At 38.9% G+C, this 144,179-nt stretch overlaps 7 protein-coding genes across 12 annotated transcripts; 4 read left to right on the top strand and 3 right to left on the bottom strand.

Moving 5' to 3' along the window:
• Positions 1–41,443: 41,443 nt before the first annotated feature.
• On the top strand, positions 41,444–47,687 carry LOC108879590 (regulator of G-protein signaling 21). Of its 2 annotated transcripts, none has more exons than XM_051077272.1 (5): positions 41,444–41,524; positions 44,217–44,295; positions 44,581–44,642; positions 46,528–46,694; positions 46,974–47,687. In XM_051077272.1, coding segments are annotated over exons 2-5 (408 nt in total). In that variant the 5' UTR covers positions 41,444–41,524; positions 44,217–44,293; the 3' UTR covers positions 47,151–47,687. The 2 variants fall into 2 exon arrangements, with proteins under 2 accessions (XP_050933229.1, XP_018526427.1); XM_018670911.2 differs by lacking the exon at positions 41,444–41,524 and adding an exon at positions 41,619–41,768.
• Positions 47,688–60,489: 12,802 nt separating this feature from the next.
• Positions 60,490–63,276, top strand: si:ch211-117l17.6 (regulator of G-protein signaling 21). The gene is made up of 5 exons (XM_018670910.2): positions 60,490–60,666; positions 60,780–60,875; positions 60,964–61,019; positions 61,193–61,359; positions 62,576–63,276. Exons 1-5 carry the CDS (start codon positions 60,590–60,592, stop codon positions 62,759–62,761), a joined length of 582 nt encoding a protein of 193 aa, XP_018526426.1. The 5' UTR covers positions 60,490–60,589; the 3' UTR covers positions 62,762–63,276.
• Positions 63,277–67,822: 4,546 nt separating this feature from the next.
• Positions 67,823–71,104, top strand: LOC108879595 (regulator of G-protein signaling 21). Of its 2 annotated transcripts, none has more exons than XM_018670920.2 (5): positions 67,823–68,263; positions 68,611–68,670; positions 68,980–69,041; positions 69,149–69,315; positions 69,515–71,104. In XM_018670920.2, exons 1-5 carry the CDS (start codon positions 68,184–68,186, stop codon positions 69,701–69,703), a joined length of 558 nt encoding a protein of 185 aa, XP_018526436.1. In that variant the 5' UTR covers positions 67,823–68,183; the 3' UTR covers positions 69,704–71,104. The 2 variants fall into 2 exon arrangements, with proteins under 2 accessions (XP_018526436.1, XP_018526435.1); XM_018670919.2 differs by having other exon boundaries at positions 67,827–68,263; positions 68,977–69,041.
• Positions 71,105–80,106: 9,002 nt separating this feature from the next.
• Positions 80,107–82,540, top strand: rgs2 (regulator of G protein signaling 2). The gene is made up of 5 exons (XM_018670816.2): positions 80,107–80,268; positions 80,386–80,481; positions 81,013–81,074; positions 81,315–81,481; positions 81,612–82,540. The coding sequence occupies exons 1-5, from the start codon at positions 80,174–80,176 to the stop codon at positions 81,804–81,806; spliced, it is 615 nt and encodes a 204-aa protein (XP_018526332.1). The 5' UTR covers positions 80,107–80,173; the 3' UTR covers positions 81,807–82,540.
• A 2,661-nt stretch (positions 82,541–85,201) lies between these two features.
• Positions 85,202–91,165, bottom strand: uchl5 (ubiquitin carboxyl-terminal hydrolase L5). The gene is made up of 11 exons (XM_018670932.2): positions 90,968–91,165; positions 90,437–90,500; positions 90,252–90,357; positions 89,389–89,514; positions 88,652–88,713; positions 88,141–88,271; positions 87,829–87,892; positions 87,450–87,552; positions 86,434–86,547; positions 86,060–86,158; positions 85,202–85,576 (listed from the first exon to the last, which is right to left on the bottom strand). The coding sequence occupies exons 1-11, from the start codon at positions 91,041–91,043 to the stop codon at positions 85,532–85,534; spliced, it is 990 nt and encodes a 329-aa protein (XP_018526448.1). The 5' UTR covers positions 91,044–91,165; the 3' UTR covers positions 85,202–85,531.
• Positions 91,166–91,444: 279 nt separating this feature from the next.
• On the bottom strand, positions 91,445–94,644 carry glrx2 (glutaredoxin 2). Of its 3 annotated transcripts, none has more exons than XM_018670821.2 (4): positions 94,595–94,644; positions 93,278–93,344; positions 92,865–93,041; positions 91,445–92,305 (listed from the first exon to the last, which is right to left on the bottom strand). In XM_018670821.2, exons 2-4 carry the CDS (start codon positions 93,341–93,343, stop codon positions 92,141–92,143), a joined length of 408 nt encoding a protein of 135 aa, XP_018526337.1. In that variant the 5' UTR covers position 93,344; positions 94,595–94,644; the 3' UTR covers positions 91,445–92,140. The 3 variants fall into 3 exon arrangements, with proteins under 3 accessions (XP_018526337.1, XP_018526335.1, XP_018526333.1); XM_018670819.2 differs by having other exon boundaries at positions 94,529–94,600; XM_018670817.2 differs by lacking the exon at positions 94,595–94,644 and adding an exon at positions 94,384–94,588.
• Positions 94,645–124,834: 30,190 nt separating this feature from the next.
• b3galt2 (UDP-Gal:betaGlcNAc beta 1,3-galactosyltransferase, polypeptide 2) lies at positions 124,835–134,960 on the bottom strand. Of its 2 annotated transcripts, none has more exons than XM_018670921.2 (2): positions 134,037–134,960; positions 124,835–127,199 (listed from the first exon to the last, which is right to left on the bottom strand). In XM_018670921.2, exon 2 carries the CDS (start codon positions 126,847–126,849, stop codon positions 125,524–125,526), a length of 1,326 nt encoding a protein of 441 aa, XP_018526437.1. In that variant the 5' UTR covers positions 126,850–127,199; positions 134,037–134,960; the 3' UTR covers positions 124,835–125,523. The 2 variants fall into 2 exon arrangements, with proteins under 2 accessions (XP_018526437.1, XP_018526438.1); XM_018670922.2 differs by having other exon boundaries at positions 134,736–134,960.
• Between the last annotated feature and the right edge of the window lie 9,219 nt (positions 134,961–144,179).

Below are 144,179 nucleotides of genomic sequence, written 5' to 3'. Positions count from 1 at the left end.
ACTTCTCATCTACATTCATTCTGACATCCAGAAACTAACAGCTGAAGAATGATTTACTCTGGGTTAAAAGTAAGCCAGAATCGACAGACCAACAGGCTATAGTTAAAACGTGGAGTTCAGGCAGTTTTAACCCAGGGCCAAGGTTAAATCTGAGGTTTAACCCTGAGTTTCACAATAGACAGGTGCCAAAGCCACTGCAGAGGGAGTGCAAATGTGTGGGAGAAAGACTTCTTAGAATGTTATTTAAAGATAAATGAAAAATACAATACTAAAGCAGATATATTACCTAGCCTGGCCATTTGGAGCAGTTCTGCATTCACTTAACACTGAAAACAATCTTTGTGCACACTGATCTGTAAAAATGATTGAAAATGCAGTGTGGGTGAGTGGCAGAATAGTATTGAATAGTACCTACGTATTGCCAGTTTACATGGTGACGGTAACTGTGGTATTTTTCAAAAGATTGCACTCTGGAACCGGGTTTCAAAAGTTTGTTTTTTCAGTCCCCCAAAAAGCTGTTCATGTAAGAGAAAAGCCAAACCACAACAAAGGTTTACCGTTTTTTGCAAAAATCACTGCTGTGTAAACAGGGCCCAAAGGTCAGTAGGAAGACAGAAAATGTGTAATTTTGTATCTTCAGTGCACTGATCTTCAATTAATGGAGGCAGGAAAACAGTTGTGTGTTATTGGCTGACAGGTCCATATAATGAGTAGAACATAGGTTCTATGCAGCTAACGTGCTTTGTACTAGCATTGTACTGTAGCCAGCCAAGCCATCATTGCTGATTGGCTTGAGACACCAAACTAGCTGTTTTGTGTTACATGGCCAAAAAGTGTTAAGACTGTAGCTTTGGAGTCAAAAAGGCAGAACACAGGAGCAAACTGAGTGAAACTAGAAACCTAGTTGAGGTGTTGATTAGGTGATGAGAGGCAGGTGCTCAAGTGAGTTGACAGGAACAGGAGCAAGGAAACCACACCCACCCAGGAAGGAAAAACACACACACACAGACAGGGGGAAAGACAGAACAGTAATGTCAAAGTTTTACATTGTACCAGTATGGTAGTTTCACTTTTTTTTTTTTGGCTGGCCATTTTCAACTCATTTGTCAAGTTGCCATTGTATTATGGGATGTTAAGAGCCCCTAAGAGTGAACAGTTCAGTGCATTACGGTTGCTGTAGTTACAATGGCTGAAAGTGGCTATCATACCTCCTACAGGTAGCTACTAAACATAACTGACATGGAAACACAACCTTCGTGAGTAATCACTCAGACTTAGAAAATTATTATTTTCTCACTTGTGAGATAATTATCACCAATTTAACATTTTAGTCTTTTAGATATTTTGCTGCAGTTCCCAGGCATTTCAGTGACGAAGTCACTTGGATGAGTGCTGAAATATCTTCAGTACTAAAACACAGAATCCAGTTACCTCTCATATAGTATTCTATCAGAGTTGATACTTTGTGTCACAGATACATATATTAATTTTTTACAATGATTTATGAAGTATGTATAAAAATAATTATTAGTTAAAATGTTTCTTATTCACTTCACATTTCCAGTTCTGGTAATGTAAGGTGTCAACAAATAAAAAGCATGGCACCATAAATAATGAAATGCAGCATTTTGTCAATGACATTTTCTTCTTATAGACTAGAATCTAGATCACATGCTTTATCGTATTGAGAAAGTAGTGATGTATAAAACAAAACCCTCTTAAAAAGGAGGCTTTTTCTTCATCAGTGAGTACCGCTGCACATTGAACAGAAGAGGAAGAAGAGGTTGATTGATTATTTCATTTAATCTGGCCACCACACCTCCACTCTATACCAATTCTTCTCCCTTCTCCTCCAGCCCGCAGTCTTTTACACTTTAGCATGGCTTTCATCATTACTGTAAAACACACTGACACCTTCCAATCCCTCTTCATATCTGTGGCAAACAATTTCCATCTCCACAGCTTTGTTCTCCCTAATAGGCAATAGAATCACACTAAACTCCTCAAGCTTCTCCATCTCCATTCTGCTGTGAAGAGTCCATCCATTAGCCTTGCACCTCATTGCTCCCAGCACCTGACCCAGAAACCAGGGGAAACTCAGTGAGGGGTTCACAGCATCCACTGCCATTCATTCATTCGATGCACAAGGCTGTGGTGTGCTGGCACCAGTTATTGGCTTTTAGGCAATGTGCCTGCATTGCTTTGTGTTATTGATGAGATTTAAATTATACCCGGGGACAGTGTTTTATGCTTTGGTGCGTCAGAAGTCAGTTGGCTGTGAGTGATACTCAACCACTTTACAGAGACCACACAACACATTATTCAACAAAAGTTTGAGTATTGAGCTAGTCTAACCAAGTTTTGATTTCCCATCTATTTTTTAAACCAGTGGGTCAGGTAGCAGGACTGCAATAATAAATACTCAACGAATACTCTCACTCAGAGTTCAGAAGATTTAAGAAGCTTATATTAGCCAGACTATGAAGAGGATAGAGGTTACACTATTCTGATGAGAGCACAGCTCGGGTTTCTTTCTAAGTGTGTCAGGTGATTAGCAGTCAGGACAATGTTTGTGCAATGTGGATGCTGATACAGAAAACTCATACAGAGCATTGAAACAATGACAACACAAGAATTGACAAAACCAAATAGAAGCCAAATGTTAGCAGTGATGAATAGTTTACTCTGTGGAAGATGTTTTTAATATTGTCTAAGAATAAATAGCAGCAAATGGCACCTAAAAAAAAAAAAAAAAAAACACTTGTGTCACATATTTTTGAAAGACTGGATTGACAGTACTCATGTTATATCCCAGCAGCAGCTGAGAGGTTGCAGACTCGGTACACAGTGGGAAAGAGGAAAACAGAAATCCACTTTGACTTATCATTAAAAAGGCAAAGAAAAAGATCACAAAAAGCACTCATTATTTTGTGTATTGGCAAAATCTATTTCGTTCCTGCACATTTTTTTTCATTTAAAGTGTGGTTTTGAGATTGGCCTAACCATGCAGTGATAGTGGAGTGTGACCATTGGATGTCTGTGTACTTTATCTTTTAGGTTTTGGGAAGGTCAGTCACAGTTTCTTGGAGGCTAACCCTTATTTGGACAGCAGACTGAAGGAAGCTTCTGTCCAAGGGTGTTCTTAAGGGTGGAAGAAAGAGAGTACCTTACATATGAGAAAGCAGCAACCTGAAGTGAGTGGGTAAAGCTGAGGATGGCTCTTTATGGGCTGAAGCACTCATTTGCTCAGTGAGGCCTACTCCATGATACTGCAGATCGATAGTGGCTCAGGTCTTTGCCAGTTCAATTCAGTGGGTACTATCCTCAAAGTGGAGTGTTTTACCTTTCTGGATGAAAATGTGGGCTCAGTACTGAGTCCATGGCAGTTTTCTATCTATTTTTTTATGACCTGCAAGTTGGGCTCTTCTGTGGACAGGTGCAGATCCAGCTTTGAAAGGAATAGCATGTACATTTTGACAAGACATTTTACTTGGTGGAGATTCCTATTCAGACTAACTTCCACCTCTATGTATGCACAGAGTCACATCATCAGCAGATGAGTTCAGTACTATCCCATAAACATGGTCACCAGTGTGACACAAAACAGCAGTTGACTGGCTACAACACGGTTTGAGGCTACAAAGATTAACCAATTTAGAAAATGTTAGAGACCCCACACACACACCAACAAATACTGACAGATTTCACAGTTTTGTTCTTGTAGGATGATGTGCAATGAGAAGACTTGCACAGTAAACCACACACTAACAAATTCCATCCACCAACAACCAGTGTCTTGACTCAAAAAAAAAAATCTCAAAATCTCGCACAGGTCAAATGTGACTTCAGAATAAACAAACAAGATTGCCACGTGGAACTGAACGATAGCCAGAGTGCGTGCTCAGATTTTCCTCAGTGTACCCCCCTAAACAAAAGGATTTTTGATTGTAAATACTGAACATGTTTAATATTTATCAGGGTGGCCTGATCATCTTCCAAGGCAGATCAGGGATGGCAAAACTCACTCTTAACACACCCCCTGGATATACAAGGGGTTTAGATCTCTACCAGATATCATTATTGTTTAGGATGTTTCTGTAATAGGTTTTAGGTTTTTAGCTGGCACCTAAACTCAGACAAGGAGTGGGAAGGTTTAAGATTTATTTATTGTAATGGGAGAAGATGAGGGAGTGGGAAGATTGCCAGAGATGGCAGGGGACAGGCAGGCAAGAATGAGAGGGAATGGTGGACTCTGGCTGGTTAAGGCAGCTGGAGGCAGAATGATAGCAGGAAGGTGAAGAGTGAGAGTGGCAAAAGTAAAGCAGCAAAGCTGGCCCTAGAATCCCAAGCACAGGAGACAAGCTATTAGCAAAAGCACCTTGAAAAGGCACAAGAGAATAATTGTATGGACACGAGAACTAAGTGGCCAAAAGCCTAGCTACCACAGGGTGAGTTGTAGCAATCTGGCAATGAGTGGAGGAAGAGCTGGGGTACTTAAACTGGAGTAGATGAGTAAGATTGAGAGCAGGTGTGGACAAGAGCCAGGTGCTGGGTAATGAAGTCCCGCCCACAACACATACACACACATACACAGACAGACACAGGGGGAGGAGACACAGAGGAACACAGAGAAAACAGAGAAACAACGAAAAACACCGGAGGTGTGGCTGAGCCATGACAGTTCCCCTGGAAACATCGGTTTACTCTGCCTTCGATTATGTTTGTGATTTCGTAGTCAGTGACCTTTTGAGTCTGATTCTGAGCAAATTAATTTAGAGTAGCTGACAGTTATATTCCTAAAACACACTTAAACAGCGAGGTGAATATGTATACAATGCATCCATTGGATGTGTCACACTCAAAGCAGCAGCTGATGAAGATGATGAACAAAATACAGATGCTAAGGAAGAAAGTCCTCTACCAAAGTGTTACCAACAGTGCTTTTTGGCTGCCTATATTCAAATCTACTCTTCATTTATGAAACCATCAAGTGCATGCTTGTTATATCACCAAAATACATCAAAGTGGCAAACTCAAGAATAAGTTAGGGGATGCAAAAAAATTAAGAGAACTCCAGAAATATGTTGTGATTGCTGTGTTATATCATCAAAACTAACCGAGCAGCCATCAATGAATCCTATGCCTTTTGACACCAATTATTGATGGTGACAAAAGATGTAGATCAATATGCAGATTTTCTTGGTGTTCATGCCTCAGGCATGTAATCACACACAAGGTTTCTGCAGGGGTGAATTGACTTGTTTGCGAAACTCAATACAGTGAGGTATTTTAGTTCTGTGCTCAAGATGCAGACTTCACATTGTCCAGTGCCTGGTGGGTTTGACACTTTATTCTCTAGAGGTTAACAACACCGAAGGAGAGCTGTATTGGACGCCAGCTTAACAGGAGTGCAATCTGGATTGGTATTTAAAAGATAATGGTGAGGCGAAAACCAATTAGCTTTGTGCTCTGTGGCTGTCCAACGCTCACAGCTGTCATCAGTGCAATTACAGGGTCACTGCTGCTGCCAGGTATAAGCTTATATTTTGACATCAGTCAGGCTAATTTTACTGCAAAGCTAATTACAAAGCTGATTATTGCTGAGGAGAGGATGGCATTGTACAGTCTGCGATTTGATTGCTTCATTTTTTTTCTTGTATCTTTCATACCTGGGTAAAAAACACTGTTTTAGCCATGTTCATCCCCCTATCCATTCGCTGAGCAGAGCAGAACCTCAATTAAAGATGAATTTAACGCTGTATATGAAACCAGATAAGACTTTTTTGATTAAGATGTTTCTTAAACAAAATATATATTTAACCAAATTTACACTGATCAGATTTTGGTTAGAGTTAGTTAAAACCCCACCACCACCCCAACCATAAACAGGTCGTTATGCTTCACAGTGCTCATCAGAATGTCTAACAGCATCTAAAACCAAACTTTTACAATCCTGCCACTGAGGAGGCTGTGTTGGACAATCTTGTAACTTCACCTCTTAAAAGTGATCTTTAGAGCTCTGTTTTTTTAAATTATTCTTTAACAAAAACTTCCCTTAATTTTCATGTGTAGGCCTATTAATCTTAATCTAAGAAAATCAAGAGCTGATTTAAGGGGCTGAAATGAGAAATAAAAATGTCCATTCCAAAAACCAGAATATAATTTTGGCTAAAACACAGAACACAGTTCTTTACTGGAGCACCTTTAGAATTTCGAATAATTGACTGAAATAAAAATAGTTGACGGACTTTTTTCATTAAAAATCTTGCCTAAAGTACTTCTAAGGAAAGATAGAATAAAAGACCCCATTTAAGGAACACCTAATGCATCCGTTCAGCTGGATTTGTTTCCATGACCACCCAGTGGTGTGTTAAGACTGACAGGCACTAAGATAGAAATAAGGCCTTCAACCAGAAGCCTGTGAAACCAACTTCCAAACCTGACAGACAGAGTACAAAGTGAACTTCCTACAGTACGACAGTCTGCTGGACAGTCCATCACTAACCACTAGACAGCTTAATTAAAGGAATCAGAATAAGATCTGTGGAATGCAGCTTGACATTTTAACGGCTGTTAAAAGTGATTTCTTTATCGGCATGATTATAAGAGGAACTAAGGTTATTATCAGGTCATTATAAAAGATAAAATGGTAGCAGAGTGATTTCTCAGCTCACATATCTTACCATAGCTTTCATATTATTCTGTCTTGTGCATGAACTAAAAAGTATTCACACATATAAAGATTTTTTTTTAAATAATACTTGCAATCAGTTTGATGATAAGACTCAGAGCTTTCTTAAGGTATGTTGTCTTGAAGTGTCTATTTTCTTTGACATATTTGCAGGTGGTTCCATCTCCACACAAATGCACATAAATACATTCATAGACAGTTATGCATACATGGAGAAGAAGAGAAAAAGAAAATTAGATATTCCAGATTGCTAATTACTACCGTAATTTTTATCTTTTTAAATAGATACTGAAACCTGTGATGGATAATGTAATTATATATACCCTCACACCTGTCTGTTGAATGCTTTCATCCTCTTTCACTTTTTACTTTTCATTTGCCTTTTTTATGATGTTTAACAAGTCAAACTTAAAAAACTGTGAGGTATGATCGGCGTATTTTGTGCATATCTTTCCACATTTTTACATGTATTTCACATCTTCCCTTGCAGATGTACACACACCCACACGCGCCAGAACCAGCTGGCTATTAACAGTAGCAGGACTGTCCATAATGATTTCACCTGTCAAGTGTGATCCTGCTGCGTGGAGCTGCATACAGCAGAGTGCAATGGCCACCGGGAGTTTCAAGTCAGCTCTGACAAATGGCCAAGGCTGGCAGTGGATCAGCAGACTTGAGGGCTGTCTGAGTTATCACTCCACCAGCAGACACTATTACAGCCACTGGGTTTGTCTGCAGGCTGCTATACCCGCTCAGTCATCTTCTCACTTGCTCATACTGTATTCCTCCTCTGTCAGCCTGTTTCTCCTTTTCCTTATCACTTGTAATTCTAAACCCGAGTCAAAGATGTTTTAGTGGCATTGCTCTTCAAAAATTAACAATACTGCCAAAAGATGGAAACTTAAAAAATATATATACCCAGGGGAGGACGACTGAACATTCTCGCCTCTTTTTTTCCCTGTGACACCCTGCTTCAAATTCAAGCAGTTACACACATTTACATTTGGAGTTGCTCAAGTGTAGCCAGTAAGTTGTAGTGTAGTTTTTCTGCGACCCGAACTGATCCTGTCAAGTCCCAATCCTGTCAGAAAATTCAATTTGATCCTGTTGCATTTTTTAATAAAGACTTCAGGCTTGGGTCAAACTCAGCACTTTTTTTGACTGAGTTTACACTAAGTCATTATATTTAAACTGTATTCTTTATGACAAAATGTCAAAGCCGGGAATATTGTGCCTCACTGTTGTGCCTCAATGTAAGGAGGTGGAATGGGAGGTTCACATCGCCCCACCTTTAAGCCTGAATGGAAGGTAGTCACACAGGTGGAACAGTGGCGGAGCCAGAAGAGACAGTGACCAACAACGAGGCTGTGTTATATGTCACGGCTCTGATTCCACAATGCCAATATGCTGTATAAAAGCACATACAAGGGTGATATTAAGCCACTTTTGTTTGGCAACCAAGAGCGGCATATTCAAGGGAATTTTTAACGCCAATCTCTGTGTAAAAGGGGCTTTATTATTTAAGGTTGTGCTGTTCTGAGTGTCAGCAGCTGGTTAATTTAGCTTAGCATAAAGACTACAAACAGAGGGACAGAGCAAGAAGAAGAAGAAACAATCTGGTACATAGGCCCATGGTGTAATTTGTTTAAAATTGTGGGTAGGTTTATAGTATAGTTTTATATATATTTTTGTTAAGCTTAAGTTCCCTGAAACTCCCTATCCATATTTTCTCACAAGCCTAGTAATGATCATCACTGGATAATGATTTAGTTGTTTCTTTAGGCAGACAAGAGTTAATTGGTTGAGTGTAGAACTAATTAGTGTTGGAGAAAATAGATACTGTATTGTAGGTCAGAATACAGCAGTCCCTTAACTCACTGTGCTTCAGGTTATCCCAGGTTATGCTTCAGGTAGTGTCACATACTGAAAGGCTAGGCTGGCAGTGCTTTCTTCCCCTGCTGTCTCAAATGATGAATATCATTGGGAAGCTTCTCTCCAACAGTTGAACTCAGATGGTCTGTGTGTGAGTATATTTCTAACTTTTCAAAACTCAGAATGTGAAACTGTGGAGACACTCTGCACTTATTAACAATCTGTGTTTAGATTTATTCTCTACAAATCAATGTGTTTTTCTGTGTGCATTTATGTATCCATCAATCACAGTAACAAAGACACCCTAAAGTAATTTGAGTTTCTGGTTATGGAGTCATCTCTAACAATTAACTTTAACTTTTTTTGGGGAAAAAAAGAAAACAAACAAATAAAAAAAGAAAACACGTCACACAAGTTCATTTGGTGCAAGAGCCAGCTTAGAGAAAATGCAACAAAGTCGCAGCCTCACCTGTTGTACAAAAAGCACATTGTTTTCTGCTCTGTAAAAGATGTCTCTACATTCTGTCTATTCACAGGCTGTTTTTTTTTTGTCCTTCTCTTGCCTCCCCCACCCCCTTCCCCCCTCAGTCTCCCTCTTTGTCATTCTCAGTCTGTTGCTGACTTGAATTTTTCATCACAATACTTGTCTGGCTTTTCTTATGTACACACAGCAAAAAGATTTCAGGCCTCTTTGCATGATGGATATTCAGGGAATGCCAGATACCTCTTCATTGTTGTTGTTGTAAAAAAAGCATATCAGGTTGTGTAAAGCATGTTGTTGGTGAGAGAATGACACAAATCCTTCAGTGGGTGAAAGGGACTGAAAAACTTCTTGTACTCTGTAGGAAATATTACATTGGCAAAATAATACTGTATGTTCTATAATCCAAACTTCACTCTAATAAAATGACTTGAAAAACAAAACTTAAAAAGCACTTCTAGCAAGAATCTTGTACTGTATATTAACAAACTCTGAATAGATCAGATATTAATATTTTGATGTAAACCTCAGATGTCTCAAAGCAAGTTTGTTCAAACTGAAAAAAAATATAAATGTCTTGATTTATCAACCATTTCTCCTAAAAATGACAAAAACAGTTCCCCTAAATAGGCTTTGAAGAAAACATAGCTGCTGCACAGATTATGTTCAATGGCAATGTTCTTTTGTTTTTTTGTTTTTTTTTTCAGGCCAGGAGGTGCTTCATTCTTACACAAAAAACAAAAGACTTAGACCTGCATCCTACATCCAACACTTTTGTTATGGCTGGGAAAATAATGTGGTTTAGGTTTATTCTTTTAAAAATGCCCTTTCTTATAATTTAACTGTATATTCTCATACATAAATGACAAATTTGAAAAACTTTCAATTCTGCGTTTCCAAACTGTAAAATCAGGGCTTGACTATTATAAACATTTATATATATCAGTGAATATATATACATCATAAAGCTAGTCTCCAAACATTACAGACTTACTGAAAATGTAGCATCCTGTGTTTTGTTTCTTCCGTTTTTGAGAAGTTACTCTGTAGTTTCATCCACTCATCCATTCTCTATGCTTGGTTATTCCTTTTCAGGGTCATGTGGAGGAGGGCTGCTCGGGCCTATCCCAGCATGCTCTGGGCAAATAACAGTAAAAACACCTGCACTACATTGACTATGTGGCTTAATATATTCATAACATTCATCCCTTTGGGCTATTTTGGGTTCCAACCCACCTGACCTGTATGTGTGAACACAGGAAGAACATAAACTCCACACACAAAGGCTACAGTCAGGTTAGAAACCTACGACCCGCTTAATGTGAGGCAACTAACCACTGAGCCACCATGCAGCCCATCAATAAGTCATTACCTCATTAATTTTGAGACATTCTAATCATTACCATAAACAAATGAGTTCATTGCCAAGAGGATTAGCAACCTCTCCCGGCTTCTACGCTTTTCTTTGTGTGCTACCAGGTCAGAACTGGCAGGAAATCTTCTGGCTTGTCTAATACTTACTGATTGCTTTAGGATAGAAAAAACAGGGAACACTATTCATGCAGTACAAATACAGCTAAAGCATTCAGTTTCTGGCAAGAGCAGCTAGAGAAAAGTCGTCATCACTATGTTTATTCCTTTCAGCTAAACCAAAGAAAAACACAAAAGTATGTTGAGCGATAGGCTGGGGAAATGGAAGTGTGAACTAAGTGTAGTTGTAATATTAAGGACAAACAGAGCCACTGGAATTTAAATCAGTTATTTCACTCGGTCACATTTCTGACAACAAATGATTCATTTTGTCAGTGATACATTGATGTGTAAAGAATGCAACACAAGCTGCCTTAATGAGTCTGTTGGACAGAGATGAGTGAACTCCTCCACTCCGCTCCACTCCTCCACTTTTTAATAGTTTGTCGTTAGATAATGTTCAATTACTGGGGGTTAATTAAATAGAGCCAATATTGGTGAGGAAATATGAACTCTAATGAAACTGTCACGGTTATTGTCACAGTTTAATATGATCTCATGGGATTGTGTACACAACTCTCAGGATATTTCGAGTGTCACGTCTATACATTTTAGGTTTTTTGCTTGTCATCAGACGCCCTTTTGTGCTGTGTGTCATGTGGCTATGTTTTGTTAAAATTCACAGCCCCTGGAGAACAAAAATATGGAGAGTGCTGTTGCTGTGGAAGAACAAGTAGCCAAAAATGTGAATTTATTTGTTTTGTCTGATTAAATATGCAAGACAAAACAAATTGCAAAAATGTATATTCTATAATTCAGTATCACTTTAACTTCAAACTTTTTCTTGACACAGATCAACAAATGAAGTTGACATCAAAATGAGATAGTTCCCAACAAATCAATTGACACTAAATGAAAATATAATTTCTACAGTAAGTAATACATTAAGTATTCACCCTTTCAAGTCAATATGTAGCAGAGTAAACTCTGACAGTAATTACAGCCACAAGTCTGTGTGAATTGGTTTGAATCAGCTTTGCACATCTGGACACTGCAATTTTTCTCTCATTCTTCTCTTGTGCTCTGTGAAAACAAATTCACTGACAGAAAGTCTGAAGCTGTCTGCTGCCGATAGCGAATCTAAAAGCCTTTCTAAGGACATGGAAAGATTAAAACCAAAGCACTGTGACCATTGTGGTCTCCGTGAGTGAGTCCAAGGTCAAATAAGATCAGATGAGAAAACCAGTCAGGGCCGTATCAGCTCTGATACAACCTGTAGAGCTGAAGGCTGTCAGGATCAAAGCGGCAAAGAGAAGCAGGAGAACGGAGCATTGTCAGGTCAAGGTACAAGAGAGTGACGACAGAGAAATTGAGGTTTAGATAAATAATTGTAGAAACAAAAAGGACCTGCATGAGTCAGTGAGTTTATTGTCATGTGTGTTAACGTAATGTAATTTCCACAGTTTCCCTCAATGTTCTTTAAGAAAAAAGTAAAAGAAAACCTGTTATTTGTTTCAACATTTATTTAGTCATAAAATTATGAAGGGCTGCAACCTGTGACTGTCTAGTGCCTCTAGACTGTGGTTGGGAAACAGCAGGGAGACATTTGTGTTCTGCTCCAAGTCCTAAGTTGTCGCTAACTTCACAGTTAAACCCCTTCACTTTAATCAGCAGGTGGAAAGCAAGACACGGGAACTTGGTTTGTTACTGAGGGGAGCTGGAGCATTTATTCACGGCCAAATACCCTAACTGTGCATACACTGCACTGCTACTTTCACAGCTTTACTGATAGCGTCTCATTTTCTTGTACAGTTGCCAACTCTCCAACACACCAAAGATGCTCTGGTTACTGTCTCTGATCACAATCACACTCTCTCGCTTGCCTCCTCACCCACACATACACACACAGCTATCCATTAAAGGAGCTACGCTACTTGTGTAATACTCGTATTCACGGCAAAATCCGTGGATACTTTGTCCTTTTGCCCTTCTTTTCTCTACAGAGAAAAGCAGGCAGGCGAGAACTGGAACACGTGCTTGTCACATTGTTCCCCCTGGGTAATTCAGTTTATTTAAGGCCATTATATGAATCTCCCAGAGAACCTCGTATTGGAGAGCACGGAAACATTTAGTGGCAGCTTTAGAGAAGGGCCGGTCTGCAAGAAAAAATTACAGCACGCCAAAGAGTAAGATATATGTGTACTAAAAAATATCAAAATAAGTGCATATTAACTTCCATCAGTGGATAAATAGACTAAAAAGCAAAAGATAACTTGAATAATGGTGGAGACAAAACAATTACAATATATGTTGGAAAAATGGGGACACATTTAGAGACTATTATAAGCCTGCTGATCTACAGCTAAACCGGTTGTTGTGTGAAGGATTTAGAAGATGGTGTTAAGTGCTTAAATGCTAAAACGAATGACCCAATCTCCTCATAGAACCTTGAATGCCTTAGATTAGGACCCTGTTCATCTGCCTGCAGGATGGTGTGGGCGACAGGGGGCGAACATCAAGCACCAAACATCGCAACAAACATAACCAAGCTCTTAGATTCTTGTTTTAGGCAACTGCTTTTGTCAACAGCAATCTCAACAGATGGTTTCTTTATGTACACACTTCACTAAGGCACAAAACAGCAGCACTCCATATGGTAACCATGATGTGCAAACCTCTTAAATTTAAGCAGATTCTAGAACAGTAGCAGTGTGTTCGTGTCCGACCAAGCAATCTGATTGGTCAACAAGACATTTAGAATGTGCTCAAATCAGCATGACAGCATGCCCTACTAAAAATATTACTTCACCATATACATTTTACTTTGTTGGTAATAGTTGTATAATCGCAATATTACAGTCAAGGATGTGCTTTAACATCATTTGAGCACTTCAGTGATGCTTGCGGACCTGTAAAAGTTTGCGGTTGCAGAAGCTACATCGGTGTGAGTAAAAAATGCAGCATCTTTGTTATAAAGTGGTTGATAAAGGTAAGCATTTATTTGTGCAGTAGGCTATTGATTTAGTTCGGTAAATTGCAAGACCTCAATAAAGCATTAACGTCAGCTCAGAGTCATCTGGGACTAGAAAATCATTTCTGTTGCTAGGTCGTTACTGAGGGTCTGATTATTTGCTGTAGTTGTAAACTCGATTCCATTACACATAAGAGTCCACTGACGTGACTGATTGTGTTCTAGTTATTAGTCAGACCCCATGTATTTCCATGGAAACAAAACACTCATCAAAACCTTTTAATTTTGAGAGCAAATTGCTCCTCAACATGAACAGATTTTGACTATACATTTTATTTATAATAGTTGTATAATCGCAATGTTACACTCAAGGGTGAGCTTTAACGTTATTGAGCACTTCAGTGATGCTTGCAGACCGCATCACTGTCGTACTCCAATGACGTTAAAGCTCACCCTCTCGGTTAATATTGCTTAATTTTCTTTCTGTCACCTTTGTCTGAATCTTTTCCTTCCTTTTTTGTATTGAGACTTTTGCAGACGAAAAACAGAAAACTCAATGTTTGCTGTTTGCTATGCTACCTATTCAAATACAGGAGCGGCAACAACTGTGCATCACATTTAGATTGACACCTGTCAGAAGTAGTTACTGTATGTCATTCTTTGCTCAGGCTGATGACATATGCATCTGAGTTGAAATAACCCAACCGAACAACTCCTACTGTTTACGTAACGACAAACAAGTTTTTCAGAGTAATGATTTCTGACAAAAAATGTTGTTCTTTTGTTCCAAAAGCTATTAAACGATTGTTAGTCTATGTTTAAAAGAAAATGGATTGTAATTTCACTGCTGTAACTGATCTTCTGTATCAAGTCATCAGAATCTCTGGATCATAACAAATAAATAAATATTATTACTCCTGTTTCTAATCTATTTTTATCTATTTTTAATTGTTTAGCGCTTCTTAGATGTTTAATCACGTTTTGCTATTTTTTAAAATCATTTTGAATTTTCCATCAACTGTAGTTTGTAAAAAATAAATGTCAGTGAACTATCTGTAACACCATGCAATATTTTTTCTGTAACACCACTGTAACACTGTGAACAAATCTGATTTTGTTTACTTTTCTCACAAAATTCTTGTATCCCAGTATATGTACATGTTTCCTATCTAATGAAACATTTGCCTAGTGTGTGTTTTGGTTTTGTATTCTGCATTGTTTGTCCCTCCCTCTTCTAGTGGTGAACATCACAACACATTGTGTCCACCAACTGTTTCTGTTGGCAGTAATGTGCACCATATTACCCCCTATGCTTTGGCATGGTGGAAATAGTATGGCACTACAATGCACTTGTGGTAAAGAAGAAAAAGGCAGATGATATCAATCACTGACTGAATCACTGATTCTTCATTTCTTGTATGACCGCAATGGAAGACGAGTTTGCGTGTGCAACCTGTGGTTCATACTGCTGCACACTGAGTGTAAAGGAAAGATCATCAGATTAGTCATCATTGACACTGGCTCGTAATGTTTTTCCTTCAGGGTCAATCCTACATTAGTTTCACATTTTGGAGCTGAACATTTTAGTATCACTTTTCTTGTATTTGTAGATAATTAAAGCCTAATCTATCTTGCTGAGTGAAGCTGTGCAGCTTGGATGGTAGACTACATCTGCAGTCATTTTTAATGGATAGTGTATCTGTTTGATAGAAGCTGTGATCACTGGCAGCTGGTGATCACTGGCGTCTTTGCTCATCCTCCCTGGAGTAGAACATCCTGTGAGAATTTGCAGACTTCTTTAACTTAATTCTCTGCATTAACTTAAAAAATACAGTTAAGATGTCCAATTTTCTTGGCAATGATCAGATTATTAACTGCATATCTCCTCCACTGCTAACCTTATATTCTAATGTTTTATTCTGACTCCAGGGAATGATGCAGATCATTTGCTCCTGTAACCTCAGACTGCACAAGCCCTCTGTCAGTCAGCTGGAAGGGTGAAGGCAGGATGTGTTCCTGCATGCAGGTGTCACTTAAACTGGTTTGTCTTTCTGTGCAAGTGTATCCGCTTTTGTCGCTGTATTTATCTCATGTTTACAAATGTGCACTTACCTATTTTATGTACTTTACCTATTGCTCTTTTTCCACATGCTATTTACAGACTACTTAGCTCTTTAAAGAGATGTAGTTACAGGTATAAAATCAATTACTGCATTTACTTGCCTCACTTAGTTGACTTAGCCATAGGTTCAGATCTAATTCCTAGTTAAATTCCTCTCTTTCATCTCAAAACCTAGAGGAGTCGTCTCTGGGGACCAGCTTCCTCCAGTTATAATGCAATGAGTTGTACAGTTTCTGCTTTTTGGATCTCATAAATGATTTAAGGGGAAACATAAATTTAGAAATGCTTTGGAAATACTCTTAATATCTACAGCATATGATCAAAATAATTTGCTTGTGATAAACTTCCATCTGCAAACACGAGCCAAACTGATGTGTGTGCTGAGGTACAGACTAGTGCATCAAAGTCAGATAATTAATCATCTGGAACATGTTTGAGCTACTATGACAATATGAAGAATATTTAACACTCAGGAAAAGTCTTGAAGAATTCTTATTTTGAAGATAGTTACTTGGAAGCTGTTTTTTTTTCTTTAGATGTAGAATTCACTTTTACCGTAGGATGCCTTTTGTGTCCACTCTGTGAATCATTCATGTTAAGTTTGCATTAGTGTGAAAATGTGCTGAATTGTCTGAATAAGTTTTGTATTCATGAAAAAATATATTCTTTTGGCCTCAAGGTAAATATTCTCCATTTCCACAGTTTGATATAAGAGGAAATGTCATGTTCTGTACAATGCTCATCAAATTTCACTGTGGGGTAAAAGGAAATTACATCATCTTCAAAATGTTTTCTGATATAACTATTTTCTTAAATTGAACAGTTTGTGTGTGTCCCTTACTGTCACCCACTGTGATATATCAGGGTATTGTCACAGCGGTATGTGTAGAGTATGTCTGTATGTCTGGTGTATTTTTAAAAAGCAATTCAGTTATACTGCCAGATATCCATTAATGTAAAGTATATCTTGGGGGATAAAATGCAAACAAAAACTGTAATAATGTATGTAAAGTTAGTAAAAGACTGTGTGTTTATTTTTTTTTAAAATGTTTCATTTTCTCTAATGAGATGTATTTTGCCTTTTGAGATGAAAACTGCTGTACTACTTTGTCAGCACAAAAATGCACATTGTTGAGACTAAGCGTCATTGAGCATGCTCCTCTGGGGCTTCTATGTTCAGCATCAGCATAAGTGATTTATTCTCATATCGAGGGTCAGTCCAGTTTTTCAACCTGCATCAGGAGTTTACAGTTTTTAAAACTTTTAACAAATGCAGGTGGTCACGAGTCCAGCATCTGCCTCACTAAATATGTTTGTGCTGAACACAGAGGCCCAGATTCACAGGAGGTGTTCAAAGAGAAGAATGCACACTGAAATAACCAAATCACCATGCCATATTCAGTCATTATTATTCACAACAGTCATTATATGTATTGAGCAACAAGTATAAAGAAAGTCTGGTCACATGTGCACAAGTGCAAAAGATATGTTATTTGTTTGAAAGGACACATAAATCATGAATGACAAGTCCCAGTAACAACTCTGGCAAGTGACTTTTTGAGATTCTGGTGGTGCTGAAAGGCTGCTGTCAGTGATGCAACAGCCATCATCATCAGTGAGTCAGGCAGGCAAGAGAGAAAGTGTCCAGCCCAGAAACTCAGATCAGAGGACATAGGGTTTTTGGTGTCCCACTTTATTGTGCAAAGAAATGTTTTTTTTTAATCATTTTCTAAATTGAAATGACCAAAAACTCAGGTGCATCAGGCAATGACAATGCAAAAAAGTACAATATAAAAATGAGGAAAAAACGTGTTATCTGTCCTAACTACACACAGTTTTACATTTCCATTCAGTAAGGTAATTTGTAATGAAAAATGTAATGAAATTTTTAGGAGAATTTCTCTTTAATTCCTTTTACTTTGTTCGCTTAAATGTCAAAGTACTTGTTGAAGCATTTGTCAAACAGCAATCACATTTTCGTGGCTAATAGGTTAAAAAAAAAAGAGAGAGAAACTAAATGGATTTATTCACAAAAGAGAGCTTTTTGAGAAGTTTTGATTTAGTTTTTGAATCCAAAATTCCATCCTCAGTGCCACTGCCTGTCCAAACACTGGTCCAAACTGTCTGAATACCCCACACTTTTAGTTTAATGGCTGAGACACAAAATTGTGCCTGCAATTATATTTTATTTCACATCAGGAAACCTCTGTACTCTCTGTTCAAACAGCCAATGTGCTAGTAAGCACTGTGTTGCAACTGGTGTGTTTCCATAAGTGTTACTGTACGATTACAAGCAATATCTGAATTTGATCACAGTTTTGTTCTCAAATTGTTCTTATCTGGCTCATGAATTCTTCATCTGACTGCTTCTGAATACAGGATGGTCGCATTAATATCAGATGATTAGGTTTTATTTTTTAACTGATCGATGATGCACCTGTATGTATGAAGCGTGAAGGTCACACTTCCAGGAATATAACAAATTATCACAGTTTGTAGAAAGCATAAATGGCTGTCCTCTACATTCACAGTGTGTCCTCTGCAGTGTCTTTGCGTGCCTCTCAGCCCAGTGAATTTCCAATTCACTCTCCCTGCCCAGGTCTATTTTTTATCTTCATTTCACAGCCGTAGCATCAAAGGTAGTTTTTCTGTGTCCATTAAGCTTTTAATGCTGAGGAAACAATCCATTCTCTCACAGCAATGTCCCCCTTCGCTCTGCATTACCTCTGACCCCTCTCTGCTGGACAGCTCTCCCACTGTGATTTTCGGAGTTGAAAGGTGCAGACTTAACTGGCTTTTGGTTAGAGCCAAAAAAGAGGTTGTTAGATTTGACATCTTGGTCATGATAAAAGAGAACTACTTCCCTAGCAGTGGGCAGGATTTGATTTTACAAAAAAGTGCAGCTCTGAGGTGGATTTTGTTGCCTTTAAGAGCAACCGCCAGACAGATCTGGTTGTAAAGAAAAGAAACAAGAAAGAAAGAACCACTATCTTTAACCTAGGGAATTGTTGAATTATAATGACCTTCCCAACATGACAATAATTCCATGCGTGCTGTAAAAAGCTCAGCAACCTAATCAGTAATCAGCAAATATTGTTGTTGACATTAAAAATAAAACATATTCTATCAGCCTTGTTAGCAGCCAGCAAAATATTGAAAGGGTACCATTTTTTTTCAAGAGTTTAATGTGTAGTAATGTGAGGTTGTCATTGAAGAATACATGTGTGTTTTTTTATTCACAAAGGGGTGAAAAATCCATTTTTCTAAATTCAACCAAAAACACAGTGTTGCAGTGGGGTGAACGCACAGATCCTCAAGTGAGAGCATAATTACGCCAAATAATGTGCAATCATGCCAAGCTCTTCTCTCCCTCTCCCGCTATCTCTCCCCCCGTTAAAACCATCCCAAATCAGTTTTGTATGAATGTGTAATTATTTCTGCTGCACAGAAAAAAACAACAAAAAAAAAACAAAAAAAAAAAAAAAACAATTGGAATCCAGCAATTTGCTTCCTCGTTGGAGGCAGTGTACATCTGAAAGAGGGGTTTGTTTCAGCAGCCAGCATTGTCACCGAACACAGAAAATACATTGGCACTTTGTTGTGTTTCTTTTCCCCGAGCTGACAACTGTGGGTCTCCATTGCTTCAGTTAACAAAAGACAATTTGGGGAAAATGTGAGTGAAAGACAACAAAATTTTGTTTTGGCTTTTTGTATGTCATAAGGTGACTGTGTGTTCTGCTATGCAACAGTATGCAATCGATTTGGAGGAAATACAGTCTTTCTTGAGTTGGTTGTTGTGGGTATTTAATATTGTAGTTCTTGCATAGAATGGCTCTCGAACCTTAGGGGTATGAGTGTGCATCGTTGTGTGAGAGAGTAAATGTGCATTTCACCTGAGGAATGTGTCAGGTCTGTATTTCACCTTTATGTAGCTTTAAGGACTTCAACATGCATCATCAAACAAACATCAGTTCATGGCAATTTTCGATAAAAAGCACATCAAAGGCTTGCTGATGAGATATGGGCACATGTCAGAGGAAAATCTCTAACAGCAGTGGCTTATCGAGACAGGATCTGTCAGGGCCTCCTGAAACGATGTGACAAGGGAAAAAGGAGCGCAGAGCCGGTATGAATCAAATATAATCAAATGAAATCCTGTCACCAAAAGCGCATATTCTCATCAATCTCATAATGTAGACAATATAATAAAGCCAGCGATAACAAAACACCCCTGTGGGATCCGCTATGCCCTGTATGGAGAATACAAAAGACATGCTCAAATGTGACACTGCTTTTTATTTTATCTCCTTCGTTGATTTTTAAGCTACATTCTAACTTTATTATTTAATTCTATATTGTATTTCTATGAAGAGACCTTGTTGTGTAATCTATTCATTAGTTTATTACAGGACAACAAGTATCTTCTTGGTCCAGACATTGACAACATTCTCACATGGTGTGATACTCAATGTGGTTATTGATCTTAGAAAAGGTATTATATAAATAAACGTGCCTTGACTTGCCGCAGACGTCATCCTCAAATTTTTCAAACACAGGTCTGGACCGTGTAGCTATAATATTGTGCTTTGTAACAATACAGGGTTTAGTTTGAAGTCATGTTCAGACAAAAAATATTGTATTTGTATTTACTTTGTTTTTGTTGGTAGATCTGACTCTACATTATGTAATGTTGTATTTGTTACTAACATGAGTAGACTGCTGTCTTATCACTTGTATTGCCTTATCTTTGATTGATGCTCAAATTCAGCAATTTTAAGGAGAATGTTGAAATTACACCCTGTCACCTGTTAATCAACATACAGAAATGTAGATGGTTTTGGTGGTTTTCAGCCCTGTTGACCGGTCACCCACAAGCTCCAACAATCAGGTGCTATATCTCAGTTCCATACTATATAACTGTATGTAGTACTATATATTAATATGTATAACATATGTTTTTTGTAGTTAGTTACTATTTATACAGTAATAATATCCATATAATAATGAGCATAATTGACCATTTTATACAACAGAAAACTATGAAAAATGTAACTGCCACTTTAGAAAGTTACTGTTGTTGTTTTTTTCATTTTATTTTAAAAGGCATTCCAGTAAATGTTTCAGCAACATCCACAATTAGTTTTATTGTTTTTTTCCAGCTGTGAGCATCTTGTCTATTCCTATTGTGCACTGAATTATTGAACAGTAATATTCATCAACAGTACACTCAGAAATCAAGGCTTTAAAGTATGCAAACAGTCATTTTTCTAGTATGAAGACTCTGCTTACGAAAACTGCTTAGAATTACTGTGTAGTATGTAGTATGTGGGACACAGACAAAGCAGTATGGCATCCTGCTATAGCCAGTGGGGCAAAGGCCAGGGGAAAAAAAGAAGTCTTCACACGACTCGCTGATGCCCCAAAAGCTGCTAATTTTTCTTTCACTGCATGGTAATAACCAAATGGGACCTAGGTGAGCACATTATCATTTCTATCAACTCAGAGCTTCTATCATATGATCATGAAAGTAGGACATAAGAGCACAGTGTTTTGAGAGATTTTAGCATCTAAATTGAACAGAAAAGAAAAAAAGTGGGATATAGGTCGTTGAAAATAATCCAGTTCCCCGTCATCACCCTTTAAAAAGAACTGTGAAACGTTGTTTAAAAAAGATAATCCAACCATAGCTACACTGAAGCACCAGTATAGTTCTTCAGGATCAATCCCCTCCCTCCAATAGTGAATTCTACCTTCTTCTCTCTGACTGTAAGCCTCCAAGGTGCAAAACCAAGCAATGCTGGAAAGCTTGTTTGACAGAAACTATTAGACTATTAAACAAGAACAGTCTGAGCAAGTGTCGGTTTTTCACTGCCCTATAACCTCTGACTTTTGACAACACTACAAAATTTTCTCTTCATTTCATTTTTTTATTGTGATGTCTGCTGTGTTTTATTTAAATGCCAAATGGTCTAACCTCCTAGTAGTAAAAAGAAACCTTGATCTTGTGAAGGTGAGTCCAAACCAGAATGATTCTAACAATGGTAATGCCTTTTTTTTTTTTTTAAAACAAACTAAGAAATTTATGATTACATATTAGATGCCTCCTCACCCCACAGACTGACAGTTGTGCATATAAATAAATGTTATACCACAGCAAAAAAACAAGTCCTCCGATGGAATGGATGTTCTCTATAAAAGATGTCATTACATGTTAAATGTCATTTCCACTAATGAGATTCAACATTTTCCTGGTGTTTTTCGATTAATATGTTCCCTAATAATGTATTATTAATGTGTGCATGCATGCAAGGTGGTTTACACACACACACACACACACACACACACAGCCTAATGCCACATGCTCACATACACATGCACGGGCCATCTGGCAAACCTGGCAAATGTCAAAGGGTTTGCTCTGGGCCATGGCTTGCAGAAAATCTCTTGGCAAACTGAAAAATAGGCAAATATTTGAGAGAGAATATGAAAGCTGCAGCAACATTATTAAATGTTCAGTTCAATGAAACCAATTTATAGCAGCCAAGGAGTAATCAATGATTCAGTGATGGCTATTAAATGTGCAAGTAGGAAATGGCTTCAGTGACCCTCATCAAAGTGGAGCACTGTGTAGTGACATCAACAGTTTGGAGCCTGCAGCACTCTGACACACAGAGCATGTGTTTTATTGTCATAGAAGAACATTTCTAATTGTCCTTGATGCACGCACCCTCAAAAGTTCTTCAAAATGGTGGGTTTAAGTACATTAAATTTCTCATCATGTTTTCACTTCATATCCTATTTTCTATTTTCAAATTTCAATTAAAATCTCTTGTTTTTCTGCCTTTGATTGATTATTTTTTTCTACTGCACTTTTTATCTGGTTATTATTACACCAAAATTGTACCAGTTGTTCCTATTATTTGTCTATTTCTCTCTCTCTCTCTCTCTCTCTCTCTCATATATATATATATATATATATATATATATACACACATACATACAACAATATTTTATACAACAATAAAAGGATATATATTCTTTTATTCACAATCACACTTTCCAATTCAATTTGACCCACTTAGAGCTGAAAAACCTTTTGTAGTACCTCTTGTGATATGACTTTATATGTCCTCTAAAAGATAAAAACAGTTTTTATTGTGAGCCCTAGTGGTTCTTCAGCCTGACAATAGTGCAATGACCAGATAACAGTGGACGGCAGGGTTTTAGTTGATGTGCTTAACAAAGATTCTGGCCAGCAAAAACTTGGTTATTTGACAGATGAGTGTCAGAAGTGATGCAACCAAGAATTTCATGTTTTAGGTTTACTCAATGAAAAGCCAGTGACCACACTACATTAGCAATATATATTAAAGATAACTTGCATTGTTGGACATCATGATAGCATATGGCTAAATACAACATATACAGTGGGTGGTGTTTGAACGCTATCTGCCTATAGTGATATTCTATATTTCATTTTCAACAAATCTAATGAAAAGTAAACAATAAATGGATCATAAATGAAATAAATGGAAGTATCGTCTGTGAATCCAAAGCAGATTCCTCTGTCAGTGATTTCCACTAACTGAATAGGCAAAGAAAGACCAGTTTGAACCTGGATCCACAGCAGTTGCTCTAGCCTACAGCAGCTAGCTAACACTGCTAAGACTAACTATTCAGTTTGATTAATTTGTTCACAACCCAACCTAGCTAAGTAGATGGCTACACAGGTAACTTGTGCAGCATTTTTAAATTAAATTGTCTGTAAGCGGCCTTTTACAGCAGCAGCTTCCAAGTTAGCATTGTTGTTGCTCTTGCTAACAGAAGCTAACTGCCTAAATTTGTTAGCAGTTAGTGAGCTTTCTTCCTTGCATTTAAGCTGTGTTAATTGTTCTGCTTGGGTCTCTTATATTACATGCTGAATGTAAATCAAAACTCATTATATAACACTAATTTTATGTAACACTGATTACTCGTCTTGAACTCAGGGGTGTATAAATTGGTCCAGTAAAATATTGTTTTGGGAGTGATGAGCTATGCCAGCTTACCATATAAAACAGCATTTAAACATTAGCCTGTGGGCCATGGTGGCTAGCACAACAATACAAGAAGGTGTGTGTTTGGATATCAGCTGACAAAACATTTCCAAAGAATGTGGTCACAGCCTAATTTATTCATTTCTCCCTCACCCTTGTCTTTTTCAATTAAACTATAAACAATTGAGACTGAAAATGCCAGACTTATTCTTTAATGCATTAAGCAGCTATACTTGTTTCCTGAAGAAAAAAAAAACAATGCCATTGATATGCAAAATAATGCAGCAAAGCACTCAAAAAATTTTAACGTCCCTGTTCTCTATAGGAGGTCTGACTGTCTCAACTGATATTGCTTTGTTTTGTTTACAGGAATACTCACATAGACAAACACATGTTGTGATGACAATGGAATTTCCAGTGGTAAAATAACATCAGCAATGTGGGTATGTTCCCTGCGGCTGATCAATTGTAGCAGAGAAATAAGAGCAATAAATGAACAGCACTGTTCATGCCTTAGTATTTGCACAAGTAATTATTGTAGTTTTTAGCAATTTGCTTTTCATAATACAAACAGGCAGGAAAGCTTCTGTACCTCCTGTAGAGTCAGTTGAAGGCTTACACACTGTAACTTGTCATTCTGATAAAACACATTAAAGAGTTTTCACTGCCGGTTTCCCACCAACAGTGTGAAAATATCAATGGATGTAGAGTAGAGACATGTCTGTTTGATATTGTTAAACAAGCAGAGACAGGAAAGTCCTACATGATGAGGACTTATCAGGGGAAAGTAATTATTCTCTCATTATAGTCAGTTTCTGGATGTGGAAATCGTAGTGATAAGTTGCCAAATGTTCTCTCCTGAAGCTGAAGGATCCTGCTGAGACGTTACAACGATTTGCAGCAGAGGGGTGACATGGCTGGAAATTGATTTGGAATCCATATTTTCATATATTCAGCAACTGTGCAAGTCAAAGCTTGTCTCACTTCAAGTTCGAAGAAGCAGAAAGAGAGAAAAACAGAGAAAGAGAGAGACCAAGGAAGACAGAATATCTCTTCTGCTCTCCCCGGGAGCAAGACCAATTGATTGTCTTATTCCTGGCTGTTGACAGTCACTATAATATAATGCTATAAAACAAAATACAGCCATAGGAGCAGCAGGGAGTTTATGCATCATAGAAAGATAGTTGATGGTTATCATTTTGAGAAGAACATATACAATGAGTTACCGTTCAGACCATGCTAGCCCTCCCACCGCCACAGAAATGACAGCAGAGGGGGCGGGCTTCTTAATAATACTTAATAATACAGGGATGCTTTCTGTACACAACAGCCTAATGGAGACAAAAGACAGCAGCGCTCAGACTATTCCTACAACTGAAAAAAGTGTGCAAAAGGGTTCCTACTGGTAATAACATCCAATCAATGTGATAACAACAAAAAATAATCATTGCTGTCGTCATTGTGGGTTTTTGTCACATTAAGGGCAATGTTGAAATGTTAATTGTCAAGCTGTGTGATAACAGAGATTTAATATTCTGTTGTATTGCTTTTAAAACACCTTATCTGATCTTCAAATCATAGCAAATTGAGAGTTATGTTTATGGGGTCAATAACTCTACCTCTACCCATGGAACAAAACTGTGTGCAATTCTTAATAATAATAATACTATAAAAATGCCAACATTATATTTGGTGCTGTTATTCATTTTTATCTTGCTCAGTGTTATTTAACAATATTATGTATTTGACATGGTTTTGTTATAAAATAATTAAAAAGTAAGATTTTAACTTTTAATTTTATCAAATAAAGCCTGTTAATATAATAATCTTCCTCCCTAACTCATCATGTTCATGTTATCATGTTACAACTACTATTGTTAGTAAATTTGTCATATTAATTGGATCATTACATTATGCTCTGCCTGTTGTCTTAAGGTGAAAACCAGCCACACTTGCCTTGCTACACTATATAAAATAAAATTTAACAGAACAGCTGCAACAGAAATTAGTAACAGTTCATAAAATAATCCCAGTATAGAGAGAAAAAAAATGCACATTTTTGGAAGGATGAACAGGAAATATTACACAAACTGTACAGTAACAGTGGTTAAGTGTGATTATTATGAACAAAATCTATCTAAATACATTTTCAAAATGTCTTTTGTAGGTTCAGGAGATATTTGCACTATATTCCTGAGAGCTTCCAGACTTGAATAATGAAATGTTTGGAAGAGTAATCAGTAACCTGGCTCTCCTCCCACCAGAACCCACTATTGCAGTCATACAGTGACTATATCACACCCTATTAACCAGAATGACCCAGAACCCAGGTGGTGGGGTACTTATTCATTTCGCTGCTTCTTATGCAGCGTGGTGTAAACTCGACAAAAAACTGTTATTAAAACACTTCCTCGGGACATAATTTACCATAGGCCGGTGAGCGTGGAGAAAGGCCAACGCGTTTAGAATCCATTTCACTGCTTGGAAGCCACAGCAAAAAAAAAAAAAAAAAAAAAGCAACTGTAGGTCCTTGGTAATTGCTACAACAACCTACGAACCTCTTTAATTTTCATACATCCTGAAGGGATCAAATGGTTGCCCTAAGTACGGTATGACTGCTGAGGTTTTATGTGTGTGTGTGGGGGTGTGCGTGTCTGTGTTGTCGAACAGGCCAACCTGGTGTTGTCACCAGCTCTTGATGAGGGCTGCTGCTGTGCAAACATCGGCCCCTGGGAGTGGGCCGGACTTAGGCAGAATGCAGGAGGTGTCGTGGATGAAATATGATTTGAATGCTCTCGCTGAAATGGGAAATATCACATTAGAGGCATACAGTATATGTCTCCGTGCCCTAAAGATACAAAGGTTCATTACGCACCAGCTTTGATGTATCTGAAAGAATTTCAATGTTTATCGTTGTGGGCTTTCCCATCGCTGTGATGTGTGCATTAATATCACACAGGCTCACTGCTGTTTTTCCCCCTGAACTCAGCATGCAGAATGGATAACCATGGCCTCATTTGTCTGCCTCGGCTGCTTTCCGGGTCAACAGTGAAACAGCAAGTGAATTGTGTCAGTGTGTTTTGTGGGATTTTGTCCAATTTGAGAAACAGAGGAAATCAATGTTTTTTTCATTTATCAGAGCGGAGACGTACTTTCAACAATAGACCTGTGGCTAAGTGAGAGGTGTCATTAAAGGTGGTGACGAAGATTAGTATTATGGGTACCAGCTCATGTATTTTGCAGAGTGTGATAGACCCAATCACGGCAGCTTAAGGGGGCTTATGCTCTCAACGCATCATCGGTACTCCATCAATGATGAGAAGACGAGCACAGGAGGTGACACAATAGCCTTTTACAATGCTTTAAAAGCAAGTCTCTCTCAGCATACTGAGCAGCTTCAGAACAAAAAGCAGTATTCATCCATTTGGTCACATCCTGAGTCAGGAACTGTGCTGCCATACATCTCTTACATCCAATTAAAAACACATCTGACTTTTAGGCTGTCAAACACCTTGCTCCTTCAAAACATTGTAAGATCTGATTGTAGCACCTTTTGACAGGTGGTTTAAAAAGCAGGTTTCCTCAATGCATTATGATCAGCGGAGGATTTGCCGCGGTCTGAACGTTTTTAGCATCTTAAAAGGTTGTGGAGCTCAAGCCCTGGCTGGCTGCTCTATCACTTTGCATTGGTCAGCATTACTATTACAAATGTGACAATTTGGCTTCTCACAGCTCAGCTTTTTCCCCCCACACCAATCTCACTGCCACTAAGGAGACTATCTTCTATGCTTCACACTACATCACAACTCTGATTTTGATGAATATATCTGTACATATGTATCATCCATGCATGCTGATGGAAACATTTTTTTGAGAACATCATTTTCTGCTGTGCAACATAGAAATGTTGTGTTGGGGTAAACACGTTAGACTGTTAACTAGTTGATATTTGACCATAACTTGTGAAATACAACACCAGCACAAATCCATGACTGTAATGTCATGTATGACAATCAGAGAGAATCCAAACATTTCAGTCACTGAAGCATTAATAAAATCGTTAAGACATGCCCTCCACTTCTGTGAAGGCACGGTGCATTCAGGTTCCATGAGCCTTTCACAGTTCCACTTCTCCAACAACGCTAAGAGGAAACATATCATATCATCATATCACCAAAGCTATTTGTTATCTGTTCCTGTCATTTGCTCACATGAGCGTTTAGGTACAACAAATCCACAGTGTATTCCGCTAGCGCCGGCTGACGGCTGGATGGCCCAACAGGAAAAAATTTTCAGCAGACTACTTTCTTAATATTCCAAGTCACGTTACCGTCACTTTTTATAACATTAGAACTATAATCTTAAATCCAGATGAAGGATTTTTGTCATCAGACGCCTGGATCTTAAGTATACATAGAAACAAGCTGAGCAAACAGCCCCTCTCAGTACTCTGTGTCCGTGTCATGGAGAAACTGCTTTATTTGGTGTTTTAATTACTTGGTCCGTTTGTTTTGAGTTAATGAGACTTCTGTTGATAATTCAGCTACCAGTAAAAACCTCCTGAGCGATGAACCCTGAAGGAATCCTAACCTGAAAACAAGCTAAGCATCTAGCAACAGCCTGAGCTAACGTTAGCGGTATTTCATTAAACAGCCCACTTTGCTGCTTCTTAGTGCCAACGTCTGTTCCAGTGTTTTGCTTGCACCACACAGAGAGAAGATACACACTCAGGCAGGAATAGAACCATAAACATTAGCTCCGCGTCTCTATGAGGTAAAACATAAATCTCCTCAAACCTCCAACCAAATAAACGTTAGTCAAATAAAAATGAGCTGATTCTTAAAATTGAATGATTCTTAAAATTCTTTCAACTAATCGATTATATTATATATATATATATATATATATATATATATATTTTTAACCCAAAATGCTTAGAGCCAGAGTTTATAACTGACAAATACTGCTGCATAATCGGTATTCACCCTAACATGACCTTCCTGTGTAGCACTTTTTATAATTATGATTTTGCTACCTTGGGTTTACTTCACTTCCCAAAAGGTATTTACATAATTTTTTTCTGCATCCTGTAACTTGTTAGGTGATGTGTTACACAGAAAATGAGTGCCGGTGTATATACTGTATAAATGACTGTAAGAACGTGTTTTGGAACATTTGGGATATTTTCATTAATGAAGACAGCAGGGCGAGAGTTAGCAAGCTTATAGGCAACATATCAGAGGGAGTTCAGCAATCATTCTCCTATCAGGGGGTGATCTAGCCACTGTGACCAGATTACAAGGGGGAACCCAAGAGGCTCCCTTTATAATTACTTTGCTGATTGGAGAAATAAGAGCCCTCTAAAAAGCTCTGTCACTCAAGCATGCACTGTTTTCCACAATGATTATGTAGAGGAAAATGTTGAGCCGTTTCCGTGCGATTATACAGCCCACGGATCTTGGTGAATACCTAAAGGTTGGCCAATTTACCAATTTCACAAACAAAACAATGGAGATACATAAATCCTGCACATTCATAAACATGAGGTTCAGCTTCAGTGAGTCCATCAACCAACACACATGTTGAGAAGAGGGCATGTTATTATTTGTCTGCGTGTGTGTATAAAAGTAGTCATGCATGTGCGGGTACAGTATTTGCATGTGTTTTTAGATTGTGTGTCCAACACAGTCTAACCCAAACCCAACAGAAAGAGTTTGTTTATTTGTGTATTCTCCCATCGTGGCTCACTCTCATACTAATCCCTATCTGAGGACTTATTCTGGTCCGTTGTTTGGGGTGAGACTCCAACTTGATAGCAAAGCTTGGCAGGAAGGAAGGAAGCCTCTCGCTCTCCTGCTGGCGTGGCATTGATGCATGCCATTAGGCGCCATGTGTCACATTCTTCAACTAACACATGCAGCTTTTTAGAAAAGGCACCAAACAATACAGTGCAAATAAGGGCCAACCTGCAGGATGGCATTCTGGAAAAGATAATAAGGACAACCAGGCGCTCAACATGCGAGAGACTGAGCTGTATTTGCAATTCACTGAGGGTAAAGTTTGATGGAGAACTTAAACAGGTCCACTGTCAGCAGCAGACAGCTAATTTGTCAAACTAGGAATGATACCAGTGTTTACTATAATGGCAAGGTGAAAGCTGGATGGCTCACTGTATGCTATATTAAACCAGACACAACAGGGTATTATGTGTATTTAGTATAGTAAATTGCTGGCCTCTTTTCATTCAACTTCTCCATTATTTTTTCCTCATTAAATGACCCATCAGTTCAAATATCAAATCAGCCCTCAAAGCACACACTCATAAGTGTGCATGCAAACACACACGCACACACCCAGAAGCACACTTACTTCTCTCTCTGGTGTGCACACTTCAGCTATAAATAGCTGCAGAAGGATGCTATGCACTGGAAGAGAAAAAGAGGGTCTTCAGCAGCAAAAAGAAGAAAGCTGCCATCTTCAAATGTTGTGGTGAAGCATTGGAAGCAATGTGGGCCCTCTACAAAATTCATATTGTTTTGTGTAAGGCTATAACACCCTGGCAAATAAACAAATCAAAAGAAGACAAAACAAGCGGCTGTGATGAAATTGCGCTGCAATGACACATAATTTAGCCCAAGCGGAGCGCCAAGGGACGTGGAAGGGACTGCTCACCCTCACGTTTTCATCCTCTGAGACAGCTGCTTCTGTAGCAGTGCTTACTCTGGGCGGTGCAGGAAAAAAAAAAAAGAAGAAATATATGTAGCTGCACAAGAGAAACAGAGACTTTTGCTCCTGACTTATCCATGGACAGCCCACAATTACTGCATGAATGAGAACCAGAAGAGGCAATTCAGTGTGTGAAACTACAGTTTTCCCTTGCTATGTGCAAGGAAAACTGATCATTATCATTGTAGTTACCTGAGTAGGCAAGTAACAAAAGTCTGTCTGGTTGTTATGTGCGCATAGGGCCAATGCATGGAGCCACTATTAGATTCAAAGACAACTTAGGAAAATTATCTGTCAGGATTTGGGTGCAGGCAGTCATAGAGAGACACAGGTACATGCTGACTGGCTTTCAGTATATATCATAACAAAGTTTCAATCAAGAAACTTTGCAGGTAAAATTACCATGTGACACGCTTGTGGCAAACCTAGTGGATTAAATCCTTGATTAATCAAAGTTCTTCATCACACTGATGCAAATATAATAATTCCAATATACCAATATTGCAACCATAGATATTAAAGGGATTGCGACCTTGGCTGCCTTGCTAACAGTGTGCAATACTAATGCTTTAGCATACATTAATGTATGTTAAGCATAACAAAAACAACAGCATATATATTGGGAAACCGTGTAGCTGATAATCAGATCTTCAGCTTTAGAGGCTTTACATCTGTTGTTCTAATAGCATACAGTTCATTCCTCACTGTTAAATTATTTTTAGTCTCTAGTTTTATAGCTAATTTGTTTCAGAATTAATTTGTCATTTGGGTCATCACAATGGGTGTTTTTGTGGTTGACGTAAAGGAGAAAAAGATTGTGATGGAGACAATCAGTAAAGTCTGTGCTTAAGATAAATACAAAATACCCTGTACATGTTCCAATTAATCATGTCACAGACCTTATTGACAGCAGATAGTCAGGCATACTGACAACGGGAGAGCTGTGCACGTTTAAAATTGCAGATGACAGGGCATGAGATTTTACTTTTGTATTGTATTGTTCATTGTAGCATTAGTAGCAGTAGTAGTTTTTCAAAACCACCTAAATGTTGTGGCTTCTGGAGAACTAAGCCCCATTTAATGCCTTGTAGTTCAAGCACTGTTTTTTGGAGAGAATATTATTTAGTATCTGATATAAGTATCAGATTATTTTAAGTGGCTTTTAAAATAATCTTTCATGTCCCTGCACATGTTGTAGTGTTTCCTGTAGCAGGAGGGCACAGTTAAGGTAATGATAATAGAAAGTAAAAAATAATGGGAAGAATTATTTGTACATGTTGTATATCTGTATATGCACATACGTATAAATACTCTATATGAACAACAACATTAATGCTTACAATCTAACTGGATGGACCCAGCTACTGAATGAACATAATGAGACAACAATTCAAACTAACAATAGACTCAATTTATTGTCAATAATTCTCCTAGTTAATACAAGCAGTTCAAGGAATTAAACTCCAAATTGAACTGTGCAAAACATTTCACAATATGTGGACATACATTTATCTATTTTTTAATGAGCCGGTCTGGAATTTCAATACAGTTAACAGTTCTGAGCTCATCATTCTTCTGCATGACCTCCATTATGAGGACGGACTTTCCTGTATTGTAATGAACACAAATGGAAATTGTACTTTTTCTTTTTTGTAAAAGAATGGCTTTTCACTGTCTGATATAGGCACTAAAAAAAAAAAAAAAAAAAAAAAAAAAAACACTCAGGGAGCCAGGATTTAGAGCGTGATTCCACATGTCTTGTTCAATAATGGGCCATTGGTGAAAACTCAGCACTTCCTTACACCTACTCAGTTATTTTAGGGTAGAGTGTTTGAACAGTGGTGTAAGAAACTCTCTGCACCCAGAGGCAGAATAAATAAATAAAGAGTAAAACTGGCATCAGAAAACAATGATGAATTTATTAATGCCCACGGGTTCTTTAAGCAATAAGTTGGTGATACAGAATGTCCCACTGATGGATGTTAGCTTAAAAAGTGGATGAATTTCTCTTAATTTGATAAAACAAAAAGATGGATAGGGATTTGATTTGGTCTTCTGTCTCATTTTATTTTTGTTTCTCTTATTATGTTACCACAGTCTCACCTTGTGAGTGGCTGAGTTTGACTTTGAACTCATTATGAAATAAAACAGGAAATTAGGCACTACTTTAAATCATCTTGTATCACAAAGAAATTTACGCTATCATAAGAAAATAATGCTTATGCGGCAGAAACAGCATAATCTCTATGCAAAACATAAGAGTAATGGCTAATTCTGATTGCCACTGAATAATTTAGTCTGCCACTGGCTAAAATGTCCTCATCTAATTTCTCTCCAGTTAGAGAGACTTTTATGTATTCGAGCAGTAGGTTCATGTTTGGCTATAGCCCTCAGAATAATAGCCCTGCCTTGTCTCTTCTCCCTGTTCAGTTGTTACTGAACTAATTTTCTATTCACACAGTCAAGAAAGCCTTATCAGGGGAAAGTTGTAGGATCGTAGGGTGGTGCAAAAGTTTTAATGATGAAAGTGCCAGCAGCAAATTGCGACATGATTCACTGGAGTCTGCAAGAAGCTTTTTTCGACAGATGAGACAACCATCAGAAATAAAAAAAAAAAAAAGAGGGAATAGACCGATTCAAGTCAGGCAACAGATTTTGTACTCGGAAGGAAGGAGGAAATAAATGATGTTGGCAACTTATTAAATAAACTCTGAAGCAACTTAATTTATCCCTTTAATGATTCCGCTGGGGTTTTGTAAAGTCTAAGAGTCCTTGAGAATTCAAAAACCTTTATTTTTTAAATGTACAAAACCTCCATAAGCATTTCCTCTATTTATGCTGCTGTATTATTCATGTGCCTGCTAATGGAATTAGTTTCCTTAATGCAGAGTCAGGCCTTTTTCTCTTAGACATCCATCAAACTTGTGCAGATGATGAGTAAGACAAATGGACGCTTACATTAACTATACATAGACACCTACAACTAATATTTTCACATGGCACTGTTAGATAAACAGTTGCCTAATTGCACTATTCCACAGCTCATAAAGATGCTCGGCATCCATTAACGTGAGGTAATTAGTCGTAATTTGCATCATTAAAAGCAAAAGAATAGCATAATCGTTTATGAATACTCAATCAGGATAATTACCTAGTCTTGATCTGCATCTTCAGGCTGGAGAAATGCATAAAAAATCAAAAGAGGGTGAGAAGTCTTTGTTCTTTGACTTAAGAACAAGGGGCCTGCCTCCTTTTCCTCCCCTGCTCCCCCACGAACACACTTCTTCAGCTTTAACAAACCCTGAAATTTGGATATTTAATTACTGCTGGCCCATTTCTTTCTTTCCCTTCTTTTTTTGTGGGAAAAGAAAGGCAACTGCACAACAAAGTGGATGCTTTTGTCTTCTCTTGTAGCCTGTAAGACTTTGTCTGCAGAGTGGCATTCCTCTTTGTTCAGTACAGAAAGTGCAGATCGTTAGCAGCTGAGAAGACATAATGAGAGGAGCAATGGTGAGGAATACTGTAATGTGTGTGAATATTAAGTGAGTGAATGTTTTTGAATATCAATGCATGTGTACATGCGTAAATCGTATGTGTACAGTGTGTGTATATGTAGGTGATTTGTACGTGTATCTATTACAAGACATACCTATACAGTTTATGCATAGGATAATACTTATGTATCATGCACAATATGAATATGTTTACATTTTATATTTTTGAATTTCCTGTTACTTATCTGCATCCAGCTGTTTACTAATGAGTATATGTGTGCATGTCAGTTTACTGGTCTGGGTGAGTACCATTCAGTCTGTAACAGTTGAACTGTGTCTTCTGTACTTTTACATTTTGTAAGCACCTGAATACCTACTTTTGAAATTTAATCACTACTGAATGCTTAGTGTTGATATTCAAAACCACTAAATTTGTTGCATTTAAATAGTTTATCTTGAAAACTATCTATCTTGAATTTTCTTGAGTGAATCCCTATGAGGTAATTTCAAAATACAGTTTCATAGTATTAATATTATTTTATTGTTTGTTGGTTCACAAATTCAGTCATTTGCAAATAGATAAAATGAAGTTGCTCAAATTAGATTGGTGAATTTTAGACATCATCATTTAAATGAATAATTCAAACTGGACATGATGGATGAACAATAAAGCCTGAACAGAATTATCATCTTCATACAATCATGTTACATGTTCCAAGAAGTCATTTCAGGAGAGTGAATGGAAAACCCGCACACTTGAATTCTCCATCTGAAATTTTGAAATCTGCACAATTACCCTCCAGAAATTTCAAACAGGGGAAACAGCTCTATTTACCAGGCTGAGTTTTGTCAGACAGCTGCTGGATAAAATCTTACCCTCTTCCAGTGAATCCCCTGCTATCAATGTTGTCTGTCCTAAATCTTAATGACATGTATTCTTAGTTTGTTATAATTTTGATAAATGTGCTTTTGAAGATTTATGAGGAGTCCAAGCAAAAAAAAAAAAGTTTTATTATTTTTACATGGAGATATCTGCTGTTATAAAGAACTGGACTTCATTTAACATTACAAGAGGGAGGATGTTAAATCACACACAACTACAAAAATGTCAAGAATAAGACAATAAAGACCAATACTCATTTCCATCATATTGGAGAGAGGTGTGTCTGAAAATCAGATACTATAATTGTTGGCCTAGTACTTTATAGTATTTGGTCATTCATCTTCGTAAACTAGACAAAAACACCCCTTACCCATAAGGGCTGCATGCCGTGCAGTTGCTAATTTGGAGTTACAGCACCTTTTTCATCCCAGCTCAAGCACTGCCCACAGAGAAGAGGATAATTGCATATGTATAAAGACCAACAGAGAGACTACACCCACACTAACATACCCCAGCTACCACCATACACACCTTTACAGTGCAGACTCACTTTGCTAGCTGTCCTACCGCTCTGCATGATGAATGGAAATTAAAGAATTACCACACATGCACGCACATGACCGGACACACAAACAGACATACGGGCACATGCCTGCCTGCGTACCACCTACACTCTATCACTCACACACACCTCCTGCCCACACAGTCAAATACATCACCTCCCCCAGCCTAACCCAGATGGTCCGTCCAAGCTACAGAGCTGTGAAACACTGAGGCCACAGAGCATCAGTCCAAGGGATTCTGACTTCCCAGCTGAGCTTTTAACATGAGCAACAACGGCCCACAGCCACTGCATATGATGCTATGTGCCAGAGAGAAAGACAGATGGAGAGAAAGACAGAAAGAAAGGGGCACTAGAAAGACACAGAGCAGACACAGAGACACAGCTCCCCACAGTGGAGCTGTATTGTACAGTCTACAAAGCACCACTGGAAACATTAAAAAAAAACATGTAAAAGCTTCAACACGAGCACTGAGCTTTATTTACGCTACCTACAACTCATATTTTTACTCCTGCTCCTCACAGCAGCTGCTATAGTTCAGTTTATTGCATAACAACAGAATTGCATTACAATTCACAGAAAAAGAAAGCTTTGTATATGTGTAAGCCCTCTTGTTGCACCTTCAGAGTCTGCAGCATCAAGATCTCCCCCCAAAAGCACATTATTAAATTTGCCTTTTCATATATATGCGTGTTGCTTCCTGTTTTTGTTATTGTCTTGACTTTTTATGTCAAATCAAATGCTGAAATGCTGTGTGCATGGGGGTGAGTACATTTGCAATTCAGCTGTGAACAGGGCATGCCCTGCGAGCTTTCTGCCAAACGTAATGTAATTAGAGAATAGGGTCGACACAGCCAAACAGGGGTGAGGAAGGCTAATCAACTCTCTAAGTCACTTTCCATCTGTAATCAGAGGGACAGCAAGTGAGAAACAGGCTGAGAGAGAGAGAGAGATTAAATTGATTAGAAATTGAAATCCCAGACCAAATATGTGCTAAGAGAAGTTAATTACAATTAGATTGATCATTTTATTTAAATACTGCCTTAATTTCCCTAGTCTCAGTAACCGTTTTTTCCTTGTCCTTGAATTCTATGAGCAAACTTTATATAAAGTACATGTACAAGTACACAAGGCACACATGATACACAACATGGCTAAATGTATGTAAGATGTTATGTAACACATCAGCATCCATCTGCTGCTGTAACAGCCTCCACTCTCCTGGGAAGGCTTTCCACAAGAGTTTGTAACTTGGCTGTATTAGAGGTTAATCACTGATGTTGGCCACTAACGCCTGGCACCCAGTTGAGTTTCCAGTTCATCAAAAAGGTGCTGGGTGCAGACCGGTCAAGCTCTTCGACACCAGTCTCCCTGAAAACTCTTTATGGATGTGGCTTTATGCACAGCAGTTATGTCATATTGAAACAGGAGAGAGGCTTCCACAAACTGTTGCCACAAAGTTGGAGGCACACTACTGACTGTAATTATATGCTGTACCACTATGATTTCTGTTAGCTGAAATAAAGGGATCTATCTCAGGCCATGAAAAACAGCCATACCAATGTAATTAGGCATACGTACAGATTCTAATTACAATAATGAATTACAATCTTTACAGCTACAGGAGAACATTATGTGTATGTTAGTACATTATTAAAACGATAACCATGCCATTATTGGCCATCCCAGAAAATATTCATTTTATTTGTGAGGGACCTTGTACAATATTGGATGTTAAATGTTACAATTTGATGTATTGTACCAGAGTTATCTTAAATTTGCACCCAGTAAAATTTTTGCCTCATATTTGTACTGCACCCAGTTATATTTAAAATACCCCTAATGATAGCTAGCATTATGTAAAATTGGATATTATGTGCACATTATGTAAATTTGTATGGATAATAACACCACCATTCCCTTCTGCTTCATGTCTCATTATTTTAATTATTTTCCATAACTGCATTTCCCCGTAGGGACAGTCAATGTGAGTCTTACTTAATTCCACTGGCATCAGACCGGACAACTGCACAACAGATCTGAATGAACATCCGCTATTTTATGTTAAACATTTTGAGTTAATGCAAACTCTGTACCAGTCCCCATGGGTCTGTTAAACTTGAAAGTGTGCTTTTAATCCCACAGAGAGGACGAGCAAAGTCAGACCAATGTGTGGAGAACAGTCAATCATCTACTAAGTATGCATGAGCTGCATTGGCATTATTCAAATGAGTGCTGCCCATGGTGAAGATGCAGTAAGCTAACCTGTTTTCTCTGTTGCCATTTCAGATGTTTGTAAATGGGGCTTCATTGGTTATATAGTAGACCTTTTCATACTGCATTATGTTATTCCTTAGGGTTGAGAGCATGTGGGGTCATTGATGTTATTACATAAAATAACTTGCATAGAACATTTACATCTTACTTTGCATTTACTTTTAGTATATTTCTGATCCTGTACAGACATTTTAATAAAACTGAAAAAAGAGACTTTGAACAGTAAGTCCCAATGTACAGTATATGCTGTTAATTAGTTTACCATACAGCAATGTAATTAATTATGAAAAAGCATAGCTGCATTCACATTATCTATTACCACTGTACCTAAATAAATAATGAAGTAAAACTGCTTTTACAGGTATATTTTAATTACTATGAACCAAGGTTGTCATTATGCTATTTATGGCTCTCCAGTGGCCTTCAGCAACCAAATTACTGGCATCTAACATTAATGGTTTATGCAAATATTCAAGGTTTCATAAGCAAAGGTGGGTTATTTAAGACAGACCTTGATGTATACTTTCTAAACAGATGTTCTCCCCATCCACATATCACATTGCATAGTCGATGGCATGTCTCACAAGCAGGCAGAGGGGAAATGTCCTTCAGCAACTCATACACACTACTATGAATGCAAGGCATCCAAAAAAATAAGTTTAAACATCTAAATAACAAAAACACATTTAAAGTCACTGGCTGTATCTGAAATGTGAAATATACCAACAATGCACTACATTTTAATGTAGCTGTAATGGTTATGAATACATTCCTCATAGCTGCTCTGAGTTATACACTTAACCCAAGGTCAGCCACTTAGGTCCAGTAGTTTAGCTTGAACTGAGCTCAGAATGTCGCAGCTGAATAAGTTGTAAATCTAATATTGACGTATTATCATCTCATAATGATGAGCAGTTGCCTGTTTACACATCCAGCAGACAAAGACTAACATTGGGGTTCTTTTGGAAACATGTCTCTAGAAATATGATAAATGTAGATCAATATTCAGTCCTCTTCTTCCTCTGTTTTTAGGGCTCCACTGGCTTTGGGCTGTTTTTAACTCCTGGCAAAAAAATATCTGGCTCTATAGCTACTCCACTATGTTCATCAGCCAGTTGCTAACTTTGTCAGTCTATGTCTTTTGATGTTGGAATGGTGGTGCACAGTGGGTTCATCAGAACTTTTCCATTGAAAACAGCTTTCTGCTGGAAATGAGGAAACCAATTACCACCAACTGCACTGTAGACTATGCCTGCTTATGGTGAAGCATTACATTACCAACCATGGTCATTATGTTCAAACAGCCAACTGTTTTTTAAGGTTTGTTTGCAGTCCATTTAACCCATGATTAGGTCTGCTTCACCAGTGAGAGTTGGGGTAATGTTAGGCACAAGAACTGTTGCTATGGTTACCTGCCACCACCCACCGTTCTAAACCTACCTTGGTTTAGAATGGTGGCTGAAGTACAACTATGTTTGATGTGTCCTGTTAATTGACATTATAGGACACCTTTCAGACAATCAGAAATTTTCTATGGCCAGTAGTATAATAAAGGAATCTTACACCAACCCTTATTAGAAAAATAACAACATCCAGAAAATGGACAAATGTTGGCAGTTCTGCCACCATACGATGTCAGTGATAACATGGGCTCCAAGCTACTGCACATTTAAAAACAGAGCTAGGTGTACAGGGTGTGCTGTGTGCCTGTAACTCTTACACTTCAGCTCATTGTTGCCTGGGCTTTCACTGGCTATCACTCTTGCTCCTGTTCTGAATCTGTGATCTGTAAACACTGAATGACATGTTCAGTACCCTGCACATGCCTGGTCATAACCATGAAACATGTTTAATGCTATCAAGACAGCTCAGATTTGTGAGTCGATCAGCCTGGAATTTAATGAATTTGTAAACCACTCACACTCATGAAATCTTTTCCAACTAAATCTATCCAGTGCATTAACCAGGTGTGTTATATAAATAGTGTTTCAAAGTCATTAAACATGTAAGACTGATTCTGCAACAGATGAACACAAAATGCTTTGATAAACAACACATTGCACTGAGAGGACAAAAAAGCTGTTTTCCATCATTGTTAAGTGATAGGACAGCAGATATGTTGCAGCTGAGCTGGTGATGAATACCACTCCAAGAGCGCATCTGACAGGTTTTTGTTGTGAACATCATACTCTCTGCATCTCCAGTGGGGTCATTACAGATGCAAATCCCAGTCGCAGCTGTGTTTTATGACACCTGTTCTTGTTTTCTAGGCCGGTCCCGGCAAGTGTCCCGTCGAGGACTTGCAAATCAAGACGGAAAACGAGAGATGGGCGGACAGGTAGGCCCGCTCAGCTGTCAGCATTGTCCCCTGTCTCCCTTCGCTCCCCCCTCTCCTCTTTCCTCCCGATCACAACTCTGCCATTTCTGCTCTCATCAGTCATTTTCATAGCCCCATCCTTCTCCCCGTCTCACTCTCTCCATGTTAGATGAGGACATTGCACCCCACCTCTGTCTGATACTTGAGCATCTGCTTCTTTCTGCTACCATTTGTCTCCAGAGAGTATAATGCTTATGGGAGTTCTGTGTGAATTGGGTCAAAGAGCCTCCTATTTCCTGTATAGTTGTCTGGTTCATGCAAATGAAATACATCCCAATAACATGTTGAAGAAATATTGTCCTATAACCAGAGGTGAATAGCACATCCATGAAGTGCTGAAGAATCCTGCAGTTCCTGCGAAGTACTGCATGTGTGATAAAGTCTACAAGGCAGGGTTTTCTATGTGGAAAATAGACCTACACTGTTATTTGCCTAAATCACAAAATAAGGTTGCTCGCTGGTGTGACACTAGTAATCCGTATGTTCATTTTTTTGTCAGACTGAGACTGACTGGCACCCCAGCATTACCGGCAACCACTACAGGATGTGGAGGTCAGAGTTATTATATTAACCCCAGGCATAATCCTCACTTAAATGTTAACAAAGTCTTTTAGGTGCCTAAGCCTACCCATAACGAAATATTCAACCAATATTGACCCTCTTGTCTGGCAGCAGGGTTGGTACAATAACAAAACTAAGAGCAATGATAAGTTAAATACGTCAAAACTTCTGACACCAATATTGTTTACTGGCAGCAAATGGCATGATTTCCCCAGGCAGTGTATTATAATTGAACTTCTTGGAAAAAAGCACCTTTTCAGTGGTGTCCTAACACTGTACTAGCAGGTGTACTAATGGTGTTTTCAGCAGTCATGCCTTATTGCCATGCAATCAAACCACCTTTCTCTAATTTAGTCATTGCTGTTTGCATGTCTTTCCAAGTCACAAAAGTGGGATAAATAAAGTCTATCTTATCTTTCCCTCTCAAATACGCAAGATCCACCTGTGTTTCTGACAAGAAAGTAGACTTGTCTTGGTCACAAGACCAATTTTGGTTGTCTCAGACTTGTCTGACAACCAAAATTCCATAACTAAAATCATTGAGATCTGATCAGACAAGAAGACTCTAGTCAAGTATCATGTCCCTAAGAAAGCCAGAAATATGATGAAGCAACTTGAGGCACTGTTATTGAATAATGACAGTATCAATTCCTTTGCAAATATGTTATCGTACATTAGGTTTTTTTCTTTTTTCCTTTCAGCTCATTGTTAAATACACACTTTGAACTGAGATATGCTCTCCTCAAAAGAGAAGCATAATTATCTTCCAGAGCCAAAATGCAAACCCAAGCCAAAGTAATGTTCATGCCCACAGCAGTTTTATCAGGGCAAGGTTAGTCACAGCTGTGCCTTTCTGTCTCCATCTACTTTGCATTGTAAACTAATGATTTACTTTAGGTCTTGTTTTTTAAATTTCCATAAGGTTTCTGCGGCCGCTGGTTTCAGAAGGCACAACCACAAGAAAGCAGCAACTGAGGGGTTTTCCAACCAAAACGCTGAGGTAAAACTTTTGTTAATGGGAGTTTGAGAATAAAAAGCAAAGAGTAAAAGCTGACATTTCAGTAAACCCTGGGCCTGCCCGTACTATAACCCAACATGCATGGGCTTGTACTTGTAGGGTAAGTCAGGTTAGGAAAAGGAAGCCTGGGCAACTAAGGATCAGAGTGTGTTGTTGAGCATATATTCCCACAACAACTTGAAGTTAGGAAATACATTTCAGTCTTTCTTGGCAACAGGAATCACATGTAAGTATGAGATCCAAATTAGCTTTATGCTTCAAGATTTTGGAAGAAATAGTATGGCACTGAGCATTTTGATACTGTCGAACATTTTCAATGTTTTAGTTCCCCTCCGGTCTGCCTTGTTTTTGGGTAATGACTGACTTTGTCTGATCTCGCCCAGCCACAAAGCATGTTGCTAAAATAGAACTGGGATGTGTTTTGCAGATGGTTCTCTCTCCTCTACAAGTTTGTGAGCAAGTGTTTCTGATGGGACTCCTGTGATCTGTGTAGTTTTTATTGAAGGTTTCTCACTCTGTGTTTCTCTCTGTGCTTCTCAGTATGCCTCCAGCTCTTCCATTCCTTCCTTCCTTCCCTCCCTAAGAAAACATGTAAAAGGTCCAAAGAAGAGTGAGAATTCTTTGAGCTGAATATGCTCGGCGCTCTATATGATGCAATCAAAAAAATGAGCGGCTGCATTAGAATATAGTCTCTCTTCTGATGCCTTGTCCCTTACTTCTGAGGGACTTTCTGATAACACATGGCTTAAAAGTACAGTTCAAAGCTGCACTGTCAAAGCTGTCAGAACTTTTGTTAAAGGGGTTTGGGCATCCAGCTTCAACATCCAGCTTTGTTAAATGAGCTACTTTTGAGCATTTAGAGACTCAAGATCTATAAATTTTGATTGAGTTTAACTGAATTATTCACATACATCCAAAAACATAGTTACTCATGCAGTTACTGTTATCATAAGCAAACTCTCTGCTGGTGAAGGCCTCGGAAAAGCATTGCTGTGACTTGACGCACCCTGTTAGTAGCATTGTTCTGCTACCATTACCAGCCACATTGGCCAGATTTAGCAGCGTCATTAATACACAATCTACAATCTTAAAAAAAGCAGAAACACTGGCAGAGGACAAAAGCTAATTAGCTAAGTTCTTCCTTATATTTATCGTTTGACATTTCAAGCAACAGAATTAAAGAAATGCCACTGTTCTTTAGAATCTGATGAAAATCTGTTGATGCAGTTGCTGTTTGCTCATTGAGAGGTGAGTGTAGCCCCACACACACATAAATTCTCATCTGTTATTCTCAGTCAGTCAGACAGCCGTCACAGCAGAAAAGAACTGTGTGACACTTTGTCAGCAGTGTTGGTCTGGTGGACGGTGTTGCCTGAAGCAGTCTTGTTCCAGGTACTGGTGCTGATGACTACGTGGGGAGGTCAGCCCAGGTCAGCCCAGTACTGCTGGCTCAATGACAAGCCAAAAACAAAACAAAAGAAAATCCTATGTTGAAAACAAGTAATGTTTGGGTAGCCTAACACAATGTGCAGTATGTGATTTGTGATGGGAGTTTTATACAGTGTTTTTGGTAGAAAACTACTACCAAAGAAGATTCATATTAGCAGTTTGTGAATGTGTGTAACTGTCTGATTGTGGAGCAGAGTGTTACTGAAGGTAAACAGAGGCTTCAAAAGCATGCTAAAATATAAACTAAAACCATAGTGTTACTTCCTTGATGATAAGTGGTGCTCAGCTGCACCTACAGCTCCCTCACAGATGGGTTTGGCCTGGCAATAGGGAGAACAGCTGTAGTGTGTCAGTGTAGAAGTGTAGTTACAAGAACATCAACTATAGGTGCTCTGTTTGTTGTCTGTTGACTCACGAAAACTACAAAAAGAGCATTCCTTAAACTTTCCTAACACTGATTGAAATTCATCCATATGCAGTAGGCTGTGTGTAAAAATAACATTATTTAAACAGATTTCTGAGGAGTTGCTACAACTTAGAGATCAAAATGATATACTTCTCCACATACAGCTGCTGTACCTGCCTGCTTACAATGCATATATATGCCACAGACATATGCTGTACAGTAGCTCTTATCCATTCTGCACATCAGATAATGTGAATAGCTCTTGCACATCCACTTGAGCCTGAGAGTCTGTCAGTGCAGATGCTCGTTCTCTATTTATTTGCTCCACTTTCCAGCATGTTCACTTGCCATAATTCCTTGTATTACACTCACTGTTCTGACTTATTCTTATCTGGTTCTCTGCTGCCGCAGAGACCCAGTTTACCCACAGGGATCATTAAAATTTCATCTAATTTAGGATTTCCGAACAAGTAAACTAATGACAAGAGGATGCAGCCAGTTTGGCTGTTAGCTGCCATGCTGACATAAATCTAACTCATTGTCGACAAGCAACACTTATACTTTTAGAGAAACAGGACTTTCAGTGTAGGCTAGTGAACTCTACACCTAGAGCAGTTTCAGTGCAAATATTAATCTTATTAAACTACCAAGGCTGCCTCCTGCTGCTTTCACATTACACAGAGAAATTAGATTCAATATAAAAATATTAAATTGAGCTACTTCACATAAAAGATCTCAATACTTATTTCAGCACTTATAATGTAAAGGAGAATAACTTAATTGCTATGTTATGCTCTGTTTTGGTTAAACTCTGGTCAGGAAGGAACTGGCTTCCAGAGGACACCACTGTCTGATCTGATACCTGGTATTCAATCAAGAGCCAACATCTAACTAAAATGTGAGTTGTCATTAATTTCATCCTCTAGAATTGGAAGTAGGACAAAATGAGGGCTTTTATATTTTTAATAATTTCACAATATGATTGATTCATATCAGTTAATTTAAAAAAAATGACATTTAACTAAAACTTCAATAGATTATCAATTAATCTGATGTAATAAGTAGATTAGAAAAAATGTTTTTTAAAATGGCATCAGTCATTAAAAAAAACATTTAATTTATCACTGACACTAATTCACCTCAGTCCTTTACATCATATTATGTAAACATTTTTGCTCTGCAGGGCTCCCGTTGATGATGTAATGGCATGGGGAGAGTCACTGGACCAGCTTCTGGAGTGTAAAAGTAAGCCCACTTGTGGATTTACTCCTCTCACTCTCTTGTCAAATGCTACTCTCTCAATTCTGTCCTCCCTTTTCACCCTTGCAATTCTCTGCCGCTCAGCCCTACATATCATCTTGAATTGCCCTCGGGCTTCTTTGGGAGAATCGAGGATATATTCTTCCTTCAAGTTCATCAAATCCATTTGGAGATATATTTAAGGAGGATGACACTGGCAGAGATAAGAGGCCTAATCTGAGCTGCCAGTGTAGATAGGGTGATTCCAGCCAGCTCGTATTCATTTACAAAGCTGGCGCTCGCTGATGTCTTTCACCTGACTATATTCTCTGCCTCTATTTGAAAACGACTAAAGCAGCAGATGGGGTTTTTCCTCTCTCTCTTTCTTCTCTCATTACTTTACTGAAATGAATTCAGCTGATCTGTAATATTTCAGCCTGTTGTCTTCTGCGTCAAGAATAACTGTCCTCCAGATGATAAATTTTGTCTTGCACCCCAGTTGCTCCATTTCCATTTGAAGATATGCAGTGACACATATGACAAATAGGTAAACAGTAGCAAAAAATAAATAGTTGTGCATGTGGCAGATGCAATCTGATGACATTCATATACCTTTACATCTCATATGACTTTAAAGAGTCAACTCTGTTATGATTGAAGGCTCAGATATGGAGCCAGAGTGATTTGTAGACGGGAACAAGTGGCCTCTGGACATATTTTGTTTCCTGTCAATTACTGTCAGAGCACCAGCTGTGATTTATGTAAAGCAATTTGTGTGAATAACACCGGTGCTTGCAGTTAGCTGTTTGTTTGTGCTCCCAGAAGACGTGCTAAGTATTTTACACCTGTGCTAGAATCACAGCTCCATGAATACGCCTGTAACAAAGGTAAAGGGTGTGAGGAGAAGATAAGAAATATAGGTGTGTGCAATTATATGACGCTGAGTCAGAGCACATCAGGATGCAGGGTTTGGTTTTGAAGGTTTTGAAGTTAAAAGGGCCTCCAGACATTCACCACAATACCTGGCAGTTTGCTGCATCGTCTCTTTGTTCACTGACTTCTTTGAGCTAACAAGGAGACTGTGTTAAGGAAGGCAGAATGTGAGTGAAAGATAACAGAATAGCTTAACCTTTAGCTAAGGCTCATTGCTCTTATGATTTTCTACTAAAATACCTAATAAAAAAATAGTAGTCGTGTTACCTGTTACAAGAAGACCCAAAGCCTCCTTGCAACAAGCATCAGAAATCAGCAGTCAGAAATCTTCTAAAACATAGTGGAGAAAAAATGGGGAGAAAACACTTGTAAGCTGGTGATTCCCCCTGAGTAAGAAAAAGTCCTGATCCTGGAAGTTCACTCTTGAGCTGGGATCAGTATGTTTAACAATAATCTAAACTTTTTAGAACTTTCAACCATATCTAATGGTCACTGAAGATGTCACAGGTGACAATTTACTGATAAAGACTGCGAGAGGCATTTGGAAAGGTCTGAAAAAGCTATTAAGTGGTCCTTGAGTTGAGATTTTGTGTCACACATTAAAAGTCATAATTTTACATTTTAATATTATTTTTTTGCCATATTTTTGTTGATTTTTTTTATTCAATACAGTGCTTGGGGTAGTACAGAATGCATTATTAGGTATATGTGCACATTAATGCATGTATATAGTGGGTATGATTACACTGTGAATACAAGCTTGTACTATAATGCTAGTATGGCCAGTTATGCCCAGGTCTTCCCTGTATATTAGTAATTAAGGTAAAAAAAAAGGAGGATTATGGTAAACTAACCAGGTTCTTAAATACCTCAGCTTACCTCAGTGTAATTCAACTTCTATTGAATGTTTGAAATGAAACTGTCCCAGTTTCAAAGTGTTTCTCTTCTCTCTGTGCAGCAGGCCAGCTGGTGTTTGAGGAATTCTTGAGGACAGAATACAGTGAGGAGAATCTTCTCTTTTGGCTGGCCTGCGAGGACTTCAAGAAAATTACCAGCGAGACAGAAATGACGGTTGCTGCCAAAAGGATCTACACAGAGTTTGTCCAAGTTGATGCTCTGAGACAGGTATGGCTTTTGTACAGAGAGACGTGAATGGAGTCAGACCTGTGTAATTTCAAATCAGCCTCAATTGCTGGCTTGGTTGTTGTCCCTGTCACTCCTGCACGGTTTCACTCACTTTTGCTTTGAAATACATTGAAGATGGGGAAGGTAGCCTCACACAGTAATAGACAGTTTTTCTTTCACTATTTCAACATACTTTCTCAATAGACATTATAATGTAAAAATATCTCCAAACAGAAAGAACTCATGGGTGAAATAAAAGTTGCTGTTTTCTGAACACAGATAAACATTGACTGTGTGACGAGAGAAGAAATCAGTGAAAATCTCTCTCAGCCGGGGCCAAATTGCTTCGACAGGGCGCAGAGACTGATATACAGTTTGATGGAAAACGACTGTTATCCGCGATTTCTGAAATCAGAAATCTACCAAACTCTCCTGGAACAGGCTGAACAGCAATGAAAGCAACATAAAGAAATAAAGGTCTGCCGACGCCTCTCTGAATGATTGATTCTGCACTTCAGCTGACTCTCCTTAAAATTTCAGTTTAAACAAAAAGGCTTGTCTGTCAGGGGAAGCAGAAGTGAAAAGAGATACTGAGCTGTCGGTAGGGGGACTGACAGGATCTAAAAGCCAAACATGATCTAAATAATGTATTAAGCAGCTTTTGAAGTCAGTTTTTGCTTGGACTGCCCTATATCGCACAAATAAAGGCTTGTAATTCAGTCAAAGGCTCCCATCAAGTTTTGAAGGTTGACATTTGTTCAAAAAGACAAGTATCAAGGGAAAAATGTTTATAATTTGTGCGCACAAATTAGTCATCCGTACCCTTGAATTATTCACAGCATGATATATTTAGTTTCTGAAGAGCTCATTTTCAGATCATTGTGTCCTGTCTTATAGAAACTAATAGAAAATATATATGAATATTGTCACATGCTTCATGAGACATGTTATGTTTTTATAGCCCAGTTATGCATTAAAAGTGTGATATCACTATTTTGGTCTGTGAAAATTGTATATGATTTAACATTAACAAATATCAGTCCTTGTATTGATATAGGATCCATTTCTGAATATCCTGTTACCAGCAGTGTATTTAGTCTGTGATAGGCAACTTTAAAGCATTTCATTATCCCTGCTCTGAGTTCTTTTGTACATTTTTGTTAACTGTGTTGTTGGACCAGTACTGCTGCTGTGGCTGCTTATGATGATTATCAAATGAGCATGTATGTATGCAAATGCTGTGTATGAGTGCATGTGTGGTTATGAGTTATGAGTATGAAAATGTCCATGCAACAATAGAAAAATTCCTCTGTTTTATTTCTCAAATCTTCAGGGCTTAGTTCTGCATTAAGATTTAGAGGTTTTAAAAATAGATTAGTTAAGATTAAACTAAAACCTTCTGTTTATAAGCCACCATGTTTTGAGTAACTGTGGCTTGGCAATTTCTCTATTGGTTATTTTAAAAAAGTATCTGAAAAGGTATTTTGTCATTTATGATTTCACCAAAATGGTAAAAATGGCTTAAAAGAATTTATGATGCATTTCAAAGTTTTAAAAAACATATGCCAAGTCTTTTTAGGTTGATTGATTCAGCTCCAATATCATCTTCAAATCAATGCAAGTAATTGAAAGTAATAAGATTTTATGTTTTTAAGCTTACAAGAAATGTAGGTTTTTGTTCCATGAACAAGAATAATATAACATTTAATATTTTTTGTAAGGGGACAGCAAAGCTGGTTAATGGCTTTCATTAATCAGCATGATTTGTCATCTACAATATATAAACTGTAGGTGTCTTAAACCTATCAGCAATCTGCTGATGTTTTGGTATACCAAACAATACTAGTAAGTCTTTTATGCATTTTTGTTGACTCACAAAGTACAAACATCTGGTGGGAATGAAGTAAACTGAGGTTATCAAGCAGCATATAATCCATGAAGATTAGATCAAGAACAAGTACATCATCCCTAATAGTCTAATTTTAGCACAAACTTCCTGTTATTTATTTGGGGAACATTTCCTCTGTGTTTTTTGAAGTCATTTTCAAGTTTCATAACTAAAGGCTGTAGACACTCAGAGAATTACATTTAGCCTTAGAATTAAAGGAATAGGACATTTTAGACAATACACTTATTTGTTTTCTTGCCAAGATAAGATTGATACTATTCTCTCAACCAACAATAGCAGGTTATCTTAGCTTAGCTGGACTGGAAGCAAGCCAGCTGTGACTAAGGTAACAAAATCTGAACCAGAACCAGAACCCGATACAGCTCAAATCAGAAGTGTGAAAGAACAATTTCTAGGCTTTATGCTAAGCTAACCAGCTGCTGACTGTAGATTTATATTGAATGGGCAGATATGAGGGTAGTATCAATTTTTGCATCGATCAGCAAGAGAGCAAACGTGCATATTTCCCAGAATGTCAAAATATCTGCAGTTCCAAAGACACCCAGCACGTGTCGTTTTCATAACAGTACTGATCAGCATTCCAGTCACTACATTCATTCAACTCTCATTCTTTTCTATGGCATCAATGGAAGGCTGGAATAGAACAATATAAATAATATAACCTAGGTAACTGTAGCCAAAATGTGTGAACATATTATCATGATTGAGGCAAAGCCAGAATATCTGGTTTGATACCCACAGAAAATTCACAGTGTGGTGTGAAATTTACATAAAACCTCTCTGAATAGTAGGGTGGTATGGGAATTAAGAGGTTTTACATATTCTGAGCCAGTACCATTGGTGGGAAAACAACAATTAGAGCATACATATTGTTTATGATGATGTTTTATAGCAACATGTATAAAATGTAGTGCCAGGGTGAGGGTATGGATGCTTCTTGCTTGCATGCATGCAACCTGTCTTGGAGCTTATAAACATTGAGTATATGTGTGCATCTGCAGAGTCATTCTGTGCAAGCGATTCAGCAGCAAACTAACTCCTGCCAGTCTGATTGGAGGTCCAGTATTATCTGATTGTATTTCTGTCCCTGCTGGAACTCAGCGTGGGTTTAATTCTCCAGAGGGACAGGATAGGGTAGGAATGGAATGCGTTCGACAGAGAAGGTCAAAACTGGGAAGAGAAGGAAAGAAAATAAGGAATCTGTAAATAGAAAAAGCAGTGCAGAGGCTAGATGGAATGAACCAAAGAGAGGGAGAGAGAGTGGACAAATAAAAGTGAGGGAGGTAAGAGTATGAAGAATGAAAGGAGGGAGTCAGTAATGAGAAAAAGAAGGATTTGTAGCGAGGGACAATGAGATGGAACAAGATGAAGGCTGAGGGAGGTGAGGGTATTAGGAGAGGCAGAAAGGAAAGGAGAGAAAGGAAGGAGGAGAATTAAGCCGGAGCACAAACATTGAAGGGAAGGTTGGAAAGGACAGAGGGGCAGGACGGAAGGCAAGGAAGCACAACATTACTGAAATAAGAAACACTGCAGGATGAAGGGAAGGAGGAAGGACGGATGAACAAGAGAAGAGTAAGAGAGGACGTGGAGGCAGCGAAGCCCCAGCAGGTCAACGTAATGTGAGCAGAAGAGGCAGAGATAATGCCCCATGACTTTGGACTCAGGAAGACGCGAGTGGCAGAGTTCACAGTGGGTGGGAGATAAGGCAACCGAGACTCTGCTAACTACCACAAACTGTTCTTTCTTCCCGACTGGTGTAGAGGAAACTTTACACTGTCTCAACACAGAAACTCCCAAAGACTAACTCCTCCTGTGGCAGACTTCCAGTGCTTTAAAGATATAGGAGGAGTGATGAAAGAGTGTTTTTCCTTCTGCCATCTTATAATCTAAGGACCCAACAGTGTTTCTCTTCCAGCTTCCCAGCCAGTGTGCTGCGAGTGTGTTTGTGTGTATATTTCTGTGAGAAACAAAGAAAGAGACCCTGCAGCCTAACTGTATCAGTCTGTTATAACATTTTTACATTGTTTCCATCATTTAAGTCCAAGATTAACACTGAAAATACATAAAGATACTGTATACACTCATTATCTCATTGAATGTCATTTTATCTTCCTCACAACAGGAAGAGATTAAACCTCTTAAAAAGGTACGCTTTGTAGTTTTTGGCCACTAATAGTTCTACAGAGCTATGTTTCATGAGTAGGTTTGTGTTGTACATGTGTTTGAGAACGCACATGCACATGATTAGATACACATTCCAGCCATTACTTTTTCACTACTGAACTGATCAACTGTTGGGGGCAATAAGGTGCAAAGAAATGATGCAGTGTCCCAAGACGAGGAAGAGAACCGCAAGGTAGTAAACTGAATTTGGAATAATTGTAGAGTAGGAAAATCAAGAGACTAATCAATAGTGAAAATAATTAGTTGCAGATATAATGATGTTTGTACAACCTCTTCAGCCTTCAGAGTTTCAGTTGAAAACACACCTACTTTGCAAAATGCCCAAAAAACCAATTAGACAGACTTAGACAGACTTTATTGATCCCTTTGGGATGACTCCCTCAGGGAAATTAAGTTGAGTGGCCAATGAGTGGCTCAACACGCTGTTTGGTGGTCATCATCGCAATGATCCCCACTCACTGAGGTAATGTCTTACTTAGCCTTAACCCTAAATTTCGACACAGGTCCTGTGTGTGTCAGAGGGCCTCAAGGGTAGACCACATCAGAACCTTGTATGATCCCCATCACTTTAGCTAATTTGCATCCACAAGCCAAACAACACAGAAACAAAATGGGACCTATTGGGCATCTAATGAGCAGGAGGCCAGGGGTAGTTCCCCTTTTTGTTGTCACCTTTACCAGGTCTGTAAAGGCTCTCACCTCACACTGAACCCACAGTGACCTCACTCATCTTTCACTGTGCATAATCGTTATAAATCAGTGAGTACATGTTACCACTAGATGGAGACAAATGCCTGGTGTTATCAAATGTACAGTGACAGCCTCATTTGAAAAGCACCATAGCTGTAAAGAACGTTAACTACAGATGCAAGCATTAACGTTTAGAATGAGAAATGTTTAGAATAAGAAACCATATTTTCCATGTTTAACATGAAATTTTTGTATTTTTACACCATTGTGACTTAAACATGTACTTTAATTCTTTTGATTATAGCACTATAAATCTGATAATTATTTATGCTGTATTGTAATTAGTTAAACAAAAGTGAGAACACTGCAAGAATGTGTTGAGCCCTGTGTACAGGATTTTCAGATTTGCTACAGCCTTCCTCGATATTGATTGTGTTTGTAGTATGAGCATTGACAAATTTTAAGAAATGTCATCATTTATTATACTATTAAAAAAAAAAAAAAACAAACAAAAAAAACAGGAAAATGCGGTCAGTGCAAAGTGTTAAAGATTCCTGCTGACCAAAGTCTAACACTCCAGGAATTGATGTGTTATGCTTGAAGCAGGGACTTCTGTCTGGGGACAGTAGACGACATAATAGGAACCTGTCAGTCTGACTTCCCCCTGAATCTGCCTCAGCCTCGTGTCCCTGGGCTACCGAAAGCTGTTTCACTTCCACAGAGTCTTCTGGTGAAACACTTGCAACACTAATTCCCCACCGTGCCGGGCTGTGGGGACAGTGGTAGTTCTCTGCAGCAGCAACAATGGATGACAGATGTTAAGGGCAGTATTCCAAGAGAATCACTTCTGAGAAAAGACATGAAAACATGTTCTAAAGTGTGCATGATTACATCTTTCAAGACGGTGCAACACATCCAACATGCAGCAGCTGACATTGTCTGTAATGTTCAATAGCTTCTACTCTCACATCACAATGGTATCATGTAACTATCACAAAAACGCCAAAATGAGATGTCTTTGTTGAGAATTAGGTCACTTTGGTAAACAGGAAATATTCTGAAACTCTGTTGGAGCATTGCATCAAGTTTGGTGCCCAGGTAGGTTCAAATTAGAATACTGGAGCAACATGGTAGTTTTACTTTTTGCTCCTAAACCCCTTGCTGTTCTTCAGCTGAACTGTAATTCTTCAGAGAGTATAATGATCATTTACCTCACATTTAAGGGGTTCAATGGACCATGTGGCAACAAAATAGCTCATATACCACACACATCCCTCATCAGATCTTATCCATGGGAAACTAAAACCAAGGATTTCCTGACACATGATTCTTTTCTTTTTTTTTTTTTTTTTTTTTTTGGTATAAGAGAGCAACTACAAAAGAATCAAAACCCCTTTCTGCACTTTTATAGAAATTTGAAAGTTAATGCCTTGATGTAGAAAAGAGTACTGGAAGTCCTTGCTTCCTCCCCCTCAGCTGGTCACTCTCTCACATTTGTCACTCATCTAGATGAGATGTCTAACTTTGCCCAGGCTGAATGTAAAGCTCATTTCAGACAACAGAGGGATTCAGGCATGACTGCGCAGGGTCAGACACACAGAGGCACACACACACACACAAGTTACTGTAGCTTGAATTCCTTGTGAAATCCTCAGCAACAGAAAATGCACCGTTTTCCCCACCACCTCTCACTGCAATTGCAGCACTTTCATGCATGACCCTGTGCACTATGGGACATCAACTGCTGCATTATGTTAAAGGACCACATTTGTTTTGGATTATCAGTATCAATCTGGTCATGAGAATTACTTTCCATAAATAAATACAGACTCACTAACAGCAGTTAAGTGTCCTCACAATATGAGCACTTGTCACCTATATCATGTGACCTCCTGATAAGATTGTGTTTGGTGACTCAGATGGAAGAGGATCCTGCCTCGATTCACAAGTCACACATATAATCCTCTGTTCCAGTTGATTTGATTAAAGATAAGTGAGTCACATCAGTCACATATTTAACTACACTGCCTAGACAAGCAAGCAGCGAATACACAAATGCACCAGCACACATAAAAACACATGACACAGTGTACAGTTCTTAGTAGGCAATGCTTTTTAGTTGTGCCTGCCAGAAAGAGAACGTACTGACTGTTTTTTTATTCAGTAAGCATAATCTGTTTCTACAGTGGAGCTAAGCAGTATACAAGTCCATAAATCAAACAAAAGTGAAAGTGCCATACTTCTCTGCAGTTGCCTTGCACTATATTATTGCATTTATCTCTCACAAAGCACACTTCCTGTCAGTCAGTCTGATGAAATATTTCATGATTTTCCATTATTATGTAACGCTAATGTCACAATAGTCCCTCTGAAAATGTCTAAAAGTTGGTGTTATACAGTAGCCTGATGAAAGGGGGATATTGCTGACAATCTGGAAATTCTGGTGTGAACACTGCGAAATCATACGAAACCAATGATGCTTCTTTGAGAAATGGTGAGTCTCACAAAGACAACCACTTTTACTGTGAAATAGGTAGTTGGAGAGTCTGCTGTCAATGTTTGTTCTCATAGTTAAATGAGAAAGAAGAATCACTCTCTTCTTCAAGCAGGAGAAAACTGCCGACATTTCATGACCATGGAAATAGTTGACCAAACAATTTCCAGTTAAGGTCCACTTACTAGCTTGTTCTCGAGCCTTCAACCATATCAGAATCGGTTATCTTGCCTAGATCAGATATCAGTTTTCATCAACAGATAAAACCAGCATGGATTAGATGTCATAAAAGTGCTCAGAGTAATGGAAAGTTTGAACCTCTATGGTTTTAAGATAATTGACCAATCCTCAACAGCTAATGAAGACAATGTGATATAGTCAAATGCTCTGGAGGATTTGAGTAAGTAGAGCTTGTAGACACTGCTATGAAGTCCATCATGCCATATGAGTTCATAGTGCGTTCAGCCAAGCCAAGGATGCTGAAGTGTGTTCACATTTATACTTTTTCCAGAAGCTTTTGTTCAAATACACATACGTATGATATTGGCTCTTTTATAAAAGCTTTCACTGCTAAACTCCCAACAATGGTTTGATAAAATAGATAAAACTAAAAATGCCCATAAAAGAGAAATTGTTTGTAAAAACTGTTTTCAAATCTTTTTTTCTAGGGGATGCAGAGTAAGTGGCTTTCATCATGGCTGTATGAGATGAACACAAACTAAATCACACAAACTATAAATTCTAAATAGCATACAATTCCCTGAACAAGTTGGACATAACAATGTATGCAACAGACACTGTAAGCCTATTCAGCTGTTGACAGTGCATTATTATGCCACTGTAAGTGAATAAGGGATTTTTTACGATTATAATTTGAGATTTATACTACAACATAAATATTGACTTTCACAGCACAGGTGGGTATGTATGAGCCTCCACTTGAAATACAATGTAAAGTGAAATGAAGCACACGTTCAAAAGGAAGTCTGCAACATGATCAGAACATATGCGGCTAAAAATAACTCTTAACGTCCCAGTGTCAAAAGAATGTTTGATAAGAGGTTCAGTTCATCAAGTTGTGCATGTCTGATTTTTTTTTTTTTAAACCAGTGTGTCAGTGGAATATTTTATCTTCTTTTTTGCTGCTGATGACGACTCATTTGGTTTTATTCACGCTGTCACCACAGAACAGTCTGGCAAGCATACTGTACCTTGATTTTTTTAATGATTTTTTTTTTTTTTTTTTTTTTAAATAATCTTGACGTAATAGTGCAAGGGACAGTCTCTTAATTTGTAGACCAGACAGATAATCAGACAGTAGTTTTACCCATTATTTATGTGATAAAGGTAATACAGCACAGATGCTCAACTTGGGCCATTTTTTGTTTTCATGGTACATTCATTGGTACTGTTCAAGCAATTTACCTGTGATAATTGTTTTTTTTTTAAAATTTCCAATGTGTAAAAATAATTTAATATGAAATAAAAAATGGTCAAATCCCTGACTTTCTCTGTTGCTTCGAATACCCTGTAGACTGACTTATATGTAAAGGACTCAGATCAAGTTTTCAGGATGTGACAATTATGCTAGCTCTCGAGTGCTCTGCTGCAATAAAACTTCTGCGCAGCTACAGAGTTTGCCACCATTACAAAATGACCAGCTCCCAGCACAAGAAATACTCCAACACACACTCCATGAAAGAACAAAACAGAAAACTTTTCAACTATCTCATAACGCTCATCTGGCCAAATGTGAATTGGACATGTTGGGGGGAAAACTAGGGTCAACATCAGCAGGGCATTCGATTCATGGAGGGACCTTTGTTCAGCTGTGGGGATCAAAGCTGACCCAGAGCCGGCTGTCCTATTGTAAAGGTGTGCTAACATTACTGAAATGCTGGTGAAATTTATTGTGATACGATGGTTTTAGCCAGCTAATGTTTTCTAATGTTTGCTTGCCTGGACAGATCGGCAACAATCTACTGTGTTGAGTGGATAATGTCTGCTAATTCATCCAAACTCCTGGGGCTGATCTGTCCAGTAAACTGACAAGCTTGCTGTTTGATAATTACTTCGACTAAGCTAAGTTAAACCTACCTGCTATTGTTTGCTTGCTTGTTCTGTAACGTTATTGCCTTTTTGGACTGTGACTTGTGCACCCCCAGCAACCACTCAGTGAGGGCTGGTAAAGAGACTGACAAGGTCAGTAAGATGCTTGGGCCCGCTTACTAACTATAGACTGTATAATGGAGTGCGAGTATGCACGTGACCACGGGCAGCAGGACGCTGATCGAAGTTCACTTAACGGCCACAGGTGTCAGTAATAACAAGAGTTTTCAGATTGCTACACAAAGAACCTTTAAAGCTACAAAGTTGACCTCATTGCAGTATTTTACTGTCAGTAAAGAAACATAATTAAAGGGAAACCTAAATTCCCAGGTGTTCCCAGTAAATCAAAACAAATAGACTATGTACTAGTAAACATTTCCTTTGTGTAGTGGGTAAGAACCCCAATGTTGTCCGCATTTATAGATAGACTGAATCTCACCAGAGTTGAGAAAAAAAGGCTGATACAAATTATATCTAAGAGAATCATAAAATGTCATAAAAATGGCTGTTGAATGACAAATTTGACTGTTTTTGCTGAGAATATCACAGAACTGGTTATGGTATGCAGGCCTGTTGTTCAGATGAACTGTGACCATTAAAATACTGTCACTCACAATATCATGCCAAGTTCACGAAGTGTCATATGATTTTAAAAATGGTTGTATTATAAGCATACTGCTCTGTTAAGTGATACTTGTTCTGCTCTCAGTATCAGTAGTAGTCATCAGCTATTTTCCACTACTCTGCCAACCACCATAAAAGAGGAAGTCAACCCACAGTGTGATAAGAAGTGATGACTCAGCTATCTATTATTTCATTCAAGTGTCTGTTAGTTTAATTAAGGTATTCTCACCGGTTAAAGAAGTCAAAGCTGTGTAGCCACAATGTCTTAAAAGTGAAGCGGAAGTGCCCTACCCTGTGTTTTTGCTGTGTTGCAACCATAGAACAACTATGATCTAATCAATGTAGCTTGACTGAGTAAACTTCTGTGCTTGGTGGTGGAGGCTGGAGATCTTGGATAATAGTTTTTCTCATTGGTAGATCTTTATAGGCCTACATCTAGAAAAATAACTGTCAAACACTAGAAAGCACCAGACCACTATAGTAGTGGTTCCAACATTGGAGTCAGGTCCCAAAAAGGGGTGTCAAAATAAATATTATGGGTCATGAAATAATTAACAGGATAGGAGAGCGTCAAAAAATATATATATTTCTGCCCCTTTCAGATCTTTCTCTTCTGTACCTCTTTACGACTTTTGAACTTACAACAACCTAAGGAAGGATTAACCATTCTTGGCTCATACACATGAATCCTGTGTCAAGTGTCAAAAAATAGGGATGTCTTGATAAATGTCTGCCTGGAACAATGGCACTATTTATTAATTTAGCCACACCTGTGACAGTCCTACTTGCCTTAAGAAATTCATACATTTGTGTCAGCTATCTCAGAATGACACCAGGTTTATCTAAAACTTTCACACATCCTGGGTGGGAATAAAAGAGCCAACAACAAAACTCAAAGCAACTCGTTTTTCTTGATAGAGTGTCCCTGTTATTCAGGACAATCCACATGCCTCACTGGGAGCAATTTTCCACTTTATTCATAGAAAACAGCTCAAACCAGTGACAAAATAGTAAAAGAGGATATAAAGTGAATGTCTAAGCCAGAGGCCCATTGTCAGCACAACTTACAGGTCATGCAACTCCACAGGCATAAATAGACTGACAGACTACCAACAAAGACCAATCAGGATGAGAGAGGCAAAGAGCACAAGGTGTTCCACATGAGCCAATCAGCCACCTAAGTGTGAGCACACACCTGCAAGGAGAGCAGGATAACTACTCAGACTATGCATTTTTACGTGTGCTATACCCATACATCACCATATATGAGCTTTAAATCATGTACACTACAAGAACACTAGAGTAAGCTGTTTCAAAAATAAGTTAAGGATACTCTCTCATTTAGACCTTAAGGTGTTTTCATGAAAAACATTCATTTGCATTCTGATTGAAGCAGTTTTTGATCTGTGTTACCACAGCCTCATGGCACGAAAAATCAACTCTAACACATTTTAGTTCAGTGAAGTCAACAAGAAAATAAATCTGCATGAAGTAAAACACATGGTTTGTATTGTCTTTTTGTTTTCATCTTAAAATAGGAATCATGACAAAGTTTTAAGGAATAAAACTAAATACGTAAATCTGCCACATCTGACACACATTCTAACTCTAATATTATGAACCAACACTGCCATTTCACAAGCTCAGTGGACTGCTCATGATGGCATGGTGAACGCTGAGTTAACCAAAGTATTTTTGCATACTCTGAACTTTCTCATGTCCCTGATGAAAGTACTGGTCAATCAAGCATGCATTAAGGGCGTTGGCCACTGGGAAATCAACTCCCCACCCTCACACGTGCATCTACTGCAGCTCCTGTAGTTCTAGCATGGAAATTTTGAAATAAACCCACTTCATCATTCTCATAACCACAAACATACCACTATACACAATAGTGAGACCCCCTGAGGGACTCTTGTAAAGCACCACTCACACCCACATAAACACCCCCACCCACTCAAACACAAGTATGTTGCAAAAATTTCTACTTTAGTCTGTGTCATATCATTCAAAGGTTTTAATGCAAGAGAGGACTATGCCATGCTCATTTACATACATGACAATGTTAAAAGAATGAGTGTACATTAATGCATATGAGTGTCATACATTTCTGAGGACATTCTCATTATAAGAGTTGTTCTGAGAACTGTCTGGGTCACTTGCTTAGTTTTGGTACATATTGAAACTTCCCAGCTAACTTCCTTTCTCCTTTAATGCTTTTACACGCCTTGTATGACTCAATGCATGTTTCAATTTCTGTTTAAAATAGAGTTTTTGTTTTTCAGTTTTTGATTGTTTTCCTTGCACCTGGTGACACTGCAAATGTTGTCTGATCCTTGAGCTGATTTTCCATCCATACCGCTGATCCGTTAAGGGTCGCGGGGGTGCTGGAGACTATCCCAGCTGACATTGGGCAAGAGGCGGGGTACACACTGTACAGAACGCCAGTTCATCGCAGGGATAACATATATGGACAAATAACCATTCACACTCACATTCACCTATAGGCAATTTATAGTCACCAATTAACCTCAGCTGCATGTCTTTGGATGGTGGGAGGAAGCCAGAGAACTGAAGAGAACCCACACAGGCTCAGAGAATCCACACAGAAAAGCCCCAGGCTCAAATTGAGGCTCGAACCAGGAACCGTAGGAAGCACTAAACACTGCACTACCATGCCACCCCTGAGCTGACTTTGTGATCTTAAAAGCAGACTGACAAAGAGTTTTCTGAATCTGAATCAGTATGTGGAGGTCTTTTATTTAGCCCCTATTCCTCAATAGTTCCTCTGCAATCCTAACTTGGTTGTCTATCATCCACTGTGAAGCAGTTTGCCCACAATCTAGGGGTTATATTTAACACCAAAATATTTATTTCAGGGTTGTACACTCATCTCATTCAGCTGAGGGAAATATAACATTTAAAATCTTTTTAATACTTCCAGACCTTGAGAAAGTAGTCCATGCTCATGCTTCCTTTGACTTCTCTTCCCCCTGGTTTGAGCCCTAAGTTAATTGCTGGCCTTCAGCTCATTCAGTGCTGCTATTTTTTTTTAGCAAAATCTGGGATATAAGACCACACCACTACCATTCTTGCTGAATCTGTTGCATCCTTTTTTATTGTCAACAAATTAATCAACTTCCCTGCCTCCGAGCTCATTCAGTCCTCCTAAATATGTAAATCTTTTAAATGGCTCACAAATATATAGATAGATTTATTTAAAAGTTAAATCATTTCTTAAAACAGTTAGGCAATGTAGTTTTTACCAAATGTTACTCAAAGAAAGTCACTCAGTAAATTCAGTACTTGCTGGACACTTTTTTGTACTATTATGGTGACTAGTATGTTTTCTGCTAATCCAACAAATATCAAATATGGATACTTAACACTGATGTAAAAGTCACAATCCATACCTGATACACTCACTAGAAATGGTGCAAGTAGAAGAAATAGTAGAAATAGGTATTGACAACTGACTAATATCACCCAATCTTCATGAACACTTGATGAACACCCACCTAGTTTCACCTTCCATTCAGTGCCCAGAGAAACTCTATGTATACATTAAGATGTACATATCCATATGAATAACATGTAAAACAGAGAGCCAAGACAAATTAATATTTTACAAGAGTTGAAGTCAAGCAAATCTGTTCCCCTGGAATTTTACAGCAGTGAGTCAGTGACAACAGTAAGTGAGTCTAAACAGCAACAGACTGCATGCTTATCCAAATGGTATTTAGATACCTGTACCAGCAGGCCCTCAGCGTCATAACCGTTACACCTTTCCTGCCTGGTTAAAGGTGAGCACAGAAGGCAACAGTACTTTTTTACAGACACCACAAAAGAGCACTGTACTGCTTCAGAGGACACAGAGATGTTAAAATGCCTAAACTTTTGTTTTCAAGGCTTCGGTTTTATGAAATTAGGGACCTGATGCAAAATGTGAAGCGGCCCAGAAGGTAAGCCAGACAATCTAATAATGAAATGATTTGAAAAAGGTGGACAGACTCACCTTTGCAGTTAAAATTTGAGAATTTTTATGAACCAGCATTAATATTCATTTGTTTTGCAGGATTGATATTGTTCTCAATCGAAAGAGGCGCAAGAAAGACATACAGGGCCTCATGGTGCGGAAAATAAATGATGAGCCATCTCCCTCAAAACCCAGGTAGTTTATGTTGCACTATTATAGGTATATCAGTGTATTTATAAATCATTAGGCTGAAAATGAATACAAAAATCTCTCTTTACTACAGTTGGCAGACTGATGATAAACTCCACCCAACGCTGGAAAAACTGTTGCAGGACAAAAGTAAGAAATTATCTTTAAAACAATAGTGTAGAGTGTTTATTTCTGATAATAAAATACCACAAAATAAATGAAAATAATATGTTGAAATTTGTATTCTTATTATAATACATTAATGATTTTTTAAATTAGATTTAAAGAATTAAAAGTTCAATACTTTTTAATCTTTCCCTCAGAATATTTAGCAGCGTTCTACACTTTTCTGCAGTCTGAGTTCAGTGAAGAAAACATTGAGTTCTGGCTCGCATGTGAGGACTTTAGGTTGACTGCCTCACCTGACAACCTTCGCTGCAAAGCAGAGGAGATCTACATAGAGTTCATCCAGCCTATGGCCTGCAGAGAGGTCAGTCTGTCAGTCACACCAAGGTTGATGGTTAATGGCAAAAAATGATATTTCTGGACAAATAGCCTGCAGACAGTTCAGATAAACACAGGCTTTTTTACCCTTCAGCTTTCTAGACATAGCTCCAAATCATTTTCCAAGTTGCTATTACAGAACAGGGGAAAGTATTATTGCATCAACACAAGAAACATCGACTTATATTAGCAAGAAGAATGAGTAAAAGTAGATGAAGCAATATAGATGACAACTAAATGTCACAACTTCCACCACTTTTTTCAGTCTCAGTGCATTGAGGTGGAGAGGCATCCTCTGAGTATAGGGTGGAGTTCAATGCATTTGATCTAGTCTGAATCCAGCAGAGAATCTAGTTATCAGATAAGAACCCTTCAAATCTATAAAATCAATTTTGGTGTAAACAAATGGGAGCACTTAAAGTCAAGAGTAACTTAATATTTAAGAGCTTAAATTCAGAGATTACCTCGGCACAATGTTATACTATATTTTTAATATTATAAATGGCTACCTGAATGTTTCGTACGTTTTATATGCTAATTAAAAAAAGATGGTGAAGCACTTTCCTGACTCAGAACTGGATCCAAAATGGAACAGGCTAATGGAAACCATCTTTGTCTGACCTCAGCTGTACCACTTTATCTAGCTAGCTGCAAACAACCATTGATTATTTGTGGCTGACACACATGGATTAAAGACACTCTAAAGTTACCATACAGGATTTTCCTCTTGCCATTTTATATTAGCTCTGCAATATGTGTTTTCCACGTGTATGCGTGTAATTATCCTCATGTTTACCAAAACCAGATCAGATAAGCCCTATACATCAGTCTCTTTTTATGCACACTTTTAGTATGTTTTTGTTTTGTGTTGATCATGATCATGATCATGGGGAAACATTTTGTTGCACGAAATACAAGGAAACCTAACTCTCCAAGAATATTTTATTTGTTTTTAAACAGACTGATTTAATATGTCATTCTGCTAGAAAGGGGTTGGTTACTGCTTTAGTACTTTCATATATGTTGGGTATTCATGAGGCCAAAACTAATGGAAAAAGCTGCTGTTATTTTTATATATACACTGTTAGATGAGGTTTACAGTTTAAGATAAAATCATTGTTATCAGGATCCTCTTGCAGTTATTTGGTTCAAAATTCCACCTCTACATCTTATATATTGAGTTTCCCATTTGTTTGTTTTAGATCAATGTTGACCATCATATTAGAGAGAAGATCAAGTCGTCCTTGGATGAACCGAGCCTCTCATGCTTTGACGAGGCCCAGAAACATGTTTACCTGCTGATGGAAAGAGACTCTTGCCCTAGATTCCTCCACTCTGATGCCTACCTGAGTTTAAAGCACAAATCCAGAACTTTGTGGTACATCTAGCTGAGAGAGAATATTATTGTTCCTATCAAGACACTGTGTCAACACTGCTTTTTAAATTCTCACATTTTGTCTTTTTTTCTATTTGACTGAACTGAAAAGTTATTTCACAGTGTGTAAGATGATAAAAGATGTTTTCTTTTAAAGGGCAGAGCTTCTCTCATATACTCTAAACCCAAACTGATTTTTTTTTTCCCAATTATGGACAGCATCAGTTTATTTCTTTCTGATGGTAAGATGATGTATTGATGAAAGTTGGGGATAATAGTAAAGCAGGACAAACGCCAAAGTAGAGAAAGGCAATGTGAGTGGAAAGAAATACACGTACGTGGGTTGAAAGGATGCTGTTGGTATGTGACAGTACTTTAGATGATTGTGCAGAGTTTGTAGTTGTTTGAAATACTGTATGTGTTAACTGAAAGTCTTAGTAAGTTACTGTGCTGAGTACAGCACGGAAAATGATACAGATGATAAATGGTTTCTGATATGTAGAATAAAATGATCTAATTTTTCCTCAAGAGTTTCATAAATGGGCTTTAAATTCAGACTTCTTGACCAACTTTGGATTCATTTTGGCAGTTGACTGCTGTCATTGCCACTCATTGTCTATAACTGTTCTTAATATCCTCACTGTTTCCACACAGTCAGAACTCTGAGACAAAGGTTTATATTTATCTGATTGACTGACTAACTGGAGACGTGGAGATGGGCATGAGCATGAAAAAAAGGAGAAGAGTTTCCATAGCTCACCCAGCAAGGAGATTCTGTTTTTGGTCACATGTCTGATATATCCTCTAATTAGGTGCAGAGATGACTCCACTCTCCAGCAATAGGGTTTACCATACTGGAAAAAAGTAACCCCACGGTAACCCTTGATCCTTCTCTGGTCTGTAAATGGCCTTATTCCTAAAAATTGTGCCTTAAAAAGGAGTACTGAGGCAGCTAATAATAACCCAGGGGCTTAAACGACAACACTGGAGTCATCAGACAACCTGATGCGTAACAGATCAGCCTGAATGTGCTGCCTTGTTAGGGGAATAATCTCATCACCCACAGACAATGATGGCAGAGATACACAAGGGCTTTACTTGGAGAAAAAACCTGAAAGAGTTGTATATTGGGAACAGATAATCATGTGTTTTTATTTAAAGTACTAGAACATGGAGAATTAGCTTTTTATTTCATTTTAAGAAAGATTACATTGGTTGTTGATCTACATCAAATCTCTTTTACTCTAGAGCCCAACCACCTCGACTCATTTATCTCAAACCAGAACTCCAAGTACATGTACTCTACCTTTTTTTAAACCTGTACATTTATAATTAATAGAGATTAATAGAGACCCATCAAAGATACGCAGAACACAAACTAATAACTATACACTAATTCATGGCAGTAAAAAACACGTAACTTCTTTAATGACATCTTTTGAGAATCTCAGCTCAAAGGTCCTCCTACTAGCTTCAGGGTTTTCATTCAGTAATGAAGTCAAGGTTGGTTCAAGGATGATAATCATTTTGCACAGGAAGTGCATTTTCATTTGACATTACTTAGCCACACATATTGCTACTAAGTATGAACTTTCATGATTAAATCTAACAATGGATTGCCAAAGCAAAATCAAAATGCTAAATCTCATGCTAAACTAAAATGATGACACTTTGGATAAGAGCCACAACCACTGGCTACACAATCCTGTCTACTAGAAAATCTGTTTATGTACTACTAATTTGTTTTGTCAAATATATTTTGAGAGGAAAAGATACTTGCTGCCTGGATTAAATTGCATTCTACTCAAAGGGAGATGGTTGGGATGGATGATATGCATAGGGACTTTGGCACCACAGACTGGGGTTTTCATATAGACTCTTGTTTGTGGTTTGGTTCAGGCAGCAAACAAACTGAGGTTAAGGGAAAGATTGTAGTTTCAGTTTCATATATCTCTAAAATAAGAGTCTAAGAGTTGAAATTTTAATCTTGCTGTTGTTGCTGTGTGTGGATATTGTATTGCAAGAGTGGGAATTAAAGGATAAACAAAAATATGTTGTGACTGATCATTTTACTAATATGTTCCATATCAACATTTTGTGACTTAACAGATTTTTTTTTTTTTTAATTCACAATATCACGGTAATCAGCTTCATTTATGCCAAGTACCACAGTTTCAATGTCAAACGTCAGTAGCTCTGAGTACATTGGGGTGTCAGGGGATGTTCCTGATAAATGACAACGGTCTCACATCTCTTGCATCACATGATGCACTATTCTTCACACACAATCTGTCACTGTTTACTCATAGCCCAACACCGTTACCATGGGAATGAGAAGGAAGTGAGTACTGTTGATGGCACGATGTTAGTCAAGACTGTTCACACTTGGGGAACTTAACTACCATGCTGGAGACTACTCTATGTACTACTGTGTTCATCCATAATGTGACTGTAGATGCAGAATAAAAGATAAAAGGCAGTGTTGAAAACACACTGACATGCAGCGTGAGGGACAGCTTCAGTTCACAGTGTTGGTGACTCTTCGTAACGCCTCAGTACTTATAACCGTGTTTGGGCAAAAGAGGGAGAGCAGCATCAGGGCAGATTGTTACAGGGCAGCCTGTGGCAGCAGGTGGTGAGCAGCATTCACTCAGGTTCCTGATATTACACCACCTGATGTTTTGAACTGATTGACTTTCTGAAGCGTCTTTCTTGCAACATTTATCAGTGGAGCAATTTAAGATGACAGAAATGGAGTTGGTGGCATTAAATTGCATTTAGTATCATGTCATGTTGCTTTTCATATAATTGATTGAGAGGTACTTTATTTTTGCTTCATTATATTCTGAACAAAGTATTTCTTATGTCTCCAATTTAAATCAGTTGTACTAAAACATAGATATTGTTGGATCTCTCTGAGCACTGACCTACATACTGCATGAGCATGGATTACATTTGCATTAGATCTGCATACCTCTAAATTAATGTCCAAATGTATTCATAATACGAAACATTACCCACAAAATGCAGACAGTGATGTAATGAATACTGCAACAGAATCTCATCTCAAAGTAAAATGTGTAGAGACCCATCTGACCAATGTGAAGTCAGACGCAGATGGTGTGACTCTGTCCTGACAGCCAAAGCCTGGAATGGAGCATGGAGAGGTGGCTCCATTTGCAGGGATTTGATCTCTTCCTATACACAAGATTTTAATACATGTATTGACAGTATTTTTGTTGGAGTAGTATGTTAGGATACTTCTAAATAGCTTTCAATATAGCTTCCAACTGATCAAGTAAACACAAAGACTTGTGAAGGCCATGGATTAAAGTTTCAGCACTGGTCTTTTCCATGTGGAGAATTAGAGTTGTATTGTGAGAGCTGTACTGTCATTAGTATACAGTCACAGGTTCTCTGCTATTTTCTACTAAGTGGAAGGCTGCACAACAGGCAGTGTAATGGCTTACTCTTGTGGTTGGGTCTTGTGAGTGACAGTTATGTTGTGATGACACAAAATTTTACACCAGCTTTTGTGACCAAAAAGACACGCTAAAGTCTTTCTAGGCAAAGGGATTATGGCTAGGGCTGGCTTTATACTCTCTCTGAGGTGCTTGTCAGATGGTCGGATAACTCCTGAAACCCACCACACCTTTCTGACACTGGATAAGGTCTGTGTACCCAACCATTTCCATAACTTTCAATCTGACATTCGCACCCATGTCAAGTTGTGATTGGCCAGCTGTGTGGAGGTGGGAAATGAGCCAAGGATTGAATTTATCTCTCAGCTCACCTTTTCCATTTGTTCAACTATTTACAACACTATTCATGTCAACAAAAGAGGATAACACTATGATTATCTCCCTGAAGAGGCTGTTTTTAAATGATGTCACGTCCTCCATCACGTCTTCATCAAAGTGTTTGGTGGATCTGCCCTTTTCCAACATCAGAATTGCAGGGGCTTCTTCCAACAATCTGCTTCCTCCACTTTCTTAACCAAGATAAACACAATGAATTCCCTCAAGGAGAGACTGCCTGAAAGTGTGCAATGTTATCACCATTTGAATAATTATCATATCTCAGCCCCCTTTCTGACAGAAAGCATTTCCCCCCAAGTGTGGCCATTTGGGATTTCTATGAAAACTTTTCCCTTTAGACAGCGACACTCAGCACAAACTAGCTTGTTTCAAGCACACCCCCATCTTTAAGATAACACTTGAGCTCAGATTCAGATGTCGAAACCTATAAATTCCAACTCGTTCCTCAGTTCCAATTATCTGCAGAAACCTCTGTTTCAATGCCAGCCAAAATATTTGTCATAGAACAGCAATGATTTGAAAGAAACATGAAATGTCAAGGGTCAGTGCTACTAATTTCAGCTATTGCTAGTTACTCGCCAATACACTGTCCAGTTCTCTACAAGTTCTCACACCACAACTTGATTCCTAGCCAGGCCCAGTTGTTTCTCCTCATCCTTGTCTGTTCCCAGTCCTTTGAACAACTATCAGGCTTAAAGTAAAAGGCTGTGGTCCATTAAATGTTTATCAGCCAGTGTTGACATTGGTATTGGATTCCATGTTGAATTAACGCCATAGCCATATAAAATATAACATGGTCTTGCTTTTTTTAGCCTCCACTGTGACCTTGTTGGAAGATTTCAACAATAAAAGTAATGAGTTTGTGGCTGAAACAAGAGAATGGTCATGATATGACGTTGTGACAATCTAACTTCCTGTCGCCTTGCTGAGTCTCTCTGTTGCAATCGATTTGCTGTTTCCTCTTTTTCACATAGGGCTGTAGCCTCATGTTGCATGAATTTCCGCCAAATTGTGATAAATTTCCCTTTTTGGGACCAATAAATGTTAAAGTTAATGTTTTCTTGCAGATAGGCAGGAGACAATCCTACCATTTGTTTTCAACAGGCTTGACTTTTCAGCCCCATTTCAGAGGGCTACCAAAACACAGCATGCGAAGGTCATGATTTGCCTATCACAGTCACTGTTACTGTCATTTGCATCTGTGCTGTCGGACTAAAAATAATGTGAACACAGCATGCTTTCAGCCACAGAGACTGCTGTCTGTTGGGCTCGTCCAGTTAGGAGGAGGGAAAGATCTGCAACAGCAGAAGGAGAGGAAAAGAAGCAGAGAGACATAATAGGGAGTAATCAAGAGGAGGGAGGCATACATTTCAGTACACTGTAAGTATGCGTTGTTTCTAACAGTGAGGTAGGAGGAGAGGAGGAACAGGAGGAGGAGGAGGAAGGGGTGCTTCCTCTTCAGTCTGGGCTGAGCTGCTGATGTATCCCAGCAGCCCCAGTCCATAGCAACAGGAAACCTGGTATATAAAGCCGCATCGCAGGGGAAACCCTCCTAAGTGTTTCTCAGCCGCAGCATGACCAGGACCGAGAGCCTCAGAGTGTGGACTTAACAAAACAATGCCCAGCCTAATCGTCGAACCACTCAACACACAGCACTTCATCATGGACAGAGATGACAGGAAGAGAAACAAGAACATGTGAGTGAAACTTTAACACAGACCCGGGGTTTCCAGTAAATGCCCTGACTTGGTGCTTGATGAAGACTTGTTTTTAGTTAATGTTTCTATCTAATACTAGGTGATGTTTTTTGGGTTCACATATAGAACTTTTCAGAAACAAAAACACACACAGAAATATTACGGATGTTTCATGGCATCGCCTGAAAATTGTTTAAATAATGTTGGGATGTTAAAAATAACTTTACTGCAGCACATGCTCTCTTTCCTAATTACTAACATAACATGCTTAGACAGACTCACTGAAACTAATACAACAGCAGTTAATCCAACAGGGATATATTCATGTATTTCTTATCTCTACACAGTGGAAAGAACTTTATGTGCCGACTCCAGTGCATGTTCTCACACTCGTCAAGCTCTGAGAGGTAAGGAGACTTATGGAGTGTTTTGCATACATTTCAGTTTTAAAATAGCCAGCCTGCTCCTATCATTTCCATCTATGGCATCATGAAAGGATTCAAATGAACTAGAGACACCATGTTTGCTTTGGCACAGCATGCACGCACCAACATATCCCATGGTTTGACATTTTTGTACAAATTTGATAAGCACATCTGCTAAGCTTTCTTGATTAGACTGCTTCTGTGTCCTTGCAGCTCCTGCAGTTTGCCCAGCTTTATTTTACCCAAAATTGCTTCTGGTTGAGTAATCTAACTTGCATTCTCTCCCAGCAGGCTAAGTTTAGAAGATACCCAACAATGGTCACAGTCACTGGAAAGGCTTCTCGAGTCTAAATGTAGGTTGAATTTTCCCCTGAGGACAAGAATTCTGCAAGAACAGTAAATTATGTTTGTGAGTTTAAAGTGAATAATTGATTTGGTGTGTTTTCTGTGCTTGCCTCAGATGGACTGGCTACCTTTCGCAACTTTCTCAAATCTGAATACAGCGATGAGAATATTGAGTTCTGGCTCACCTGTGAGGACTACAAGAAGATCAAGTCTTCATTCAGAATGTCCTCAAGAGCCAAGAAGATTTATGAGCAGTTCATCAAAGCAGAATCTCCTAAAGAGGTAATTCAACTCAGAAAAGGCTTTACATTCATACATAGACACACTGTCTCTCTAACATGTACTTAAATCTTTGTATACACTTAGACTGAGTAATGAAGATACATACTGAGCACTGACAGAGTATCACAGAGAAGTGCCTGCTCAAACGTCTCACTCTTGGCTCAGATCCCCTCATTCCTATCTATGTGCTTCATTCCAGATCAACATTGACTATCACACTCGAGAGCAGATCAAAAGGAACGTCAAGACTCCCACCATGCACTGCTTTGACGACGCTCAAAAGATAGTTTATGGGCTGATGGAAAGAGACTCGTACCCGCGGTTCCTCCGCTCGGACATTTATAGAACTCTCCTGGAAAACCTTGCTGCCGACGCCACGAAGGGATGAAAGCCCAGTCAAGGGGAGAGAGAGAGGACATAAAACTCATAACTGGAATGTTTGAGCTCCTTCACGAGGAAGGGCTCACAACAAAGAAGGAAGGAGTTAACCTGTGTGGCACACAGACACATGCAGAGGCCTCACACCTTGCCATCGTCACTAGATCCAGAGGCAAACTGGGCCTTAGTCCCACCATGGGAGCATCCCCACACTGAGCTGTGCACCACACTCCTGAGGACTATGTGGCAAGAAGAAGAAGAATAAACATGACCAACATTAATGATAATGACCCTGTAGAGTGCGCCTGCACTGGATGATGAGTTTGTGTATGTAGGCAAATTGAGCACTTTGACAGTGAATGAATCAGTGGGGCCACTGACGCTCGCTCTGACCATGGAGCTGCGTAAGCAAACCATGCAGCGGACCTCCTTTGGCCTTCTTTGCAGAGGTGTTTCCTGTGCAGATTAAGATAGAGGATGTTAGATGCAATACTCGATTAGTTGTGTGTGTATGTGTGTGTGAGAGAGTATGTGTGTATCTGAGAGAGAGAGTGTATTTAGTTGTAGCGTGTAACTGCCACTGACATATAATAAGCTGTCACAAAAAAAGCTGGCGAATTATCTAAAGACAGCACAAAGGAAGACAACAAATCCATACCAGAGCCAGAGAACTCAATAGTCATATGCCTTGCTTAGTAAAGGGTTGCAGAAGGCCGCTTAGTTCTGGAAGAGGCATTCTGGGACACTTTAAAGGACTTTTTTTTTTTTTTTTTTTTTTTAGATTGGACCGATACAGGTTCTAAAAACTGATACTGATATTTTAGATTTAGGCTGCCTGTGGGTGATATTTTGTGCAAATATTTAATATCTTTAATATCATTTTCAAACAACAAATAGTAGTAGTAGTTACTATTTTTCTTTCAAGAAAAATACAGGATAATTTCATTTTTAATAATAACAAAACATAATCATGCACATTTTTGTGGGGAATCTGAACCAAATTCTGCATCACAGCACTAAGAACTACCCATTTACAGCCGGTGATGTCTAATGTAATTCCTCAGCACTCGACCACTGGCCAAAGTCTAAATCAAATTCTTACAGCACTTAAGTGATAACAGTTGTGATTTTATGTAACAAATTATTTGAGTGGAAATGTAATAGAAATAGTATGTTTCACATTGCATGATAGGATGTTAAAACTCCTTGTATACCCTGAGGATAGGCCTTATTACTGCTTTCCAAACCATGTTGTTTGAATGTATTCTTACGGAGTTAATAGTTAAGTTAAAAGTTAAACATTGTATTATTTATTGTTAATTGTCACCATTTGAGTACAAAGTTTGTTGCAGTGTTGATGTGCTTGTTAAAATGTTAGTGATTTGAATGACATTAAATTATTTGAATTGCATATATGGAAGTCAGTGAACTTTTTTAGTCACACACACCACTGCAGTTTAATTTCGTCTCACTACAGTTTTTAGCACTTTGTTCTCCGATTTCAGTGTTGAGGTCTGTTTAAAAAAGACAGCAACAAACTTCCAGTGAAATAGATCTTAAACCATCGCGTTAGAAAATTAATGGGATGTTTGCGCAATGATTGTCTGTTATATGTTTAAAGCATTAGGATGGAAACATAAAGGCTGTGCCAAGTTCTAGTGGGCTGAAGACTTATCTCCACTGTTATGGAGAAGCAGCCACAGTGCAGTTGTTGGCCAGACTTTACACTCCATCCTACCAAGTGACTAATATATACAGAATATGTTTTTTATAAATAGCACTTCCATCATCAACACAGTTGACATTCAAACTGAGAAACTGAGTACAAATTTTTCAAAGTTTCAATTTCTGTTCTCAAACTTTAAGGAAAATTACATCAAATTAAAAGTGTTCTTTGTGATATCCAACAAAGGATATAGGGTGCTTGCAGTTTCCTGTTATCCTTTTTTATCACTGAAAAGCATCTGTTGACTTAAATTAAGTGCATAAGTGATATGTGCTGTTTTAAAAACAGGAAGGCCAGGACTTCCAGTTTCTTATGAAATCAGTCATTGTGAGAAATGAGATTTTCTCTGAAATGTAGCCACACAGCATAATGAAACATTGTGCTGTTTGATAGAAGTAATGATAAGCTTTGCTTTTACTTTTTTTGCTCTTTTTTTTGGCTTACAGTCATCCAAATGTAAAAAAAAATGTAGCCTAATTAGTTTGGGGCTGATATTCATATTAATTGTTTCCATTAATGTGACTGAGTCACTGGCTTTTGAGAAAAAACATAAGAGGATACTGACACTGGACTTGGATTAGTCAAAATGTACATGACTCAAAGCTGTCGGGTTGGTAAATGTCTGTAAGATTGGTAAACCCACAATTAGTGTCTCACGCTACGTTTCCATCTTTTCTGCTGATTTTGAACAGTACAGCACATTGGAGTGTTGTCACAGGCAAGAAGATTGACAACCTCCATTTTCTGAAACACACAAGACAATAATGAAGAGAGCTGATTAAATACTGTTTGGTCTCATTCTGTATGTCAGTTCTCAACAAATCTTTCTGTGTCAGTATCTGAGTCCGACTACATACTTTCTCTGTTCCTCACTGGAGTGCTGTCAAACTGAACAGTATTCATTTAAACAGATTAATAAAACTCTCATAGCCTCTTGGTGTTAAAATGTAATTTTCTTGACTACACTTTGGTCCCACATTACTACATCCACAATAGATGTGTAACATTCTGCTAGAACAAAAGCAAATGTAGATGCAAGCTTTAAAACATGCTGTTGGCTCACCAGCTACTGAATACTACAATAATTAAGAGCCTGAGCCATTCACTAATCCTATTTTTGTAATTAAAGCAGTGCTCCATTTAATATGAAAGCAAAATTAACTTTTTATTTCTGAAAGTTATTCAGTGTCTGCACAGGCTGATCTATGCTTCCTTTTTAGTAAATTCTATATTGACATTTTTCAGACAAGGTATAAGTTTTCCACTCATTAGGTAACTGAGACTTTACAGATTTGAACATCATAACAATGTTGGTATAATCAAACTGCCAGAACTAGCAGCAAAAGCTAAAATCAATGATTCATAGAAAACTTTGTATTTTATTCTTTTACATACTAATGAACAGCAAGCAGGAAAGACACAATAAGAGTACTGTATGTCTTTTAAACAGTGGCTGACAGCAGTGCACTGGTAAAGTGGCTCAACATTAACTTTTGTAGCTACATTGTTGGTTACTTACACATTGTATCTAATGCCAACTTCACATAAACCTGGTACAGATATAATCAGTGATTGATTTAATTGCTCCCCCATCAGCATTTTCTCAGCTTAATTATCTGCTTGTTTTAAGAAATATATTCTGGGATGGGGCTTAACTGGCAAAGAGCAACTTCATGCAGACATGTTGAGAAAAAAGTATTGACACCACACATACCAGTGGAAACTCTTTGTCAAACCAAAATGATGAAAAAACATCCTTGTTATGCTGTGTGTAATTATAACTGCAAGCTCCACATATGAGAGTCTAATTGTTGAAAGGGTGTAGCCTGCATCTCTACATATAAACCAGCCCTGATATGTTTTAATCTTACTCACTCAATTACATGCGCTTTGTTAAAATGTCAGCTTCTTTTAAAAGGGAGGTTCCTCTGTCGTTTGTATTTGTACTCTTTGTCCAGACTTCCATGTACAGTACAAACACACACCCTTACAGGTTTGGAATTTAAATGTTTGTGCAATTTTGGCCCCACCATAAATTTTATACCCAAACTAACTGGTGGATGTTGGCTGCAGTTCTACATGCAAACCTAACACACAGGTAAATGAAACTAGGATGCTGGCTTTGAAAAGAGTGGTTGACAGTAGAAAGTAACTGTTAATGTTGCTAGTTGCTTTGTTTTGAGTTTGTACATTTTAAAAATGAATAAATGAATCATCATTAAGTCAACATTTCTGGAGCACAAAAGATGTTCACCCCATCACAGTGATTTGTAGCTGTTCATGGTCTCTGTTTACTCACCATCTCAATCTATGGAAACTAAGCTATTTTCAAACAATCTTAATTTTACGCTTCTCCTACAAAAAAAAACCCAGCAAAAATACTGTGATTTTTCTCAGCATTTTGCTAGAATAAACCTTTTTTAAAGAAACAATTATACAAAACATTTGATGGATAATTTAATTGTTTAGCTGGCAAGTGTTGTTAGACTCTGTCTGAAACCACCAGGAGAGAAGGCAGACTTGATGGCACTGTGAGTGTTTCAGTTAAATGAGTAACTGTCTTTAGCACACACGATAAGTGCCTCAGGCAAGAAATTATTACTACTTTATGCCCCTATTTAAATTTGCTTAAGTGTACTTGACACTCCCAAACCAAACAGATGCAGTTTGACAGGCTGCAGTACTTGTCCACCATCTCGGATACTGACAATTAATCAGTGGCAGGCCGTGCATTTCACACCTGGGCCTTCACTGGAGTCCTACCTCTACCCCACCACTTAATAGGCTACTTCAATACCTTAATGTCACGGCTGTAGAAACCATCAGCAATATACAGAAACGCAGTATAACAGAACTTTGCATCACAGACAGGCATGTCATGTAGCCACAATAAATGCCATTACAATAGCAATGCTATAAAAACCCAATTAACACAATTCCATAGATCCCCAAACACTGCAGCCACAGCTGCGCCACACATCATCTCCAACATTACCTAATAAAACGACAAAGACGTAAACAATAAAATATAGATGAAATGCATTTTACTCACCGAAACTGCTGATTATTTGTAGACAAGTCGAAAAACTGCTTCTGTCGAGCGGACATTCTCAGCCCTGAAGCGAATGAAAACTTATCCGAGAAGTGTGACTGGGCAGACTCGACTTTCAGCGTTAGCCTCCAGAGCGACAGAAGAGGACTTACTGTTGGAACTGAGACGCGCGGATAAACTTCTACAACAGAGTCACTGAACTCTCCCTCCTCCTTCAGCCATTGGGGGTTGAGAAAACAGCTAATAAATCTGTACTAACATGTTTTAGCTTGCGCGAGTAGCTATACTTGCCGTTTGCTAGCTCTGACCAGCTTCCAATCAAAGCACATGGAAATGGCGACGTTAGCGCAGGCCTGCTGGAAGGCCGTGATCTCGCCAACTCGAATTCTGATTAGTTTAAGGATCGAGCAACAGTTTCATTGCCATTCATTTTGAATTACAGTGGCCTGTACTGTTGATCCTGAAGGCCCCAGGCCCCTTTTACCTTGGCAACCCATTTAATATATATAGTATTAATGGGAAAAACATATATAAAAACATAATTCAGTGATTGTGTCAATGTTTGGGCCAGCAGAGAAGGCCTTGCTGGCCCTGACAGTTCACCACTGCAATTAAAACATCCACTTGAAATGTCTATATAAAGCCAGAATTAAATGGAAGAGGCTTAAGCCTGTCATGATTCAGAAATCAGAATATGGAACATACATTAATTCATCATTGAGTGTACTTTCTACATGAGTCTGTCTCCTTGTCCTCCTGGCCTTGCTGTCCTTTTTGGTAAACTGTCTTCATACACCTCTGCATGGACTACATTACAGGAAGGCTGGATGCTGATCTGAGGGATGGGAGAGAGAGAGCTCAGATTCATTTTACAACATAATCTGCCAACTAGTACTGATTACGTTTTGAGGCAGGAGCAGAGGAGAAGACAAAAGTGCAGAACAAAAGTTGAGGATGAGCTGCTGGTAAATGTATTGAAGTGGTTTTGAGGTCACATCTGGTTTCCCAAAGTCTCAGAGGATAAAAATCATGATGGCAACAAGGGTGGTGATGAGACAAGTAGCAGTAGAGTGTCACAGGTGTATAAAGACACACAAAGTACAGTCATAGTTTTGCTAAAGCATTGATTGGCGTAAGCGGCTCACTGTATGAACTACATGCAGGTAACCTGATTTAAAATGGTCATGTAAGCTGCTGAGGACTGGCATGAATATTTGGTCACTGGTATTATGGAAAATACATGTTTGCTTTACTTCCTCGAGTTAGATGAGAAGATTTACACTGCCCGTACTGTAAATATGAAGCTAAAGCCAGGAGACAATTCACTAAGCTAAGCATTTAAGATGTGAGGGTGGTAGCAATCCTCTCATCTAACTCTTAACAAGAAAGAGATAACTGTATTTCCCAAAATGTCAGTCTGGTCCTTAAACACCAGTAAATTAAATTTAGTGAACTGAATAGTTAAAGATGCCACACAGAACAGAGAGGTTTTCATGCCGTCACCGGATTTCACCTATGTGGATATTTACAGTGCAAACCTGTGCAGTTTTTATATTTAGCAGTAGTTGGATTACATCACTGAACTGCTGTGTACTGGTTTGTATTGTATTGACTAAGGACAATTTGGTTGGTCTTTTTGAGGTTATTGGTGTCTGTCAGTAGATTTTAGCCGTGGATCACTGAAGTTTATCTTGCACCAGTAGCCAACTAGAATTTTTACCACTGCAAGATGTAAGGGGATAAAAAATGTTTGAATGAATAAACAAATAGATGAATAATGATGTGTGCAGTGGTTTTGTACCATGACCACAGCATGGCTAACTTTCCACTGTAGAGTAGCGTGTTGAATTTGCCTATTGTAAGCCTTCCAGGAAAACTGTTTTTGTGAAGTTATAAGTTATAAATACAATATGGTCCCAAATGTAACAGCTGCTCAATTTGACCTTAGAAAAGCGGCAAAACGCAGATACGTGTACTGTCTGCTATGACACCCAACACAACATAACAGAACATGTATCCGTCACCATGGAGACACTATTGCCATTCCAGGACCTAGCATTGCCTGGGGCAGGAAGGTGCTGTTCCTGTCTTGGCCTGCCCATCACTCTAAAATACAGGAAAGTTGGTTCCACAGTCAAGTCACAACACACGACCTGCTGGTGTCAGTTTATATGTACACAGGAGGAGGATGGAAGGAAAAAGGTCATTAAGGTATCAACCTTCATATGACCACTGCAAAGATACACCCTTATGTGATGGTTGGCAGTTAACACACTACAGGAATCCAGGAATCATCCTAATGAGGACAGTTAGTCCTAATAAGTCAAGTTTAACCCAGTGTGTCAGAGTTATCCACCCAGCTCTGACCTGGATTTAAGGTGAGAAGAACTTGTGTTGGTTTGCAGAGTGTGCGTTCACAGATCAGGTGCAGCTGTCCTGATGGGTTCTTATCCCACGTTTATTAGTTGAACTTTAATCACAAGTTCCAGACTTTGCTGCCAAAATGAAAGGCTTCAGTGTAATTACTTTCCTTTACTTCTTTTTAAATTTCTTTTCACCTCTTAATTGTTTTGGGCTGAGTGAGAGTGCAGCAGCCAAAGTGGTTCATGTGGGTATTTTCTACACTGTGTAGTATATACAGTATACATACAGACTGCCTTGCACATATGTCCTCATTTTCAAAGTCATGCTAGTTGTCTCATTTAACATCTGTGATGTTGTGCATATCTTTCTTTAAGGACCTAAAGCTTAATGCTAGGTTTAGGTGCTTGGTTTTTGTGCCAGTAGCAGCTAAATAAAAACCCAAAAGCTCATAGCCAGGTTAAGAGTGCAGCCGGACTTTATGAATACCACAACTTCCAAACACAAAGAGGACAAAGTCTGCAAACTAGTGCTGGGAATCACCTTATGCGTAAGGCCCTCTGGACAGACCTCGTGCCTTAGTGGAAACTTGGCTCTGCTCTTCATCCACTTCTAAACAGACGGCTGCTTACACACAGTCTGCACATCATAATAAACACATGAGGCGAACACCATGTTTTCACCCAGCAGATCTCCAAACTGGTGCAACAGACAGAGGGGAGGCCAGTGATTATCACAACACAACGCAGCAGGTGACGCAGATGCATTATGGGACTGATAACCTGGGACAAAATGTGATTATTCTGTACATCTGTGTGCTGTTCCTCAACAGAAATGCCCTTTTAGTGTTTCTGGGATATGATGTCAATGTCAGCCCATACTGTTACTGGAATAAGGACTTCACTGTGCTGCTTTCAAGTGTTTTCAGTGTTGTCCAGTTTTTAGTTGATACACAACTTGTGTAACTAACCAGATAAAGTGTTAACATTAATCATGTGTTGCATATGTTTTTACATGAATATAACATTTTGTCAAATTAAACATTATACTGTATGTTTCGCTCACTCTCTCTATCAACACAGACAAATCGTACCTATAACAGAATGACAAACATTTTCATGACCACAGCCTTGCATGCAAACAATGAGTGAATGGAAACATGGCAGGGATGGTGCCAAGTGAAAATGGTGGGGGTTACTCATCCACTGTGCATGATAACTGGACCGGCAGGTTTAGCTGAACGACAATTACACATTTGTTTTGTCTTACACTCTGATTCATCTGTAAAAAATGGAAAACAATAGACTTTATTGTACATACAAAATAACCAGGTCTGTATATGGCATCTGGTGCATTCTAGGTAGTTAAACTGATCGCCTGTGCGTTAATCAGGGTGTACTCATCTTTGATTGATTTAAGACTTTATCTTAGACAGCTGACCTTTAATTTGCTTTAAACAGAATGGGGTTGTAAAAATTTGCTGCCAAAGACCATACTTATTAGCGTCCTAGAAACACTATGCATTATATGGATTTAAACTATGCTAAAGCCAGATGATGAATCTATACCATTATATAGATTTCAACCCATTAATCAGTATTTTATATAACAAATAAGTTAAGTAATGAACCTACAGACAGTCAGCCAACTTTACAAACTATATGAAGATTGTTGGCATCTTCTGACTCATTGTTTTGGTTTTCTGGCCCACAAATTGTGCTCTCATTGATTCCATCTCCAGCAGCAGGCAGCTCTTTTTAGAAAAAAAAAAGTGTTCAGACAAACCAAGCGACTGCTTCCTGCCTAGCACAAAAACAACTGACAAACAGCTAGCAGCTAAAGTTCTGTTTTTCTCAGGAGTTGGTAGAGACCAAGAGCAGAGCTAAAAGGCAAGTGGATATTGGGTTAACATCCATCATGTGAACATAAACATGACTCAAATGAATGCTTAAAAAATGTGCTGGAGTTCTTCAGTCACCAAATGGCCAGAAACATCAATGCTGCTTAAACTGTACAGCCAAAATACTTGTACATATAATACATATCTATCCAAGGCAGTACTGCGCCTTGATAACCTAAAAATTTGCACTATGACTGCTGATACACTCATGCCAATACCATTGCTGCTGCAGCTTCCTTCGACCTCCTCCTATGGTGTTGAAGCTTTTAGTATTGTTGACTTTAATAAGATCTTATATTCGTGCATGTGTTTGTTGAGGGGGGATCAGATCTCCTAGCATCGCCTCATTGCTAATTCTTCAAGAGCTTGCTCAAAAAAGCAGAGTCTGATCCGCTAAATCTAACTGCATAACCCTTTGCTATAAATGGTCAATGTCTGACTGTGAACCACATTGCAAGTGAAGCAGGCTCTAATTCTTCTCTGAAATATGGTGCTTATATGAAGTTTTCGTCAGATGCATAGAAAGCTTTTGACTTACAAAATACCACAGAATGTAACTACCAATAACAAATAGATTGATTCTATCAGGGTTATTTTTAACCTGAAGTTAATATTAGAGGAACTGCCAATGCACTCAGCACAGCCCACATTCTTTTTCTTTTTTTTCAATAGACCTATAAGGTAAGAGGATATTGCATCATCATCATCTTTGTACCAACCTGTCCTATCTCAACATGCCATCATGACACAAGTTATGCTTCATGAATCCACACCCGTGTGAGTCATCCATTAAATATGAAGAGTGCAGGTAGTGTTGGAAAGTACAATGAATCAATTGTGGATCAGAAATGGCCCCATGTGAGGGACAACACGCATGTTTTATGGTTAAACGTGCTGTGCGTGATGGGTACTGTATTTCTGTGTTTCTTTCACTTAAGAATGTACTTTGTTTTCATATATAAAATAGAAGTAAAATACTAAAATAGGTGTAAGGTAAAAATATGAATGCCTTGGAAACTTTGTGATTGTGTCTAGAGACAAATCACAGAGCAGCTGCAATTTAGCAAAATGCTTTCAGGATTTAAAAAAGAAAGAAAAACACAAGAGAAAGGGGAGAAACGTTTCATTAGTCCCTGACAGAATTTTATTTTAGGAATAAGGGCACTGAGTCTGCTATGTACGTCACATCTTGACCTTACGTTTAAAAATGGAAGCCCACAGGATACACAGGGAGGGAATGTTTATGCAGTGACAGCCTATCACTGCCTCGGGTCCTGAGAGTCATACCAGGGCAAGTCACTGTTTACACAACAAGAGCCAATCATGTTAAAGACCTGTCATTCCAGGCCCGCCTCCCGCCTGTCACACTCAAGATCACAACTGGAGTGAAAATATAAAGTTGCCTGACAAGTCAAGAGGGAGAAGGAGAGGAGACTGAACCATGAGAGAGAACCTTGCCTGTGTGTCATCCCAAAGCATGGCGTTCACAGACTGTTTGACACCCACTGACCTGTTCACAGAGAAGAATGGGATAAAGTAAGTTCATTTGGCTGTTTTATAAGGACGTTCCTGGTCATGATGACCTTGTAAAATATATTACTGAGATATACACTGCCACAAAGCTCTGATGAGTGAACTCATTCTTTTTTACAGGAGAAAAAACTGGAGAAACAGAATAAGATTTCTCCTGCAGACAAACTCTTCCCAGCGAGTAACAGGTCTTCATCTTAAAAAGAACAGGTCCTACAGGTAAGGCACTTTTTGTATTTTGAGGATGAAAAGGTTGCAGTGTATAGGATCTCACCTTATGTGCATATATATATAACACATAGTTTGTGCTGCATTCTGGTTATAGTCAATTCAGTTTAACTGAATTGTATTTAATATTATGTAAATAATTTTTTTTTTATAGTTTAAAGTGATTGTTGTCTAAAGTTTTACATCAAATTAATTCCTTTTATGTCTTAAGATATCCATAATCTACACTGATGCATTGTGTATATCATTGCATGTATATAATGTGTTACAGCCAAATAAAAGAAAACAAAACTTTATGATTTTATACCTTAAATAAATAACTGAATTCCAAATGACTTACAATACTATAGACACAGTGTCTAGCAAAGCACAACTAAAAATCAGAGCAGAAATAAATCATGTAAAGAATTTAAAGGAAATATCCAACTAATTAATTTCAGGAATTTACAGTGACACTGTTAAAAAAAAGTAGTTGCGTCTACTATAATTATCTCTTACATGATCTCTGTTCTCTACCCTCAGGCCAAGTGCTGATGACGTGAACCAATGGGCGCAGTCACTTGACAAACTACTCAGTCACAAATGTGAGCATCATTCACTGCACTATTGGTGCATGATTACATAAAAGCATCTCAAAGGTCACACAGTCAGCTGTGTATTTTATTGGGGCCAATAAACCACCTTCATTCAGCAAAGGCTGTAATGGCCTCGCACTTATTTTACCTTACATTAATGAGCAAACAATAAGTGGCTTTGTCCTCCGGCTTATTTTACTAGCCTCGTCTTTAACACTTCTCCCTCCCTTTCTCCCTCTCTCCCTGCAGATGGGAAAGCGGCTTTTTGTATCTTCCTGAAGTCTGAGTTCTGTGAAGAGAACATTGAGTTTTGGACAGCCTGTGAGGAATTCAGGACCCTCACATCGCACAAAGAGCTGGCGTCCAAGGCCAACATCATTTATGAGGAGTTCATTAAAAGTGAAGCTCCCAAGGAGGTAAGAGCTAAATGATGCCTTTGAAAAATTAATTAATAATCTATGTACCTTCAAGTTTTGTAAGTACACAAGATATTCTTTATCAAAAATGAACATCAAAAACTCATTTTGGACTATTCTCTTTGGTCAGATAAACTTGGATTTCCACACCAAAAATGCTATCGTCCAGAGCCTCCATGAGCCCACTGCGACAAGCTTCCTGGCAGCCCAGAGGAAAGTCTACAGTCTCATGGAGAACAACTCCTACCCCAGGTTTATCCACTCCGACCTCTACAAAGAACTGTGCGCAGTCGCCAAGGGAGAGAGCAAGCACATTAAATCCTAGTCAAACTAGAGACCCACTCCTGAGGTCATTTGTTTACCACTGTGACTGTGTGAATAGACCACTGATGATGTTCATTCCAGGCACTGCCTCAGGATAATGGACTTGAATGCAAATCCTGAGCATAAATATTAATGGCGAGGGTGGAAAATGCAAAACTGAAACCATTTTCACTCTGTCCTGCTGAGAGCTTTCAACAATGAAGTTGGGATGATTAGCCTGGATGCTATAGCTGCTGCAGGCAATACACAGCATTTCAACTAGATGGGATTTAGGTTACATTTTCTTCACTGGGCCATTACCTGCACTTTACTCACTATGCTATTAGAGTTTGGTATTTTGAACATTGATGCTGTTCAAGAACATGCTGTTTGAGAGCCAATGCATTCAAAGAATGAGAAGAGTCTGTCAAAATTTTTCATACTTAGCTCTGTATATCTTACCAACAACTGTTAGAATGTATTTTCTGATGTACAAAGTCACAGATATACACAGGACTTCCTATGTGACCCTGGTTTTCATATTGCTCTGCTGGATTTGATCTGTTTACACATAAAAGTGCAATTTTAATTCATATAATATTCACAATTTTCACTGAAGATGGCATTTGGCCTGAAATGACTGTGACATTCTTATTTATTGTAAATACTGTGATATTGCACAATGTGTTAAATGTGAATTTCAGTTTGGGGCAGCTGGCCTGCTTGAAAAATAAAGTTTATTGTTCAGTGCTGAAATTCAAAAATGTCTGACTTTTTTTGCATATAAGTTCACTGTTGACCTTTGGAAACCGTGTAACCAAATTCATTAAAGCTCAAATCCCTATTGAATAGCTTCAAGACAAAAAGAAATTATTTCAGAATTTTGTTAAAACTACATCTACAAATGTCTATCACTGTCAAAGTGAATACTCGTGCTGAACTGTAGCATGGATTTAAATTGGAGTAAGCTAACTTCCTGCAGCAAACAGTGTATGCAGTTGAAGTCGAAGTACTGCAGGCAAGGTCTGAATTAAAAAAAAAAAAAAAAAAGTAGGAGAAGTTGAAGATCACATTGAAGATCATGGATGATCCCATAAAAATGAATGGACATCCAGCTTGCATATGTGCACAGCATATATTCATTTGAACCTATGTTAAAAAAAGAAAAAAAAAACTGCCTACCTCCTTGTTAAAGTCAGCTGCCAAAATGGGCTACTGCGTACCTCATTTACTGCTAAAGCATGGAGCTATATTTTGACATGTATTTTCCAGAAAGAAAGAAGAAAATGTATTTATCTACTGACAGTTAATTATTGTTTATATTCAAACTGGAAATAGTTGGGTGTTTGGTTTAACAGAAAGGTCAGACACATAATTTACATACTGTACATTTCTCGACACAATGTGCTGGATGTTAAGTTGCACAACAAAAACAACATTCCTAATCTTTTTGGAACATTACATTCCTCCTGGCACAGCTGACGGGGGCCACGTCATCACAGCAGAGTTTAAATACTGTAACAATGGCCCCCATGTTTAAGGCTGTAAAAACAGAAGAGAACATCTGACTGACAGCAGATAGAGTCCTCTGCCTGCTGTGCGTCTGCTCTCTGATACAGGGGTGTTTCCAGCCGTGAACTCATCGTGGAGGCTGACAGTGGCCAGACACCCAGACATTGCTCCTGACAAGCTGACAGCTCCTGCTCTCTCCTCAGACCTGTGGCCTGCTGCTGTGGTGTAATGAGATCATCTTTTACACCAGCAGCCCTTCAGAACCATATGCTCTGCTGGCCTGCAGGTTAGAGGACTAGATTTGTGATCTGAACATGAATAGTTTGAAACCCACACTGGCAGGAAAAGAATGTAATATTAATACAGGGTTCTTTTCTTTAGTACTTAAATGATCACAATCCCATTTTATGCCACGCTAGCAGCAAGGCTCTAGAGATGGCAATGTCAGCTGGTTAGTCCATCAGTGTGGTTTCAGACTGAAATACCTATTGAATGGATTGGCATGAAATTACATACAGGCATCTGTGATCCCTAGAGGATAAAGACTGCTGATCGTGGTGACCCCCTGACTTTTCCTCTATCACCAACAGAAGGTTGAATTTGTCTTTTATGTGAAATGTCAACAACTACTGAGTGGATTGCTTTGAAATGTGGTATGGACATTGTCCGATACATTGGTAACAAATCAATGTATTGGACTGCTGTTCATACAAAACATTTATGGCCATCTTATTTTTTAAATTTATTTATTTTCCACTGACATTTTTAAGAGTTAGTAATTAATCATAAAAATAACTGACAGTGAAAGCAATTAGTAGTCACAGCTCTAATGCTAATGTTATTTTTCACAGAACATTCCTTGTCTGGGCTTGAAACCACTGCTTTTATGGTCCTTGAAAGCTCTTATTATCACTGTATGTGATAATAAGCTGTACAAATCTTTCCCTGACCTCTGAAGTAGGTAGACACAGCACAAATTCCATTATGCAGCAGTGTTCACTATTTTAAGAGACAAGAAGAAGACAATTAGACAATGTGATAATTACCACATTGGATGCTAAAGCGTGTATAGTGAGGTAGTAAAGGTATTCATGAACACCCTTCAGAACTGGCACAGTCACCATTACTTATCATTTGGTCATCTGCGCGGGCTGAAATCATACAGGATCATATAACAGACACGCTGTTCTCTCTCTGAGCTGGTAGTAAAACCTGTGGATTTTCATTTGTTGCCATGAAGGCTCTTGGCAACAGATGACTGGGATCAGATCCAAGGAGTACTTAAGGTGTGTCTGTAAACACTAAAGCCAAAAATAGAAAAGGGCCACGTTCTCCTTTGGTATGGAGACTGATACGTCATACTACGCAGGCCTTAACACACACGCTGTTCATGTACAACCTGTAAGTCAGCTAAGTATGGCGTCTTTGTATAGTACAAGCCAGAAGTTGAATTACTGGACAAATCACAGAGGCCCCATGATCAAAACATCAACAGACTGCCACAGGAACCTATCCAAAAAACACACGAGTCACTAAATTTGTACCAGTCCTTTCTTAATGATGCACTTATAAGGAGTTGGCAGCTTGACAGTGTGCTCTCACCAGGTCAGATGGTCTAATACACAGATCTAAATGTCAGATTGTTTTTAAAAAGATAGTTGTCTTGCCCAACAAACTGTAGCTTCACTAATTTCTGATACTTACAGAAAGTTCATCAGATGGCTTTTTGTAATGTACTATAAACATAGTCATCGTCATTCCTCTGCTGCACCAGTAGGTGGTGCCAAAGATCTACCACTAAGTCTTACAATTCAGTGGATTTCTCTGAGTGAACAGCATTTAGAGACCATATCTGGAGACAAATCAATAATTAAGTGATGTTGATTTAAAAAAAGAACATTCACAAACATCTAAACATTTTATTATGAAAATAAGACAGAACATAATTTGAGCACATCTTTCCTTCTATCATGCAACAGAGCTGATGGACACATGGAGAGAGCATTTTGCCGACAGTCTCTCTGCTACACCTGCAGTGCAGTGCAGTTCTTAATGTCTGGATGGTTCACAGGATGCCACAGTGAGGAAGTGCTGCAGACCATCCATGGTCATTAATATGAGTATGACAAATGATGTACAGTATCTGTGTGTGGCTCACTGATGAAAGAGTGACTGTAGAGCTCTGGATGTGTCTGTGTGTATGTAATTGGAGGCTTCTCTGTTGAAGTGTGTTGTTCACTTGGCCTCCTGAGCTTTTTTGGCGCTCTGTTTCTCCTTCGCCTAGTGAGACAAACCCAGAGACATTTTCATTAGTGTCCCCTATTTCTAGAAATTCAGGAAAGAACGACGGATCTGGTCACTAAATTTCAGCACACAATCTACAGATATTTAAATGTAACTACAGCATGGCATGCTTGTGAGAAATTATGTCTGCCCTCTAGTGGACAGAATACCAAAGCTCTGGTTTTTAAACATCCTTGCAGTGGATCAGTGATCCATTTCATCACATTTACAAAATTATTTCTCTGTTCTGTAACCCATCGCATTGACCAAATGCTTTCATTTTTTGTCCTTGAATGTCCCTATATACACATTGCTGACATCCATGATCTCATTGAAATAATGTGCACATTCCATGAAAAGAAATAGCCAACCATGTGTCAAAATGTAAAGGTACTTCTTTAAGTCTCCCCAGACACTCATGCACTGAAAGCAAATGGTGTTGGGGGAAGCCACAGTAATAAAGAATAGAAAAAAAATTACCTTTTCCACCAAAGGTATTAACTGCTGGTACTCTGCCAGCGTCTTCAGTAGCTCCATGATGAAAGGAAGGTAGTTGTGCTTTCGTCGAATGTTTTCAATCTGTAAGAACATACATAAATCTAAGTAGTGGGCAAGACTAATGTGGTGGTAGGGAGGAAATGTACAAAACCTCTGCAGCTAGTACAGTACATTCAGAGGTGGCTGAAAACACTGCAGTAAACATAGTCTATACATTTATAATGTGCTCTTGGTTATAAAAATAAAAACGTGTGCTGTAGGCTCATGGGCCCTTTCCTTTTACTTCTACCACAATGAACAGTCACATGAAATACAGCATGCAATTGTATGGAATGTGGTGCTGAGGAAAAACACACCTTATATCTTTTAAGTTTCTGGTTTTCCTCTTCAATAAGGAGCTGGTACTTGGCAATCTCTGATTGGATGGAGCTAAGAAATGTGCTGCTCTGGTCTGTGTCCATTGGTTCATCCTAGGAGCAGAAAGGGACAAAGGTTTTTACACATGCAGGATGTATCCTGACTAGTTGGAATGGGGGAATAAAAAGGTGAGAGGACAGTTGGTGATGAAGATGCTTCATGTTGATTAAATGTAAGATGCTTACACAATCATAATGTCAATTAAATTGCTGCCTTTGTCAAATTGGGACCTTGAGTATTTAGTGAGAAGTGCTATCACAGATCATCACACCTATTTCTTTAAACACACCATCTGAAAACCTTGTTTCTGCTGACCTCCAGTGGTTGAGGGTTTCACCTTCCTGCACTATTGCAGATGTGTACTCAGGGTGTGATCAGGACATCCTGACAACCCTGTAAGGTGCAGCTGGCTACAGGTACAGCAGAACATATTTCCAACTACACCCAATAATGATGCAGGTGTGTCAAAGTCAGTGAAACCAGGATTTTTAGTTTGGCATCAAGTTACTCTTTAACCCCTTAAGAAATTTAACAGTTATGATGTCCACAGCAGATGGGTTGAAAACGACTTTTCATGATGTTCAAAGATAGCACAGGTTTATCACAGTCACCACTCTTTCCATTTGGGACATCTATGACATTTTCTAAATGTTGCACGTCAGGACAAGATTGCATCACTATACCAGGTTTCATCAAAACTGGAGTTGTAGTAATGCACACGTCATGAGTGTTCAAATATGAAATGACAAACATGACAAACAGATGAGTGGATGAAGCCACAAACAAAACACAGCGCTTTTTCCCCCCAAACTTAGGCACACTGAAGCTATGATCTCTAACTTTCTGAAAGCTGACAACTGATGAATTTCACATGTAGACTCCTGGGGAGAAAGCAAAATAATAAATTATTCTTTCTCATGTCTGCTCTGGATTCAGCTCTTTTGCTGCCACTCACCTCAGTAAGCTGAGTCTGGAGCTCTGCGATTTTCCTCTCATATATCATCTTTCTGTCTGACACAATGGCCATTAGGTTGAATCTGATCTCTCCTTCACTGTACCTGAAGAGGAAAGTAATAAGTTCACTCCAAAATGTCATCATTGCACAATACAATCTCTAACTATGAAAAATGCCAATAAACCAGAGAAGATGGATGAGAAATGTCACCATGACTGCATGCTACTTTAATTCATTTCTGGTGTCTTAGTCCAACCTGAATATAGAGACTGTTCAGTGTTTTAAAAAGGAAGTGAAAAATGAAATTAAAGCATTAAATTCAATTTAAACTGTGTGTGCTTGGTTACTTTAAATCGATAATAAATGTGCAGATATTCACTTCTGTATTCTTTTCTCAATCACTGGGCGAACCGCACTGATCCAGTCATCCTGGTTGCATGCACCTGGTGAAAAACACAGACAGAAATAAATAACACTGCAGGTGTCTATGTATACAGTAACTGCAAGCACACACTGTACATCATCATAAAACAGACAGTTTTAGAGGAAATGGGCCATGGCCAACAAGACAAAATTCAGCTATGCACAGCAGGGCCTCACACTGAGGGACCTTAAACATTAAACTGCCAGTTTAGGTGCTGAAACCTTAAAGCAATAAAAGGAAAATAACAAATTACATTTTTCTGCTTACCCAGGTCAATTGGTCCCTCTCGAAGTCCATCCAGCTCATATAGTCTGCCATTTACAGGAACATAGCTCACAAAGTGAAAGGCGTCCTCGTCCTTTGCTGATGACTTTGCATCAAATTCAAACATTTGCTGTCTGCAAACATAACAAATGCACAGGTAGTGAAGTAGGAATATCTTCTGCTTTAAGAATGTCATAACACAAGTCAAAAAATGAAGGTGATGTATTGAATTTTAATATGTTTTATCCTTAATTAAAAGTGTTATCACTTCAGAAGTTGTGTGTAAGTTGTGCTTTGAATGACTCATTTATTAAATAAGAGAATGAGTACTGACACATTTTAGCGACCAATAAATGAACCAGTCTCACATGTGCATGTTTCAAAAAGGCAGACTGCTGCATTAGCGACAAATGGGCCAATCACTTTTCTCCAAGTTAGAATGAGAAGCTAAAAATAACATGAAGCCAATCAAACAGAGCCTTTCTAGCTGGATATGATATGAGCAGGAGCTTACCTGGCAAAGCTGTTGTGAACTTGTCGGATCACTTCAGAGTTGCTAAGAGCCAAACCTTTCATCTGAGGAGAGTGGGAGATGTAGGATTATAATGCTGATTGCATAACCCTTGCCTTAAAGATGCTGTGGTGTAATGAAGCAGTGTACGGTCCATGCTACACATTTTTTTTACCTAAAAGGTTGAGCATCTAATTAGTATTTCTATTTCAGTAATATTACAGTTACTAATTAAAATAAATTACTTAGTTGTTGCTTTTTCCAGCCCTGTTTGCTTTTCCCGATAAGCTGCTGCCATCTATTAAATAATACAAAGTAGCAATGTCTAGGTAGAAGCAAATTTGAGTTTTTTTTTTAAAACCAAAGGAGAAGCCGAACATCATAAATCAGTACAGCCTGGTTCTCCTGAATATTTGTGGGACAGACAACTGAGTCATCACGGTTTTAAAAGGTAAGAGGATAAAACTGTCAGTGTTAGAGACAGAGGGGGAAATTACTATAGTGAGCTGTGTAATGAGTTACTGCTTCAAGGGGGAAAGCAGTACAAATGTCATTTTTAGAACGAGCAGTGAGAAAATTTACATGGTAAGGTTCATACCCAACAACAACTAAACAAATAAGCAATTTACAAATAAACTAACAGAAAACAACAGGTAAATTCTTGAGCTAGATCACACAATTCAAACAAAACAAATCAAAGCCACAATTCTTGGATTACAGACAAAATACCATGAACGTACAGCAGCGTCAAAACTCTGTGAAAACTCTCTGAACTCTGTCAGTGTGTCTCCAAGCAACATGTCAGGATGGGAACAGTTGAGCAGAACGCTGACAATTGCCTGGGTGGCACAGGCATTGTTAATGACCTGAAAATACACAGATACACAAAAACACAATCAATGATTGGATAGATAAAACAAATTCTGATGCTTTCGATGAATTAAAAACTAAGAGCACATTATATGCATTCTAAATTAAGAGATCTGATTTCATAGCAAGAGATTACAGTTTTATTAGCCACTAAGTCTGTGATAGCAAACAAAGTTTCAAATCTCACAGTGGAATGTTAAGACTTATGTCAGAATGAATAACCCTCTTATCAGTGTGAAAAGCAGCATCCTCATACTTTATTATTAGCCGTCACAGGCCCAGTGAATTCATTATTCAATTTAGCTGAACTAGACAATGTCGTCTTACAATTACTCTTTTGTTTTGTTTACATTTTAAAGCAAAAATGCTGAGAAGTTCCCTTATTCTAAGTTTTGGACTGCTGGGCATTACAAAATTGTGATGGGTATTTATTTATTTATTACAATTTCCTAACATTTTATACACTGAGCTGTCAAGAGAGAGAAACTACTCTTGAGATCATTTGGGAATTAAAATAGTCATTCATTCCAGTCATAATTGTCATTACCTTTTATTTTGCAACTATACTTCAGTGGTGAAATATTTAGTCAAATGCATCAGGAGACACTTCTACATTAATTGAAACAATTCCAGTTTGAAGTTGAAAAGACTATATAGAACTATAGAACTACCTATGCCACATAATATATTTGCTGATACTAACAAAGTGCACTTAAAATATATATTGACGTGCCTGTTTTGCAAAGAAGATGTGGTCAAGTCTTGAATCCTGAACAATTGATCCTGCTGGCTCTTCACCTGGCTGCCACTTGAACAGGAAAATCAAGCCGTGAACTGGTCTGGAATAGAACAGTTAAATTAAAAGGCCGGTCTTTAGAGGGAGCATGCAAGATAATGAGGTTGCATATATGAACATACTTCAAGTTGTCAAAGTTCTCTGGCTCCATACTCCATATCTCCTCAACCTGGGCTCCTTTGCAGCCTGACAATGACAAGTGAAGCATCAAACATTGAACATTTTGGAATAACTATTGCAGTAAGAGCTACCTGTCCGTCAACAAACGCTAATTAAGTGAGCTGCTTCACTCGGTGTCGGTTTGACAGCACAACAAATGTCATCATTTACGAGCGACGATTTGTTTTCACGCGCCGTTGTTTTGAACGCTGAGTAATGCTAGCCAGTTAGCTTGCCTAATTAAGTTAGCTCACACTGACAAATTATTACATGCTATTTTTTTGGAAAATACAGCGTTTGGGTGGCTGTTGAATATGCGCATCCTCTAAAATATTTTAGTTCAATCCAACGTCGCATTTTTTCTTTTTGCATGAGTAATCAGTGGTAGCTAATTTGGAAGTTACCGTTAGCTGTAGAGCAGCTAGCTAACTAGCACTGTCGCATAGCCACGTTATATTGAATGAGCAGCTAGCATTAAGCTACAACTCACTCACCAAAACCTTTTATCAGCTCTGTGAACACCCCGGGGTCACTTTCCATTAGACACCACTCTCCTGCGCTTCCAGCCATTTTTTACAGTGTTGTTTATTCAACCTAACTGTGTACATAAACAAGATGTTAATGTCTTAGCTTAGCAGTGCACCCGTTAGTCAAGCTAATTTAACTGAAGCACTGGAGTAACGTCACCGTGATGCGGTGCAACGTGGGCAATCTGGATGCGCACGTTTCACTATGCAGCGTACACCGTAGTAGGCGACTTATATTTTACAAAGAATATTCTCAAGCATAAGCAACAGACATGTTTCTTTCGTAATATTCAAGTGATAGCCTTTGTAAAGGCACATTTGCAGTTGAGTAAATTTACCACGACTAAAAAATAGCTATCTTCTAAAATAGATGCCCACCCTCCTACGAGGTCGGGGGGAACAAATGGAGCACTCTTCGGTAAAGACATGAAAGACGTGAAAAACTAGTAGTGAATTTTCATTCATATTTTTTTAATAATCATAAATATACATTCAGTTTACAACGTTTAGAATGATTCTGACTTAATATATCCGCCCATTCATCTGACCAGCAACATGATGACCTTATTCCTACATTTATTTACCAAAAATCAACCACCTCCCTAATATTAAATACAAACACAGCTACTACCAAAATCTCAGATACCCTGAAATAGAAAATGATTTAACCAAGCAAGTAAAAAACAAAACAAAAAAACATAAGTACTATATCTTTCATATACAATCTATGCAAATAACTAACATTTCTCAATAACACACAATGTCAAATACTCAGCACAATAAAATGTGCTAATCAGTCAGTACTACATGATGTTCAATGTTTGATGATGCTTGATGCTTCAAGACATATCATGCTTGTTTATGACTGTAATATTGTTCAATACAACAGACATGCGCAGGAGAAGTATTTGAAGTAGTTTCACTATTCACAGGTTTTGTTTAAAAGATGGTAGCTTTAATAATAATAATAATAATACTGTACATCCCTGGATGAAAACAAATGTGGCTGAAACATCAACTATTCAATGCACTTTGATATATAAATAACATGGTCATGCTCAAGCAATGTACAACTTGTCGCGTAAGATCAAGCAAACATTTAATAAATACAGGATTGAAAAAAACTACAAAAACGGTTAGTCATTTAGCTGACTCAAACTGTCCACTGCCTGAGCCTTCAGAGCTGGTTGCAGTGCAGCAGGGAGCACACTGTTCAATCAAAGGCACCAACTTTCCCTGTTGGTGGAGCTGTTTGGTATCAGAGCCGCCCCCGATGCAGTTTCCATTAATAAAGACTCTCGGCACCTGAACACACAAATCATGTCATAACATTACGACAGTGTGAATGAGTAGTTCTTTGAAGTCACAGCTTAATCCATTTTTATGGTAAAAGCAGAGATGGGTCTTGCATGTGCAGACCGTATTAAAAAAAGTATGTTTTTTAACTCTTAATTTGATCTAAAAACAATTGCATCTGTTATGGTCCTCAGTCTATATCATGCAGCATTTATGTACAGGTTACCTCTCTCCAAACATGTAATTGTACTTGGTACTGTCAACTTTTAGTAAATGTAATATATTTTCTCTCATTAAAAGATCATAGTCTGGAAAAGATGCAACTTTGGCTGCTCTTTATCTTGATTCAGATGCTATTGCCAGATGCTATTTTGAGTCAAGATAAAGACCTAATTCTTGGCTGCAGCCATAACAAAAAGTCCACCTAAATTTAACTTTAATGCAGAGCTGCCAGAACAAATAAGCTGTCAAATGTCCATGTTTTGATGTTTTTCTTTTCTTTTTTTATTAGATGCTGAAATAGCAGGCTATAAAGCTCCAATTCCAAAATCTGATATGAAGTTCTCACCGTCCTGGCACCAGTCATCTGAGCTAAGGCCTCTTGCAGTCTCCTCCCATCATTGTGTTCATCCAGTTCAATCACCTTGTAGGTCGCACCAATTTCATTGAACACATTCTTGGCCATTTTGCAATAAGGACAGGTGGTCTTGGAAAATATAACAACACAGTTCTGTGACACCACCTCCTGAAAAGTCAGGGAAAAATTACAATTCATTAAATATCGGTAGAACACAGAAATAGACCACACTGAGCAAAGGCAAAAGAACTGAGTGCATTTATCAAATATTTCAATGATTAATCATTATTGTTTTTAATGCCAAATATATCAGACAGAAACAATCAAAACTAGGTTGTAAAGAGATTCACAGCACACTACCTTGCCAGGTTTTAACAAGTTGACTGCAGGCACCATGTACTTACTTGAACATACTGTACACAGGCTGTGCTGGACAGAGTCCCAGTAGTGGTGGATGTAAAATTCCCCATTCTGAGAGAGACAAAGCACAACATTAGAGCATTAAGTGCTTAAAAGCGTGAGGTCTACTGTTACATTACTGTATATTAGAATCTACTGGAGTAACTGACACACAACAGAAAATGTCCAGGTTCATGCAATAACCTTAGAAATGTGAAGGTACCATAGGAAGAGACGAACTGAAGGCTAATAATTAGCATCAAAATAATATCTAACTGGAGAATAACTGCTTGTCTGAAAATACACATGTCCACTGTTATGGTCTTACTGATTAGCTACCACATTAAATAGCGTTGTTTTAGTCCTTATACCGCACGGTCTTAGTTTTCTGTGCTAGATAATCCAGGATTAGGAGTACACATGCTCTTCACTGATACCGGTAATTGGCTCAGATTTGATGTGGGTAGACAACAGGTCAAAACCCCATTAAAAATCTGTCAATATTAAGAAGCCACGCTAACGTTAAAGCGAGTAACGCGTCGCACAACGTGGATGTTGATGTTTGATGAAACGTAACCAGGTTATTGTGATATCGGCATACATTTGATACGCCTCCCAGGATTTGTTTCAATTAAACTGAAATGTTTCTGCTGCTTCGCTGCCGCCGCAAAGCATTTGGTTGAATATAACCAGGGAAACGTTCGCTAACGTGGACAATAACAGGCATGCCAAAGATATAGGTTTGAATTTTTCTGAAACGGCGCATTACTGATAGATCACATGCATGCCGAATTTGTCACAAGACCCAGTTGAATCGTGAAGGTTACGAATGATGTGTGTTTATACATGAGCAAGGCACTTTTAAACAGATTACACTTTGGATTATGCATGGTAGTTATGAAATACTGCAGTTTGATAAGCATGTGGCCGTGAATGAATTAATCCTTTCGACTCATGGGAACCGAAAACGACGTCCAGCAAATGTTTTATTATTTACTGACGGTAATTGTATGTTTCAACGGAGTTTGTTTTTCGTTTATAATTGGCTATGAATGATTTATTTACTAACTAGCTAGCTAGCTATGTTTGTAGTCAAGCTAGCGGGATTGACCTTCGGCAGCCGGTCCATGCCACCCTAGGAAGACATCCTGCTCGAGAAAACATGGAGAAAATAGAACATACGGCCAAAAAATAATCGAGCTGTTGGCCTGGATGAAACATGCGGTTAGTGTACAAACTGTTCTGGAGTTACACACTAGTCTGCTTGTAACCCTGGACTCGCTTTCGCCACTTTCGCCACACTGTTTAAGCCTGAAGCCTACCTTACGTGACCACCGGAAGGAGTTTCTGACGCAAGCCGCTGTTTGAACGTAAGTAACGCCTAACGTCACACTACAGTGTGTCAAATACGTGAACACACAAATCTGACCACTGTGTCAATGTGTTTAATTCTAATTCTACAAGGATAGGAAATCTCCAAACATCCCTACAAGATATGCAATTGTGACACTATTGTCTGTCTATTAAAATTCGGTCATGCTATCATCTGCAGAGATTTAATCCATCTGCCTACACTATAAAATACAAACAGGGAATTCAGATTCTCTTTTTCAGAATAATAATAAATGTATAAGGGACATACTTGACAGGGCTATAATTAGTAAACTGCTTTTGTTATAGCCAGGATTTCTTTGTATTGTTAGTTTTACAGTAAGGTGTGAAAGGTCTCTCTGAAATCATTTTAGTTATCTTTGTTCACAACACAGATGAAATTATAACTTTTTTGTGTGTGTGTGCAATTTTGCAAAACATATACTCAACTTCACTGTCTTCATGTTCATGGACACAGAAATACTGCATCAACTATGCAATATGAACCACATAACAACAAGTAATAATCCAATGTCAGGGCCACCTCGACTAAAACATAACCTGTGCTAAGTGTGTTGAGGTCAAAGACACTAGTGGAACTCCAGTGGAGAGAAGAAATAACATTTTTCAGTCATCTCACTCTGTCAGTACATCTCAGACATCAGTGCTGGTACAAATGCACATTATTTCTTCCTTTATCCTCCAAGAGTTTTGTTTCTCCTTCAGATGCAGGTGGAAATGCATTAGTTCAGCATTAACTGTTTCCCATTCACCGTGTTAGCCCAGAATAGGCTCACAGGCTGGGGAATCAATCGCAAATCTAAAGATATCTGATGAGGCAGCACAGAAGTGCTTTACTTCAAATACCTTTTTTTTCAAACCCAAGGGAGAAATGCATCATTTCAGAATGGATTCACACCATCAAAGAGATCTACCGCTTTGCCTTGGAGTGGGTAATATCCTGACACAAAGCCAGAAATGTTATGAAAGACAGTGTAGAATACCATTACATTAGAGTTCAAATATCTGCTCACAGCATCAATACATATGATAGGAGACAACCAGGAGTGGATAAAGAAGTCTCATCTCTACAGCTCTCGTCATTTTGGTTAGGCTGGATGGAGCTTCAACATAAAGCTGAAGTCTTCACCTTCCTGACTGTATTTTAAGGTGTAAACCCTCTTCCCCCCACATATAACCATTCATCCATCATCTTCATACAAGAGTGTCTGTGTTTAGATTACAATCTTAGAATTATCTTTCCCTCAAGCAGATCAAGCTGACGTAACCTACACTGGGGTTATCATACCTTCACCCAAGGTTGGTCATGGAGCAAGGAAAAAACTTATTCCCTCTGGCTGGCTAAATGGTTGCCACAGCAATGAACACCCTCTCTCACTAAAAAACATATAAACCTCCAAATAGATTAATGTCATATCATTAAATCCCATTCTCCTAGGTAGAAAACAGAGCACATCCTGTATTACTGGACAATTTAAGCATCATGGAGGCGCTTTTAGTCCATGTGCAGCAGTAGAAAGACAGACCTAGTGGCATAAATCATTTCTTCATGTTGCTGGCTAGAGGATATGATAATTGACTGAAACTCTTAAAAGTGACAAGAATTTTAAAAAGCATATTGCATGTCCCATTTCAGACACAGACAGGGAAATGTGTGCGCCCCCTGTCATGTAAAACAGATGGGTAATGAGGCATGGAAAAAACATTTTAAGCTGCAATGAAATTCTGACATGTGGAACTGTGATTTGTTGACAAATTGTTGGTGGATGTATTTGCTCTTCTTTGTGCCACAGAGCCATTTAATTTATAAAACATGATGGAACATAATGTACATCTCCTGGCACAAGTGTATAGTATATGTGATGTAATGAAATTGAAATGTGTGAAATTTACAAAACCATATGCAATTAAATAGAAAAACATTCAATATGTCTATCCTTACAACCTGTAATATTGGTAAAATTTGCACACATTTCACATTATTGAAAGACATACACGGACAATTATTAGTTGCCACCTCAGATCACTTTCATGAGAAACTTAAATATCAGCACATTATTCAGAACACAGACTCACTGTCACTGTGGAATTTGCCTTTGGAAAAGAATAAGCAGCCATTAGTGTAATCTATATCACACATTTCAGTGGCATTAGGCATGTGATGCTTCAGTTTGACAAATTAGAGCCAGTGTGGGGTAAGTTGTTGACATTGCTTCCCCTGGTTTAACATTTGTTTGTGACACAAAGACATTCACAGTATATTGATGGGCTTCATTTATCTACGTTCTTTTTTTCCCCCAGTCAATGTCATGTGAGGTTAGAGCTCATCCCTGCAATACCGCAGCAGAAAGACAGCCATAGAAACCTGTTCATGGTGTGGAAAACTGTCCATCAGTATGAAGTGAGGGTGAATGTTGGATTGACCATTTTGGAAAGTTAGAGAAATGGTCTGACACAACTTCCATCCCCCCAACACAAGTCTTTGCATTTACAGATTTTCCCCCTTTTTACTGACTAACTGATTAGAATTGACTTTTTAGGGAAGTATTTTGGCTTTCAGGCCCATCCCCAGCAGTTCCTTTAATCTGATTAGGATACTTATATATAACTTTTGATTTATTTTTGCCTGCTTAGTTGTTGTATATTTTTAACACTTTTCATTTTATTTCTGTCATCTCAACTTTTAGGACAGAAAGTAGTAGGATTTCAGCTGTTTGCAGTCTCAGATTCTGTGCATGATTATATTTTCTCCAGTTGCTTGAGGCCAAGTAGCCTGATCCTAAAGAAAAATCTCAATTGTAGTATCCATTGATCAAAGCGTAGCTCTTGGCCATAACTTGATTGAGTGCTGTGGAGTTTCTGCTTAACAGGCAATTGGCAAAGTGCGTAATAACTCATTTTTAGTCAGTTCATCAATAAGCTAACACTAAAATCTATAGCACTTATCATGCGGATAAGTAAAGTGTGTGTCACTGTGATTTTTCACTCCATGTGAGTTTCAGTCAGGAATGGATCTTAGCAGCAGCCAGACTCCCTTATTTTTATGTGTTGAGAAAACTGTCAGTCAGGGCTGGCTGCAGTCACGATGGCCTGGGTTCATTCCAAGTCTGCTTAAAACCAGATCCAAAAGGATCAAGAATGAGCCAACACCATGGCCAGGGAAATTCAGGACCCATTAAAGGCCAGGATTGGCTATAAAAACTGAGCTGAATAGATTTTTCCAAATGTAAAGATACAGTTCAACTCTACAATAATCATTATTTTAGATAGTGAGATTGGATTCAAATGAGTTTTCCATCCTCTTTAATTTATTGATTTGATTTTATGGCCACAACCTTTCTGTATGGTTGAGATATTATTGCAAACACAATAACCCCACTCCTCATCTTGCACCGATATACATACACTGAGAGTTAGGGGTCAGGTGAAAATCCACCAGCTAAAAGGTCAGATATGTCTTCTCAGAAGACCGACAGACAGATTTGTTGTGAATCAGTGTAATTTCCAGGAAACAGGTTTGAATAAACACAAGATTATGAAACGTAAAAGATGTCAAACAATGGTGTGGGGATCAGACTCAAGTACAACTATAGCTCTGCAGTCGGCTAAAAATAGAGACTCCTTTGTTCAGATGACAACTAACAGGCTGTAGGAGCATGCAGGGTTAGTGAGATAAAATGAGATAAAGATGCCAGATTTCTCTCTGATTTGTTTGGTCTCAGTCAGCTTAATTTCACATCAGAGGGCTTTAAAAATCTGTGCATGGCAAGTGATAATCACTTTTGATGGATCGAGCCTAGCTGTGCTGTAGGGTGAGTGTATTTTTCTGGACTGCACTCGATTGTTGACTGCTTATCCAACCACTGCCCTCAAAGGCAGAGTGGCCCCCCAGTGCAAAACAACAGATACTATGGTAGCAATATATTTCTCAGACAGAACAATTTATGGGACTATCACTATTAATCATTGCTGTGGAAAGGAAGATTGCCTAACTCATCCAGAGCCCCCCATAGAAATGTAATTCTCCCACTGCCTCAAGTGCTTATAGGGGTGAGCTGCAGATGCATTTTGCCCACGCTCAAACTCAGTCCTACACTGGCATGGCAATAAGCTGTGGTGATTTAATATCCGTTTGCCGCATGCATTTTCTTGGACATGTAATCAGTCCACAAGGTTCTGCGAGAGGCTGTCATGAATCTCGTTGGCTGTACTGTTCCCCTCCACCCCCCACCCCCCACCCCCCCACTTCCTCCAGTGGACAATCACTGGCTCGCCAGCAGGACATGGCAGATCTAGCAGCCATTCTTGATTACACTCATGACTCAGGTTGCCGATTGGCTGTCACGGTGCAATCACGCATACAGTTTGTTTTCATTGTTCTCTTTTCTTTTGGTTTTGTGGATTTTTTTGGTGAAGCATTGTCTCAGAAAATTCTGTCAAAATGATTGAATGTGATGTTTTGAAATGCAAATACATGTTCCCTGGACAAAAAAAAATACTGTTTTCTATTCCAAGAATAAAAGTATTGAGAGGAGGGAGGGACACTTGGAGATGGACTTGCAGCAGTGTAAAACTGACCTAATAAAGATGATCTTATGTTAAATCTGCAAGGTAATCCACTGACTTTTTCATGGTATGTCTTATAATTAGAATCTTACTATAGCCAGTTCTAGACCAATATACATCAGAGTATATGGAAGTGTCTTTTTTCTTTGTTTCATTACTTATGAATAGCAATGCATAACCTCAAAACAAGGTGATTTAAGTCCAAATAGTAGCTCCACCCCAGTATGTTCTTATGAATAGTATGAGTGTGTATTGTTGGGATGGTGTGTGTATTCATGTGAATGTAGAAAAGACATGGTGGACTCTCAGAGTCCCTCGGTGACCTTTGCGTTGCCTGAATAAGAAATGAAAACATGAGTTTTGAGACAGCACTTTACAGCAGAATGTTTTTCTTTATTTATGGGAAACATTTTCTGGGTTTGGACACGGGCTGTTTATTTTTTTCAAAAGATAAATTATCAAGAAGCCTCCAAAAAAATAAGTTGCTAGTTTTTCTTTTCAATTACAGATCAAAATGTCACTGTGCGGTTAAGAAAATAATGTGGCCCACTTGTCCAAGATAAGAGTACAAAGTTCAATAAGAGCGCAAAAATGTTTTCTTATTTTACAGAAATCCACCAAGTTGTCATCTAGATGAAGGATCACACTGCAGAAAATCAGAAACATGAGTCCAGAATTCTATTTGTAGGGTTTAAATGAATTCTGTGCTCCTCTCCTGCTCATGTGTCATCTTTAGTTTTTAAATGTCCCTCTTGAAAGATTGGACATGGCTCGTGTCAGCTGAGACGGGACGTGCTATCAGTGGTGACATTTGTTTTAGGGAAGGTTACGACAATGTGTCAAGTAAGTATTCTCCTGACTACTGTCAACATGAATTGCTGTTTTTGTTGTTGCTGGGGGGACGGGTGGAGGGACAGCAGTTGACATAAATTGGATTGGTGGCATGTCAGGTTAGTGTTTAGAAGTCTAAAAAGGACAGGTCCCAATTCTTTTGACTGTGTGTGTGTGAGAGAGACCGAGGTTGTGTGTGTGTGTGTGTGTGTGTGTGTGTGGTGGGGGAGTGTCTCCTTGTTATTCAGGATGGACGCTGGCCAGTGTGTGTTTCTGTGATAGGAGAGGCGGACACCAGTTGTTTCAGTGGCCTGAGGTGTCGGAAGAGATTTCACAGCTCCTTGAGCACAGTAATCCTGGAGCTCTTGATACAAGATGGCAAATAAAATGGCCCCCTGGAAGATGCTGAAACACTTACTGAACCCTACTCCCACTGATCTGTATCACTCCACGACGTGAAGTGCTCTTGTCCCCTACAAATAAGGTCAACAGCACCTTGTAATACAGTGTTATTTTCTCTGAATTGATTAAATACATGTTTTTCTCCGCCGACACAGTCAGAAGCTGCACATTAAAATGTTAATGCATGAATACATTAATTAAATGTTCAAAGGTCCACTTTGTAGCTTTCATTTTTGATTGGCATTTAAATCAGTGGAGGTGCTGGGTGTCAAGAATGTACTATTCTCTTGTATTATAGGTCTGTTTCCTCTTGAGGCTCAGACCTATTTTCCCTCTCTAGTCCTGACTCCACTAGTGGTTAAGGCCTCCATACTATTGTTATTTCGGTGTTAGCTTCATATTCAATCCATTTACTCCACTGACTTGTGTGTTATAGCTCTTGATTTATCCTATATCTGTCTATTTCTAAACTCAGATGGACACATATCTAAAATCATACATTTTGGTTGAACTACTTTATTATTATTTTTGAAATATTTTTGTAACAGTAATTGTAATAAGCTGCAGGATTGTTTTAAGTATTACGCAGAAAAAGAAAGCACATGTAAATCTTTATTGCATTTTTGGAGCACAACTTTCTTCACTTTTCCATTTTGATTTGATTGTATCTTGTGATTCTAATTGTTCTCTTATATTTTACATTTTTGAGAGACGTATTGTTGTTGGTATTATTATTATAATTTTTGATTAAGAATATTGCTAGAAGGTGCTGATCTTGGTTGCCTTCTCTTTTTTAAAAATTAGTTGTAATATTTATTGACTGAGCTTAACCAAATTTAGATGATGATATGTCCTAAAAAGACTTAACATCATCTAATATTTATGGTTATTCTGATGCCCACACTTGTAATATATTATTAGTTTTATTTGGTTTTAATTGAGTGTCTCTGACATATCTTTGAGATAAAGTTGTTGAGGTCTGAGGTACATTATAGTCTAAAGATGAGTCAAGCCATTAAAAAGTATTAAAGCATTTACATTTTTATTTATGTAACACTTGACTGATATTTTAATGATAATCTACAGACCAAGGTATGAATGCATTACAAAAATGCAAATTGCTTGGATAAATGTTTGACAGGTTAAAGAATTATTTTGGTATATTATACACACTTTCATTCAGCATTGAATGTGTGAAATTTCCACATGAACTCTTGTCAAGTCTGAGTCAAAGACAAAGTTGTGTTTTGTGTAATTTTTTTTTTAAACTGAAGAGGGCAGAGTTGCTTTGTTGTATTGCTCAACAGCCAAACTGCAGTGACAAAACTTGACATGGAAAGGATCTAATCAATTGAGAAGTGAAAAACTTTGTTTGCAGCAGAAACAACTGACACTGACACTGACAACTTTTGACACTATTGCAACTTGTGGAAATCTGTCCTGTTCATACTTAGTCAACAACAGTTTGCTTTGCTTTAATATGACCTGTCACACATTTCTCAAATTTAAAACCCAGATTTGTATGTGGAAGTGGGCATAAACAGGATAATTACAAATCCAGTTGTGTAGTGCACAGTAGTCCCATACGTCAGGGGGAAAATGCAGCATTTATCTCTAATAATCCTCGACCCCTGAGGCTCAGTAGGCCAAGGTAGATAAGTAAACGGCCTGTCGCTGCTGCTGTTTCTGTGTGGGTGGCCTGCAGCAATCACAGATGACGTCCTGTTGGCTGTGGAAGCTGGCGATCCATCTTCCCCCAACTCTCCCTTCTTCCTCTTTTTCTTCCTCTTTTTCTCTCTCTCTTATCTTTTTTAAGAATCCTTCCCCCAATGCAGTTTTATCAGCTGGCTTCAGAGCCCCCAAGCAGAGCGCCAGGTCTCTATGTGTTGCTTTATCTGGAGCAGGAATTACGTTGACCTTGCGGCAACATAAACACTTTATCAGAAGCACAATAATCTTCTTCGTAGGAAAGCGAATCAGCAAGAAAAAAATAAACGTGTTGCGGGCCAGCAGGTCCTCAGGTTGATGTTATGGGGTTACAGTACTCCTGGCCTCAAGTCACAGACAGCAAGGTTTCAGCGTGCTGAGTCTCATTGTCCTCAAAGAAAGAACATGGAAAAATATGCCTTCTATAGCAGCAATCTTATCCATCCATAATTGCTTGCAGTGAAGAAAGACATTAATAATTAATGTGTTCCATATGTGGGAAATCAGGTACTGGAAAAGAAGTGTTCTGTCATTATTATGCATATTATTTATTCCTTTTGAAAGGAAAATGTGTGACTGACAGTGAATCCTTTCATGCTGCCACAGAACTGCACCTGTGTTATTTTTACATGTGGTGTTGAGACAGGCTGATTTACTACAATGGGATTACACACGTTTGATCAGAATGAACGGCCGGCAGTGTCTGTTCCTATCGGCTGATGATTGATGGATTTTATTTTTCAGTTTTCTACCAGAGATTGTGTATTTGATACAGGTCCTCTCTGATAATAAGATGCTCCCCATCCCACAGTTCCATAGACTGTGTTCACACTGCATCTGAAAGTGTACCACCTCTGTTTTTTTTTTACCCTCATAGGTGGTGCACATGTGTTGTTACACAGCTGCAGGATACAGAATGTGATGCAAATATGAATCCTAAAGCAAATGACTCAGGATGAGCCAGCATTTGCATGGAAGGCACAATATAGAAAAACTTTCATGTCAGCTTGACATTGGAGACCACTGTTGAAAACATATCAATTGTTTTAAATAAGTTTTAAAGTGAAAGCAGTTTTTTTTCTTCAGTGTTTAAAATTGCTTCTCTTTTAGCCACCAAGCTCACCTCGGGTGTAGGAGACACCAGGAGCACTTCTGGTATCACTTTGTCTGAAGGAAAAAGACCGAAAACAAACAATTCATTCCATTCCACCAAATTGTTTACACGATGAGTTAAACAGTGAAATAATGAAACATGGGCAGCACAGCGACTCTATGTGTGAGTCTGCTTAATGGCTGCAAATTTCATAGGTGTGAGTCTATATATACACTCAGTACACTTTATTAGAAACACCATACTAATACTGGGTAGAGAGGCTGGGTATAAACTACACCTCTATACAACTGATTTGAACAGCAAATATGGTTTGTAGGAAATAATTGCTTGGTGGACTGTGATCAGAGGCAACATATTCTTTGAATGAATAAGCTGCTATATTTATTAACAGCAGTGGAGTCACAAGGAGTTGGTTGGGGTGGATGGAGGACATACAAAATGCACGACTGTGACACCAGAGACTGAGATTCACATCCAAAGTCCAGTATGTGGTTTAGGTTACAAAACCGTTTTGGTTAAGGCTAGGGGAACTACTTAGAAGTAACACCGGTAACAGCAGGTTAACCTCGAACATAAACTGCTCAGAGCAGTGTAAATTACCGTGGCAGCAGACCCCTGGTAAAACCTATCCACCTTTCATAGCATGGGTTAATCGAGAAGTTACACTTAACGTCACTAAGTTACTCCTGAAGTTACCCCGATAAGCCAGTAACCTCACTTCGTAGTACAGGCCTCTGGTCTGACACTGGAGTGTGAAAACACTAGGGAATGGCTGGTACACTTATTGCAGGGAATGAAAACAAACTGGCACAAAGGGAAGAGATCACACGTACTAAATACACTGGGAAACAACAAAACAAAGGTGCAACTAATTGGGGCATTGCAAACAATCACAGGAGCAGGAAACACGAGGTCAGGAAGTGGAAAGAGAAATGGAAGGAGAAGGAAAGAAGGAAGGAAAGGTCTGTGAACATGTTCCTGACACGTTCAGTATCAACAAATGTGTCTTGCCAATTATCTAAATTAACAATATTTCCGCAATACAAATCATAATCTGGTCACAATTACATTTCCTACAAAACATTTGCTGTTGCAGTTTCATTGTATAGAAATTTAGGACATGGTGGGGCCTCCCTCTCCTCTCAAAACAACCTCAAGTCTTTGTGGCATGGATTTCACAAGATATTAGAGACATTCCTTTGAAATTCTGGTCCATTTTGACATGATTGCATCTTATAATTTTATTACAGCAGATTTATCAGCTGCTCATTCATGCTGCCAATCTCCCACTCTGCCACATACAAAGGTGTGGTTTCAGATCTGGGTCAGATCTAGCACTGCACCTACTGTCATGTTCATGAAACCAGTTTGAAACGACTTTTGCTTTGTGTTGTTGTTGTGGACATAAAGGGATGCACAACACTCAGCAATGTGAATATTAACTTAAGTATCTGCAGGATTTTATGCATTGCACTGCTGCCACATTGTTTGTTGTGTTACAACCCTGGCAGGTATGTATTGAGAGGGAAAAACAAACCACAATACCAGGCCTCTAACAGTTGATAGGATTAATTGGATGAATAAGCAGGTGCACAGGTGTTCATAATAAAGTGCCCAGTCAATGTGTGTTGGACGTATGGTGGGCAGGTACTGAGTGTGTACCTCAGCTCTATCCCCCCCCAAAAAATAGATGTGATTTCAAAAGTTTGTCTACAGTGCATGGGACTGCATGATCCAATTACAGGTTTTAAGCCTGGAAATCAATACTACAATAAACTGTGCCTTGATAAAATAGTAAGAAAAAGAGAAATGCATTCTCACCCAACCAACCACAGCTTCTTGTTATTACAATAACCATCATTACAGTAATGGCCGTCTGTGGCTGGAGGGGTACATGTTTGATTCTGGGCCACCTTGCTTTTCTTCAGAAGGACATTATTTTCCTCCAAAAAAAAAAAAAAAAAAAAGTTGTTTTTGAAATGGGTCTGGCTTCGGTTGTTAATATGCTGCACAGTATTTCTTGAAAAAACAACTCCAGTACATTTTTACACATTTTAAAGGGTAATTCCAGCAAATTTAGTATTGAACTTCCATAAAGTTGAAGGACTTGTAATGCACAGATTGGAAAAAAAAAACTGAATCAAAATTGGTGCAGCAGAGTGCAAGATACCCTGGTTTTTAGTCCTCAGTATGCAGCTGTCGTGCCAAGTATAAATATCAGAGCTAACTGTAGCCCCCATTTTGTGCCTCTCACATATACCCAGGTACTGGTGCAGCTGAGAGATAGCAATGTACATGAACAGGACTCATTCCCACTCTGTGGCAGTAAATACAACACGTGGGCCTACCAATAACATAGCATGGTTATATGCTATATTCAGAAGGGATAACAATAACTAATAACATTAACTTATACACAAAGACACTGGCACTCTCCAACACAACTCCTCACACAGTAACTTACTCAAATGGGCACAGATGTGCTTGTAGTGAGTGTAAAAGTGCAGCCAGACTCCCCATCTTTCCAGTGGAAATGTGCAGAGCCTAAACATATTTTTTTTCAGACCTGAGAAAGATCTTCCAGAACAACCAGACATTATGCATACATCTGTTTTAATGACACAGTTAGATTAATCTCAAAATCTGCAGAGAGCCCCTTTACAATACAAACAAACAAAAAAATAAGTCATGGGTTTTTTTCTATCACATGCTTATGTGGGTTACAACCAACAGCTTATACCGTACCAACAGTCATCCTCACAATCTGCAGCAAGCAGCAGTTTAAAATCAAGCATGAAAGCCTGCAGTGTGACAGTGTCGCCTCGCAGACATGGCCAAACACAAATCATTCTACATGCTGTTTTCTTTGATCCTTCCCTCAGCATATTAGTGAGCCTCTGTGTGTATATTAGCTGTTTCCTCACCCACTATCCCATCACTTTCCGTCCTCCTGCCACTCCTTCTTCTTCGTCATTAATATTCTCACTCTCTCACCGCGTAACTCAGGGGACCAATCAGCAGTTACCATGGCAATGTAACCACCCATGCAAGTGTATGTGTTAGCGTGACTCTTCCACTGTGCGTGTATGTTTGTGTGTTTGCTACACTAGACTGTACCTGCTTCTCACCAGTCAGAGTGGTTGAGGCCTCCACTGGTGACGCTGCTCTCCTGCACTGCCCTTGCATTCAGAGTGGCTCTGACAGCTGTCTAGTCGAGATGCTCTCACCTGCCACACTTGGCTTCCTCTCAGCTCTGTGCAGAATAATGACCAAATTCAAAAGGGAAAAAAATACACACAGCACTGTCAGGCTTGTTTTGTTTCTTTCTAGTTAAAGGCGCTCTTTCTGTGAAGGCTACTTATTGAAATATCTCTAAAATGTTAGTAGGAGCTCTACGATGGAGCCTGTCATTATAAATCAAGGTTTTGATCTCTGATGGCACTTCCGTAAGTATGTAGAGCTTACGCTGAGCAATAAAAAAAAAGCAGTTTAGAGGCTATACATCTCTCTCCCAGAGGTGCACAGCTAATTGTTGTCACACAACCCCTGTGTGGCTGGGTTGTTTGGAGAGAATAATCTATTTTAGAGCAGAACTGCTGCAGTTTAGGAGAAATGTGATTCTTAAGTATTCTCAGTTTTCGCTTTCATCCCTTTCCTCAACTCGCTTTTCTCCCCTTGCCATGTCTTCATTCAGATTTCACACCTTTACTTATCTCTTCCCTCCCACATGCTTTTTTTTCCTGCTTACTTTGTCACTTCCTGCAACCCCCAACCCCCACTTCCCTTTCTGTCCTTCCTGGTTCCTTGATTTCTCAGCTTTCCCCTCTTTCAACTTTCCTGGCGATGACTGATCCAGTGTATTTATAGAAAGGAGACTGGATAATTAGAATGAACTAAGAATGACGGATGAATGCTCCCTTTTCCAAACAGTTGACTTTATTGTCTCTCTGAAGTGGAAATGCTGAACTGTAGTTACTGTTGTACATCACATGCGAAGGGCTGACCTTGTGAAAGAAAGGTTGCTGTGCATGGTAATGAGAATGGGTGTACAATTGGAGGGGGGGGGTCTGGCAGAGACAGACTGCATCATATTCATCAGGCCTCGGGATGTACTACACCGACTGGGTTCCAAGTAAATTAATCATGTTTTGTAATTGCGGGGAGCGCCGAGGGAAGGTGGTCATCAGGCGGTCAGAGGGATGTCACAGGAAGAAGAGTCTAAGAAATATGAGCCAAACACAAAGTAACACCAGGAACTGATATGACTGAAAACAAAGTGGAAAACTGGGAGTGAAATGAAATGGCAAAATTGGCTGCATGCCCTGACTTAATCTTTCTAAATCTTTGGGTCAATTAACTTAATTTGAGAAAATGAACCGGGTGAAGCATCTTGTTGGTAGATAAGTCAGAGATTAAAATCACATTAATTCTCTTCTTGATGCCTGTGGTCTGTGATCAGCTATTCATCATTTGCTGATATAGTCTTGCATTTTTTAGAATTTATGTTCAAGTGAGGATTCAAAGAAGAGGAGTTGACTTCCCATGGTTTCTCAAAAAAAAAAAAAATACAAAAAAAGTCTTCCTTCAAAGGGAATGTTCTTATTTTATTTCATATTTTGTCTGAAGATATTTTTTGATTTTGTTTTTGATGTTTTTTGATGCAATTTGGAACTTTGGAGAACCCTGCTGATGAAAGTCAGAGGAGTTTTGGGGAAAGGAACGGGGGGAAAAAATGAGGAAATATAAATAAATAAATACATAACAACAAAAACCTCCCCACATCCAGACACAGGCTTTTGTTCCTCCAGACAGGCAGGATTGATGCCCCCTCCCTCCAGAGGGTAATATCACCCAGACCAGGAACCAACCAACCTTGAATTCCTGCATCACTTTTGAAAGTTGTGCCTTTGGTGTAGCAGCAGCAGCTGCAGTTGCACTTCATAAAATGTTACAGTGGATGGACAGCCAGTGAAGGATGTACTGAATAAAGAGTCTTTAGAGGTTGAACAGGCTGTTCGGCGGCACATCAAAATCTCTCAAAACTCTCAGCCAATGAGCACAAAGTGTGGAGTCTGTTTGCCCAAACACCACATGTCTTTTATTCCTGCAAATCTAATCCTGGCAAAGCTTTTCCACTGGTCTCTTATGGTGACAAATACAGATGTAAATACACATGTAGAACATCAACATAGTATAACGTTAGTGAAAAACAATCTGAGATAATTTCACATTTTGTAGTGCTTTGACCTACTTAGAGAGATTCCTTGAATGATAAATAAATGAAATAAAAGTGTCTTGAAGTGCAGCAGCTCCATTCACTGAGTATCAAGATAACAGGACTTGTTTGAGTCATTTCTTGAGACCAAAAAGCGTCAGATATGGGTCACAATATATCCAGGGCTTATATGGATACCAAGACAAAATTAAAAGAGGTAGTGCTGTGTAGTGTGTGTTTTTTATTACTATTATTATTCACGGTTTGTTTTATTTGAGCCTATAAAACAGATTAAACTCTTCAGCCCTGGAAGTTTAATGTTGATGTTATAGGGACCAGAGTGTGATTCCATAAAATCAACTTTCTGAGCTTTCAACCACTTTTTATGGTCTTTCCACGTGCCAGTTCAAAGAATCATCATTAATTATTATGTTTATGACTTTCTGTTAAATAACTGATTAATTGCTTAGTCTATAAAATGTTAAATATGACACATTCTTGTTACAAGGCCGCAAAGTAACATCTTCAAGTGAACAGGATATTCAGTATACAGTGAAATAACAGAGAAAATCCACAAATACTCACATTTAAGATGAAAGAGCCAGAGAATTGTTGGGCACTTTGCTTGATAAATTACTTGACAGAACTTCCTCACTGTCCTAAATCTACAACTTTCAGCAGTATAAGCAAAGATCCCACACAGTAACGAGACGAGGCTGAACAGAAGTTACCTGGATGAAACTCCAGTTCTATGATCATGGCACTAGCCCACAGTAATTCTGTCAGAAAGTGACTGAAAGAATGTCAACAGGTACAGTGGAGAGTATAATTAAAGAATTGTTGCAACGATCTTATCATCTGACACTAAACTTAAAAAAAAAAAAAAAATCAAAACCATTACTCCTTTGAGTCAACTATGAACCACGCTTAAATCCTTAAATCATGAATCTAAAGCTTATAGTCACACCGGGCAATTTGCATTGCAAAATGGCATCAGAGGAGGCTGTTAAGAAATTTTCATCCTCATTACCCAGAAATGATGTGAAGTGATATCAGTATACTGCACACAGCACACAGATAATTACCAACGCAGCTGGTCTGTGATACTTGATGATAAAAGGATGACATAAGCATGATTATGGAAAGATCCAGTGTTCCGAGTCCCATTTCTTTGGGTGGAGCAGTCCGTCCTCACTGTTGAGGAGGAGACAGTTTTGTTTCCATCTGTCACTCACTGACAGATGAGGCAGTTTCCTGCCAGTTCATGTACATTGTGTTAATTAGTGAAAATGGAACAGTTCTCTCAAATGCAGTCTCATATCATGAAAAAAGAGAGCGACTTTACAGTTCTAGCTGGAGTAGGAAGGTCAGTCTACCATCGGGGGACCAGGTAGAATAGGTCTGGTGAGTGGGTTGAGTGATGTCCAGGCCACCATGGGGAACGCAGAACTGCCAGTTATAACACTGAGAAAAGGAGTGGTGTGTGAGGCTCGACTGAAACCTGGACAATACAAGGTTGCACTTCCATTAGCAGCAGGGTTTTGAATTTGATATTAGCAGTCACAGAGAAATGGCAGAGAGTGGATAAAGGACAGTATAGGAAAAACTGAAGCTTGCACATCAGGACTTATTCTTACAGCCATTTTGTAGACTAAACAGAAATTCTAATTCACATTACACAAGTGCACATTTACTCAAGTGCTGTTCTTATGTACAAATTTGAGGTACTTACTTGAATATTTCCTCTTAATGACAGTCAAGTCAGTGACCAGTATGAATGAAGCTGCTGAAAGTGCATTAACATTAGTTTCCATGGAAAACACAAGCAAGAAATCCTCACGCTGGCTTGGCTAGGACAATGAGTCCTTGGCCAAAGTATATGTGAGTATTATTTAAAGTCTGTGTAAAGCAAATTCAGAGATTTGTCTCTAAAGACATAGTTTATGTCAGAAAATAGTTCCTGAAAACGTGTAAAGTCTCTAAACTATATATCACTGCATTGTGGAGTTAGACTGTTAAGACTGCCACCGTTATAAATAGCAGTGCTGCGTTAGCATCAGTGCTCCTCCCGCTCAACTGTAAGCTTTTGTTAATTTTGCTAGCTAGCTATGCTGATGTCCTGCAAATGCATCTTCTCTGGATGCCAGAGTTTGCAGAAAAGCTTGGTCATCACCTTATTTCAATTTTCAAATGCATCAAGAGGAGGTGGATTAAGTGACTGTTTCACTCTGGATAGTTTTACAAGGTTTCATCAGAGATAACAGGAATCCACCGGTAATACGCTGTCACTTTTGAATGAGGCCGAACTGACCTAATGTCTTTTTGATGTTCCATCCTTTGGTTTTTGTGGTTTTTATTTTCATTGATTCAACCACTGATGAATGTACTGTTGCAAAATCAATAAACATTTTGGTAATTTTCTCAACAATGGTTTATTTTGTTATAATAGATGCCTTTTAATACTACTGAAACATACCGTCAGAATCAGATGTTGATTTAAGCTTTGACAAAAAACTGCAGTGAAAAGCTAATGTCTGCCATCTCTCTCACTGATACAGAATCTTTCATGGTTACCATTAGAGCAAGTTCCAATTATTTTAATAAAAAAAATTGACCTGGAGGTTTTTCATTTTGCCAGTCTACAATAATCACTGCTGATCTACTCATCTGTGATCATAAGCTCTCATCTCTCTGTATTGTTGGGTTACATGTGTTAGATGGTCCTTTAACTGTGGGTGTCTTCACATGAGCTGATCTAGGCTTATCTCTGTGGCATACCTGACTGTCATAGTTAGATGGTGTGTCCTACTCATTCACTGTGTTTCACACGGTATTCCCTTTCCTTGTTTCATGTTGGTCCCCAGTTTGTCCTGTTTGTGTGTCTGGGCATGATGAACAAGTTCCTCCTGTCCTCTACATTGTCTGTTCCAAGATCCCATGTCTACAAGTTATCAATAAATATGCTCACGAACTTTTAAACATCTTGTCTGAGTGTTTCTAGTCTAAACTACAACTAAACCTTCCACTGACAATGAAAATGCAGGCTCATCTCCTTTCTTGACCATCTGTGTGTTAACCAGAGAGAAAGAAATGTTTATGGTATGATGACAAGCTCAAGACCACCCAGTTAGCTTTGTTTGGAGGCGATGTGCTAATTAAGGGACAAGCTGAGGTTTACAGGACTGACTCAGGTTTTGGGAAAGTCAAGAGCACAGTAGGCTGACACTGGGACTGAACTGTGCTATGCAATATGTTCAGTACAGGTGCCACTGCTCATGTTGTATTTTTTATGTATAAATTTGAAAAATGTTGTGGGAAGAAAACCAAGTCTCAGTACTGGTATCATGAATAATGAGAATGTTGACTTTTCTTTTTATCATTAAGTCTGCCACAGGAAGAAAAGCCCGCCGCCTGGAACTTCAGAAAAGGTAAAAACAGCAGTAATAAGAACAAAGTAATGGAAAGTGTTCCATTTAGATTCATAATTAGGCAGACTAAACCAGAGTCTTTACCTAGTTGGTTGAAATTAGCCTTTTCTCATTTATTGACCCACTTCCAACTGGTTTTGCATTCAGGTTTTTAATGTATAATCAGTGTTATTCCATGCATTTAAACCTTTTGGAAGCACCACTTCCTTTCCCCTACAGGTCCAATAGGGTCAACTAATCTAACAGCTTGTCCAAGCATGTTTATTTACTTAATGCGCAGCAGTCCAGTGGCTCGGTCAGGTTTCTCATTTATTTACAAGCTGCACTCCCCAGACATTTTTATATTTTTTGTTTGTGTGTGTTGTGACTTCAATCTGTCCTAGCTTGAGCCTCATCAAGGTTGATTATCCTCTGAAAATTTCTTCTCACTAAGGCTAAGATGTGGTCAGGTGAGAATAGACCTTTCTCACAGCAGACATTTGAACACAAGTGTAACAAAAACATTAATAATGACCTTGTTCCAGCTTCGTCTGCAGCCAGGTTTCTTTCCAAATGTTGCACAAATTTTAATCAAAGAAAATGCAAAGTCCCTTTCCACCCACTACGAATGTTAGGGGCCGGGTGCATTGAGATAAATGGCACGATTGTACTAATTATTCAGGTGGATGCTATTCAACCATTGCAGAACAAGATGAAAAAGAAAATTCTCTTTGTTCCATTCTCATTGGGCCACACGGATTCAATGTTTTCATATGCTGCCATTTTTAAGTATGACTGAAAACACACTCAGTGAGCAAGCCTACACACAAGGACACCAGAAGTTAAAAATGACACTAACACTTCAAGAAGTGCAGATCAGTTCCACATGTCAGTATTTTACGTAAACCCATAGCCTTGGAAATAACATCTTTACTTGAACCGGAAAAAATTAGATACACTTTGCAAGGAACGATGAATATTTCTTATGTAAATCAATGCAGAACCACAAATTTCTGTAGCATTAGTGCTAACCCTGGACCCCGAAAGCAGACCACAGAACTGAAGCTTAAGGTTATTGTAAAGGTTTTATTGCAAACAAAGTTCTTAGTGGATAAAGGGAATGAAGGGAGAGCAGAGGCTGGGCTCAGTATGGCAGTGGGGTACTGGCAGTTTGGCTACATGACAGTGGCTGAGGTGATCAAAACACAAAGACACAAGGCTACATGTGGCACACAAAACAGGATAGATTGGAGGACTGAGAACTGAGGAGCAAAAACAAAGAATTGGCCATGACATTGTACCTCAGAAGCAAACTGAACAATCTGGTGGACCGGAGCTTAAAACCAGCAGCAGGCTCATAGTGTTGATGAGATGATGAGTTGCAGCTGTGCAGGTGAATTGGTGGCAGCAGTAATCAGGAAGCCACACCCTGCAGGACAAGCACACACACACACACACACACACACGCACACCAAACCATGACAGTTTCTTGACATAATATTTACCTAAAATATTTTTTGGCTTTAGCCAACATTTGACCTTTGCATCTATTGATCAAGTAAGGGTTTTTGTTTTATAGCCATGCAAGAGACTCACTTTTCCTTTGTAGGTTAGTTTGGAATGGATATTTTCAGTATGCTGGCTTACTTCAGCCAACTTTTTTTGAATGTTACTGTTTCTTTTCATAATAAGCACTAGAGGTTTAAGTGAACACGACCTGCATGACCACTAAAAGCTGCTACACAAAGGATTTCGTGTCAATTATCCATAAAACTGTATGCACGAATGGCAGTCTAACAAAATGACAGACTTTTTGTGCTGCCAAGGCAAGACAGGCTAATTGTTCCCTGGGATGGCTGGGACCTCTTCCTTTGGTGTGTACCTTGTGACTGCACCATAATGGCTTTTTAAATCGTAAGGAGAAGACCGTAGGAGAAGTGTGTCTTTAAAGGAGCAGGTTGCCACACATTTATAAATTCATTTTTCTGTGAAAATTCAGCAGAGTATAAGAATACAAAAACTTAAGTGTCCTCTGAATGTAGCAGGCTCAGGCTAACAGGAAGTACTTCTGCTAACTCTTCAGTCAGGCTAAAGATGTCCTCACTACTTTATATTTCCTAAGTGTTTCTATAGTCTCTCAAAACTTGTTTCTTCATCACTGCTTACACCACAACATTGTTAGCGCACCACATATTATGACAAGATTGTCCTTTTTTTGTCATTCTGTGCCCCTAGTGAGCCGGTGTCCCTGATCGTTACCATGGAAACAATGGTTGGCAGGTGTCACTGATTACTTGCTTGAGTTAGCCTGGGTTAGGGTGGCTAACTTGTTAAGGCTAGGTTTGGTTTGCAAGTTTAATTTGCATTACACATCTAAGAGTAATTCTCCTACTACATACTACAGACCAGACCACACTGTCTTTGTGAATCTGACGATTAACAGCACCACTCACAAACTGAACAGTAGATAAGACTCCTCAAACTGTGTGTTAGTCCTGCCGATTAATCAGTGACATCTGTTCCACATGTTCCATCCATAGTTAATCATAAACAAATCAGTTACCCATAAGCACCAGGTTAACTGTATTTTATTTTCACAGAGAAGGATACTCTTTGCATCATGTAAATGATTATATCGGCAGTGACAGAAATAGGATACTGCCTCTGTTTGACTATCTCTGCAACTGATCTCTTGTGTATCTGTGCACTCTACTGATACATTGTTGATGCAAATATGAATACTCTACATAGTGTTCATGTTGTGGATGCAAATTTACCAAACATCAACATTTTTTTTCCTGAAAAACTGAATAGGCAATAGTAGAAAATCAGCATCAATGAACATTTGTTATTTGTAAACATCTGCTAATCTCTGTGGGTTGTAGGAGATTCACATATTGTAGTGATGTTGTTTGTGCAGGTTTTTATTTCAACCATAGAGTAACTCAACAGCTGATTTCAATGATTAGTACACATTCAGCTAGAGGAGAAGCTAATCAGTGAAAGCACCTGCTGTTGCTGCTGTTTTTTGGGACTTCATTTGGTTCCTCAAAGACAAACGCTTGAATGGTGCCACTAGAAGAATGACAGGAGCCTATTACAAAGTGTGCATGTGTTTACCTATGTGTGACAACTTAACATAGTGAGACAGACATAGATGAGGAGCTGCACATGTTCATATGGGTTTGAAGAAAAAATATTATTTCTACCAGTTGAGATTTTTCCTGACATTTTTCATTTAAGATTTTTTGATTGAAAACATGTCAACCTGAACATTTTACAGTGGTGAAATGAATTATGCATGAAGTCCTCAGGTGGATTCCTACTTATGTAATTTTCTCTTTCTTGTTTGTATGTTAGAATTCAGTGTCTTTGTCTTGTTATTCCACTGCTCCTACTCCTCTCTATTCTGTGTACTGTATAAAACTCCTACTGCATGTTTTAGTTTATTAGGATCCCCATGAGCTACAGCATTGCAGCAGCTGTTCTTCCTGGGGTCCATAATACAGACTTTACACAGTGACTGTGCAACCATTACATCATAACACATGACATTCCAAAATAAATAGGATAAAGACTAGAGTACATGCACAGACAAAACAGGCTCCTAAGAATACATTAATTGTATCGTGAAATACTTCCATGTCAGTGTCCCAACACATTTTAAATCACAAACCAGTCCATTTCACACTTGTATCCATCCATCAAATTATCCATCCATTATCTATACAGATTATCCTTAAGGGTAGTGGGGGGGGCTGGAGCCAACACTGGCATTCAAAACACAATGAAAATACATGGAAACAGTCAATATCACTCCAATTATTCCAACACATTACAACTCATACCCTTTTACACATGTATTAGGTACAATAATCAAAACACATGAAAATAATTCCTTTTACTCAAGTAATCAATGCTATAATCAAATATATGAAGGTCCATTTCAATCCAGTGTTCCCAACACTTTAAATTATAATAGTCTGTTTCACAGTAGCATTCAATATAATAAAACACATCAAAACAGTCCATTTCACACCAATGGTCCTGGTCCACAACGTAGACAGACCCACCACAGCCACAGCATATCAATATAATCAAATTAACATTTATATTTTATTCAAATCTTTGTCAAACTATTTTCTACATCTGTTCAACTTCTCTGGTCAAAAGATGCTGTTTTTCTTGTGTGATATGTCTCGGAAGTAAATTCCACTCATGTGTAGCTCAGTATAGACAGTACGCTTAATGGCTTTTGTCCTCGCTTTCAGTACTATAAAATTTCCTGTTATAGCAGTCCTGTTATTTGTATCTAAACTGAAATATAGATTCTCACACAAAATAAGATGTTTGTCCTGAAAGAGGGATCCCCCAATTTCAGTGTTCTACCTGAACTAATGTTATGGTCGATTTTGGATGAAAAAAAGAACAAACAGACACAGAGAACTGTGTTGACTGCTTTTTCTTTGTCAGGCAAACTTGCCTGGTATTGTAGGGCAGCTGAGTATTCCTGAGAACCATGAACCATTGGATGATTCTGCACTTCACGCTTTATGTCCAACAATGCAGTGATGCACATAGGGGTGTGAAGATCAGGGTGGTAAATGAGCATGCAGTGCATCAAGCTTTGATGCAGGAGACTTTTGCACATATGTGGAAGATCCATAATTCTTTAATCGAGATGGACATGTGATTTTATTTTTATCAGAAGCACAGCAGATGGAGCCTAAAAATGTACATCTGTTATCACAAAAGTAACTATTTGTCTGCAGCTGCCATTATTTGCATTGTCAAAAATGGTGTGATGGAGACGGGTGATATGAGAGAAAAGAGTTGCTCTGTTTGTCAACAATTTACTGTACTTCATTTTGATGGCCATTGTTATATCCACAATGAATTATCTTTTAGTCAAGCCTGTCTCCTGCTGAAAACCATGATTACGGCTGTGACCTTTACTCTGTCACTGACAACACAAAGAACTAATTACAAACAGAAAGCAAGAAAAGCCTTGAATTTGTTGTTTGTTTCAAATAGTCCATTTTAGGAATTAAGTGAGAATTGGGACTTATATCTGCTCCAATTTCAAGGCTGCCACTTTTATTTAGGCCACCTCTGCCATTATCTTGATTCCTACATTTTGTTTTAATGAAACTCTGGATGTTACAAGTTAGTGCACAGCATCAATCACCTCAATTAGGCAAGAGGGAGCTTGGGTTATTGTCTGTGCATCCTTTATTCCTCTGTGTGTGTAGAGGTTGCAAAGAGATTCTTTTAGAATAAAGTGAACTTACAAATGCTCTACATCTCGGTGTCCTACATTCAGCTCTTTTGTATATACAGTACATTTTCTGCTTTATAGTTTATACACTTTTGAAAATGTTGGAGCTGCTAAATCTGTCTGCCTGGATACTGTCACTGTAATTTTTGTCTTGACTTTCCTCTCAGCTCTTCACACATCTTTTTTTTCTCTCTCTCCTTTCTCTTTTGCTACTGTTAACCAAGACCGTTCAACAGATAGGAGCACAATGTGAGATTGTCAGACCTGTCTGCCATCTGCAAAGAGCGTTGTCACAATCTCTTCTCTCAGCCATGTATCTGGTGCTCCTGCAAATGGCTGCATCCTCTCCTGTGTTACATCCAGCTGCCTGAATCCACCAACAAGGTCTCATGAAGGTCTCATAAAGGAGACAGCAGCAATTCTGCAGTTGGGTTTGGGGATGAAACGAGTGAGAGAAAAGGGGGAACTGAGGTGTGAGGTCTGTGTGTCTTCTTGTTTGTATGTGTGTTGAAAGAGATGGAGGAAACGCTGCCAAGCTGATGTCAGCGTTCAAACTTAATCTAGCAGCTAGTGGCAGTGTTAGCTGCCAACACTTCTAATCAGTGGATCATTTGACAGAAAAGGTGTATTATGTTAAGAATGTTAGAGGTATTTTTAATTGGATTATATTCACGCACTGAAACAGCATTTAAAGCCACGAGAAGGGCAATACTGCTTACAACTGTTGTCGCTCATACCGCCATCATTCTTATTAGTACAGTAGAATGGACAGTAGTATTGGGGAAAATCCTTGTATCTTCACTTTAACATCTCTTCAAAGCCTTGAGTAGATTTTACCACCAATAATGGAGCATTTTCAACAGCTGAACACAAAGATATTTTCCCCAGGAGTTTGTGGAACCAAAACAGAGCTAAAAGGAGAGTGAATATTAGATTTATATTCAGCAGGAGACTGGCAATATGGCCCTAAATGAATGCAAGGTCACTTTATCAACTTGATATTATGTCAGTGTTGTCTTTCAAGCTTGTTTCTTCTTTCCACTGGAACCTGAAAATCATGTAATGCAGGCTTAAGTAAAATTATTAATGCAATACTTTCACAATGTGGTATCTGCTTGATGTCACCCAAATTTTAATTGTTGTTTCTTAAAGGAAAAAAAAAATGGGACAGACTGAGTGTGTGGTAACAGTGAGTCAGCAAAGTTGGTTTAATGTCTATAGAGAAATAGATTCGACATTTTGAGGACATCACTAGCTTGCTGCACAGATTTGATCCTTTGGGAGAGACTTAGCTGTGTAAGTTGATGAAAGTATTATATGAGTATGCCAGAACAAAGGAATTACAACAATGGATTGTTAAACCAAGTGGTAGGTCACTGCAAATGATGAATTGACCCAGCAGAGTCCTAATACTTTTTCTGACAGTAGATTCCACGGTGCCATTCCAGCTGTGTCCCAGTTTCAACCTATGAAGTATGCACTAGGTATTAATCTAAGTATGTTTTGACACTTAAAGCCTGTACAAGAAATTCATGCAAATTACCATACTTACAGAAAATTATTTTACATGTGCCTCTCACCAATCAAAAATCAAACAATGATTTTGGAGAGATGCAGACAGTATAAAATTTGGAAAGAAGACTAAAAAAGCATTTTTTCCTCAAAAAAGATTTATGTTTCATGTAATGTTAATGGACCTGTACACAGTAAACTGTTCTAAGTGAAGTAAAGACTTCTTACATATTAATTCTAATCTAATCTTGAGTAGGGCTATGTGGTATAGAAATGAGAAACTGCCAAGATTTGTGTTCGTCAGGTCCCACAGTGAAAAGGTTTAGGAAGCCACACTGCTCTGATTCTCCTAATTAAAATGGGCACCAATACCATTTCAGTTCCCAAACGTATCACCAGACATTTGCCTGAAGCACTAAGGATTGTTACAAAGCAGGGGTTCTGTTTTCCACTTTGTCCGATGGCACCTCTGAGATTCTCCTGGAAAAAGCATTTTGTCAGGTTTCTATTTTACCGGCACATAACCCAATAGCCCTACTAATGCACTCTTGGCCTGCGATTTGTTCTCGTTTGTCATGGCAGCAAAGAAAGTGCAAGGATAAACACCATGCTGAAACACGAACCTGCAGAGGTGGAGAGGAGCAGAGAGGAGCTGCGTTGGCTGCTGCTACACAACCTCCCATCAGGCAGAGGGTGGACAGCCCCAAGGAGAGATAATTAGTATCCCCCTCATTGATTTGTGCAGATTAATGTACTTTTTATAAAAAGGCTCGTTTCTATTTTTGCTTGCAGGTAAAGTCTGGTATCAAATAGTAAAAGACTGAAGATTTGCTGCATTGATATAATAAAGAACATTGTCACTCAGTTTTTCAGATGCTTTTATAAGCTCAGATACGTAAGCCGGTATGGTCTGACCATGGTGATACTGTACTTGTGCTCTTTTTTTTCTGTTGTCACCATCTGTGGTGCGAATCACTCATTGCTGTGGTGTTTCTGCACTGCTCCTGGCAGTCAGAGATCACCTGTCAATCACCGTGGGTGCAACTGTGACGTCTCCTGCCTTGAATTTTCTCTGTTGATAAAGTTTATCTTTGTCTCTTTTTAGCTGGCTCTCTGATCATGCTATGGTTCCACCTCTATTTTAAACAAAGGGGAAACATAAAACCCCTCACTGTGTGTACACTGGAGGATGGATCACGCCTGTATTATGCAGGGTGGTTTTTAAGTATTAGAAGAGTAATACATGTTTTATTCTGGTGGCTCTGCATTCCAGCATATTATCTGAAGTGAAATAACACTATTTGGTTAAAGTACAGAATTTCGTTTGCATGCAATTCAAAAATAATGTTGGAACTGTAGCTAATTTAAACATATGTAGACCCCTGTTTTAAAGGACCAAAAGTAAATGGACAAATAACATAAATTAAAGGTTCTATGTGCAATGTGTAATGGGCTGAAATCAACACAAAGTCTGCACTGCACAAATTTCACCAGGATTGTCATATGCAATCAGAACAAAAATTCTATAATCACTGGAGAAATTCTACCTCATCATATTGCATGGCATTAATTATTCTGCTCTTCATGACTCTGGCAGCCTGTGTGCAAGTTTCCAATTATATAACAATGGCCAGATTCCCTTGTAACTGCTCTATGTGGCTAATGGCCAGAGTGCCATACAAACAGCACCATGCGCACGTCTTCAGAGGGCTCTTCAAAGTGCTAACAGGGTTGGATTTGTTTATCTGGGTCCTGGCAGGTTGGATGTCCAGCAGTTCTCCTGCATTGTGGAATGTCACTGTCAAATTACATTTATAAATAGATTTTGGCTCAATGCTGGCACCACCCCATCATTGAGTCCTTGAGTCCTGGCTGGAATCTGCCATCTGTCTAAAAGCGTTAGGGAGTTCTGCCTCGGCTGATAGGACACAGAAAATGTTGCCTGCATCCTGTAGTAATGACTGTGAGGGATTTGTGTGGAGGTTGATGCACTACATAACCAAAAATATTGTTAACATTTAGCTAATTTAACAGGTGTTACAGTATTTATTCTTTACAGTGACTTGATAAGTACTGCTAGGTTTTGTGGTAATAATTACCAAGATATGGGGTTGCCTGAATTTCTTTTTTAGTAGGGGAGAAGGTGCAGGAGTGAGTTTAAGTTTTTGCTAGCTAGCCATGGTCACTGCAGATAGCATTAATTTAAAGGCAGCAATTATTGTGACACAAATACGTTGTCTGTTCTGTAGAATTTTTATTTTTCTGCTGTGGAAATGAGCTAATGGCTTTTCAGTTGTTACATTTATCATTTCCTTTGTCAAATTCAGTTATTCTTCATCTAAAAAACTTCCATTAGGATTCATCAGTCATGCCAACAGAGATATTAGTCAGGTTCCAGGCCTGGCTGTTACGGAAAGGTCTGGAGATTTGTCTCTTCCTCAAGTGTATTTTCTCTTCTCTGGTTTCTGAGGAACAGTGAGCTGTGATGTTAAAGCCGGGCCACAGCTTCCACTCCATCATGACAGACATCTCAATCCGTTTCCACTGTTAGCCTTTTATACCGCATTTACAGCAGCACAGGTTTTCAATAGTGATCAGTCACTGCTCCTTTCCCCTTCATTCATCACTGCCTCCTTCCTGCTATTTTTCTCCTTCCTCCTCATCCTTTTCTCTTTTACCTGTACAGTCGCCTGCCTTCACTCCTTTCTGAACTTCATCCTGCAAAGCTCTTTCCTCTCCCCAGTAGCAGAACAGTCTATGTATCTCTGCCGGTTTTACCCTCACCTCTTTTCTCTCCTCTCCCCCACTCCCTTTTCCCTCCTTGGTTCTCATTATTTGTTGAAGGGCTGAGTGCAGCCGGATGCTGGTAATCTGGCGCTCTGATTGCATAGGACATGCATGAATGATACCCAACCTTGTTCCCAATATCCTTTCGCTTTGAGTCATGACTTTAATCATTTCTAATAGAGGGTGCTGAATACAAGAGACCAGTTGAGTATTTCATGATTTGCACTATGCTGGAATGGCAGGGACCATAAGAAGGAAACTGGATTTCCTTGTTTTCCTATGTGATGACTGCATGATTTGGTTTAGTGTGAGAGCTAAAGGTTGGTTAGTGCATTGTTTTTAATTTGTTATTTTTTATGAATCAGTTCTTATAATTGATTTAAACTAGCAGAGAAAATCCTTGAAATAAACACACACTAACATCTCAAACTGTGCTTCTGCTGAAATGAAAGATATCATGTCTTCACTCTTCATGAATGGCGCATATAGGAAATTATGGGAATGGGAAATATACCATATACTGTGCAATGTTAATCATAATTGTATAAGCAATGCAGGGATAAAACTTACTGACTGTATCTTAAAGCTCCATTTGCACGTTCTGCAGCACCAACCTCTGCTGAATAGCCAACAGCTGAACATCTCAAAGATGCTTCCTGATGCAAATTATAAACACTGAATCAAGAGATGCAAAATTGTGACTCAATAAGTGGGTTCAGATGAGTTAGGTTATATTTGAGGGATAAGTGAATTCAGTGGTGAAAAAAAGTTCAAACCACAAAACCACAAATAATCAAATCAGAAAACAGAATAAAATCTTTACTGTCTCTGACTCCATAATTGCAACTTAAATCATGTACTATTATAGTGTGTAATTTGAGTCTCCAGATTTTGGTGGGACATCATGTTCAGGTTGTTTTACAATGCCCTATGCCCTGAAACAACAGGTGGCATTTTAAAAAGTAATGTTTTGAATACAGTATACAGCAGATGCTGGCCCTTTTCTACTTTAACATACTTCTAATTAAACAGTGTCATATGAAAGTTTCCAAGTTAACTGAAGTCAACTCAACAAATTCTGGATTCTTCATCAACATAAAACCTGACTTGAGATAACCAAGATGTTTACAGTAAATAATCTGATCTGTTTTTAAGAGGGCATGGCTAATAAGTTGCTAGAGTGTTGAAAAAGTACACACTCACTCAAAATGACAGAGGTTTCATGTTTGTCCCAGATTACTGGAAACAATGAATGGCATTTCCTGTCTTTGTAGTTCTCTCCTGTCTTGTCGCCAACTGACTTTATGAAGCACACATTCAGCCTTCACTTCTTGCTAAATTGGAATAAATTTGTATCCTAAACTACTACTTGTGAATCAAAAGGTACATGTCTCTGACACTCTTCCCCCCGCACATATCATATCTGCTAGGGTTTAGCATGTGTTATGTGTGAAAAATTAAAAAAAAACAAAAAACAAACAAACAAAAAAAAACAGTGTGCTTGTCCTTGGACTGTAACACCTCTCTCTGAGGAACCAAGAGAAACTATGTTCAAAATACTATAGGGATGTCTTTCAAGGATGTTTCTGACACTTAAATAAAAATATTCCTAGCACAAGACCTGAGAGAAGCTGACGATCATGTCTGGACAAGACATGACAACAAATGTACAGAAATACATAATATATAACTAGATCCCCTACTGTTTGTGTATTTCAGACTGCAGTGGAAAATATAGAAAATGTGTGCTGATAGTGCTCTGAGATAATGATGCGATGTCTCCCTAAAAATCCTCCTAAACTGTTGTGATAACTGTTGAACTGATATGGAGGCATAAATTCTTACATGACTGCATACAAAGTAACAAATAAAGCTGTTTTCTCTTTGCCTGTGGCTCCTACATCAAATAATTCCTTGCCGCTGTGCAGTTTATCTGAGATGAGCATCTTGATATTCTTACCCTCCGCTGTGTTCACAATTTCAGCGTCCTCCTTCCTTAAGACTCCTCTGCGTAGTGATTAGCGGCTTAAAATATATCATTGTGTGAACTTTACCTATTTTACAGCTCCCTAAACAGAATCACTCAAATGTATAGGTGATTAAAATGAGACTGACAGATGTGTAGTGAAGTCTGTGGGAAAAGCGCAGGAGCCCCTGCTTTCCATTAGTTTAATTAAATTACCTTAATCTGATACAGGCTATTTCAAGTCATCACCCAATTATATATGCTCTTTTTGTTGGTGGCCCTGAGCACGGGAGTGTGTATTTATTTATTGCCTCCCTCCCACCAATGCACACACACACATATACCCATAAATACACACAAGCTACACAATCTGAAAGTTCAGTTCCGTCTGCAGTAACACTGGCAGCCTTTCAAAATCACATGCATTCATTTTTAATTAAAATCTAAACTTAGGTGTTTTGCTGCAGAATATTTTATATCCCCCAGGGACACTGAAGAGTTCAATGTTTAATTCATTTCTCATCATTCAGCCTTGAGATTGTTTGTCGTCACATTGTTTTGCTACCTGACCTGAACTTCTCTGAATGTTTTACTTTTCTGTTTGGGAATTAATGCATTTCTCCAAGGTCCAGTGAATACAATATTCCCTCTTATTAATAATCAGTGGTTATGTTTCTCGAAAATACACATTATTTGCCTGGTTCATTCAGAATTGTGTTTTTAGACTGTATGGTTGTTAAGGACTGTATGATGCAACCACCAGTAATCATACAAGGAAACAATGAAGACAAGATGTGATAAGAGAAGTATGGATGCAGTAGTATCAATTTCTTTTGACTACACCTTTCCCAAACAAATGGCAGATCCTGGACAGGGCTGCACCAGCTGTTGTTGAAGTCTGTGTGCCGTTTCACAGTTGGCTAACGATAGTTTGGTCAGTAAACAGTAGTACCAGCCTGCTCAGTTAGCTATGCAACAGTATTTAATAACTATCTTGTCTCCCCACAGCAACTAGTTTAGGTAGTGTGAACCATTTCTAGAGATAATTAAATCTCCACTTAGTAAACGCCTTCATTTTAAACAAAGCTAATAGTTTAGCCCCTGCAACTGGCAGGAGCCAAACTTCTTCACACATCTTTTTTTTTTGTTGTTGTTGTTGTTGTTGTTTATAATTAAAATAGGCTCAGAATCATTAATTTTGACAGTATAATGTAAAATAAACAGGATTACAAAATTACAATGTGAATCCACTGAAAGTCGATAAATAGTCATACTGAATTATCTCCCGTCCCTTAATTTGCCAATGGCATGTATATACATTTAAAATGAAAACTACTTCTTGTGTCATGAAGGATCCCAGAGAAAATACACAACTACAAACAAAATGAATTCAGTACATTTAATTAATTGATTCATTGCACATTTGGTCAAGTGCAGTCATACTCAATGTAAAGCTTTAAAAAATACAATCTCAGTCATCTCTGACATGAATCTGAGTGATTTTTTTAAATAAAATACAGTATATGACAGATAAACCTTCTCTTTAGAGTTGTGTTCTTTGATAAATATGTAAAGTAAACACTGAGAAACAGGGCAGCATAACTGGTCAACGTTAAAGATACTTTCATTCATATTTAGGTAGTGTAACTTTCAACATAATACACATACATTTCCCTTTGTCTGTGTAAACACAATTGTGTCTTAATTTTTGTCTTTTAAGCTTCGTAGAGTGTGACATACTGTACTACCCTTTAGAGGAGAACCCTCACATTAACTGTAGCATGAATAACCTCTCTGTTGGCACCTGAATCATCATAAACACTAATATTTAGCTGTACTTTTTATGCACGCTCCACATCACACAGGCATGATCTCCACTCTTCCCTTTAGAAATAGCTCACCAGGTTTACAATACTTAACATTTTTTCTCAAATTAAAAAAATAGTTTGGATCATCGACTGTACACAATACCAAAAAAAATGTGCTTTTCCCCATATAGTGTGTAGTGCTGAGTTCAACATGCCCTCTGCGCCTATCTCCCTTTTTTTTAAGTGGGTGGTAGTCACAGGATGCATCATGGAGGCCTTTCTCCGTGAAACTTTCGGTGTCTGTACCTGCCGTTCTTTTCCTTGGCCATGTTGATACAGGCATTGTGCTTGTTGCTCTGCAAGTGGTTCCAGTACTTGATGAGTTCATTAGGGTGGAACTGATGGGACGTGATTAGGTGGCTGTACTTACAACTGGAGTAAGACACCCGCCAATGGTTAAAGAGGAACTCGTTGGGAGGGGGTGCTGGGTCGATGCGCAGCTTCGCCAAGCAAATCCCCACGTAAACGTCTTCCAAGTGCAGCCTGCGTATGCTGAGAGAGGCCTGGTAGATCAGCTCGGCCATGTCCCCTGAGAACACGTACCCCGTGCCCGAGCAGAATATTGGGTAGCGCTCACTGGGGTACAATTCCGGCGGCATGTACCACTTGCTGTCCTTGTTTCGATTTGGTGCATAGCCCCTCATCAGATAGCCGGTGAAGTACCTCTGCTTGGGAGGCAGCTCGGGCTTCAGCAGCTTTTGGATGAGATACTCAGTATTGACAAACATGTCACTGTCTGTCTTCATCACGTAGGAGGCATGTGGGCAATATGTGGCCACCCAGTTCATGCCCATCAGGGTTTTGATGGTCAGGTTGTAGTAAGTATCCTGATAGTCCTGCTGGATAATGTCATGATAAACACGGCTCTCTTCCTCTATGCTGCTCTGAAGGAAGGTGTCGGAGCTCTTTCCAGTGCCGAGCAGAAAAAGACGGACAAACCCCAGGCCCATTGCTACGCTCTCATTCCCCCAAGTCTGGCGGATGGCGTTGCGGGCATCAGTCTGGCCTGGTTCTGCAGCAATGAGGAGTATGAGGAAAGGCGTGGTGTCCCTGCACTTGAAGGGCTCGTTCAGGATGTAACGGTAGGGTTGAGCACTGAGCCTCCCTCCCACACCCATCTCCTTCTGTAAACTGTTGTTAGTGCTCATGGAGTCCTCAAGCCCCATTACACCCATCCTGGCACCTCCTCCGCCTCCCCCACCTCCTGCCTCTCCTGCGGCCCCCTCCGCCTGCTGAGAGCTGAGGTTGAGCAGGGGCTTTGGCGCTACATACCCGGTCTCCCTCCACAGGCTCCTCAGGGAGCTGCTCTGGTTGGCTTCTCCCTTGGGGCTGCGGAAGCCCCTGATGGTGTAGGTCAATGGGTTTTCTCGGGGCCCACTGCGTCCCGGCAGCCAGTCCTGGTGACTGAAAAATAAGAAGAGGGTGAAGAGCAAAGCCAGTGAGAGGAGGCCTGCCACATGGGTCCGAAAGAGCGAACGCTTGACGGTCCAGGTCATCTTGATGGGACAGCAGTGCCGCCGTCTCCACTGCATGGTGCAGATCGGGGTCGCAGGAGGCTGCTGCTGCTCAAGAATGGGCGGCGCCGGCAGTCAAAAACAGTCACCTCAAACATGTGGTTGCCAACAATCAGAGGGTTATCTGAGCTGGCAGATGGGTTGGAGTGAGGCTCCTGGTGGAGTTTGGAACGTTTGAGTCCACCAGTGCAGCTTGGGGCACGTTTAAAAGGGCTCCTGGTGGAGCTAGGATGGTGATGATTCCCTGGCCATAGAGACTTCTCCCTGGCTCTTCTTTGGCACTGTAGACAAACACAGGGTCATGCTCTATGTCTTGTCTCCTTCAGGATATGATAAGGGTCACCTCCTCTGTGTTTGCTCTCTGTAATCTGAAAAGAGAAAAAAGAAACTGAGAAAACAGTCTTGGCAGTGGTCCAAAAAGAGTCCTATTCACTGGCACTGAGCCATATGTCAATTGTCTGTGTTGCAGATGTGTTTTTCATTCTACTTGTGGGAAGAACCACGCTTGTTTCTTAATCATTTTATTTACGGTTTGTTTTGGAACACTTTGGAATAATTCTGAATTAATTTCTTCCAGATGCAAAAGCCCCAATTAGAGCTTTCTGTGAATGCAGTGCCCACTATGGTAAATGGCTCTTTTGGTAAGCTGACTTAACATTTTGAAAGGGAGAAGCTGAATCAATATGACAGCATTGTAGCATCTTTGATTGGACAGGGACATAGAACACAGCATGCTCTGGGGATGTAGCATCCTGAGGAAAGAAAATGGGAGATTTAGAGAATACTGTTGCAAGCACATCAGTGGCAGAAGGGAATGTTGCTGCTGCAAAAATCACTGTGCATACTGTGCATCTGTACAGTTGAAAAAAAAGGCACATCAAGATGTGTGCCTAGTTGCTGAGATACAGTACAAAACACATTTTCAGAATGATTCAACCTCACAGTAAACGCAACTGACTCAGTGAATACATTTTCCTGTTACTTTACAAAATAACAAAATGTGAACAATCCCTACATATCATCACAAATTTGTCTCTACTCTCTAAAGTTTGTGAAACTGGGAGCTAGCACTGGCATGGTGAGGTGGTGGTTGCCTCTTGCATGTCATTATTCAGCTTAATGCCTGGGGCAGAAGTATAAATTGCAGGTTTGCTCAATGTGGTGCCGGCTAACGCTACACTGAGCCGCTTCGGCGAGCGAGTGTCATCAGCCCCCCACCACGCGTCGACAGCTCGGGAAGAGATGCATCTGTCAAAATGAGTTTTCAGGGTCCAGCAGGCAGTGGTGCCTGAGCCTGAGCCAGCTCCTGACGATAACAGCCTTCACCCGCCATTCACCTTCCACCTTCAGCTTATCAATGCTGCCTACTGTCTAGCTGAGACCACCCAAGCTGCTCGATCTTGTAACACAAACCGGTATAAATAAAGGACGTACAAGGAAACATACACACAAACATGCAACAACACAGACAAAATGTAACGTGTGGGTTTGCATCTGTTGTCCCAAGGGAGCTGTGCACCAAGGGAGGCACAGAGGCGATCACATATGCGCACATTGATTCTCTAACACACCAAGGCAAACAATCAGTTTACACAAGCACAAAATTTACTGTGCACTGCACATAATCATATACACACCAAATATTGCACACATAATCATTTTCTGTGTTCACACAAACACACAATGGCACAATATGTAATGCAGAACAGACTTAATGATACACAGAATAAACATACTGCACATATAATCACTTGTGTGTATAGACTCACAGGAAAGATGCATGTGCACTAAGCACAAAATTGTATCCACACTTAGATGCATTCATCATCATTGCTGTGCATGCTAACACACATAAGCATGCATGCATGCACACACACATCACCAGAGAAAACAGAATATGCCAGCAGAAACTTGCAGGTTGTGCTAGACTCTAGTGAATATTAATGTAGCAGCAGTGCTAGTCTTGAATCCATCCTTCCTCCCTGAGTGTATTAATTTACCGACTGCCTACATTGCCTTTTTGTTTATTTGTTTGCTTGCTCTTTAATAATTTGAAGATACTGAACAACAGAGCATTATTTTATGAAAACATTACATGCCAGCTTTTCTAAACTTCTAATTTTCATTTCCTGCTATGTTTGCTCATTCGTCATGACAATTGGCAAGGAACACGATAACCTTTTCAGGCGAGTGAGCTTACCCAGCGCAAGCAATTACGGGAGAATGAGAGGGGCCAGGGCTGGCTTTGTTTTAAAGGTTAACATACTTTACATCAAAGCATATCCAGTGTTTGAGAGATTTCTGCTGTCAACTAAATGAACATCTAGTTACATGAGCTCTGATGAAGTGTGCACACACAGAGGGGTACATGTACACATAAATACACATGTGCAGAGATACACACACTGAACAGACGCCCACACATGGCCACATCCACCCACCCACACACTCACATGTTGACTACCAGTGTATGACTTTTTTTTCTTGTTTTGTTTTTGTTTTTCTTTCAATGTAAATGTCAATGCCGCTGAGAGATCAGGCATCCATTTTTACTTTTTAGCAGTTCCATTTAATCTGCCAATGCCTCTCCTCATTAATTCATTTCTTGCCTCCCATCAATGTCACTTCTATGCAAGCCAATTAGTTACACTAGCACTAATTAAAGCCCCAGCGATTCTGCAGCGGTCAATAATCAGAACGAAGGCTGGGGGAGTGACACAGTGGTGACATACTAGGCATACATTAAAACATTGTCTCTGTCACCACATCAGCTTCAAACAGAGGAAAAAAGCTAACATAGAGGAAAAGCTTTTTACAGCGAGGTACGCACATCATTCTCCACAGGTAGTTTTCTTTGTTTCCACGCCTACATAAACAGTCTAGCCCGCTTATGCCTCCACAAAGTGTGTAATGCATGCACAACAAGCTTTGCTGATGTCGATGAGGATATGACCTTCATTCAGTAAAACAGTGCACTTTGTGATAGTGACACATTTTCCTTAGGAAAAATACAGCTTCCATTGGTGAGCCGTTTAGGGAGGCTGTTTGCTGAAGTTAGAGGTTAAATTCTGCTTTATTGAAACAGGCCTGACTGATTATGTGGCTGACTGAGGTTCTAGTTTTGTTAAATAACACGGCCTTGAAGTAACAGTTCTCATTCAACCACTACATATGCCAGATATATGAGACATATGACAAATGAGAGCTTGTTAATTGCTTAATTAAATAATTAACTGCTTCATCTAAATTTTTTTGAAAATGATAAGAAATGCCTATCATGTTCATGATTTCACAAAATGATGCAGCATGTGCTATAGATTCATTTTGTATTTAACACTTCTCCCTCTACTCGCCAAGGTTTTCAGTTTTGATGCAACAAGGTTACAAAAATGTCTATTCGACATCCAAATAAAAAAAATAAAAAAGAAAAGTAAACTAGGCTCTTCCTGTTTAGCCTTAAGTCTCTAACAAGTATTGCATTCAAATTAGGCTTCACTGACTTCAAACTGGTTATGAAGTTTGTCTGTCTGATGATTTATTGTCCTCTAATGAGAACAATGTTGTTACACCCAATGATTAGGGCCAGTACTAAGGACAATGCCTGCTGTTTCGTTTCTGTTTAATCTGAGACACTGTCCTGGCTCTTGGTCTTCACTGTATTTGTCTTAATAAACAGGTTTATCTTCAATCACTCAGCCTCTCTTTCAGACCTCTCCTTCCTTTACTTTCTTACTGTATTGCTTATGTTGGCAAGAAACATCTGAACTAGTTTCACTGCCATTGTGGTTTGGCCAGTGCTGCAAAGACTTATAGGAATTTCATATCTGCTTTTGTTCTGAGCTGATCTTCAAAAGAATCATCCAGGGAATTCAGTCCTGGACTTGGTTCAGAGACACTTGAAAGAGGAGACTGTTGGTGAGTCCACACCTCTCCCCTCAGTGCTGCCGTGGTCTCAATCTCAATCCCTCCTCGTCCTGGTCACTTTCCTCAACACTGCTCAGCTGCACTACTCCTCAACAACCTGTCATTTTCCGACTGTTATTTACCATCTGATTGCAGTGAAAAGTTCACAAAGACTGCCAAGAAAGCAAGCGAAATCGAGGTGAGGGGTGGTGCTGTCACTCCTAACTTTAAATCTCCCTTGGTCTGAGTCAATGTGAGTTATTAGACCAGATGGCAGTCCCAATTCTTAACTAAAGTGAGGAATGGGCTTTTCATATTCTTGAGCAAATGTAAATGTAGTATTATATAATGCACTAGGTCCCAGACGTTTTTTTTTTCTATGTAACCCACAGTCATCATGAACTCAAATACCTCTTTATCCAACTGCCATGTTCTAAATGTTTTTGTCTGAAGTGTTATTTAACATTTTTGATTATATAAAAGTGTATATATTGATTCAGTATTTTGTCATACAACTGAACTGACGATGGTTGGTTTAGTGCCACTGCTGTTGGCAAAGAGGTTTCAACTATTTAACCATAACTTTTAACTTGGGGCACATTGATTCTCCAAATCTACCGTTCAGTTCAGGCCTCAGTTCTGTCTTCTGTGACACGAGATTGTAGACATTTGCATCGTGGTTTCATTGTCCCTTTACTTTGTCCCATTACTTTAAGCTTTCAGCCATCCATTGCTTTTAGCTAACTTACAAAAAACTATTTAGCCATTACTTTTATTTCAACCCATTATTGAGTTATTTCATCATTAATTTTGCTATTTTAATTGTTTGTTGTTCTTTTAACTACCTTCAACTATTTATCCCTTACTTTTAGATAGAAATTTTAACTGCTCATGCATTTCTTTCTTTCCCCCAAATTAGTCACACTGCTCCACTGTCTTTCCACATACCCCCTTGCAACTGCAAAAGTACCTCTGGTAGGAAAATACCAGTATGAGAGAAGTTAGGTAAAATTTTGATACCTGCTTTCTCCTCTCCTCTCATACTATAACCAGTGATGCAGATAGCTTCAGGTTTATCTACTGAGGTTTTGAAAGATCTGACTCTGAGATTTATGCCAGAACCCAAATACAAATACAAATGGAAATGAGTGCGATTTGTGTATTAAAAATATGACATTTGGAAATTTCAACAGATCTGTCTTTCCACAAAACACTGTTCCTGTTCCTCTATATATGTTTTCACTTTCTTTCCGAGAAACAGTCCTGATAAAAACGGAGAAGGCGTATCTGAGTGAAGTCACCCTTTGAAAATGTTTGGTGTATATGACTCAACTAGGATAGGACCGCTGGGAGAGGGAGGGTTGCTTTCTTGCTAAGTGTTTCAGAGCAGATGAGTGACACTGGATGACCAGATGTTTTTTTTTTTTTAAACCCTTCATCACTAGAGGCTGGTCAGATCTGGGCCAGGCCACTTGAGCCCCCCACCACAGAACATGACCATTTCTGATCCTTAAAGGGTCAGTTCACCCAAATTACAAAAACCTCTCTGGTGGTATCTAGCTGTGCAGACAGGTTGGTTTTATTTGCCCTGGTTTTGAGGTAACTAATCTCTGGGAAGTTCTGCCTCCGCCTTAATACAGTGCAGGGAGGAGTTTTATTTTGACAGAACGTAATCCCACTGAAAACTGTTCCCAGTGACACCTGTGTAATAACAAAGAATAACAGGATCTTTTTCTTTTCAAAGACATTATGCAAGTTATTTTTTAGAGCTGAAATATTGAAGTCCACTAATCAATCAGCTGATCAACCGATGGTTAATCAGCAACTTTGATAATCATTGAGTCATTAGCAATTTTCAAGCAAAAATGTTAAACATTTCACAGGTGCAGATTCTACATTAAGAGTGTTTCATTCTTTTCTTTGTCTAATGTGACAGTTAACTGAATCTCTTTTGGATTTGGACTGTTGGACAAAAAAGCAATTTAAAGATGTCATCTTGGGTTTTAGGAAACTGTAATGGGTATTTTTCCAATGTTTTCTCATATTTTTAGACCAAAACAATTTATGAGTTATTCAAGAAGAAAAAAAAAACTAGAATAATCAATACCTGTGTAACAGCTTCAGCCGTACATGTACAAAAACAAAATGTAATCCCATTCACCTGCACTGGTGTGGACTTTACCACATAATGCATAAGTCAAAGCCATATAATGTAGACATGCAGTGCAACATTTAGATTCATTAGTCCTTTAAAAAAGGCTGCAAGAAAGGATCGAGCAGCCTTTTAAAACTCGGCTCAAAAATACAAGAGACCTCAGGGAAATAAAGCTTTGGCAGCTCCGAGCCACTGTATGTGTTGTAAATATTATATGACAGTGATTTTCTTCCACTCAACGAGAGTGATATCCACTCCTTCTCATTGTGCTGCTGCCAACTTTTACCACTGAATTTAGTTCTCGCAGTATTTCTGTTTTACTTCATTAATAAAGACCGGCTGTATTCTCCTCGCTTCGAATCTTTTCAGTGATGTCGGCTCAGATGCCACAGCAATAAATTATGAGGTGGTTTGAAAATTAGACCCTATTAAAGTTTCATAGTCTAGTGGGCAGCGTGAACACCCAGATGGTGAGCTTAGCTGCCTTTTTTTTTTTTTTTAATGTCCATCTCAGCAGTTAGCAGATATTCCAAACCATGCACAGGTTTCAGTGCCAAATAGTTCAGGCAGCTGGACGGGATGAAGTGGATAAAAAGCCCTGTTAATTGAACTGAATCAATGGAAACTCCCTGGCTTTGCCTTCTTGGCAGGTCCAAGGAGGGGATTCCTAAACTTGATTCTGTGTAAATGGATACAGAATGGACTGCTGACCCCCATTTGATAACAGAGATTGTACCTTCAGGAAGCTCTGATAGGAGAAAAAAATGACTCTGCTCTGGGCAAGGAGGAATGAAAGCTGGCATCAACATTCATCCTTACGGAGTGAAAAAATAGTAAAAAATCAAAGTATTCTTAATTTTGCAGCGATACACCTGCCTTGAACACCTGCCTGAGGGGCACTCTGCATCATTTTTGGGAGCCACTGGGGGTCCAAAAAGTGCCTGATGGAGAGGAGATACAGGATGTTGGGACATAGGGGAAGGGCATAAATGGAGATATTGATGGATGGATGGATGGATGGATGGATACAAGTCAAGAAAGCTGGGAAAGGTGGATGTCTGGATGTAATGGAGGGGAGAGGAAGGCGGGGAAGGCTAAATGAATAATGAGGATGTAGGGGACTGATGAGACGTGCAGTGCTGCGTACCTCCTCCTCATCATGCTGCTGCTGCTGCGGCTGCTGACAGGGCTGCGGTCGGCTGACGGAGTGTGTGGACCCCGGTTCCTTTACCCGCCATCACCGCCTCCTTCGCTTAGGTACAACCTGGGCTTTTAGTGCCTCTCTTTTCCCGCTCCCTGTCCTAATCACACTGACACCTTGGATATGTTACGTCCCTCGTCCTCATCCCCACAGGCTCAACAAACCTGCAGGTTTTTGGTTCTCCTCCTGCTGCGACTCCTCCTCTCCTCCCTCTCCTGCTCCTTGTGTCCGTTATACACCACGGCTCCCCTCTACCTCACTACTTAATAAATATTTTTGCTTCCCCTCGCTGTTTCACTGTTGTTTCCTGATCTTGTTCAAGTTTATGTCCGTTTCCAGGGGTGTTATTTAATATAAATGTAAGAGAAAACACCACAGCATCCACACACGTTTATCCGGAGCCCGATCTGCTGGAAGGAAGAAGGGACATCGGCAGCAGAGCAGCGGGAGTGCGGTTGGTCTTTCACGATGCTCGGCAGGCTGTTGTACAGTAAAAGCGCAGTGAGAGCGATGGAGGAAAACAAAATAATATATATATATATATATTTATACATATATCCTCTCGCACCTCTGAGTCCAATCACTGCCAAAACATGTTCCCGAGTCCTGCAGGAAAAACAATAACAGTAACTCGTCTGCTTTCACCTGCCCGCTTCGGTTTATCAGTCTGCTCCCTTTTGTTTTTCTTCTCCTGGATCTCTCCTCCGCTCCGCCTTGGACGGACCCCCGTCGGATTTATCAGCCGAGTAAGGCAGCTGCTGGCCCGGGCAAGCTGGCTGTCAGACACCGCTACACTGACGGAACTCTACCACGTCACTGCATTCTTAGCGGAGCATCTCACGTGACCCACTTAGACGCTCATGCTGCGTTCATGGGTTGTAGACACACACACTCTCTCTTTCTCTCTCTCTTTCTCTCTCTCTCTCTCTCTCTCTCTCACACACACACAGGTTTAAAAAAAAAAAAAACAACAAAACACGCCCCAGCTCAAGATGTGTTCCAACACATAATGTTATGATTAAAACTTGCTAAAGGTGCAGCCCGTAAAATTACAGTCTTGTTCCAGAGTATTATTATTCAACCCATTTAGATGAACGTTTTATTAAAGTTTGAGGACAGAGTTATTACATTAAATGGCAGTTACTATGTTTGGCACGCTTGCAAGTACTGATTTGGGTCAAGCCACGAAAAAGTTGCATTGCATTTTAAAACTCTAAAACAAACAAAAAATCAGTTTGAGGTGAGTTGTTTTTCAGCTGTAATTCACTGTGTGGCCAAGTGGAGACCCTTGTCAGCATACGTTCTGGTCTGGAGGTTTGGGCTTGGGCTTCCAACACTGTGGTAACAGTTTGGTAAAAGATCCTCTTCTGCATGAACATGTCCTATTGCACAAAGCTGCGTCCATAAAGAATGTTTTGCTGTAGAAGAACTTGACTGGCCTGCACAGAGCTTTCAACCCCACCCAACACCTTTGCAGTGACCTAAGCTTCGCGGTTGAATGAGAGCAGATCCTTGCAGCCAGGTTCCAAGTCTTGTAAAAAGCCTTCCCAGAATAGTAAAAGCAGTCTAGAAACATATTAGTGCCTATGATTTTTGGAATCATATATTCAACACTCACATATAGGTGTGATGTCCATATATTTTTGGCCACTCGGAGTATTCATAAATATTCATATATTTAGTAATAGTATAGTAACAGTTAGAAACAAAAGAGGAAGTGTATGTACAGGAACCTGACACAGATCCTAGTAAGGGCATGTGTGAAATGTCATTAGTCTGTGAGTTTTAAAGTGGAAATTATGCAGCTTTATTGTGCAGACTGACCGTCTGTTAATGGCATACTTTTACTACTGATTGTGAATGAGATGAAAAGATAATAGATGGATTCATGATCCCAAATATCTGATTGCAGATTAGGGGGTGATAGTGTAAGAATTCAGCTGGGTAGTACAGCTATCATATTCTATAGAGAAAAAAGAGCATTTGCAACCAGTGTCCTCCTGAAAGCTAAAGTGGGTGGTATTTCCAAATAGGAAACTCATTCCTCCCACTTTTCTCATATTCACATGAATGCAGCACTGCTCCTGTCATTCCCCCCTCTCCTCCCTCTCCCAAGCCCACCACCCTGCTCCCCCTCTGTGGGCGGAAAAAAGGGGATTTAACTCCGTGAGAGCATGGTGGCCAGTGGTTGTCTGGTAACAGCTGGATTTGCCACCATTGCGCTCTTTGTTCAACACTGCTGGCTTTGGTTCCATGGTTTCTGCTGCTCAGTGCCATTTTAAAACTCTTTCAAATTAAAAACTGTGATTGTTTGCTACATTAGTAATGCATCATTATGCACACATGATTACCAACTATATTTAGCATCCTTTCATATCTACAATGACAAAGAAATAATATAAAACAAACGTGTGCTTGTGGCCGTTGACAGCACTGACTCTTTCTCCATTACAGCATGATGATGAAACTCTACCTGCCTCGTTAATGACTTAAACACAATGCAAACCCTTCATCAGCCTTCAGTCATGTTTACACTCATGCACCTCCAGAGACCAGCATGTTCCTTGATAAGCGATGAAAGCAGCTTGTCTCTTTTTCCTCTCTCGGTAGAAGTGGAGCAGATGGAATTATGGCTCATGCAAAAGCAGCTTGCTACTTCAGGGACAGTAAGCCTGTGGGAGAACAGCCTCTTGCAGCACTGTAAATATTGTAAGGTAGCACCACAGCATAGGAGCACAGGTGACTGAATAATTAATAGGAGCTGTGTCTTTGACAGAAATACTTTGGAGGCCATTAGCTCTGCTACCTGGCCAGTGAGAGCATATTTGTCATAAGAAAGTAATGCTGGGGTGGTGATTGATTCTCCCATGGTTGCCAGGTTAGAAGCAGCGCGCCTCTGTACATTAATATCATGTGGCATCTATTAGATAGGTGACTTCCTCAACTCGTCTAGCCCGGTTGCCTCAGCAAAGACCCGTGTATCAAAATTTAAATTGTCATCATTAATTGCTGGTGCTCGGGGAGTATCTCAGAACACCACGTCTGCTTCTCTCACTGTAACTCTGAGAAACACAGGCTCCATCACAGACACATGCACACAGACAGAGATGTCCTCGCATACAGTAGACATTGTGCAAAAAAACAAAACAAAAAATAAAACATATTTTATTACTTTACTTAAATTTCTTAGTGATTCCTCTGCAGTCGTTTTTTATAGACTGGATTGCAGCCCCTGTAATGTGATCTCTTTTTATCTCGCAATATTTAAACACCCATTCCTTGAAGTACAAAGTCAATAAAAAGATGTGTGTGCTTTGGCACCAAACAAGGCACTATTCACAGAACATGACTGCTGTGAAAAAAACAAATAAGGACAGAGACTGCATTCCATTATTGCATTTTTTGTTTTGTTTCAAACACACTTCTAAAAAGTGAAAAAGTATGAAAGTGCAGCCACAGTTTCTTGTCTTTGCAGAGCAGTAAGTTCAAACACAAATGGTCCAGCATTTGCATAGCAACCTGGAAACACTTTCACATTTGAATAATTTCTAATTTCTATGCTCTCAGTCGTGGTCAGTTCACCATATTGGCAAGTTCTGAAAAGAAATGCTAAATGACACAGCAAATAATGCATTTATATCAGCCTACTCACATTGTGAATTAACCCATTTGATGAGCCAATAGATTTTTCTTTGTTCTAATTCTTTCTAATGCACATTTTCCTCGGGTTGTTCTGTACTTTACTATCTCTTCTTCTCATAGACACTGCTTGAGGAAGGCAAGGTTGGTTATCTCAACTCTATGCCTTTTAAGAAATGCAGCCTTAGATGAAATGTGAGCTGTTATTGCTTCTCTTAAAGAGTGCAGTCACAATGTCCTGTGGCAGAGCCTCAAGTGCACACAGGGATGTCTCTCTGAATATCTTTGTCTTCACTCAGACTCAGGCCTCCTTTCCATGAACAAAAATCGTGGGTCAGCTCAATTACAGCAGAGGACTCATTATAAAACATTAAGAATTAATTCACTCAGTTTCATATTATCTTAAAATGACACTCGTGTAAGTGTGACTTTTATCATTTATATCATAACAGGGCACACTGAGTGACACAAGGAATAAAAAACAGATTTTGCTTGTAGCGACTACCTTTACACCTGCAATCAACATGTTTTAATTATGTGTTTGCATATGTTGATGAAGTTACAGCATTTTCATAAATTACACATGGTTTGGTTTGTACAAGCTGTATTAGAAAAAAAGCCTCCAGGGTGGTAAGAGATGCATTCAACCACCTTAATGACAAAATAAAAATGGAATGTATCACACATCCATATTTTCTGATTCCAGAGTAGATGCAGTCAGAAAATGCATGCAATTGATTCAGTTGGCAGGCAGTTTGGATAGTAGCATGACTGTCAAAGTGGATTGTCTGGATTCTCACAGTGTTTACTGTCAATATACAGAGACAGAATTATGAGAGCTGGCATACATGCATGCTTGTCTGTGTTTTTACACAAGACAGAAAAATCTGATTTCAGACTGTATACAGTCAACACATTTTAATTCTATGTGTAAATCCAACTCGATCCTATCCAATCACATCTGGATATAAAATACTTGTCATTGCCTGGGCAAAAGAAAGCCAGAGCTGTCTGGTCATTGCTGCCAGATATAGATGAGGTCAGATGGTCTGAGATACAGCCTCAATGTACCAATCAGCCATGTAAACAAGAAGAGCTGGAGGTGAAAGCAGGAAGTCGTGGACTGTTACAAGGGATGGATCACATTTCTTTTTGGTCAGGAGAATACTGTGAGGTGATCTCATAATTAACAGCCTTTACAATCAATCAAAAATCCACACTGACATGATGGTTTACAGGAAAGGTAATTTACGGTACATGTAATGAAAGAAAAAAGAAAGAAACAAACAATAAAAAAGACAGTTGCTGGCAACACATAAGATACTTATTGCCAGCAACATAATCTCAAAAGTCCAATTTTGCACTCAGCAAGCAGGTCAAAGGAAAAATAAAACCAGAGCTGCTACTCAAAAAAGAAAATCACAAAATAAACCTTTTTAAGGGTGTTGTCTCAGCCAGCAGTTTCTGTCTCTAACTATTTTACACTTAAAAGGCAGAAAGTCACCAATGTCTCCAGATATTACGCATACTCTCAACACATTAGCCAGCATCATGTTGTTCCTGAACTTTTATTCACACTAAATAACCTTACAGTAATATTTTCTGTTGTAAATAATACAACTATACTGTATGCATCATTATTATAGGAAATAAGAAAATATTTATACTGAATATAACATTAGAATAGTATAACTTTATAATTTACTATTCAGTGCTAAATATGCTACCAGCATGTATATAACACAGTAACATAAATAATTTACCTCATATAAATACATGCTTAACTGGGTCTTTAATCCATTACATAACACGTTTCAGATTATAATGTGTGGTACACCTTATGCAATTAGTTTTATATCAGTACACTTTAAAGAGATGTAGAGTGTAGGAGGAATTCAGCAGAATGGAGTGGTTAGAGAGGCTGTCCATCAACCACACAACTCAGCTTTAAGGCTTTGTGTGGGCCTCTGGACACCTGCATGGAATGTCCTCAGCCAAAAGACTAGTTGCTGTTAGACAGCCTGTGACCTCTGTGGTTGAAAAAAATCATTTGCAACCATTAGAATATTCTCAAACACAATTTTGTTTCAGTAAATATAAGTGATTTTTTAAATTGTAGATTGCTGTTGAAAAGCAATAGTCAGCATACCAGTTTGTGTTATGAGATGAATGTCGGTCAAATCTATTTAAGAATTTCAAATTCAGTTAAGCACCCAACCCATCAAGGACAAAATTAACTATTAGCAACATGAAGGAATGGCCAGTTACTTTTCCTGTCAGAAACATAATCACAAATTGCTGGTGCACCAGTTTTACAACAGTTTGAACCAATGGTGGCAGCTGGTGCAAACAGACGTGGAATAAGCATGGAAGAGGACGATATCAAAACACAAAACATGTGTGACGGATCAACTGTATTCAATCTAACATCTGACAAACTCTCACAGCACCCTGGATTGAGCCGTAAAAGGCTGGTATCGTGAAACCAATTGCACATGTGTAGTACAAGTATTACCCATAGGAAGAAATTCATGTGGTTTCATGACAATAAAACATGGGAGGTTGTTGTTAGTGGATTTTTGAACTTGTATGTGAAGACCTGTGTCCAACTCCTTCAGGTTTTGCTAAGTCTTGCTAAACTAAGCTAATCACCTCCTAACATTAGGCATTTGACTGGTATCAATTTTCTGATCAGCAAGAAAGTAAATACTGTGAAGTGTATTTCCCAAAAATGTCAAACTATTCCTTTAAATTCCAAGGTCTTTGTTGTTAATACCTGGCACCTGAAACTGCACAGTAGCTCCTTCTGCTATGGATGCCTGCTGTTTCATTTACATTGTGCTGGAATGGTGGTTAAACTACTGACGGGAACAACATTTGAAGTGACCTGTTCAGTGAAGTGATCCAATTTTAATGGAACTGACCAACCAATCAGACACAAGGATTTTGTTTTGGTCATGGTATAAGAGCTTTTATCTAAACAGCTGTGAGGGACAATTTGGCATTCTAAGATAAAGAAAATGTTGAACTAGAACCTTTGGGGTCCTTTGATCCAGGACCAGTGAGTGAACCAAAATTGTGCCATGGTTCAGTTGAGTTTCTGAACAAAAACACCAGAAACCAGACAGATAACAGATCAATCAGTGGGTATTCAGTTGTGACCATTCTTTATTAGTTAAATTATGATTACATTTTTGTGTTACCACCTTGTGATACATTTAGCCGACAGAGCTTGGCTGGTGTGGAGAGATAGTCTCAATAGATCTTCAGGGGTATTGGAGATGGAGGTATCTAGGAAGATGCTCTGTGCACCTGTATTTTTCTGATAATGTAAGCACAACTGAATCTAGACATGGATCAAACACTGCTGTTGCCTTTTCTATTCCAAACTTTCTTTCCTTTAACTGTCAGATTTTCTAAAAATGTGTCTATATTGCATAGTATGTGTTCGTAAAATTGTTGAAACTGCAGTTCTCTAAGAGCATCTGGTGGAGGAATTTTAAAGCTACATCTAGCATCGTATCACATACTGGTGGAAATAATCATGCTTAAAGCCTAAACCTAACCTAAACCTAAACCTAACTCACACAAAAAACAAAATTTTCTCGCTTATTCCCAGTGGTATCGAGCCATGCATACAGTTCTGGTTTTATGTGCTGAGCAGTGAGCTTTAAGGTCTCTCCGTCACTCAGGACAGTTGCCATGGACTATTAATACCTTTGGGTTTTTAGGTTATTCAGATGAACTGAGATAATAGATAGACACTGTCTTTGTTTTTCCATTTCTTCTTCCATCACAAATGCCTCCATTGCACTGTGACCGCTACTGATAGATTAACGTACGAGTAGTATTTTATTGTTGTGGCTGGTCAAGGTGGAGCAAGTTTCAATAACTGTTTGTACAATTAAATATTTCAGTCTTGTAGTTTCCATCCTGGGGGAACAACTGGGTTTAGAGGTGGGCTGATGGCTGATGGCCCTCTGCTTTGGAGGAAAGGATAACGAGATAAATCTGGGAGTCATGAGATGATTAATGCAGTGGCAAAGACTAAAAATCTGAGTTCTGGTACATTAATTTGTGTTCACATTTAAAAGAAATTTATTCACAACCACCTAAAAAAGGTTTCCAGGAAACAAAAATGTAAAATGATAAATGCTTGGTTGCGTTTGATAATATATGCCATTTGTACCCTTCCTGCTGGTTTTCAGGAAAGCTTTTTTCAAGCTGCTGACTGATCAGATCAAAATCTGAGTCTTTATTAGCTCCACAGTTGAGGAATCCTTCACCCTCTTGGTCTTGATGTCTACATCATGACCCACACTTACATGTGACAATGAAAGTTCTAATAAATAACAAGGCTTGTCAAAGGCTTGTCAGTATCAAGTGCTGCAGTGAAAGCCAGATAGACTAAATTATGCATATGGACAAGGAACAGGCAAAGCATCACACTTGACAATAGCAAGGCTCCATTAGCATTGTGCAGTCGACCGTATGTGAACCTGATGTTCAAGATCAAAGCAGAGATCTTGTTTCAATTTAAGTATTTTCCCAGTGGAAGAATGTTTGAGTCCTTCAAAGACAACTGCGTTTGTTTTCTTTCTCCCGATGGTTTTGAGGTAGTTGCTCTGTAAATTCAACATTCCTGCAGCTGTTCTGAAGGACATACAGACGGCTCCTTTCATGAAAGATTTGATTACTCTACACCAAAGTATTTGTCAGAATAAGCTATGATTAATTCATATCATAACCTCAGAAGTTTGTGAGATTTTGTCTGGCACTGTATCTCTCCTTCCCTTCTTTAGTGGAAAGATGATACAGCCTTGATTGAGTTAGTGCTTCAGTTAGTGCAACAGTCAAAGCAGGATGAGGAAATGCTGCACTTTGGTGAGCCCAGTTGGAAACAAGCAATAGCAGTTTAAATTTGAATTATTTGAGAGTGAAATTAACTTCATAGCCAGTAAACTACACTCTCCTCTGCAATGGTGACAAATATCCTTTATGGGGAGTTTTCTATGGACACATAGAAATATGACCTACAGTATGTCGTGCTGTAATTATTTGACTTTTCTGTTATCACTTTCTGCTAACATTTTCCTGTGGTTAACAAGCTGGACACTTGATATATGGACGTGTGGGCATTGTGTGTGCTTGCTCATGTCCATGTCCGTTTGTGTCTATGTTCAAGAGCATATTCACCAGTTTATACTGTTTGTGTGGGCCTCTCTGTCAGTGTGTCCTTTTCAAAATTTTTTTGTAAACATACATGTGTGGGTGTAAAAGTTAGCTTACCCATGTTTGCCCTCCCGTGTGTGAGTGAGCGTGTGTTTGAAAAACGGTGTCCGCTGTGGGCATGTTGGCGGTGGGATGGGTAAAACGCAGAGGTCAGCTATCACTTTGAAACATGCTGGTCCTTATCTCTGCCACGAGGCCTAATAGAGTAATGAATCAACATAAAGCCCAGGACTCTCCTGAATGGACCGCTGCCTCCTCCAGCAACACTTGCGCTTTACTTCGACTACACTTACTGCCTCTGTAAGCATCTTTTGCCCTCGACCGTTGTTTATGGGCGGTTTTCAGAAGTCCCTGAATTGTGACTACTGTCAGAGGTGTATTCACACATGAGCAGCCCTGCTGCCTCATCTTACAGTAAGCCACTATGAAATAACCCCGACCACGGACAAATGGGATGGAGGGTGTTTTGGGAGGGAGGGTAACAGTCCACAAAAGGGAAGGCAGCATATCTGTGATCACCTTATGATCTCGCTCATGACTAGTGCCAAATCACTGACTACATTTATTATGAGCTCTGACAGAAAAAGGGGAAAAACGTGATTCACAGCACAGCCAGACTAGCAGAAGAAAAGGCTTCTTTTAAACAAATGGTTTGTCAGGCGGCTGCAAAGGATAGATGAAGTTTGGTTGATGCCTTCAATTGGCAGAAAGAAAAAGACTTGTATGAGACTTATTAGGTGTTCAAAGCTCCCACTAGCTGCTATTTAGCCTGTAGCGCAAAGAAAATTACATTTTTCTCTGAGTGACAGTTCTAGTGAATATGTGTCTCACAGTATCATTCATTAGCCCATTGATGATGATTGCTGACTCACTGTAAGCAACACAGTTTCAATCAATTTTCATTTGCAGTGCTTTGAATATTCACACAGCATGTAAAGCTTAAGACAAAGAAGTGTACAACCTGTTGTGAAATCCAGTATTGTTCATTAAAAAAAACAGACTGTTACATTAGACATCGCGCTCAGCACTACTACAGATGAAGAGGCTTTTTTTCTCTTGTGAGTTTTAGTGCTGCCACATTTCAGTCACCACACTAGTCAAATACTGAAGTTAAGCACTGTGTCCTCGAGTGATGCAAGGTTTCTGTCAATACCCTGACTGTAGTTATGTACAACAGCTGGACCAGGTAAGAGCATAATAGTATGTATTGATGGCAAT

The sequence above is a fragment of the Lates calcarifer genome, linkage group LG17 (genome assembly GCF_001640805.2).
Source record: "Lates calcarifer isolate ASB-BC8 linkage group LG17, TLL_Latcal_v3, whole genome shotgun sequence".
NCBI lineage: Eukaryota > Metazoa > Chordata > Actinopteri > Centropomidae > Lates > Lates calcarifer.
Note: the sequence above shows the minus strand (reverse complement) of the source record. Positions and strands in the feature narration are given on the sequence as shown.

Bases quoted from the DNA above. Each gene is read 5' to 3' on its own strand.
- LOC108879595 (XM_018670919.2), top strand. From the start codon at position 68,184: ATGCCCAGCCTAATCGTCGAACCACTCAACACACAGCACTTCATCATG. The intron at 68,264-68,610 runs GTGAGTGAAACT...ATCTCTACACAG, and splicing joins AGGAAGAGAAACAAGAACAT to TGGAAAGAACTTTATGTGCC. The intron at 69,316-69,514 runs GTAATTCAACTC...GCTTCATTCCAG, and splicing joins AAGCAGAATCTCCTAAAGAG to ATCAACATTGACTATCACAC.
- rgs2 (XM_018670816.2), top strand. From the start codon at position 80,174: ATGAGAGAGAACCTTGCCTGTGTGTCATCCCAAAGCATGGCGTTCACA. The intron at 81,075-81,314 runs GTGAGCATCATT...CTCTCCCTGCAG, and splicing joins CAAACTACTCAGTCACAAAT to ATGGGAAAGCGGCTTTTTGT. The intron at 81,482-81,611 runs GTAAGAGCTAAA...CTCTTTGGTCAG, and splicing joins AAAGTGAAGCTCCCAAGGAG to ATAAACTTGGATTTCCACAC.
- uchl5 (XM_018670932.2), bottom strand. From the start codon at position 91,043: ATGGCTGGAAGCGCAGGAGAGTGGTGTCTAATGGAAAGTGACCCCGGG. The intron at 86,548-87,449 runs GTGAGTGGCAGC...TTCTGCTCCTAG, and splicing joins TCCAGACTCAGCTTACTGAG to GATGAACCAATGGACACAGA. The intron at 86,159-86,433 runs GTGTGTTTTTCC...ATGTTCTTACAG, and splicing joins AGAAACTTAAAAGATATAAG to ATTGAAAACATTCGACGAAA.
- glrx2 (XM_018670817.2), bottom strand. From the start codon at position 94,493: ATGTTTCATCCAGGCCAACAGCTCGATTATTTTTTGGCCGTATGTTCT. The intron at 93,345-94,383 runs GTCAATCCCGCT...TGTCTCTCTCAG, and splicing joins GCATGGACCGGCTGCCGAAG to AATGGGGAATTTTACATCCA. The intron at 93,042-93,277 runs GTAAGTACATGG...CTGACTTTTCAG, and splicing joins CCTGTGTACAGTATGTTCAA to GAGGTGGTGTCACAGAACTG.
- LOC108879590 (XM_051077272.1), top strand. The intron at 44,643-46,527 runs GTAAGCCCACTT...CTCTCTGTGCAG, and splicing joins CCAGCTTCTGGAGTGTAAAA to CAGGCCAGCTGGTGTTTGAG. The intron at 46,695-46,973 runs GTATGGCTTTTG...TTCTGAACACAG, and splicing joins AAGTTGATGCTCTGAGACAG to ATAAACATTGACTGTGTGAC.
- si:ch211-117l17.6 (XM_018670910.2), top strand. From the start codon at position 60,590: ATGCCTAAACTTTTGTTTTCAAGGCTTCGGTTTTATGAAATTAGGGAC. The intron at 60,876-60,963 runs GTAGTTTATGTT...TCTTTACTACAG, and splicing joins CCATCTCCCTCAAAACCCAG to TTGGCAGACTGATGATAAAC. The intron at 61,020-61,192 runs GTAAGAAATTAT...TCTTTCCCTCAG, and splicing joins AAAACTGTTGCAGGACAAAA to AATATTTAGCAGCGTTCTAC.
- b3galt2 (XM_018670921.2), bottom strand. From the start codon at position 126,849: ATGCAGTGGAGACGGCGGCACTGCTGTCCCATCAAGATGACCTGGACC.